This window comes from Cuculus canorus, chromosome Z (assembly GCF_017976375.1).
Source record: "Cuculus canorus isolate bCucCan1 chromosome Z, bCucCan1.pri, whole genome shotgun sequence".
Taxonomy (NCBI): Eukaryota; Metazoa; Chordata; class Aves; order Cuculiformes; family Cuculidae; genus Cuculus; species Cuculus canorus.
Genome location: NC_071441.1, coordinates 11,566,303 through 11,710,481, shown reverse-complemented (window position 1 = coordinate 11,710,481; position 144,179 = coordinate 11,566,303). Strand labels below are relative to the sequence as shown.

Sequence of the window (144,179 nt, the reverse complement as noted above, 5' to 3'; positions counted from 1 at the left end):
CTTCAAAAAAAACCCCAAATCTCCCATAAGAATGATTTATGATTGTTCTAACTTAAATAACTTGTGGATTGAAAGTACTAGATGCACAGATGTGTCCTTTATAATTGTGTGTATCTAGAATAGCTCCAAAAGGAAATCAAATTGATCCAGCATTTTTTGCTATAAAAGACAGATGGACAAAGTTCCCCTATCAAATTCATTTTAAGGACAAGATGAACTATATATTTCCTTCTGCCTAATTGTAAATGATAAATCAAAGGGAACTTACATTTAGGAAACCATGAATTTGATTTTTGTGTTGGATATTCTGGAAGAATATGCAAAAAAATGCAGTTTGGAACTTTTAGGTCACAACACAGTCAAAAAATAGTTAAATGGAGTAGTATAATAATTGGGATAACAGGCTAGATACCTTTGCTACTCTAAACAAATACACCCAAACTATACAGGTCATATCAAAGTAGCTAATGAAGTATCTGAAAAACCTGAAGCAGAAGGAACAGAGCTTATTATACATGCATATATTATATGCAGTTTATTATACATACGAAGTGTCAGACTTGCACAGGATATAGATTCATAGAATCATAGAATCACCAGGTTGGAAAGGAGCCACCGAATCATCGAGTCCAACCATTCCTAACACTCCCTAAACCATGCCCCTCAGCACTTCATCCATCCGTTCCTTAAACACCTCCAGGGAAGGTGACTCCACCACCTCCCTGGGCAGCCTCTGCCAGTGCCCAATGACTCTTTCTGTGAAAATTTTTTTCTCATATCCAACCTGAACCTCCCCTGGTGGAGCTTCAGGCCATTCCCTCTTGTCCTGTCCCCTGTCACTTGGGAGAAGAGGCCAGCTCCCTCCTCTCCACAACCTCCTTTCAGGTAGTTGTAGAGAGCAATAAGGTCTCCCCTCAGCCTCCTCTTCTCAAGGCTAAATAACCCCAGCTCTCTCAGCCACTCCTCGTAAGACTTGTTCTCCAGCCCCTTCCCCAGCTTTGTTGCTCTTCTCTGGACACGGTCCAGAGCCTCAACAACCTTCTTGTGGGGAGGGGATCACAACTGAACACAGTATTCAAGGTGCGGTCTCACCATTGCTGAGTACAGAGGGAGAATAACCTCCCTGGACCTGCTGGTCACGCTGTTTCTGATAGAAGCCAAGATGCCATTGGCCTTCTTGGCCACCTGGGCACACTGCTGGCTCATGTTCAGTCGGCTGCCAACCATTACCCCCAGGTCCTTCTCTTCCGTGCAGGTTTCTAGCCATTCTTCCCCCAGTCTGTAGCGCTGCATAGGGTTGTTGTGCCCCAAGTGCAGGACCCGGCATTTGGCCTTGTTGAACCTCATGCCATTGGTCTCAGCACAGCATTCCAGCCTGTTCAGATCCCTTTGCAGAGGCTCCCTACCCTCCAGCAGATCCACGCTTCCACCCAGCTTAGTGTCATCTGCAAACTTGCTGAGGGTGCACTCAATGCCTTCATCCAGGTCATTGATAAAGACATTGAACAGGGCTGGACCCAGTACCATATGCATGGAGTAGATCGGATACTAGCTGGCCATGACAATGATTATGAAATAAAAAAGATTAATGGAAAACGCATTATGGTAAAATTTCATATTAGAAATTTCTCCAAAAAAAAAGAAAGAGAAAAAGTTTGATTCATCCTTTTAGCATAATTTTCAAAGATTTGACATTCTGTGAAATAAAAAAAATATGTAGAAAATCAGAGAATACATTCAGAATATTCAGGCAGGTGTGATTTTCTTGAGGGTTTGTTTAAAAAATAAACAGCTGATAACAATTAGTTTCAAATTTCAATGGCCATATAATAATATTAGCTGAGGAAGCATCTCTATATTGCTGGATATAGAGTTTTAGCATGTAGGACTTCTCCATGGCTTCATCCTACTCTGTATCTGATTGTGAATTAAGTGGTGGAAAGCCCTAAGTGCTCTGTGTCCCAGATTCTGTATTATTTCAGATTCAATTATCTATACCATGTTTACACTGTAGCCATGGTATTATCCTGCCTTTATAAATGCAGTTAAGATTTATATTCAACAGTAATTTGTGAATTAGTTTGGCCATCAGTCTTGAAGTGAGATTTGTATTTCTTCCTGATACAACTGACTTCAGTAAACTTAGTCCTCAGGGGAATGTGGCCTGTATTTTTTTTAATTGTCTCAGTTTAATTTTTAATGGAATTTTGATCCTAAAATATTATTGTATCTACACAACATAAGAAAGCTCTTAATAAAAAACTGTACCCTTGACATCCTGTTGTGTGTTACATACTGAATTCTTGAGAGAATTATTTGGTAATAGTGTATGAATTATGTGGCATATAAATTATGTGACTGTTATGTGAATTAATATGAATTAAATTATCCTTGACATAGCTACTCAATCAACAGTTGGTGGCAATGGGAGAATGAAGGAATGTGACATTCAATAGAATGGCATTCTGTTTTATGGAAGCTGGGATTTTTTAAGTCCATCCATAAGAATTTCTTTTATTATAGATATTTATTAGTAATACTACCGTAACACTCCAGTTCCTAGAACTTCATAATTAAATCTCTTGTATTTCTATTGCTGTTGAGTTGCATAGTGCTACTGTCAATAAAAACAGCTCATGGTTGTCTTTTCTGCCCTTTTTAAAAATGGGGACAATGTTACCCTTCTTCCAGTAGGGAAGAAAGGAGTATAGAAACACACGATTTATATGAGACTATTTTAGATTTATTTGTCCTTATTGCATTTAAAGTATTTATTTTGGGGCCTGATTATTTAAAAATTCTTTTCCTGTCTGAGTGAAACGTGAAAACCGAGCAGGTAAGTCCAATCTGGAAAAATTATACTGTATTACCTGAATGAAATGAAAAATATAATCCCAGAGAAAAGCTGGAAGCTCAGTTACATGAAAGCCTAAACCAGGAGAGTTGTGGCTCTTCAGGAACAAAACCACCTGCCTTCTCTTCTTGGGAATTACATCAGAATTTTTGGGGTTTGTTATAATTAGCACATTAATATTTCTGATAATGTGGTTGTTTCCTTCCTTTTTTAGCAAACAGCATTTCAGGAGAAAAACTTTGTAGAAGGATCAGTCAGCTCAAACCCTGTAGGCAGCAGATACAGTTCAGTGAATAGTTACCCCTAACAAGCTGCTTTGCAGAGTACACCAAAATCCTACTAAGAAAAAAAAAGAAGATGATTTAACAGTTCAGTTGTTTCCTGTGATAATGACAACTCCTTATACAGCACTAAACCCTCAGACAGCAAGAAGGGATTTGGTTCCTGCTGACATGCCGGGTCATGGTGCAATGGCAGAAGGGCTCAGAGTCACTTTCCTCTTTTTACTGACTACAGGGGTACAGTGACCTACCTGCTCTGGAAGGTAGTTACAGATTGTTACGAGTTCCATATCACTGCAGTCTAACGTACTTTTAGTGCGGGTGTCTATCACCCTGAAATGGCAGTACATGAATCTGACCTATCAGTATCTATTGCCGCTTCCAGCTGCAATTATAGCATTTATATATTCATCATAATTTTTCATCTGACTTTGTAAACATAATTCTTGAAATGGAAGAATTATCAAAGCCTTGTGTAACACTCTGGCAACGAAATTAGGAAAAAAAGCCCTATTGCAGCAATATAACTAGAAACAAGACAACATTTAATTTCAATAGAAAAAAGCTTTATTAACAATGTAAAATGTATAATATCTTACAGTCTGAGATAATTTTAGCATGCCCTGTAAGAGTTAATACTTGGTGATATTGAGACCATGCTTTGAATTCTATTGGAAACAAAATGGATTGGTGTTGAGTTTTACACTGTTTATTTTATTAGGCCTTCTTTCAATAATTTATTTATTTTGTCCAAAAGCGGGTAGAGATACTATCAGCTTAAAAGGAAATCTGTTGCTTCTATGCATTTTACAGTATAGAGATATTAAGACTTTTCTGTATTTACAAGTTCTTAGTATTCCCATATATGGTTTGTGTATCATAAATTAAGATATTATTCTATGGAGCCTTTAAATTGAGATATAGTGGAAAACTAAATATGAACGAGAGCACAAAAAGCAGTTGGAGATTTTGTGCAAATTCTGTTACAATATTGTTTAAATAGTTTAGAACTTTAATAGTTTTGCTATTAAATAGTTTTCTACGCTTAAAGTTTGTTAGAATATGATCAAGTATTTTGATATGATACTAATAAGAGTACTGTACTATGCACAAACTTTTAGCTGCAGTTCATACAATTAAAAAAACCCCTTTAGAGGTATCCATTAACTGTAACTCGTGTCTTTTCTCTGAGTAGTTGAAAGTAAGCATGCAAAACATATGTTAAAAAGTTCTAAAAACATTCTTAGTTATGTTATTCCACAGCTGTTTTTTGACCACCATAACCTTAAACTATTAAAACTCTTACTTTGAAAAGGGGGATGGAGCAGAAGAGAAAGGATTAGGCTAGTGTAGAAAATGTACTTTATAATCAAGAGTAGCAAATTCAGTGCTCAAATAATAGTGGCTTAATCAAAGTTATGATTTTCTCGATGCTTCTGTACTTCTAACTTGAGACAAGACAACACAGCCCAAAGAATCTTCGCTTCCGTCTTCTTACCAGTGGATATGGAGTCAAGTTTAGGAAGCTGCTATTGTCTGTGATGAAAAACCCCACATTTTTACACAAGTATGTATACATGCACATAAACAACAAATTTTATAGTATTTATGTGTCCTAACACCACCTACATGATGAAGTAATAGATGACAGTGCGCTAGGGCACAGAGCAAATAATAATATCAATTTTGTATGTGAGAGTCTTACAATCCAAATTATCAGAATCTCCATGATAATGCAATAGAAATTTTGGCAAGAACAATATCAGTTAAATGATGAAACCCAAAGCAAATTACACCTCCAGTACTGTGAGACCTAAGTCACTATATTGCTGCAAGGATGAATAATCATCCTCGGAGGGCCCTAAAAACATCCTCTGTCAAGAAAAAGAGGAGAGTGATCGTCTTAGGGGATTCCCTTCTTAAAGGAATGGAGGGTCCCATCTGCAGACCGGACCCGCTCCACAGGGAGGTCTGCTGCTTGCCGGGGGCTTCAGTGAGGGATATCAATAGAAAACTCCCTTCCTTGGTGAAGGAAACGGATTACTATCCCCTCTTAGTATTTCAAATAGGTAATGATGACTTACAGCGCAGAAAGCTGAAAGCCATCAAAAGAGACTTCAGGGATTTAGGGAAGATGATTGAGGGCTCTGGAGCGCAAGTGGTGTTTAGCTCCATCCCAATACTAAGGAATATGGAGCAGGAAGTCAGGAACGTACAGATGATTAATGCCTGGCTCCGAGCCTGGTGTGAGGAGAGAGGCTTTGGCTTCTTTGATCATGGGGTGACCCACCCACCCCCAGGTTTTCTTACTAGGGATGGGTCATACTTGTCTCGAAGGGGAACTAAAGTTATCTCTAAAAATCTGGTTAGGCTCTTAAATAGAGCTTTAAACTAGATGTGAAGGGGGAAGGGGAGGAGACCAGGCTAGTTGGGAATGAGCCTGGAAGTGGGAAACCAGAGGCTGAGAAATGGTGTGCTGGAGAGGACCACCAGTACACCACAATAGGGCGAGTGAGGGCGAGTATAAGTGGGGACAGTAAGGATAAAACTGGGTCTGTGGAATTAGTTATTCCAAGGACCAGTCAATCGAGAATAAACTCTCTTCCCTTTATGAGGGCTGAAGGTTCATCAGCCCAGCTGAAGTGCATTTACACCAATGCACACAGCATGGGCAATAAGAAGGATGAGCTGGAAGCTGTTGTAGGGCAAGGTGACTATGATGTCATTGCCATCACAGAAACGTGGTGGGATGACTCACATAACTGGACTACAGCTATGTTGGGATATAAACTCTTCAGGCGGGACAAGAAGGGTAGGAAAGGAGGCGGGGTAGCCCTCTATGTCAAAGAGTGCTTTGAAACTCTCGAACTGGATTACGGTGAGGACGGGATCGAGTGCCTATGGGTTAAAATCAGAGGAGCCCACAAGAAAGGGGACTTTGTGATAGGAGTCTGTTACAGACCACCCAGCCAAGAAGAAGCTGCTGATGAACTCTTCTATAAACAGCTGGGGACAGTCTCTAAATCTCTGCCTCTTGTCCTTGTGGGAGACTTTAACTTTCCGGATGTCTGCTGGGAGTACAATACAGCAGAAAGGAAACAGTCTAGGAGGTTCCTGGAGTGCATCGAAGACAACTTCCTTGCACAACTGGTTAGCGAACCAACAAGGGAGGGTGCCTTCCTAGACCTGCTGTTTGTGAATAGGGAAGGTCTTGTTGGGGATTTGACGGTTGGAGGACGCCTGGGATTAAGTGATCATGAGATGATAGGGTTTTCAGTTCTAGGTGGGATTAAGAAGGGGGTTAGCAAAGCAGTCACATTAAACTTCCAGAGGGCAGACTTTGGCCTGTTCAGAAGGTTGATTAGCAAAGTCCCGTGGGAAACAGTCCTTCAGGGCAAGGGAGCCCATGAAGGTTGGGCGCTCTTGAAAAATGAAATCCTATCAGCTCAAGAGCAGGCCATCCCTGTGTTCCGGAAAAGGAGCCGGCGGGGGGAAAAGCCAGCTTGGTGGAGCAGGGTGATCTCAAGATGCGTCAATAAGAAAAAGAAGCTCTATGTGCTCTGGAGGAAAGGACAGGCATCTTGGGTGGACTACAGGGACGAAGTGAGATCGTGCAGGGAAAAAATCAGGAGGGCCAAGGTCCAACTAGAATTAAAACTCGCTAAGTCTGTGAAAGACAACAAAAAGTCTTTCTACAAGTACATTAACAGGAAAAGGAGGACGAGGGAGAATATCCAGTCTCTAGTGGATGCAGAAGGAATAACAGTGACAGGGGATAAGGACAAGGCTGAGGTACTTAATGCCTTCTTCGCCTCAGTCTTTAATAGCAAAGAAAGTTGTTCCTTCTGTTTACAAATCCAAGAGTTAGAGGGGCAGATTGAGGCTCCCGTGATCCAAGAGGAGGCGGTTAGAGACTTGCTTGCCCAGCTAGACGTCCACAAGTCTATGGGGCCGGATGGGATCCACCCAAGAGTATTGAAGGAACTGGCGGATGTCCTTTCCAAACCCCTATCCATCATCTTCCAGAGGTCCTGGCTGACTGGGGAAGTTCCACTAGACTGGAGGCTGGCTGATGTTGTGCCCATATACAAGAAGGGTTGCAGAGAGGATCCGGGGAACTACAGGCCTGTCAGTCTCACCTCAGTGCCAGGGAAAGTCATGGAACAGGTAATCTTGAGTGCTATCATGAAGCACATGCAAGAGAACCGGGTGATCAGGCCCAGTCAACATGGGTTTACAAAAGGCAGATCTTGCCAAACTAACCTGATCACCTTCTATGACAAAATCACTCAACTACTGGATGGGGGAAAGGCTGTGGATGTAGTCTTCTTGGACTTCAGTAAAGCCTTTGACACAGTTTCTCACAGCATTCTGCTTCAGAAACTGTCAGCCTCTGGCCTGGACAGGCGCACACTCTCCTGGGTTGAAAACTGGTTGGATGGCCGGGCCCAGAGAGTGGTGGTCAATGGAGTTAACTCCAGCTGGAGGCCAGTCACAAGTGGAGTTCCTCAGGGCTCAGTACTGGGTCCAGCTCTGTTCAATGTCTTTATCAATGACCTGGATGAAGGCATTGAGTGCACCCTCAGCAAGTTTGCAGATGACACTAAGCTGGGAGGAAGTGTCGACCTGATGGAGGGTAGGGAGGCTCTGCAAAGGGATCTGAACAGGCTGGACTGCTGGGCCGAGACCAATGGGATGAGGTTTAACAAGACCAAATGCCGGGTCCTGCACTTGGGGCACAACAACCCTATGCAGCGCTACAGACTGGGGGAAGAATGGCTGGAGAGCTGCACAGAAGAGAAGGACCTGGGGGTGCTGGTTGACAGCCGACTGAACATGAGCCAGCAGTGTGCCCAGGTGGCCAAGAAGGCCAATGGCATCTTGGCTTGTATCAGAAATGGGGTCACCAGCAGGTCCAGGGAGGTTATTCTCCCTCTGTACTCGGCACTGGTGAGACCGCACCTCGAATACTGTGTTCAGTTCTGGGCCCCTCACCACAAGAAGGATGTTGAGGCTCTGGAGCGTGTCCAGAGAAGAGCAACAAAGCTGGTGAGGGGGCTGGAGAACAAGTCTTATGAGGAGCGGCTGAGGGAGCTGGGGTTGTTTAGCCTTGAGAAGAGGAGGCTGAGGGGAGACCTTATTACTCTCTACAACTACCTGAAAGGAGGTTGTGGAGAGGAGGGAGCTGGCCTCTTCTCCCAAGTGACAGGGGACAGGACTAGAGGGAATGGCCTGAAGCTCCGTCAGGGGAGGTTCAGGTTGGATATCAGAAAAAAATTCTTCACAGTAAGAGTCATTGGGTACTGGAACAGGCTGCCCAGGGAGGTGGTCGAGTCGCCTTCCCTGGAGGTGTTTAAGGAACGGGTGGATGAAGTACTTAGGGACATGGTTTAGGGAGTGTTAGGAACGGTTGGACTCGATGATCCAATGGGTCCTTTCCAACCTTGTGTGTGTGAATAATGATAGGGTCCCAAATAAAACCTAAAGATAAACAGCCTGATCTCTCACAGACATGCAAGTTTGGAAATGTTGATCCTATGGTTAAATTCTAGCTTAATTTAAACATAAAAAGCCCCCTTTGTTGGATGATGTGCACGTCAGTGAGAACTCCCAAGTAAAAGTGAAATGTTGGAACATCTTGGCACATCAAGAAATAGAGCACTTGCCTGGGAAAGTTAGCACAATATGCTCACTCTGTTTCTGGCTAGCTTTCTGCCTTTTACATTAATTCCTTTTAAATTCATACAGATTGTGTACTTACCTTAACTCATGCACTGTCAGTGAGCTATCTCACAAAATCTTTAGAATTCACTCTGAATTTGAGCCATCTTTATGCACGGTTTCAAGATAAAAGCTATGCCCCATTATGTTCTCCTAGTAGTTACACCAGGGACCCAGGTCTGATTGTAGGCTCTAGATGCTACTTAAATACAAGTATTTAACTGCAAGAACTTAAATAAGAGATCATTTAATTTTGTGACTCAAGCTTACGAACCACACCAATTAGATTCCTTTGCATAGTTACTTCCCTGCTGTCACTTAAGAGAATTCCCTACAAAGAAACACAGGCCTGTGAGCAGTGAGAAACTTCTACAAGTCTTCATATAAAGAAATTCATGGTGTTGCTATCTCCATTTTCCTGTTCTTCCTTGCTAATAATTACGCTTTATACTGTTTCTTCTTTCTCTGTTGTCGTGGTTTGGTGGGGTTTTTTCCTGGTTTTTTTTTTTCCTTTTGTTTTGTTTTGCTTTGTTTTTAATCACTATTTTACCTGGTGTCCAGATGACTTTATTTTTAAGTTGGCTTTATCATTGTTTTATGATGCAAGGGATTATGATTAAAATTTGGCCTCTCCATCTATTAATGTATGCAGTATTTAAAACAAACAAATGAGACACCTCTAACTAAGGAAGTCATTAAGTCAACATTTTTGCTTAATTTTCTAAAACTATTTGCTGCACATAAAGTCACATATGTGGATATATCTGCAGTATTGACTCCTATATCACTGTTGATTGAACAACTTTTTGACACACATTCTTTCTAATTATCCCAACCTCAGACCGCAGCTACCCTCAAAGGTTTGAACAAGATAATATATTATTTAGTCAAGTGTTTATTAAAGAAAAATCCTACAGGAAATTTCATTATTTTCTGTTATGATTTTGTATATATCCTTTGTTTAAACTGAGTATACTCAGTATCCATTGCCATGAACCATCTTCTTGCTATTATCCCTGTTGTAGATCCACTGCTAGTAGTCAGAATTTAAGGGAGACAATTATTGGAAGCCTTTTAAAAGGAGTGTTATTAATACTCAGCTCTTGATGAAAAGTCTGTAGAGTGATCATCCAGTAGCAGAAAATAGCAGTTGTCTTAGACACTTAGATTTCACACAGATTCACTTAATGCTGATAATGGTATCACAGACCTTGTGTCATACTTGTACAAGATATGATGATTCCTTCTCTACAAGAAACATTTCTAATACGATCACTATATTAAGCAAATATAAAAACTACCATAAAAACTTAGATATCTTCCACTTCTTAGTGTCTTAACATAGATGATCAGTTTTTGATTGTTGTCAAAAAAAATAATGGCTCTTCCTCAAATACTCTTATAATTGTAGGATATTTGGTACAAATGTGATCATATTAATCCTGTTCTTTTATGAGCAATATAATTTTTTCTCTGAGTCTGGCTCTTATTGCACTGTTCTGAATGCATCATTAATTTGATTTATTCCTTTTTTCTATTCAGTATTTGTCTTCTTAACTTCAGATTTCCTCAGGTTGCAGGAATAGAATTTGGACTTCATCCAGACCCAGAATGAGGACACAGAACTGTAGAGATTCAGTAAAAAATCAAGGATTCTATGTGAAGGAAAGCAAGGTCTGTCAATTTGTCCTTAAGAAATACTTGGCTAAAGTAAGTTGTCATATGTTTATTGCTATTATTCATGCTCGTGAAGCTTTAATTCCATAAAATGCAGTCTCATGGACAGCTGAATTAGAAAGCATACTGGATTATAATTTGATTTTTTCCTTTTTTTTTCCTCTATCAGTTTTCAATTGTGTTCATTTCCTAATATTTCTGTGTGTTTTCAGTTTGATAAATATCCCTGCCATCCTCCAGAAGATTAGAAAACACAGATATCAATCCCATTTTTTTAAACTCCCCTACTTGTCTTCTAGTAAAGTTCACACATGCAAATACTATTTTTGCATATTCAAATAAAGTATTGCTATTTGTAGGCACAGTCTCTGAGTCTTATTTGCATGCAAAATGTGCGTGTTCAATCTGGAAGTTATTTAAGAAGGTAGCTCCAAGCAATTTCAACTCGCTTTTCCAACAAATAAAAAATTCGTATTAAACTGCAAACGTACAATTCAAAGTAATTTTGAAATAGGCATTTAAATGTGTACATTTACAGAACTGTCATATAGGAGAATGTGACTATTTCTCTCAGAGTCTTGTTTTTCAAGGTCATCTTTTAATCATCTGATTTACTGGGAATTTGAATAACGCAAATAAAGCTATATTATACACAAAATACAAAATACTAGGATGTAAGTTTATGGGAACTTCACCAGAGTGCAGCTGAGAAAAGTCAGGAAAGACCTGTGACAGCTTCTGAATACTTAACCCTTTAAGTCCACAGAGCTGCTACTTTATGATTATGGTAATACTTCTCACATACAGGCTGCTTCACAGATTATTCACAGTTGATCATTTTGGGATGATCACTCCAGTAGACATGTACAGATGAGTTTCTGAAGGGATATGAAAATGGAGTAGGTAGAAAAGACTCTTACGGAGGTCAAGCTCTGTTTTGAAATTCTAGCTGCCTTGCAGGGAAGTGGATTTAACATACAGAGGCTTTTGATCCAGCACATAAGGCTTTCAAGGTACAAAAGCCTTTCTCATGAAGCCCCCTCTTCACCCTCACAAAGAGTCTGTGACAAAATTATTTATGCAGAATGAAGCTCTACTGATAAATCGTCGCACTGTCACCTTATATCTCCTTTTCTTTCTTAGCCTCTCACAAACATCTCATAAACATCCACAAATGGCTGGAGAGAGCAGAGACTGTATCACTATCACCTCCTGGAACCAGTACTAGAAGTTCTGTTGTACTGGATTTTCCTTTGTTACCAAAGTTGGAATTACTTTAAAATAACTTCAAAATTAAGAAGAAGGCTTTAAGGCAGCTAAGGCCGTATCATTATTGGGAGACCCCTTCAGCTTTGATATATCTGAGATTAAAGTGGGATATATAGATTTTAAGTTCTAATTTGCTCAGAAAAATTCCCCGTAAGATTTTATTCTTTCCAGCCATGAATACAGCCCTTCAGAGTTTTTTTTGGTTCTTCTTAGTGATGCTTGAATAAAGCTGTTTCTTTCAGAATGCTATTTACTCGCTAGAAGGGACAGATGCTGAGCTAAGGAATTCTCCAGGTGACTAACTTAAAAGTCTTCTGTTAAGGACTTTTGACATGTATTCATGTACCTTATAAGCTGAAATATATTCTTATTTTTGTACCTATAAACTATGCCTCAATCCCAAGTTTGAAATGCTTTTTGAAGAAAAAGCTAAAAAACTGTTTACTTTCAAGTGGTTTAAGACAGTGGATAAAATCCTTTTAATAGTCCAGAAAGTAGTTCTGCTTTAGTCAAAGACTTACAAAATGCTCAAGAAGTGAGGCATTGCTCTTTGTAATCTACTTTTTGCACATAAATGAACCATTTATAGGATGTTCTAATCCTGGCTATCTTGCATCTTGTCTGATTTTTCCTAGGCCCAGAATACTGTGAATAAAATGCTGTTTCACCCTGTGAACTTGCAATGATAGCTCTTATTTAAAATATTTATTGCTTCATAGACAGGAAATGCAGGATATGGTGTGTGGTTTTTAGATCAGCTTTACAGAGGGACAGAGAAGTCACTCAGTAGTAGATGCAATGTCAAATATGTTTTAGTCTCTTCCAGAATAGGATAGAAAAGTCTACCTGACATTCTGGGATAACCACCTGTGTTACATACATACTCTTGATCCTAGGAAAGATATGAAAAGTGAAGATAGCTGAAAATGTTTTTGTAGACCCAAACTATGTAAGCCAGACAAAGGCTCACATGCTTCTGTGAATGGTGCTGAAAACCACAATAAAAGTCTGTCTGCTCTTTAGCACTGTGAATTTTCTTTAGTGTTTAAATTGGCTAAAACATTCCATTTGTAATTTTGCCATAGTAATTCATAACCCTATGTCTGCAAAGGTTTCAAAAATTCTGCTGGGAGTAGATGGCTTTATTTTGAGAAAGTATGAAGGAAATCAGGGCAAAGCCACAGAACAAAACCTAGAAACACTATTAGTATTTAATGGTGCAGAGCTCGAGATACCGCAATGATGATCTAATTTCCGATGAAAGAAGATTCTCAAAGATCAGTGAGGAACAGAAGTTCCTCATTGTCCTTCTGAATATTTTCTTTCACTATCCTCTGTTAGATTTACTGGCTATGTCTCGTTATCTCCACAGAGCTGTGTGAATTGCTTTATTCTCTCTTTTTCTTTCTTTGAAAAGCCAAAGAAAAAAATGCAACCTTTTTTTTCCTGTTGGACCTACTGTTGGACGGACCACAAGCATCTTTTTCTGGAAAATAAAAGTGGCCTAATTGATGTCTCCCTTACCTTTTCTTATCGATTCTGCTGCAGCAGGCATGTTCGGTGCAGAGAAGAGACAACCTGTCCACAGTCTGTCCGAAACTAATACAGCCCCTGCTAACAGGCTAATAGGCTCCTAGTACAGGCATACAGATTAAGCCAGGTTATTCTACCTCTTTGAATTTCATACTGGCTCCCTCTTTATCACCGCATCATATTTAACCTCATTTTCCTCACATAGAAAATAAAAAATAAATTAGTCTTTTTCCCGATTCTCCCTCTTTCCTGTCATTGTCATACTGTTCAAACTCACCGATGACTTCTTTCTAGTCAAATAATCATTATATTCATTCTCCACAAGATGTATACTGTTCTCAGTCTATGGATCAGCAGCAGTTTTTACTCTTTGAAAAGCTCCTGTGCACATGCTTATGTGCACTCTGCATGTTGGACTTGGTAGGTGTGTAGATCTCTAGTGCACTCACTGCATGGTGTGTTAACAGTATTTCTGAAGGAACAGAGAGGAGATGTAGGACTCCTGCTAAGATTTTCTTTCAATAATAAAAAATTGGGCTTTAAAGTATTTATTGAATATACCAATTATCATACAATCATTAAAATTTAAGTTGTTTTTTTAGTGATCGGTAGTTAATACAATTATTTTTATAATTTTTAATTTTTATATACATATATATTAACATCTTTTATTTTTATATATGTATATAATAATTTATTGTAATATTTTTTGAATTTGCTACAAGCCTTAGAAGAAAAAAAGTCAGTGGATGCAGTGCCTGCTATAGAAGGGAGGATTTGTCACATTTCCCAGAAAATGAATGCTCACGACAACTTGGAATGGCGAGAGAGGAGATTTTGCACATGTTCCCCATGGCTCTCAGCAAGGACTGCAGTAACTCTGACTCTGGCTGAATGTAATAAAAAGCATCAAGGATTATATAGTACCTAAAACCTGCATCTCCTATAAAGTGGTAATCTCAAACACCAATTTCTTAATGAATGCTGAGCATAATAATGTTAAGTGTTGTTTTGGTTTTTCTTTCCATTAAAGTTAAAAGTTTCCTCGTTATAAACATTTATGTGAAATAAATAATGCACATTTGTTGCATTGATCCATTATCTGACAAAAGAAACATAATTTCTCATTTTTTAAAAAACTAGAGAAATAAATGTTCAGATACTTAATAATTGGCTCTTGCTCATGGGTTTATTTACCATTTTTTCTTACTCTTGCTTATATGCTATTGAAGAAAATTTCAATTAATTTTGAAGTCTACTACTTGAAAGTCGTAGCATGTATACTTTTTTTATAATATCACATTAGAAATATATTTACTAATATAAAAAAAAATAAGAAATATGCCGGCTTCCAATAAAAAGAACTAGAACAATCATAAAAATGCTCATATACATTACAGTAATGATTGCTAGAGGATGGTTAGACAACTGGTATAAACTGACATAGAAAAGGATAGCATTTATTCTGATAATTTTTTTGTCAACTATTCTTGGTTACTCTGTGCTACCCTACCTGCAAACTAATTCTGGCGTAATAAATAAAGGTATTCAGAATGCATCTCTGACAAGAGATACATTGATACTTGACACATATGTAAGAATACAATCTCCTAGAATCATAGGCTTATATAGTGGTTTGGGTTGGGAAGGACTTTAAAGGTCATCTAGTTCCACTCCCCTGCCGCAGGCAGGAATACCTTCCACTAGATCAGGTTGCTCTAAGTCCCATCCGACCTGGCCTTGGGCATTTCCAGGGAGAGGGCATCCACAACTTCTCCAGGCAACCTGTTCCAGTGCCTCACCACTCTCACAGTAATTTCTTACTAATATCTAATCTAAATCTCCCCTCTTTCAGCTGCAAACCCCTCATCCTATCACAACAGGCCTATCACAACACTCATATATACTATTGCATTAATTAAATATTAATAAGCTTTAAATAGACAGTGGCTTTAGCTGCATTTAACGCTATTTAATTTTTACAGGACTCCACAGGATATACTGGAAGTAGCCTCATCAAACTGTTGCTGCTTTCAGAACACTGAAATGGTATTTTTGGAAGTACAAAGAACAGGTTTTTTTTCTAGGAGCGGGATTTATGAAGGATCATGATAAAAAAAGGGCTCAAGGTATTAACATACTCAGATCTTCAAGTTAGGCAAGGGAAGCTGAAGATCAAGATAAGCAAGGGAACTGAAATTCAAAATAGGACTTAAATAGAATGCCCTCTATGTAGAAGGCAGAAGATTAGATGCAGGAGAATGAGGTTCACAATAGTCATACTGTGAGGGGCAGAAACAGTGAAAATGAATGGCATACTCAAGGCTAGTATCTGCCTCTTTCTCTCATTTCCCATACAACCCTGACTAAAGCAGGTCACTTAGAAGATTAAATTTCTGTGAAATGCAAACTTAGAAACTCCATCTTCTGCACTTAGTAATAGATTTAAATTCAGATAGAATCATAGAATCATTTAGGTTGGAAGTGAGCTTTAAAGTCATCAAGTTCAACCATAATATATATCTTTCTTTCACTTCACAGTGAAGTGTTGCTGCACCTTCAGGTGTGTATATATTCACCTGGTGCGTAGGGCATTTGCTGTGGAAAAGGAAAGTTTCAGTTCTAAAAGCACGTGTTTAAACCCTTTTCTTGGAAGTGCTGTGGCCACTACACTGTAGAAAAAGATGACTGTGACCAGTTTCAAGCATATATGTCATTATACATAACAGGTATTGCTGTTCTCAGTGGAGTTAGGTGCACAGGACCTTTGGAGAGTACAGACCTAATTTGTTCAGTGTTAAGAAGTTCCTTCCTGGGAACAAAGAGGTATTTGGAGAGCTGCAGCCACTGAATTTCCAATTTCTAACAGTCACCTACAGCCTATTCTGGCAGTGCATAGGCGGTTTGCAGTGTCATCTGACTGTGCTCCCTGCCATCTGCATGATATCCCAATGCCAAGTGGTACCACGCACAGCCAGCTATGCTATGGCTCCAGTCCACGTAACAATTCCTGCACTAAAAGGGGAGCAAGGCACAGCACTTTCAGGTGCACTATTGCTGCTCAGTGGTACAGAAAATGAATTAGTGAGAGACTGGATTTGTCCATAACAGTAGGTTGAAAACAAGGGGCTGATCGACAAGGTTCACGGCCCAATTAGGACTTCACCCAAAGCTGTTTGGAAGACTTGTCTTTTCTAGGACTTGACATTCCCTCCTTCAAATCCTTGACTTTACGTTCACTGTGACCTGGCTACTGTGCAGCAGATGGACTCACTGCTTTACCTTTCAGGAAGAAACATAAATGAATCATAGTTGTTGTATTTGAAGATTTTTTTGACAAACATAATGCTAATCAGTAAGTAAAATAATTTCTTACCGTTTTTCAAATCTACCCATTATTACTGCCTAAAAAGTAATCTCAATAAATTTTAAAACTATTTTTGTTTTATTCACCATGAATCACAACATCACTGGTTTTCTAATATAATGCAGAATTATGCTTATAGTGTTTTTCAAAGAGGCAGCTCAACAGTCTTTATGAGCATTCTTTCATACAATAATGTCATATGACTGCTATGATCATATTGCATATCACTGATAATGCTAACAATGGAAAGCTTGTTGGCTATTAATTTAGTTACTGTTGTCAAAATATGTATTAACATGTTGGATTACCACAGTAATACTTGCGCGTAGGTATCACATAAAAAAGCCTTTTACCTGAGATGCTGTAACTGCTTTGCACATGGAGCATTGTTGCTACTAGACACTGCATGGAAAATGGAAGTTCTGAAGAGCTTATTTTTAGAGCTTAAAAATAACGAGAATTTGATCTGTAAATCACTACGTGAAAATAAGGCAGTTTAGGAATAACAGATAAGAAAAGAGAAAGGCATCTTGATTTATGCAGTTGTTACCATTACATTACATTCCTGTCTTAAGCAGAATTAAAGAAAAATACCAGTGCAGCTTTGTAATTGAATGCCATTAGGTATTCTTTTTTTGTAGTTTAGAATATAAGTCACAGTCTAGATGACAAATAAAAACTGAATTTGGGAGCCCTACCTCCTAGGTAAGTATAATACAAAACTATCGGACAATTTTGCAGATCATGCAACTGTGTTAATGTAAAAGTGCACTATATGCATTGGAAAAAATCCATGACTACACAGATAATTATTAACTTCTATGTTCATTAATTCACAAGTCTTTAAAAAGTGGGGTCAGCTTTTTAAGGTGGCATTAGATACAGCTACAAATTGCCCACAAAATTAACTTCTTGCAAACATTTTCTGCCTGAGAAGACAGAAAAGAGAATTAGCATATTCTTCCTCCCCTGAAGTCTAATTCAAATTATTTTAGAACTAGTTTAACTTCTGACAGCTGAAATGCATACATTAGCTAGCTAGAGCCATCTGCAAGGCAAAACCATTTCTATATCATATGTTTCTAATTGGAACATGTTGTCTTTCAGGCACCATCATATGCCATGCTATGACTGGTAACGAATTCTGGAATCATGTACAACCCCAAGGATTTATAATCTTCATGGATTAAGGACACGCTTTTGTGAATTTCAGTTATTTTCACACTTGGACTGCAAGCTGAAATAATATTTCTTCAGTAGCATGCTAATTATATGAAGAATTTACAACCTCCATCCAGGGATTATTTTAGGTAGATTGGGATTACACAGGATTCTTTATTTTTCACTTTCCATTGAACAGAATAGTCATCTAGATTTTTATGTCAATATCTAACGTTTTATTTTATACAGGTAATACAATGAGGCCATGAGATTTCCCTTCTGCTCAGTATGATTTTTATTCTCCAGCTCAGAAACAATGGAGTACATATAATACATTTTAATACTAATTTTTTAATGACAAAGTAAAAGGATTTTAAATAATAATTTTGAAATGTTTTTATCAATATCAAATGACTTACCGTGATCTTTTTATTGGTGGCATTTACTTTTTCTGGTTCATCATCTTGTTTGAAGATAAAAGATTACATGTGGAGTATATTTTAAATGATTGCCTGGTTACATTTTAATGCCTTACTGAAATGTAGAAATATTTCAACTGAATATAGAAAATGTTTGATGGAAAATGAAATAGATTATTATTAAGTGAAAATTATGTCTAGTGAAAAGTCAGAATATAATTACTACATTTCTCTCATCCTAAAATCAAACCGCAGATATAAATAAGCCATTGATCATTGATACAGAATCACAATGATATCTATCACTTGTATAACATCAATCTAGAAAACAGGGGAACAGTTTTATTTCACTTGTAAATTAGCACTGAGAAGTTGAGGGTATGAAGCTGGAGTCTTTCCAAATTTTATAAAGCAGAACGGACATTAGAAAACATGGCTGAAGGAAGACAGCACTGCTGATGAGTGTAAGATGAGTATCTGGTTAGGATATGCTCCAGGATTGAGGTCTAGAATATCTTTCAAATTCAAAAAGTACTCAGTTAAGTACACACAGGCTGCTGCTGCTGCTACAACATTAAAGGAGTGCTAACAGATGTATTTGACATTTCAAACAACCCTGTGCGGCTTTTGTCAGTCGTAACATTTTTCATGTATCACCAAGGAGCGTGAGCTCCCACCCATAGATGAACGTGTAAAGGCTTTATGCCTCTGAGAGCCTTTGGGTCCAGGCAGGCTGAGCCGGGACTTGAGGTCCTTCATCTTCACAGATACAATGAACAAGTAAGTTCATAAGCCTCTCTTCTGTTCCTATTCTCAATTCCTACCAGCCTTGATTAAAGGTGAGGGAATAACAGCTGTTTTCTAGGCAGGGCTCAATAAACCAGCTTTGTGCTGTTAACACTGACCTTCCTTTTTTATAGGCCAGGCTGAAAATCATCCAGCACCAGCACTGCTCTTCAGTACCCTCCTGGCAGCGGCTGCTTTGCTGTCCTTTGCTTTTCTGCTATTTTATATCTTTATGGCCAGTTTCTTGTAAAAACCAACTATACTCTGCCTCCCTTTATAGAGAACTTCTAAACAGGGACCCAGAAGTCACCTGGAAAAGATCTTGGGGTATTGTTTATATCTAGTGCTACAAACTGTTTTGTGCGTTTCTTTGGCAGGCCATATATTTTCCTTCTGTTTATGTTCACCATAAACTTCATTGAAGGCATACAAATAAATTAGGTCACAAATTCTTACCTGGGTATAAGTTCAGTGTTTCAGAGGAGTATGTCATGCCTCAGAACACCAACGGATTGAAATGGAAAAGCAGCCTCAAAGAGAAAAAGTAATGAAAAATAACAGCACACATCTTGCCTCCTTTGGGTAGAGTTCAACAGTCAGAGGCCAAGAGAAAAACGTTACGAAAACCAGCAATATTCAGAAATGTTTTAGTGAAGAAGTAAAGGAAAGTCAATGTTTGTCATCAGCTGCCCTGGATAACTCCCAAGGACTCACATGGGACACTTGCACATTAAAGGACAAAAGCTGACTCCAAAGTGCCAGCGGAGACTGTGTATCTGAGTATGTATAGAGCACCTGTGCAGCATTCAATGGGCAAGGAAAGCTATTGGGTTTCCTATGTAATTCTGACCGGCTGAGAGTTTTTCCTGGAGAAGCGAGCCCTGCCAATTTGCTGACTCACTCAGAATCAAATTTTTCTCATTTGTCACATTTTCTCTACTGTGTATAAGAGATAAAAGCTTATCCTTGTGGATCTGTTTCAGTGAAATCTCAATAAGGAATTACACATACGTCCTGTCTGCTATCAGGAACACTAATTTTTTAAAATAAGGAAACCTTTGGTGAAATTATAATCAAGTGAAAGTGAAATGTCCTAAATTAAAGATTACATTTTGCTTTTAAACTTCTACAACATAACACTTGAAAGTACTTTCAAATAGGATTACATTTTAATGCCTTACTGGAAATGTAGAAGTATGTCAACCAAAGAAAATAGTTGATAGAAAATGAAATAGAGTATTAAGCTATTTTTAACTTAACTTATTTTTAACTAAGTTATGTTGTTAAATCCATTCTGACAGTATGTATTTTTCAGGATTACATCACAGCAACAAAGCCATTCTAACATGTCTAAGACACTGGGGTTTTAGTTAACTTTTAGTTAAAAGGTAATCAAAGACAATTAAATACAAAATGTGAACTTGCTTGTGCTACGAGAAATTCTGAAAACTCATTTCAGAAATGCCGTCTGAATATCTTTTACAGTAGTGGAAAAAGATTGTAAGACAAAAACCCAGTTGCAGATACATATGAGAAACTAGATCATTACAATGATATCTCCCATTGATTCTGCTGGATCTGAATCACTGCTGAAGTCCGTCATAGATAGGTGTATTTAAGATTTTATCAGTCTTTGGCTCCCAACATAAGAAATCCCAAATAATCTATTTTGGAGAAAGGTGATCTTCAGGAAGGCCTCATTTTGGGAATGCCAAACCAAGACACCTAAAATTAGGAGGTGTTTTTGAAAATTTGAATCCAAACCTTTACGTGTGAAAAACCAGACTTTAGACTTTAAAAAGTAAATAATAAGAAGTTTAAATAATAAATTCTGATTATCTGTTTCTGAAACCAAGGTGATTCATACTCGAATAATACAACTAGATTTCTTGCGATTCTTTCCTTGCAACTCTTCTGAACTTTACAATTACAGGACTGCAACAACCACAGATTTCAATAAGTAAGAGGAAAGGTAACTTCTTAAAGTTTGAATTGGTAGCCAAAGAGAAATCAATTTTGAGTATTGACTCAAAATATCAGTGAGAGAAAAAAAATTATAATGCATTGTTCCAGCCAGAGAATTACAGATACATAGAGAAAAGAATAAAAATGGACATCAATGTGGGCCAAGTTTTTCCAGCATTGTACTGCCTTGTGTTTTTAAGGGAAACCATGATGTTCTACTCAGAACTTTCTGGCTTATTCACCTGTTATTGAAAAAATCCACTTTTTTTCTAGTCTTCAGTCTGGTAAATCTTGTGTGATAACTTCACAGAATCACTTACATGAGAGATGTTCTGGTTACTTAACCATCTTAGCAGACCTTTGCTGGACTCTGTTTAGTAACTCTGTATTTCTGTTGTATAATGGAGTCCAGCACTCCAAGTATAGCCTTACCAGTGCTGAGTAGAGGGGAAGGATCACCACCCTTGACCAGCTGGCCACACTCCATCTAATGCAGCCTAGGATATCATTAGCCTTCTTGATGCAAGGGTGCATTCCTGGCTCATATTCGACTTGGTGTCCACCAGGACCCCCAGATTGTTTTATTCAGTACCAGCCGGATGATCCTGAGACTGTATTGGTGCCTGGGGCTGTTCCCAAGAGCAAGACTTTGAACTTTTCCTTGTTGAACTGCTTAAATTTCCCATCAGTCCATTTCTCCAGCCTGTTGAAGTCCCATTGGACAGGAGCACAACCCTTGTTGTAACAACAACTCCTCCCAGTTTTGTCCTCTGCGCAGTCATCCAGATCATTAATATAGATACTGAACAGGAAAGGACCCAGTTACTTGCCCCAAGGTAGACTTTATGCTACCCATCAGAACTCTCTGAACTTGGCTGCTCAGCCAAGCAGACCTCATGGTCTGCTATTACTGTCTGTCTTAGCAGTTTCTGCTAAATAAAGGGTTTCTCTGAGGAGAGCTTGTCATCTGGCTCCACAACTAGCCCAGAGTAATCCACAGCACATCTTGTGTCCTTTTTCTCAGCATTTGCCTGGGTATGGGGCTTAACACCAGCAAAATGCTCTTGATGTCTTTTCCACCTCTGTGCAACCGCCCTTGTATAGAGGTGGAATTCCTTGGAAGGACTGTGCATCCCATAGTTATGAAATGGTCAGGACTGCCAAGGACAAAAGATGCTGGAAACACATCCACAAAAGCAACAGGGCACACCATCAAGACAAGTCACACGATAGCTACAACAGCTGCTCTTCCTCTCAGAGATTCACGTTATCAGCACTGTTTTTCTCTAGAAATGAAAAAACAAACCTAAACTCTTTTTCTTCATTATCTTTTTCCATTTCAATACCTGTTGAAATTTCAGTAGCTGTTGTTGACATATGCAAATATTTCAGGTGTGTATGTGGTGTACTGGTAAAGCCTTAACTTAGATCGCAGATGATCCAGTGGGTCCCTTCCAACTTAGTGATTCTATGATTCCGTGGGGAGGTACACAGCTATGAAATTCCATTGTGCTCACAGCAGCTACTCCCTGTGTAGCTACTGCTCGGGATTCTTTTCTAAATTGTGTGAGGGAAGAGCTATAAACATACCCACTGCTAGGTGAGAAACAACACTTGTGAGTGTGCACAGTCCCTCTGCCTGTCAAAATCAAACTTGGTCTTGTCCTGGATTTCTGCTGCCTTCAACAATGAATAGGTCTGGCCCAACAGCATCAGCATTGAGTATTCTTTCTTATCAGAATGATAAGATCAACACCTTTCCTCAAAATGATTTCCAACAAAAGCTGGCCATTTCCTGGAAAGTACTGAAACAAATAAAAGGCTGCTGGCATGAAAAGAATTAATCACAGTAGCAAAAAACTTAACAAACACTATCTGCACCCCAAGCAGAAACAGCACAGACAGGATAATAAAAAAGACATTGATTGAAAAAATATTAAAGTTTAATTCTAATTTAATTCAAGAAGAATCTAGCGAAATGACTGCAAAATGTTAGAAACAACCCAAATTTTATTGCAAACATTTTAATATTATTGTAGACAAGAAAGTCAAGCTTGCAGAGCAGAATTGGTTTAACAAGAAAATTGCTTACAAATGACCTGCTCTTGCTCCCACAGATACTAATCGTATTTTACAGGCAGACTTCAATAACATTGAATTGTTATTGTATTTTTACAAAAGTATGTATCCCCAAAAAGCAATAAAGGACAAAAAAAAAGTACCTCCACTCTGCACCTTTTAGGAGTTTTCCTATGGAGGATATCTCTCAGAGTTGCAGGTCTCGTGTACATATATAATCTTTTAAAACTAATTGTCGCCTGAAATGAATAACAACCAATATAAAGTAAAACTACATAGCCCTAGAAACAGTTTATTGTTTAAGCCTTGAGGAAAGGTAGAGCTACACAGTTAGAAATGCCATACAAAATTGTTACTCCTACTAACTTTAGGAAAATTCAGCCACTCTCAGTCATCAATTCTTGCTGAAAATGTACAAATGGTGCCAACATCACATTGGATTTTTTTACTCCCCTTTCTTGCCCTTTTCAGAATAAAACCGTGGCAACATATTAAAATTATATAAGTAACTCGTTCTCATATAATTAGTTACTAGTCATACTGGTTTTTTATGTCTCAATGTATTTTGGAAAATTTACTTAAGAATATTGCTTTATCAGATAACCTACTTAAATAATTTTATATTACTGGAATTTTTATGTAGCTGACTATGTCATCTAAATATAATTAGCTTTTCACGACATCTTTTTATTTTAGTATTTGCCGAGATCAAAAGGTACATGCAATTCCAGCTTAACAGGTGAATCAGTCTCTCTCTTTTGCTGAGATAGAAGCAGTAAATTCATAAGATTAGAGAGGCAAAAAGAATTTCATTTAGCATTCCAGTCCTGGCACAGATGAGAAAAATGTTTAAAATTACTGATAAAATTTGAATATACTGACATACACGTCTGCATGTAGGAATGCAAGAGCCTATGACCTAAACCAACTAGCTTTTAAAAGACTTATTTGTATCAATCTAAAGAGATTAACCAAGTGCTTTACTACAAGCTTGAAGCTTTCAAAACTTCATGCCTAATGCCACCAGTAAAAGCACCAATCACGTTTAGGTAGAGACAAAGTAACAAGATATACTGTAATTACAGAAAATACATTTCTGTCACAACCATGACTATGTGGTGATGGTGAACGTCAATAATAATATCTCCTTAATTTTGCATATACTAAAAATGATGGTTTAAGTTATTTAGTCTCATCAGTGTAGTTAGGCTTGTAATTTTTAGTTATATGCATATATTCTCGAAGAGACAGCTTTATGCAACCTATAAGAAAACTAAATATTAGTAGGTAATTTAGGCCTGTTTTTCAGATTAAGTGAAAGTTTCTGGTCCTGACCAGTTTCTAGCGTATAGGTCACTGACCATGCTGGCCCTGCTCCAGTACAGAAGCAAAACCACATGCTTAATAAAACCCCTACATTCATTCAGTTCCATCACTTCTGGCATATGGCACCTTCCACAACACATTTCTTCTTGTTCTCTGGTAGAACAGGGGAGTACACCACCTACTGAAAAAAAACGCAGGTCTCCCCCACAAATCCTGATACCAGAGGGACTATGTACATAGACTCACATGCTTTTCTAGATGAAACCAGAGTGTACTTTGCAGGGTTACGCTCTTAGAAATAAAAACTTCCTTGTGCTGTCCTAACATGTAAGTCCCTGAACTACCTTGTACCATTCTTCAGCACCTGCTTCCTGCAATAGTTTCTAATATCCCCTTAATAATTTAACAGGTGCTCGTTCACTTTCATTTGAAAAGACTGTGTTAAGCAGCACATATGGAATGATTGCTGAACTGGCTGCAGTTTGGTACTGTAACTCAGCAATCTATATATAGAATAACTATGAAGTGCTTTAGAATTGTTTCCAATGAAAGCTGCAAATGACTACTGTGTGTTCTCCCTGGAGACACATAGTCCTAGTGAGCCAACACTTCAGGTTGTTTTTATAATGATACTGATTTCTTACAATGGAGAATCCTTCTTTCTCCAGTATTTCCTGGGGTTAGTGTGTCATGGCATTAGGGGCAGCAGGTCTGCTGCTTGCCCTCCATCAACTGTCTTGCTGGATCCAAATACACTCATCTGATGAGTGAAAAAAGGTCCAGTGTTATTCTGGGAATATGCACAGAAATGGTCCCTTTAATGTGCAGAACTTGGGGTTGTTACTTGATTCTGATTGTCACTTGCTGAAAAGATGAACTGTCAGCACACTGTTCACTGTCATTTCTCTTTTTTTGGTTAATATTCAAACCATATTGGTTAAAATTTCAGGCACTGAGTACAGCATATCTCCACAGCAGGATGCTGACAGGTCTATCGATTGTCAAATTTTTCCAGAATTTGGATTATACCATTGAAATAGCTCTGATGAATGTCTGTACAATATTGTGGTGCAGAACTGCAGTGCTTATAACCTCCCATTCCCAAAAGATCTCACTACAAATGGGAAGCATCTCTATTGCTTTTACCTATGAGGAACTGAAGGAAAGTGAGCATAGTGTATTGACATAAAGTCAAACCCCAAAATGACTCTGTGGATCATATTCTGTTGTAAGACACAGAACTCCTCTGAGCACAAGCAGTACCTTTTATTTCTACAGAGCAATTATTTTCTACATTGGGGTAAATCCTGTTCCGACCAAAATAAAGGCAAAACTCCCACTGAATGGATTATAACCTGGATTTCACACTATATTTGGAATCAAGCTCAAATCCTATGTCACACAGAAGTATCATACAGCCTTACAGCAAGCTTGATGCAGTCTAATACATTTCTGAACGATAAAAATGCAATATCAAACAAACATTTTGCCTTCTTCAAATTGTTTCTGTTCACATTACTTTGGTTCACACAACCGCTGTTTTAATTAACTGTGATTACTACAGACTAAAAAGGGAAGAAGAAATAACAAAGAAAACAGAACACAATAAATCCTATTACCCAGTTGACAGAATAAATGTAGATTATCACCATGTCCATATCAAACCGCCATCCACGGCTATCATCCTCAAAGTCCATGTAGTCCATTCGGTGAGCAGCATGTGGGAAATGCCTCCTTGTTACAGTACCTGTGTGTCTTTGAAAACCTGCTGAAAAACAGACTAGAAGATAAAAACCTTTATAAAGGCAACCAGATTGGGTAGAAAAAAAAAATAAACCATCCTCCTTTCCCCAGTTATTTACAGGACATATAAAAGCAGCAAATATCACACTTCACTAGTAGGTTTCCTCACTTTGTTGGACAAGAAGCTCTCTTGATTTTGAAGGATTTAAAAGGTAACTATCTTCCATCTCAGAAGGATAAAACATTTTTTTTTGTTTTTATTATTTGGCATTCTCTGCTATAGTGAAGTAATGCTATCTGCTTGTGTTACCTAGACCTGTGAGCACCTCTCTTTTTGGTATCTTCTTCTACTGAATTTGGTTCAGTGATCTAGAAGTGAAACACCAGAATACTGTAGTTAATCACTGGTTTAATTAATCTCTGGGTTCGCTATGTCTACGCATCTGAATACTTCAGTAACTGAGACACATCCATATGTGTACACACACAGCTCAGCAGTGCAAATATGTTTAAATTTCTTTTCTAGTATTTGAGTATTTTTTCAAAATACTCTTCTAAGTAATTCCTACTTGCCTTAGCACTATGCCTCTATTTGATATGTACCAAGTTTAAATACAGTTTTTCAATTACTTTTTGAATGCTGATAATACCTAAAAAAGCAGATGAAAACACAGCCTTCCAAGTGGAAGTTAAAACCCTGTGGCTCCAAGAACGGCCTGAGCATAGGATCCTGCCAAATCCTGCCAAATCCTTCCTTTTGATTTCTCCTGACTTCACTATGTAGTAAGAGAAGAACTATAAGAGAATACACATAGTTCTTGCATGTGTGAAGACACTAAGTTAGAAAAGTGTCTGTGCAGCTGTATTAGATCGCAGGGTGTAGCACAGGAAAGAGGTTTGGAGCTGGGCTGCAAAGGCAGATCTGTCCCTTTCTGACAAAGGACAAGGAGGGAATGCTGTCAATACTGGTCTGGATTGTAGTTCATATTTCAGGTGACTGTCAATCTTTATGATGCATTCTTTGATTTTGGGAAACAGGTCTTTGTTAAGCTGCGCAGACTCTTCTCCTTGACACTGACATCATGGCTTTTGGAGTTCCACAGTGGGTAGGAAGTGCCTTCTTGAGTGTGCACCCCTGCATACCAGTGTGCCTCAGTGTGTATTCATCAGTTATTATATGCTACTATGCTGCCTTCTAGTCCAGCTTAATTAAGCCTCTTTGAAGTTCCTCCATCTTCTGTTTTTGACTTATATAAATAATTGTGTATAATTGGTGTTCACAGGCCAGGAACCTTCATTTTAGCATTCTCAGACCTTATTCAAGATAACACAGAAGTCTATTTTTAGAAAGAGTCCTAATACAGAACTTTGTTGGAATTTCAAGGTTTTTCCTTTTCAGTGATGGATATTGACTGGTGCTTTGTGTTTTTATTTTGAATTAATATTCAGAACTATTACAGCAGAATAGTTTACATGCCTTTCAAAGAAAAGAATTTTCTCTTTTGGGAACCCACTTTAAGACAGTTAATCAGAGGCCTTTTGACTTTGAATTACCTATGTGAACTGGTCCTCCTGTACTTGTTTAATGACTGTTTTATTTAGAAATTTGACTAGACCACTGAGACAGAAATTCCTCCTTTGGATAACCCCTCATTGTTAGATATCATGATGCCATTGTATTTCTTTTTTTACTTTTTTTTTTTTAATGACAATTTGGATCATTTTGTCATGTGCAGATACTAAGTTTCTAGATCTGTACACATCAGAATCTCTCTATTTATCTTATTTTGCAGACTATATGAAGTCTTCATGCTATTTAAGAGAGTGATGATGTTTTATGATGGCTTTCAGTGACTCCAAGTGAGCTATGGTTTTTCCCTCAGCTAAATATGCTGCACTGACTCTAGAAAAAAGAAGAGTAAAAAATTCCAGGAGTTTGACATTATAATACCACAAAATGTTATTGAAGTACATGAGCTAAAGATCTGTTTAAAGATGCTAAAGATCTGTTTAGAGTATGATATGGACCTCCTTGATTTTATGTTATGCTTTAGATTATGTAAATTAAAATTATGTTAATTTAAAACAGTAGCTTTGATTACTGAAAATAACACTTGTAACTCAGTAACAAAATTCTCAAAAAATTATAGTCTTTAAGTATCTTTCTTCCAAGATGTAATTTACTTGAAAAGTGCTCATTTAAAAACTACCTCAATTTCAAACCTGTATTTTCCTTAATTTCTTTTCTAATACTTTTTATACATCGTCAAATAGACACCTACATTTGTAGGTTTATATTCTACCTTTTTAATTTAATTTGCAATTGGCATTCAATTTTATCATTAATGCGTATCATTCACTTTGCCTTTCACCCATGAATTTTATTGTATATTATCCTCTGTGGACAGTCCTAGACAAGTCTGCTATCTGTGCTTTCTTTTTATTATATTCTTAAAGCAAATATAATACAACATGCCAGAGGCTGTTTTTTTGATCAACAGGGATAATCACTAATTTGTGCAAACATGTACCTACATTAGTTTTGACTTGGTAGTCCTCACTTGCTACAGAATTTGGACAAATATTATCCTTGATTTTTATGTCCGTGTCATTCACCTTAAGGAAACCTGCACTGAGTTTATCACAGATTAGACTTTGTAATGTAATCACTCAATATTTAAGAACTGCAGTTTAAGTATTTGACTATTTTTTAATTGCTCTTCCTATAGAAAGCCACAGAAAAATTGTAGGTGCTGAATTAAAGGTATGTATACAATCAGGAACTGCTTCCTATACACCATGTGTAATTCCTGTGGCTTCCCTGAGTGTGAGTAAAGCTATTGAAGTTGACAGCCAGTTATGTGAAATAATTTCAATTCCATTGCTGAAATAGCCTCTTTTTTACCATCTGTAAATTGATTAAGCTTCAACTAAAAATGTCAATAATACAACTATTATGTAAACTGAATTCTAGGACTTAACAGAGGCTAACAAAGAATAAAAACTATTTCTTTTCCTTGAAGTATATTATCAAGTGAATTTGCGTACAGTATGGAAACCAAGGATCAGATTTGGAAACCCTGTATGATCATGCATAAAGGCTACTGCATACTCTACGATCCATACTACGACTACTGTCTTTAGTAAATTCTGACATGAAAAATACCTTCAGATATTTGTGTCTCCAGCTAGAGAGGAAATAAGCCATGTCTGCATCTGATTCTAGCCATCTGCAGATAAAATCTGTGACCTGTACAATTCGTTAACTGTACAGCAACACGGAATAATGGTTTGAATTATGAAATAGAAGACCTGAGGCACCTTCAAATTACTTCTAAAGTATTTGATCTTTCCTTAAAAAGAAATTCTATCTTATTTGATGAATACAGCCCCTAAATATTTCTAGACAGGCATGTATTTGTTAAAACAGACATTTTGCTTAACTTTTTTTGTCCATGCCTGTGTTGCTATACTCTGAACAAGAAGTTCCACTCAAATCACATGAATATGCATGCACAGCGCCAGCGGAGTCTGGCAGACTGTTAGTAAAAACCTGTTACTAGATAACAAAAACAAAGTTGTGTGCAAATCACACTTCTATATCCACCAAAGCATGCAAATCAAAAAGTATTTTCACCAGAGCATCAATAGGCACATCTGTTTCATGTGTCCCTGCCAAAGTTTTTGCAACATCCTGTGGAGGTACTAGCAATACTCAAAGTAAGACTAAGAAGAATTTATAATAGTCTCCCAATTTTATAAATTGACTGAACTAATTTTGCTATGACTAAAAGATGTAAAAGATGCAAGACATGAGATGGAACATTTTACCCTAAAATTGTGCCCATATGAATAATATGCAAGCTATATCTATTTACATGATAAGTGCTTGTGTAAAATTTAATTACCTAAGAACAAGTGTTCTTAGGTAATCAGATGTATCAAGGTAATTTTGATGCAGTCTCTTCTTTCTAACTACAAGCTCCAGCAGATTAGCTACTGACAGAGCTGCTGAGAGACTATCAGAAAAAGGCAAGAACAGACTGACAGCCTCCCATATGTGCCTTTGCAGCTACCAGCAGCTCCAGACCCCAGCTTTGGAAGCTATGCTCAGAACAGTGTGTTGAAATGGTATTGATAGGATTTTCTTTCCTTATGTGTGGCTGTGCATACTTTTAAACTAGATCTCACATTGCCTCCACTTATTGTGTTTTGTGTCCCTTTGTGGACTAGTCTTAGAGGAAGTAAACTGATTTCTTTTCAGGTGAAACCAAACCAGAAGATGAGCTTTAAGGCTTCCAATGTGTCCCATTATAATAGGCTTCAGCTTCTGGTGGACATACTGCCCTTGAGATGTGAAGGAAGTTGCTCCTGTTGTTTAAAATGCAGTGGTGGACATCTGGCCCTCAGTGACAATTGTTTTGCCCTATCCAATACTGCTGATAAAATTGCTAATGCAAGAATGTCTCTGCAAGACAGCAAACAATCTTTCCTAAAATCTTTATGCCATTCATAAGTTTACAGACCTCTTGTATCCCTCTTCTGTAATATCCTTCCCAAAACACTTGTAGATTTACTTCATATGAAAAACTTCCATACTTCAGATCATCCCTTCTGCAGCTTATCATAGTGAATTGTGTATTATGGAGATTGCATAATCTCTGTGGGCAACTGCTCCACCACTTGCTTGTCCTCACAGTGAAAATGTTTTTCTTACTTGCAGTCTGAACCTCTCACATCCATTATCATTCCTCCTGCCACACACCACTGTGAGCAGCTGGTTTGTCCTCTCAGTGATCTCCTATAGCTATGACAAGGCTGCCTGGAGATTCTTGCCAAAGCCTAGGCTTCTCCAGACTGAACAAGCCATTCTGTCAGCCTGTCCTCACTGGTCAGGTGCTTCAGGCCCCTGAGCATTCTAATGTCCCTCTGCTAAACCTGCTCCAATTTAGTGCTGTCTTTCCTGTACTGGAGGTAGGGAGGGGAAGGGGGGCAAGGCTGCAGCATTTTACATATGGTCTGCTGAGTAGCAGAGAATAAAACTTCCATCACCTACTGCTCTTCATACATCATGCTCCTGTTCATAAAGCCAAGGATGCTATTCATTTTCCTTGCTGCCAGGGCACATTGCCAACTAACTCATGTGCAGCTTTCTCTCCATCAGGATGCTTAGGTCCTTTCCAGAGAGCTGCTCCCAGGCTGTTGGTGCCCAACCTGTCTCACTGCCAGGCGCTTTTCCTTCCCAGATATAGGACTCAACATTTGTCCTTATTGAATTTCACAAGGTTCCTTTCTACACATTTCTCCAGCCTGTCTAGGTCTCTCTGAATGGCAGTCCTGCTGCTGAGTCTATCAACCTGTTTTCCAATTTATTGTCATCAGCAGACCCGATGAGAGTGAATTCTGTTGCTTCTTCAAAGTCACTGATGAAGAGACATGTTAGCTGTCGAGTTCATATTTACTATCATCAATGAAGTGAACAATTTAGTATCGCTAATAAACTTTATCAACTGTATATATCACTTCTCCAAATCACATGTGAACTTTCTGAACTACACAGACTGCAGTGGGATTCCAACAACAATCTACAATAGTTTACTAGATGCTCTTTTACATCATGTTTTCTGTGTTCTGCATTGGTCTGTTTCTCTTTTCCCGGCTGAAAGGAACTTTATCTGCTGAAGCACCTGCTTTAGTGTTTTTCAGCCTGTTTCTTCAGACTGTCTTGGTCCCCCTGAATAGCAGCTCTGCCACTAACTCTACCAACTATATAGATTATTTTTTCCATTCAAATACAGCTCAATGGATTTCAGTTAGAAATATTTACAATACAAGTATTTTGCATGTTCCTAACATTTGTTTGAATTCTAAGATGTAAATACAGCACCTCTGCCATAAATTAACAACCACATTCTGAATATTAGTAACCAAATAAAAACGTGTGAAGGCGGTTACCTCTTGCTGCATTACAGACTAATAATTCAGCATTTACCAATTAAAACACAAACTATAATGTAAGCTAATATATCTTACCAAAGAATCAGGTTATTGGGAAAGAAAACAAAACAAAGCTTTAAAAATGAATGACAAAATCCATAAAGCCACATTAAATACTTGCATATATAATTTGCTTTATTGCATAACAAACATTTTTGGTAATTTATTAGATATTAAATCTATCTACCAATTTTATGAGAAATATTCAATGACTATTGTGACCAGTCCTTCTCATAAATTTGAAAGAAAACTAGAACAACTCATTTTTTTTATCTTGTGCTGTTTATTTTCCTGGAAGTAAATGAATCAAGAAACAAGAGGACTCTGGGAGAGCAGAAGGGGCTTAGAAACCACACTCTGTCCAAACATCTGTGATTATTCCATAATTATCAATACTCACAAATATTATACTTGGCTAGTTTAAATGTTGGGAAGCATACTAAATCAGAGCAGTTAATCTCACATTTCACAATGTAGAAGTCATTTGATGTGGAAGACATGAAGGAATTTTGATAGCCAGTCTGCTAACTGAATTGTTTGCTTTTAGTTTCTTCCCCTAAACCATAATATATTAAGTACCAAACAGGCAGGACATCACATAACAGCTTTTTAAAATGATTCACAGCAAAACCTACACTCTTTTTCTTTACTATGTTGAAATCACTTTATATAAAAATTCAATTAAAGGTGATGAAATAAAAATAATACACAGGTGAAATAAAAATATCACACAACAATTAAAATGAATGTCCTAGCGTGCAAACGAGCTCTGCAAATATACAAAACATCGGCTTCTTTAACTGTCTTCCCTTTCACTGTACCTGTTCTGACTGCAACCCATATAGTCTTGATGACTGACACCAAGAAATGAAGCTGCACAGTCTCCCTATGAGATTGTGTCATGAATCTAAATGCAGTTTCCATACATTCTAGACCATAAAAATGTCTTCCTTTAATTTTAGAGATAAGTTTTCTACATGTATATTGATGACGTACACATTACAGTTACAGTAATTTTCATACATTTGCCTTTAAGATGGGGATTTGTAATCACTACTGTTCATATATGCATGTTGATAAACTTAACAGTGAATTTAACTTGTAGACAACTCTCTTTGCCATGACAGTGTAGACAATGAAATGCAGGGAATTCCAGACAGTAACCTGAAGTATTATATTTTCCCTGGCATATGCACCAATAACCTATATGAAAAAATAATCTTAAAAAATACTCAGAATATTCTGACTCTGTGAACTTTCTTATTAATTTTTATCTATTTTCCATTTATCTTCCACTACCTCTTCACTAAGCCTTTTCATCATCACGGCCTTGAACTCTATTCGTCAACACCCTCTTATGTTGCCCTTACTTTTTGTCACTGAACGTTTCTAAAAATCACATTGCAAGTTCATGTTTTCTTTACCTTTGTCATCTCCCCAGCTGATCAAATACTAAATTTCAGCTGTCAGCAACTCTCCTTAAATCATAAGAGCCTTCCCTCTTTTGTTCATGTTGCAGTAATGGCATCGTCTTCCTCTAGTTTCCTCCTTCCCTACAACCTCTCCCTAACTACTTACATCCCCTCAGGCTCCATTTTTTTCATATTGCTACTGTATAAAATACGTAAAGGCAAAAGCTATTGGTATTTATAGGTAAGCTTAATCTAACAGCTCAAGACAACTGAACAAATATAAAATAACATTAAAAATGATCTCGCACTGATGCTTGTCTCTAATGCGAATGCTACTTGGCATACCGCTCAATTCTCTTTAGATGCTTATTTGTTGACATGTATGATTACTTTATAGTGTAAAAAAATATACAAATTTAATACTAAACACAATTTAAAAAAAAACTTTGCAGAGTTTTGTTGCTGTCCACAAGCCTTTCAATGCTAAAGGCTTCAATGTTTAAAGCCAATTTTAGCGGAACACTGAAAGATAACAGCAATGCAAACACTTTCTTAAAAATAAACTCATTAATTGACTGTTTGTCTTAAGATGATAAAAAAATCCTTCCTTTAATACTTCATTAAATGTGTAATGATGGTTATCTTTTAGGTTTTTCCGATGCTGTTTTGAAAGGCCATCTTTATCTACTCAGCTAAAATATTATCCAAAAGTATCCTGACTTTACTCTGCTGTTTGCTCTTGATTCTTTGAGAAGGTATCCTTAATCTGGCTCATATAAGCCATTCAGACAATATAAGTCTTCTTCTATATTTATTCTATAATAAAATTAGCATCAGCTTTTCTTGCTTATTATTCTCCCATGTCACCTTGAGTGCTTTCGTGCTTCCTCTTTTGTCCTTCATCAAATTAAAATTTCATCTTTTATTTTCACTTTTAGAGATCTCCAAAACTCTGCCTTGCCCAAATAACGTTGCCTCACTTTTTATAATTACGCTATGCAAGTACCATATTCCTCCACAAATCTTAGCAGTTTTTGGCCCAGTAAGGGCTCTAGATCAAACTGAATTCACATTCATGGCCAAATATTGGGATGGCAGGGAGCCATTTGTATGAGTGGCACATATGTATGAAACAGAAATTACAGGAATGTTAGGTAGCAGGAACAATGTGCATGTTCATCCTAATTTCTTCTCTATTAACTCATTGATAGGGATGAAGCCAATTGATATCTCTATGATCTATTCTCAACAAAAAATTCTTTGTTACTCTTACAGTGGATAGGATTTCTATGAGGCATCAAACCAAAGGAATGAAAACCAGGCAAATTTAAATTTCACGGCCAGATGTATTTACACCCGCAGATTTGAGATTTTTTAGGGGCTGCTCGAGTACAAACTGCTCTCCTGTGCAATGCATTTCATTGCTAAGAGGATCAGGAGAGTGTGCTGGGGAAGCATGACTAACGTAACTTTTACTAAACATTATTAGTTCATAGCTAATTAGGAATACAACCAATTTTACTGGTCATTGCTCAGTGATGACGATTTATCTTTGACACTCTATTTGGCATTGCTAACAAGGATCAGTCTCCACTTGCACTAAAATGCAGTGAAAGATACTTGCCAATTTCTGCCAGTGACAAAGACAACCTGTTCAGAGACCCATCATAACCTGAATTAATCTCAGTAGAATCTTATACAAAACATAAAATATTAAGACCAAGAGATATTTTATGCTCTAAACAGAGTCCTTGAAGAAAGACTACCACTTCAACAAGCTGGTAAATCGAAGCTTACTTAGGGTGGTTTAAACAGGATTATGTATTGTTCTCAATCATTTTTAGAGGGCAAATTACAAATATTTATGTAATCTTAATTGAAAAATGCATAAAATCCTGTTACAGTGCTTACGGTAAAATTGTAATGGAAGACACAATTGCCATCAGATTGTAGGATATGTCATCAATAGGCATACTGATAGCAGACTAAAGGTCTTTCTACCCTATCATTCTTTCTATGACAAGGTCAAACAATGAGGAATTGATAAACAGTGAGGAAAGAACATAAGAACAGGGCAAACATATTGCAACACACTCCTGGCATTCTTTCTCAGCTCTCAGGAACCCACATTTCAAGGATCTCCATAGGCAAATGTGGTATTTTTAGTTTAATAAAAATTCTTTTTTATTCAGTTTTTTTTTCCAAGAATCTGCCATTATTTGAACCCACGCTCTGGCACACTGATAATTTTACTTAACATCTTCTAGTTCTTTTATTATGAAACAGTGAGTAACAGCAGCCCATTCATTTCTGCCATGCCTCTCATGATTTTAATTACCTCTATCACCCTTCCTCTTTAGTCATCTCTTGTTTTGGCTGAAGCATACCCGTCTACTTACATATGTCTCATCAGGAAGTAATTTAAAACTGATATTCTTATCTCATCTTCTCCGTACCCTTCCATTTTACTACCTACTTTTACAATGAAAGAAAAACAATGTAAACACTGCTGAAGATGACTCAGTGCCACAACAGTCTTCTGTCATGCACTTGGCTTGCACTTGGCTTTCATTATTATACCAAATATTTCAGTACTGTAAGCAAATGTTATCACCATTTCTAGTAATAAATTGGATAGTACAGACTGTAACAAATACTCATCTAGGACCAGATTGCTAATGTCCTTCCAGTAAAAAAATGAATAATTTACTTCCATCTTTTGTTTAGTACCGTTTAACCAGCTGTTAATGGATGAAAGGACTTTCCCTCTTAACCTGAACACAGCTATGTTTTTTCAAGCATTTTCAGAAACCAACCTTAAAAGCCGTTTGGAATTCATAACTCCCCTAGAAGTTCATCTGGGTCCCTCGGTACAGCTGGGGGAATACGGATGCATAAGAGGCCTAAAATTTTCTTAGTTTGTCTTACTGGCCAGTATGAACACTCGGTTCGTTAGGCAGAACTAAATATGCCAATTTAATACCCATTCACTGACATGTGAAGAAATACAGGGGGTAAAGGCTACAGTATGCATTTTTGCCACAGCTGGTCCATCACAGTCATTGGTGTTGCACAATTATAGCTATCAATATTCCCAGTACAGAAATCCTATAATGTCACGGTTAAATGGAAATAAGCAATTTTGAGGACACATACAGATTAGCTACAATTTGTTTCCCCTCAAGGCACTGATGAACCAACAGAGACAACTGAGTAGCTGCAATTGCTGAGCGGTATGTTGCTCTCCTACAAAGATTGGCTCTGGATGCAGTTTTCAGGACTGGGAACAGGCTACAAAATATCTCTCCCAATGGGACTCAGAAGAAGTCTCTGATGAACAGCCTCAGCAAAACAGCTTTGTACTAATGCTGCTGGGACAGGAAGTGGCAGTGATAACAGGGCTGAAGCTTAGGGCAGCTCTGTGGCACTGGCCTTTGTACCTCAATGTTCTCCTTCCATTTAACTTTGCTTTCCTTTCAGATTCACTTCTGCTTGGTGAGGTGCAGAAGAGAAGGTCTGAAGGCTAATCGGAGCACAGCTGCCTTGTGTTTCTTACCAGTGACCTGTTGCAGCTGAAAGGACTTGTGAACAAGGAAGATGGGTGCAAATGTTAGGGTCCAAGTGCTGTCACATCAGCAAAATGACAAAGTTGCAGAAGTCACACTTAACCAGCAGTGCCTGGATTCTGTGTTTTCTGCCTCAGTATTCTATAGGCATAACAGATGCTCAAAGACAACACTTCCTAGTAATGTGTGTCTCCCTGAGGCAGAAAATTCACTTACTGTGAAGACTGTAGACTGTAAATGCATCTTGTGAGAAATGCGTGTGTGCAAATTAACTTTTTGTGATTCCACAAGCTATACTGAATAATCTGATGGATCATGGCTGAAAAGGGAAAGCCTTCTGGTGAAGCCTTACATGGTCCCACAACTGCAGTCTTTTTCGTATGAAAAAGGAATAAACAACTTAAAACAAAGAAATGAGGAAGCAAAGAAATTAACTGAAAGGAAAAACTGCAATAAGGAAGGATGGAGTAGTAGGACTTGGGAAAAATAGCTCAATAGAAAGATTATTCTGAGAGACTGCTTATAATACAGCTTTAATCTTCATAGCTAAAATCAATGCTTCCCCTTCTCTTTTCAGTAACACCTATCTTGTTATTCTTCTCAGTAATCACAGCATCAGAAACTTGAAAACGAGTATCACTTTTTTTTCTTCTTTTTAAACAGTGATCTTTCTCCCCTTGCACCCCAATATAATTCTGAGGTCTGATTTTGTTAGGTCTAGCATCTATAATAAGTGGTTTACTGTTCAAAGTTTACCATTTTTATGGTAGGAATATTATACTAATATTGTGAAGAGGTTTTGTCCTATGGAAAACTGGAATCTCATGAAGTTTTGAAAACTGCTACATTCTTAGTGATGACTGAACCTGCTGGATAAAAACTAGACAAAAGAGCACATACCTTTCTAACAGTCGCACAGAATTTCTTTTGTGACAATGCAGTATTGTCTTACAAAAAGGCTGTTATTCTCCCTTTCGGGAATGCATGTTTTCATCATTTTCTAAGCACTGCAATCATAGCCCTTTTCATTCTAGTCACTCTACACTGATATACACACACTCTATTCTTCTTCCCATTCTCTACATTTCGCCTTCTGCAATTTTATTAGGCTGTTCCAGTCCTAATTAAACAAAAGTTGATCTAAGTATCCTCTTTCCCCACAACGTTCTCAATAATATTATGTTCGGCATTTGCAAGAGCATCTATTGTGGTGTCAGAAGTCCTTTGCTGCCAGTATGCTCAGTCTTATTATAGAATCATAGAATCATAGAATCACCAGGTTGGAAAGGACCCACCAGATTGTCAAGTCCAACCATTCCTAACACTCCCTAAACCATGCCCCTAAGCGCTTCATCCACCCCACCCGTTCCTTAAACACCTCCAGAGAAGGTGACTCGACCACTTCCCTGGGCAGCCTCTGCCAGTGCCATAGTCTTCTATGCTTGTAAAGCGTCTGGGAGCCTCCTGAGGCAGAGGACATAAGCAAAGGTAGGAAAGCCAATTATAGAACTTTGGATGCTGCCAAGCACAATTTAGATGTAAACTCAAAAAAAGCAGTCCAGGAAAAAGTGTACATTATAGACTTGCATTTTGAAGTGAAACAGACCCTGCAGCAGCTTTGATTCAAATAAAAAGCAAGAAGACAGAAACATGGCAGTGACACTTGTATTTAAGAAGGCAAAGACCATTTCAGATGGTTATGTGGTTCGGGCTCCTATTAACTAGATCTAATAATGTTCCCTTTTGGTGTGGGACTTCTACGTTGCTCTTTGGAGATATATGAATTCGGCATTCTGAATTACCTTTGTGGAATGAGACACCCAATTTTCAGATAGCACAGTACGGGAGTTGTACGACCCCTCCAGATCTTTCTTTAATTTTAAATTCTTTGTGTTTTGCGCAAAGCACAGCATGGTAGCTTTTAATATTCATTTAAGACATAATTTATACGACACTACAGAACATATACGAACTACGCCACATACAAAAACTAACGTATTACAATAAACCAAAAAGCTCAGCATTAACGTGAACTGCTGTTAGAAGAAAAAATTACTTGTCTTTGTTTTTCCTGCCAACAACTTCTCCTTACTGTTATTTTCTGTATCAAATCATGACCTCCTGTGTCACAATTTCACAAGCGGAGGAACAGAATTTATCAAATCTGACCTGTAGAAAGGCCTAGGTAGACTCAGAGAGGTTCTATTTTTCCACCTATGTTGGGAAAATGTATTTGCTAGCAAGACAGCACTACAGAAAGCCATTCTATAGGTAAGTGGACATGAGGCCTGGTGAAGAAAGGTCACTACACTGAAAACAGGGAAACATGGGTAAACAGTGAATCCCACATTTCAGTGGTCTAACTTAAATGTTTTTCAGTTAACAACCAGTCAATAAACATGAAAATGCCTTATACTAGTAACTAGAGGGCTAAGCTCCCTTCATACAATAAGCAGAAAACAAAGCTAAAATACTCACGTCCCTTACTCCATTTTGTATGCATAAAACAAACAATGAACGATAATATACATGATATTACTCCAACTTTTTTTATACAACTTCTCACATAAAAGATTGATTCCAAATATTTTCTGGACAGGTCTTTACTGACCACACTCAGAACTAGCAGCTTTTTTCCCTGGGTGATTTTCTTCATTCCATTATTCAGACACAATATTTTCCAAACAGGAAACTACATACAATTATCCTGATAAGTGTACAAAATTAAAGATTTAAGAATAAATAAAAAGATACACAAAGATATATCTTTTTATAATTCACAGTTTATCTTTAAATTCAGAGTACTGTGTATGACTCAGCCAAGAGAATTTAACTCAGATCTACTTTAATAGTCATCCATCTCAGATTTCCTATGGCATATAATAGTTAGAGAATTATTTTCCAATATTGTACTCACGACTGACTGAAATTTAGAGCTTAAAAAAACTTACTTTCAAAAACTCTGAAAGTTTTCTTGCAGCTTGGTAGAGGCCATTTTGCAGAATTTGATTTTTGAAAATTTTCTTTTAACTTCAAATATTCCATAGGGAAAAAAGATTTGGTAGAGTTGTTCAGTTCTATAAGAATTAATGGGAAAGAATGTACACATCAGTGTTGTATATCAATATATTTTCATACATTTATAGGACAAAACAAAAAAGCTTTACATACTGAGTAACCTTTTTAATGATTATAATATCTCTCAAATTGTTTTAAATCCACATAAACCCAAGCATTTCCAGATATAGCAAGAAAAGTCTTGCTGTTCATCAAAACACGCTGTTTTGATTCTGTACCTCTGAAAAAAAAGCATATAGGAAACATGATGTCAAATTCTAGCAAAACGAAGTACACAATAAATGAGGCTATTTAACATATAAAACTATGATGACCTCTGTGAATGAAGGGACATGCTGAGAATTAATAGCACAGTGAGTTCCTATTATTTTTTGTTTAACACCATCACTCAATAAAGGTCAGTAATGTAAGGAGAGAGGAAGAGTCTAAACATTTTTTAAAAAATTTTTATAAAATGTTGTGGATTAACAGAAATTAAGAATACATTTGTAGAATGATCAACACATTGCAAGAGTTGACACAATTTATCGATCTTAAGAAATCGTCAGCTTCTTGGGATATAATGTGGGGAAATACCTACATGGACTGTAACTCAAAACTGTCAAAACTATCCACAGCAATACAACAATGGAAAACAATTTAAAAATTACATTTTCCCAACACCAAGTGATCTGCTTGTAATAGAGTTGCCAAGCTAGTAATTAACTGAGAAAACTTCAACCCCCCATTTTAGCCCTTCAAGCCCCCATGGCTCCAGATAAGTACTACTATAATTCCTTCTCTACCTTAAAATAAAGAAAGGCCCTTTCACAGATCTTTGAAAAGTTTTCTGTATTACTACTTTATCTGGTTCATTGCAACTTTACATACTTTTTCAATAATCAATATTTTATCTCTGGCAAATTTGGAAAAGCTAAGCTTTTTGTGAGCAGGTTCCAGAAAAAAGAAAATATTCCAAATGCTCTTTGGTTGCAGTAGCTTATTCCATGTAAGAGGATGGCAATAGCAGATTTGAAGCAAAAAAAAAATATGCTAGTCTTGTTCTACAAATGATCCTGTATTTCAATGTGTCAGAATACAGGTTGAGGCTACACAACACACACAGAGTACAGAAATCTCTAAATTCTTGTATCTTATTAGGTGAGGATTAGATTCAGAGAAATAGTCTCTGATGAGACTGCCTGTCTCAGCATCAACAGAGAATATTATAGTTTCCTTTACAGGTCATAAAAATTGACTCAGTTCTTTCAACTTTATTGTCCAAATTCAAATACTGAAACCTTTGGTGAGGCACCTAACTCCTGTTTTTCAGAAAAGGCAATGATGCCAACTCTTACCGGGTTTTAGAAGGTTGCCTGGTTAGGCTTTTAGTAAAAGACCTTTCCAGGCTGGCCAGGCCACCTGCTTTTCTGTGTGTAAGCAACCCTTTCCCTGCCACGTGCCTGGATCTCCTGTGCACAGTCACGGAATCTGCGCTTCTCCACAGCAGTGGATTTATAACACGAGTACCAGATTGTCCCTTCTTGGAAACACTCTCAACATGTGTAAAATTTTATAAGAATGGAAGTGTAAAGGCCAGTTTGGCTCACTCTTTCCCCGGATAGTGGAGGCACTTAAAAGACAGAGTTACTTGTAGTGGGTTGCTGCAATCAGATCAAAGCGACTGTCTTAAGTATACTGCGGTCACCCTATCATCTGATCAGACGTCAGTTTATCCTAAAGGAAGAATGGTTTTTAAGAAAGTCTTTACGAAAGATAGGAATGCCTGCAGAAACCATTGGAAAATGGTCACTTGACTGAGGCAACAGGACAGAGGAAATATCCTCAGGGCTCAACACCGAGCTTTGTTGATCCGGGTTAATCACTGTTTTTCTTCGTCACTGGTGGATAACTGACCTATTAGCCTTCATGTTTTCCTGACATGTTACATGCATCCTTCTGTTGCAGTTATGTTCAGTTTGCAAAACTGTACAAGCTAAAAAGTGAACTTTTGAATGTCTCCTTATGTTTTCTTTCTGAGATAACCTTATAAAAGAAAATGCAGTTATACAAAAGGAAAGTTGCATAAAGCAACCAGAATAAATTAGTGAGGGAAATAAGACATCCTAGCTGTAGCATCAGACAACTATCTAAAAAATGTTAGCAACTTTGCTTCACTGGCTGCACAAATTTACAGCAGCTGTCACTTTACAATAACTTTTAAAAGGTCTAATAAATCTCCCAATTAAAAAAAAATATTTACTACCCTTTACGCTGGCCTGGCACCATCCATCTTCCTTACTATGTTGATTCTACTAATTTCTCTAAGGATACGATATCATCATCAATATTTCTTCATTGATTTAAAAGGTGCTCAATGTGTCATGCACTGGGAAAACAGACAATATTTTTCTTACTAAATGTATAATAAAAAAAAAGTAAATGTAGCATATCTATTTTCAAATATATTGCTATATACTGAACAGTAATACACAAAGGGCTGCTGCAAAGCCACACGGATTTCTCTCATCTGACATTGTTGATACTAAACATATCTCATACACTGCTATGGCCCTCTATTTACAGTAGACTCACTATTTATATATTTATAACACTATTTACGCTTAAGCCACACAAATCCTTTTCTTCAAAGAAGAAAACCTACATACTTTCAGAATATTTTCACAGAAGGGGGTAGGTTGGAAGGGACATTTTGAGATCAACTTGTCTAACCCAACCTGCTCAAGCAGGGTCAGGCACAGCAGGTTGTCCAGAAGCATGTTGGGTTTTGAGCATTTCCACAGCTGGAGACTCCACAGCCTTGCTGGTGGTTTGACTACCCTCACAGGAAAAAGTATTTTCCTGTCTTCAAGTGGAATTTAATGTTTTCCATTTATGCCTATGCCTCTTGTACCATTGGTGGGTATCACTCAGAAGTGTCCAGATCCCTCTTCTTCATTTTTTCCTATCATATATTTTTACACATTGTCTCTTAATTATTCAAAGGCTACAAATAACTTTGATAATATTTCACTTAAATGATAGTACTTTAAACGTATTTAAAAGTTTTGCAAATACATTTTAGCAAGCATCTCTATTCTCTGTGCTCTCCCAGCAGTATTTTACTGCAGCAAATCTTTTAAATAGCTTCTTTAAAATTTAAACAGCCCTAAAATAACTAAAAGTCTCCATTGGTGAAATGCTTCATCTGTACATCAAATCCAAAGGAGCATCAAACATTAAGCAAATGAAGTGAGAACAGCTTGAAACCTCTATATACAAGCCAGGCGGGATGCTGAGGATGCTCAGCTGCACCTTTCCCTCTCGCAGTGCTGACATAGTCAGTCCCTGTTTCTGGCCACCAGCAGCTTTCCAGAGAACCATCCTGGAGGAATTTCTGAAAAATGCCTCCTTCCTGCCCAAACAACTTCTTACTTAGCCCAGTCATTTACTTGAATTGGACTGCCAACAAATCATAGAAAGTCGTGCCTGTGCAGAGGAAGAGTCTGTACATAAGCAGAAAGAGAAGCTGGGCAGCTTTGCTGATCAATGTTAAATCATGCTTTAACGTGCACCCTCAACCTTCCATCATCACAGCACTCTCTCAGTTTGAAGATGATTGCTGCAAGATCTCTCCATCATGCAAAACTAACAAACATTTCTGCATGGCTGAGTAATTTCCACTACTTCATGGCCTGTCTAGGCACAGCTCTACTGCTGTAAAGGGCTCAGCTCCAGATATCATAGTACGATTTTATCCATGGTGCTTGAATGTACCTTTTTAAAATCCAGGCATGAAAGACTGACTCACGCTGTTGCATGTACCCCATCTACAGCAGTAAGTACTTACCCTTTTCTACGCCTTTGCGCATTTTGACATCAAGTCCTCCTTACCCACTATGTTTTCCTACTGCTAAAAGTCAGAAACACTAGTGATGAGGGTGTAAGAGGCCAGCAGATGAGAATTTAAAAATCAGACTAGTCAGGAGATTATTTCTGCCTACCTTTATTTCCACTTGCAGTTAAATTAAAGTCATAAAAAGAAGAAAAGAACTTTTTTTTGTGTGGCATTAAGTTGATTTAAAAAATTCTTTACTGTTAGAATATTTGGAGGAATTATTTGTTATGTTTGGAGTTTGTGATTACTTACCAAGAGGAAACTAAAGAAATGCAAAATATCAGCACCTCACTTCAAACATAAAGAAGTTTTAAAACATGCATCCAGAACAGTTACTTGACACTAAAGAAAGATTGTGTGGAATAGTCCTAGGAAGATTTAAATGCAAAGAAAACCCTGCAATGGATTAACATCATCAAACTGTGCTCTGCATGCATTTTGGATATGGCCCATTGTATGTTATTTTTTCATTCTTTCTTCCTGTTATGACTGTGTTTGGTTAGCAGGGTTTCACCATACTTTTAACGACATATTTCAATACATACATTCAGGCCAGAAATACAGATGGAAAACTACAAAACTTTTTTCTATATTGTAAAAACTTTAATTTTCATACCTGTTTGGAAAAAGACTCTGGTAATTGTAGTGCGACACAGAGGACATGGAGTGCTGGTTGGATTGTCTTTGGCAAGCCTCCTTAAGCAAGGTTCACAAAAGATGTGGTGGCATGGGTAGCACATATAAGGATTGAAATAAACATCCAGGCACACTGCACAGAGATAGCTTTCTTTATCTCCTCTGAGTTCATGCTCATCATCTGGAGGCAGGTTATCATTGGCAGTCTGCAAGAAGAGAGAGAAAACGTCTTTTCACAGCTCAGCTCATAAATATTTTGGATAAATCAATTGGCAGGAAGGTGACTTTATATAATGCACAAGAAGTTGGTACACAGTGGTGATATTCTTAATTTTTAATACAGGTTACTTTTAATAAAATGATGAAACATACTAGTAAGACAGGAATGTCACAACAAGCACTCTGCGGGAAAGGATAACAAAAATCGTGTAAGACAGTGAAAGAAGGAAATAACAAACCCAGAAAGGCTGAGTAAAACCGTATTATGATCAGATTTCTTCTTTTAAAACAAATTTTAACAATTTATTTGTAATTTTCTTACCAAAACACTTGGCTACTTTGCCAAGGAAGGCAAAACAATATGGATTGTTCTGCCTTTGAAAGGTAAACTGTGAAGGGCTCGTTTCAGTAAGAATAACCACTCTCAGTTTAAACCAAGCCTCAACTTTATTACGACAATGCAGAATCTAAACCTTAGAGTAGAAAGTCAAGGAACCTCTTACATCTTTGGTAACTTCTTGTTTTTGCCAGCACTTATATTCTGTATTTCCTTGCACTGATATATCTGTACAGGACATAGTTGGACTTCCTATATAGTGTACATGCCATATGAGCGAAACAACTTGTGCATATTGCCAGGTTCCTGCTTTGCTCTGGTAATCACATAATGTGAAGAAATTAAACAAATGTTGACCAGGCTTTTTGGCTTAAAGAAGACGACTTTTTCTTTCTATCTCTATGGGAGCCACACAAGGGACACTGACTTTCCTCTAACTCTTCTATCCATCATCTCTATTTCACAGCTACCAGAACTCAAGAGAACCACCAGGAAGAAACCAAGGCAGAGGAAAGTGTCAGACACCATTGAGTGTTAAAACTCTTCTCTCATGCCCCTTTTTCTAAACTCCTTAATGACCTCAGTTTGAGTGTTTTAATTCTAAGCTGCCTTGCAGTATCAGTGACTTCTTGCAAATTCCAGTGTCCATACTTAATACCCTCATGCCCCTTGCTAAACCACTGCTCTGTATCTATCTCACTGCTAGTCCTGCAATGCCAGATCTGCAAGTCCTCCCAGACATCTATTACTGATATTAAGCATATCTGTTGATACATTCCTACCCAATAAATACTACTCTGTAGAGCAGTACATCTGTAGAGCAGATACTTGATTTGCAGCCAATTTTGACACTCATAGGCCATGCCAGACAACCATTGCAGGATACCAACACACAAAATATTAATGGCAGTTGTTGCTTTGTGCCTTCTGTAGAGATGGGAGTCTCTAGATCTGTTTCAGAGATAATTACATGTACATCTTAATGGTTTGAATATCTGTTGTCTCTCATTACAGTCAGTCCTCTTCTACCTGGGATGTGAAACACTGAAAATAATGAATAAGCTCTAACAGTATGGGTACTGCAAGAATCCATTTAAAAATATAGAGCAGAAGTATCCAGAATTCATTAGTTCTAGTTAAGTACTCATTCTGCCAGCCCAGCTCGTCCTTTGTATTGCACTTTCCACAATACCAGGTGCCAAGAGGGCTTATAAATTCCAGCCTTCTGTGACATAAATACATAGAGACAGTTAGACAGTTTGGGTTTAGCACGTGTCCAAACATAAATTCTTTGCAACCCTAAACTTCAATAACTGTGTGGCTCTTGCAGTACTTATGTCAGTGCTTATTACTCTAGCTTCACTTTCTTCATGCCGCACTTGAGATGGGCTCGAAAAACTCCAGTGTGTAATGAAATTTTCTGCAGAGGCAACGAGGCTGTACTAACAAGCAGCCAGTTTAGGTATGGCTGGGACCAGCTTCTAGCTTCTCTAGCTTCTCTAGAAGCTAGACCCAAACAGCAACAGCCAGACCTATTCTTCTAGCTCCATGCTGTAGGGAAAAGTGTTAGAGCAGCACTGTATTACAAGCAGTGATGCTGCTTAAGGCAGACCGTGTCTATGCTTACAGCACAGACAACTCCTGCCAGAACAGAATGGCAAAAGGTAATTGAGAGTTGATTACAGTTAGGTAGTGTTAGAATCAAGGAAGGCTCACAATACCGTTCTTTGACAAAAACTAGAAAATAATTTGGCACAGAATGTGAGGAAAGTTGTCTGAGTTTACTACACCACAGAAAAGACTTCAGCAGAAATTAGGAAACTATTACATTGTGACAATAACAGCCCTCTAAAACCCAGCCAAGTGGACTTGACAGTATTAGGTTAAGGTTTAGTCCCGATGATCTTAAAGGCCTTTTCCAACCTAAATGATCCTATGATTCTATGTAAAGGCAAAATCATAACTAAAAGGTAGCACAAAACCAGAAGATGGGTGGTGATGGTGGGACAAGCTTTTGCTGACTGGTTTTCTGATTGGAAAGGAAATATGCAATGTGTATAGAGGTGTTGCCTATCTCATTGGCTGCAAGTTAAATGTCTTTGCATAAGCCTATTAAGTAAATGAGGAAGCTAGAGGCAAAACTGCTGACTCCAGGGTAATGGTTCTGAGATAGGTTCGTCATCATGGTACGATGCACAGATAGGAGAATCTCAGAGCCAATTACAATTAGAAAGAAGATGACAATTATTCTAATGTGCAAACTAGGCTCTACTTAAGAGTAATTTGCTTAGTGGATTAGAAGAGCTGTCTTTTCTACAGCTTTGTGGCCCTTCTCAAAAGAACTATCTAGGCACACAGCAAGATTTAGTACTGCAACGCAAAGCTAACATCAGAACAACTTCCTTACAGAAGAAGGGAATGTACAATAATTTAAACAGTCATTATTTTTCATTTACAATTAGGCAGAGTCTCTATGTTCCAACTAGAGTCAGAGCTTCAGTGCTTGAGAGCTTTACAAGCATAAATCAGAATGTTGTTTTTGCAGAATTATAGTACAGACAAAATTGAGAAAGGTCACATAAAGACCGTGATGTAAACCGGATAAACTGTTCCTCGTATTTTGTCTTAAATGTAGACATCAAAGACAGTGATGGGAGTACAAGATTGCCAAAGACCAACTGGAAAACTTTGAAAGCAAAATGATTACTCCTAAGAACTGGAAGAAAGGTAAGAACCTTCAGAATTTTCCATATTCCCAAGTCACTTGGGAACTGTTAATGCTGACTGTATCACCTGATGGTAACCCTTGATACTTTACTGGCTGTATGGCAGAACGACGCCTCCATGAAAAAAAAAGAAATAGAGGATCAACTTCTGCTTGAAAAGCCTATAAATAACATTAAATAACAAGGAGTCCACCACAGTTCAGCTGGACTACATGGAAGTATTGAACTCAGCCCCACATTCAGAGAGAACACATGCACAAATGAATAATATATTTAATGTAAAATTTACCTGTAAATCATGTGGAAGGTCTAGAATTAGAGCATGTAGACACTAACAAAAATAGATTCTATATGTATGCTATCAATAAAAGGAGGTTGAATAAAATCTCTGAGTATGATTCAGCGATAAACCTAAATAAAGCAAATGTAACATTTGACCAAGATAGAAAACTATGAAAAAAACTTTGAAAACCTCTTCATATTCTGTTAGATGTTACATAAACTGGTTAGGAGGCAAAAAATTTCTGTCTGTCCTTGTATGCTTAAAGTAAAAGTGCACAAAACTGTAGTCTCCTTGTGGAGGCAACTACTTCTCACTGCTCTGTTATAGGAAGTACCTCAAAAGGTCAACATGGTGTGGGAGGCTCAAAAAGCTACATATTTATTCTTATGAAACAAGAAGAAGACCTGATCGGCTGCACATTCACATACCTCACATTTTGAAAGAGCGCAGTATGTATTTTATCCTCTATTCTCTTGGAAACTACTTAGTAATCTGTTCCATGCTATTTGTAAGCTGTACATAAATAATACTACAATGACTTGCAGCTCTAAATCACACTTTAAGCCTTCAGTTATACTACATAACCAGAATAACGCCAGATCTGAAAAAGTTTGAAAGAATGAATGTAGATCCTGTTTGGTACAGAAAGGGATCAAAAAGAAAAAACTACATTTTGGAAAAAAAATCACCAGTGGGTTTAGCCTGATTTCCAACTGAAACACAGCTTACAGGAATGCCCTGTCCATCCATCTGTCAGGTTGTTCCACAAGATTTTGAATCCATTAGTCAACTGCAACCAAGCCTGACACCAGGGTTGTGACCTCAGGTATTCTGGCCTCCTGAAAATGTCATAAAAATTGACAGCTACATTGAGCAGAGTGGCTGAAATAAGGGCCATTGCTACAGGAAAGTCTTCAGGTGCTCTGTTGCTTTGAATAAAATTTAGCTAACCTAATTTCTGCAGATTAAATTGGTGACTTTTTACGTAGTTTCAAAAGTCAACTCAGAATACGAATTCAAGTCCAGTTTTAAAATGTAGGAAAAACCCTATAAAAATTCTTGACTAGCTAAACCAGGAGTACTTCCAAACCAGGCCATTAGTTCTACCAGGGCTAGTACACCTTTGAGCACTCTGTTTTGGTTGACTGGCACGATGAATGCAAAAGGGCACCTTTTCAGGTGTTTGACAAACCTAAGCTTGAAACATAAATCATAACAGGGTAGAGGTGCCACTGCTCAAGGCTTAAATATCTGTACAAATAAATAATTCAGTCTAAACTCCCTGCACTCCTATATTTCTCACCATACATTCCAGACAAGCCAAAACATTCAAGGTAAAAGCAAAGCAGCCTACTACCTAGCGCCACGTCCTTCATTCAGACCCTCTCTGCTGCATTTGGACTGGATAAATTGTACAAGGGCAAACAATTTCAGCATTTTCTTCATTCTTCTTCAAGACAACCTTTCCTTAAACCTAACTTTATTTTTTTTAATTATTATTCTATATCTATTAGAAGTAGCTTTAGGCAGTGGAGTTGTTCATCTTTTGTGACTAAGTCCTTTGCAGACCAAGGCTTCTTAAGGCAACTACTGCTAGGACATACATACTTTTTGTACATGGGGCTCTAAAGAGACAACAATAAATCAATAGAACAAACAACAAAAGTGAGGATCAGAATATTCTCAACAGTTATTTGCACTCTAACCTCGTTAGCCATTTCCCTGTTCCAGCAAAAATAAAGCGCTTATCTTTCTGCTTCTCAGAGAAGATATGCTCCTTAACAGTCCAAATTCCCCTTCACTCTGTATTTTATTTATCAAAGGTTGTTCTGAGGTCATGTTTATTCATGAGGGCAACTGCTTTTCAGACCTGAAAAGACTTTTTGACCATCCAAATATTTTTTTCTACCCTTTAGCAGTTTGCCTAATTAAATACGCTTTATTTGATTTGTTTAATATACAATTTGTTTATATACAATATATGTACACATTCTAACTTCTCTCTGTCAATCTTGAAGTGTTTCCATCTCTAGGAAAAAACAGCTACAATAGTAGTATTACAATTGTTTCTTAATCCTGAATGATGTCACAATGAACAGCACAGACAAGTTAAATTTCTTATCTAGTTAAAATTTACCGAGTTATTTTGAATAGGCCATAGGTGAGAAAATTAAGAATTAGGTTTTTAATGCTTACTGTACCCAAATATTACAAGCACTACAAACAGAGCTAGGTCAGTATTCTGAGTTTATCATGGTCCTGCCTAAAAAAATTATCCAGTCTTTTATTATAGTATATGAGCACTTCACAAGTGCAGTTCATCACTACTTGTCTGGTTAGCTGAATTTATTCTCTCTAATATGCATTAAAATTTCTTGTACTTCGCTACTGTCTCTTTGGGCTATGACCAACCTACTTAGCTATGACAACCCTATGAAGTTCTGCACAGTGCGGTTTGGACTTGACTAGGTGACTCCCTTTGCAGAAATCCCTGGCAAGTCATTAGGAGGTCTAAGTGTGCTAGCCAAAAATTAAAATGCATGAAAAAAAATGGACATCAGACAGAAAAGATTAACTAGAGATTAAAAACAGTGAACCAATAGCCTGAAGATATCATGTTCATAGAAAGCAAGTTATGAACCCTAACGTGTGAGCCGGCACTAGTAATGTTTTGGTTTTGTTCAGGTACAATAAGGCACAGTTCAGAAGAGGGATCAAAGGTGCTGACAAGGCTGCGCATAGTCCGCAAATATTTGAAAATGGCTCTGAATTCACTACTCTTTTCAAGACTTAAATGTCACTGGGTTGTGCAACCTGAAATATAAATAAGTCTTCTCATATGCTAAGCTGGAAAAGTTAGCTTGAAGACTGAAACATCTGGGATAATTGGGAACTAGGAGCTGAGTAACTGATATGCATGGACACAGAGCTCTGCTTCAGTGCTTATACACACTGCTTGGAGCAGCTGTACTGGAAACTATTCTTTATGACTAGTAAGCAAGAACACAAGTACCCAGAGCCAAGGAATTACACATTTTATTTAACCCTGGGATGTTTGCCTCTTTGATGAGGACATTCACATCATTAGCAGAGCAGAGGCCTCACTAGTGAAAGGTGTAAGGAAATGAAAGTCCTGCCAGTTCTATGGAGCCTTGTAAAACCAAAAATTTCTTCATGTATTGAATGCCAGAAGACATAACCACAGAGTAAATGTGGACATAGGAAACAATTGGAAGAATATAGCTTGTGCTTGCCCCAAAGGAATGTATTCTCTTGCTGCCTACATAGACTGCTTTTAAAGGTTCTCATGAAGTTCTGTACAGGTTGTTACTGAGATCTCTTCTAGAATAATATGCCCAAATTTGAATATCTACAGTTTAAAATTGGCATTGAAAACCAGAGAGAGCACAACAAAAACATATAAAAACCTAAAATACATCCTACAACAGAAGGCGAAGGAATTCAATCAGCTTGATTTTGAAAAATTTATCATAAAAAGGAATAATAAGATGTCACATCTTACAGGTGCAATTAACACTTCAAACTGAAAATAATCCACGGATTTGAAGTGAGAACAATAAAAATTTAAATGGATTATCAATGTGATAAACTCTCCACCACTTGTAGGCTACTTATGCAGACTGTTTTCCAAAACTGTTAATCCCACAGAATATAAGTTAATGGAGTATGTGTAAGACACTGAGTGCAAAGTCTATGGGAGGCTATTTATCTGTGTATAAGTATTAAGAGACAGTACCAGCACTGAGATGGTTGGATTAATTCAGCACTCTCTCATATGTGGGCACTTCGCTGCAGTTGAATTAGGTTCAGCCTGCATTTTTCTTCTCTGGAATTCTGTATATTAAAAAACCACCAAGGCAATTTGACAATATCTGGCTTTCATAGACCTAAAACTATTACAAAGAAACAATAAAAACGTGACTCACTCAGAATGAATTGAAAGGTTTGCAGGGTACATTTATTTAACCTAATTCTTCAAGGAACTTTGTCCTTTTTACCCAAATTACCAAACAAATGAATGAACATTATTTAGAGCATTTTTTTTTAAACTTACAGTTAGATTCATTAAGAGTTACGGAACTGTAATAACCTCAGTTGCCTGTCTATAACAAATATTATTTAATATTAGTTAAATGTATTGTTAATATGATTTCTTTTAAGTAAAGGAAAATTTGAAGACATAACGAGAGTACCTTAAGAAAAATAAATTTATAAAATGACTTGACACGTGGCAAGTATACCCCTCCCCACAAGAAGGATGTTGAGGCTCTGGAGCGTGTCCAGAAAAGAGCAACAAAGCTGGTGAAGGGGCTGGAGAACAAGTCTTACAAGAAGCGGCTGAGAGAGCTGGGGTTGTTTAGCCTGGAGAAGAGGAGGCTGAGGGGAGACCTTATTACTCTCTACAACTACCTGAAAGGAGGTTCCAGAGAGGTGGGTGCTGGCCTCTTCTCCCAAGTGACAGGGGACAGGACAAGGGGGAATGGCCTCAAGCTCCGCTGGGGGAGGTTCCGGCTTGACATCAGGAAATTTTTTTTCACGGAAAGGGTCATTGGGCACTGGCAGAGGCTGCCCAGGGAGGTGGTGGAGTCACGTTCCCTGAAGGTGTTTAAGGGGTGGGTAGACGAAGTGCTGAGGGGCATGGTTTAGGGAGTGTTAGGATGGTTGGACTCAATGACCCAGTGGGTCTCTTCCAACCCAGTGATTCTATGATTCTATGATTCTAAGTTAAGCAATTTGTCTTACTAAAATACTTTACTTTAGCAGATCTTTAATCTCACATCAGGAGATAATGACTTATTTTTGGGGAAGAAGTGAAAAACAGAAATCAGAAAAACAGATAAAGGAGAAGAAAATTATCTAATCTCTTTTCATTTCTGTACACACTTCACAGAACTAGAATAATGATTATGTTATTATATTACTGATTCATACTATTTTAATCAGGTTTAAACAGACAATACAGAGCTGAATACTCCTAGTGCTAAATATTGTACATGGGTATTGTGCATTTAATCCCCTTTCTGTCCAAGCATCTTACCTATTTCAGTTTCTTCTTTTGATAGATTTGAAATTATTTAAGCATTTCTTGTCATGCAATTTGGCTAATCTCTGCCGTTCTTTTGATAAACAATTGAACGTTTAAGCTTTTGGATCTCTTGAAGATCATGGCATCTACTTCATTGACTTATCCTGAAGTATTATGCCTATTAAAATTATTTAATTATCAAAATGAATTCAGAAACAGGTCACTGAAATAAATACTACTCTAAGCACTTGAACTACAATCATCTTAATGATTTAATACTTATACCCACCCCGAAACTAGTATATAATAAATACAACCCACATTACAAGGCTATCTTAATTTTGATTTTGCATTTAATAAAACACATACATTATTTATTCAGGTATTTAAGAGAATTATGTGAGCATTGTAGGCAAGCTGGCAAATGAAGCTTTGTATCAAAAATAAGCACGCAGAGTATCCAGGCACAGGTATTACTGTCATTACATGTAATAATAAAACAAATGTTAATAATCATTCATCTTCTTTGTAACCAGTATTTCAAACAATGAGGAAAAAAATTAATTTGCAGAGGCTTGCAGAAGCTTCTATGCATCTCCTTGAGCCTTAATGCAATGTCCAAACAAGAGACAAAAGGTTGTGTTGGCCCGTCTGGTGTGAATTCCATGAAGAAAAAACTTTTTGTTTTTTAACAACCTTTATTTTATTTTTTTTTTTTTTTTTTTTTTTTTTTTTCTTTTACAGAAGTTGTAAGGGGAAAAAGTAGAATATTGTTCCTCCTTTTGGTATTTCTCATCTCCTTTGCATTTTGGAAACTTAAACAATGTAGAACTGGCATTAACACCTGTGCTAAACATGCTGCTAAGGTTTACAGACACATTTGGACTGAAAGGTTAAATTATAGTCCTGAAGAAGTAAATGAGCTGCAAGGACAAAGATTGCCTTCTGTTAGATCAAAGCAGTTGCTATCTGCACCTGCAGAGTTCTCCTCCATAGTGCAAAGAGAGCACAACTGCTCTCTAGTACAACCTAGTAGTTGTGCTGGTACATGGTAAAAAGACAAGAGTCCCGTCAACTCACATACATAGAGTATCTAGAAGTAAAATATTTCTCTTGAAATATTAATGTTATACCAGTAAAAAACCAACATAACTTTAAACTTTAACAAAGAGATTTGCAGCACTGATTTAACAGAAATTGCACGAATTCATTTTTCCAATCTACTTCTAGGTTGTGCATGAATGTATATGCTATTAATCTGTTAGTGAAAATACTCATAACAAAAAGTCTGTAAAAGAAAGTTGGGAGTAGTGCTGCTATATTTTGGCAGTTTTGCATAAATACAGCGACAGCATATCAAACAATGCATCTGAAATTCTTCTTGTCATTCAGCGTAAATCTAAAGCAAATTACAGGGATGCATGACATAACCTCAGTTAACAGACGGCATACAAAAGGCCCTGCTATGCAGAACACCAACTCTTATCATTAAAAGAGGTCTCTTCCCCAGCACTATATAGCAGCGGAGCAGACAACATGGGAAAAGTGGTGTTCAGAGATGGGAGTCCACTCCTTTTCTGCATAGCATTTAGGAACAGTTCATAACTCAGTGTATTTCCACTTCTGGAACACGGCTTTATAAACACCACCACCAATCTACAGATTGTAAGTTTCCTACCAAAGTGACATTCTTCCTGGGATTTGCCAGCTCCAAGTACAGTTACACAACAACTGCACAGAGCTGTCTGCTAACTGTTATCAAAAGATTAACAACGACACACAACTTTTCTGGTGGCGAGATATGATTACAGAAGACTCACTACTGTTTTGGACAGAAAGATTGGTCTGCTGAACTCAATTCTCATCACGGACATTTTAAACAACGTCTTAAAAAAATTTTACACAAATCCCTTAGTGGTATTATGTAAGCATGACTTCCCTTTTGGACACTAAATGTGCTAGCTACATGACCTATCAAATTTTATTAATACAGTTCTAACACAGATTTCTAACACTGGCTGGGCATAAGTAAGGAAGTTCTTTTCTTTTATTGATCAGATATAAGAGAATTTAGGTAAGAACCATCACAGCTGTGACTCAAAAGCGGTATTTAACTCAGATAAATTAACTGTGCCTCTGCCTGTATTCACCTGGATGAACGTGATGGTATGTCCAACCCTGACCCTCAGCCAGGCACCTGTCAAGTGACATCCTTCCATCTCGGCTGGGTGCCCACAGCAAACTTCTCACTGGGCTGGGACATGCATACTCTCACCCCAAAATCAAGATACAAACGGCACAACCTATTTACGGATATGCAAGTACCCTCTGTTTCCATAATCAAGGCATAGTTTGTGACATGTTACAGTAAAAGAAGGATTCACCTAGTGAGATGAATTGCTTTAAAATAAGTCACCCTATAATTAGGAATATAAAACTATATTTAGACAATTAAACGATTGCCCTGGTTTTCACAAGTTTCCTTATCTGGATGGAGTAACTTGCTCAAAACAATCAGGCCACCTATTTAAAGTGTCTCGGCCGAGTTTCTTAAACTCAATTTAATTATTGATTACATAAATAGACTCCATCTTTAAACAGTGTTTAAAGTAAAACACTCACTCACACTGAAGGAAAATAAAGACAACTACAGTGTCTCAAAGAATATCTGAGGAACTTACGGGTAATACAGTCAGACTTCATCACTGCTGCTTAATTTTTTATACCTAGTAAGATCACTGCTGAGTAATCCTAACTTCATCAGAACCAAATCCTTCAATTCACCTCTTATGCAGTTCCAGGATGACTTGAAAAAGCATGTACAGTTTTTCTTTAAAATGCAAACAAACAAAAAACTAGATATCTGTTTTTACTTAAAAAAAAAAAAAAATCAGGAAAATGATGATGTAGTTTTTCATTATTACAAATTTGCAAGAAGTTAAAATCTGTTTAAGTTCCCACAGAACTTATATTGCCTTTCTGGAGATTTTCTATGAGTTGTAAATTACACTTCAAAAAGAAAACATGATTTAAGGTTAAAACTCTGGAAGCCATCAATAACAGCAAGAAGCAATATTTTCTTCTCCATTTTGATTGCATAGTTACTCTGACTCAGTAAAACTTGCAGTTTGTCATCCATCTGTAGCATATGTTGTGAAGCAAAATTAAAACAATAAACCACAAAATACAAAGTGTTTTAAATGTCTTCCTGTAGCAACAGAAAACAAACAGTCCCTTTTGTTTCTTCCTCTCACTTCTGCAGACTTTGCAGAATGACATTGAAAACTGATCCTGAACTGTTTAAAAAAAATCTAGATTGATCTTCAGTAAAAAATGCTATCCAACTATCCCATATATTGCTTTTCTAATAGATGCTCAATTTGATTAACAATTCTCAACTCTTATTCTTTATGACATTTTGTAGTAAAGTTTATCACAAATTTTATTATAAATTACGATTCTGTGATGGTAGCTGTCAGCAATAAGCACTACATTCTTTATTTCTTACTTTATTCAGTCATGTCCAAAGTCATCCACTCTTTGCAAGAGCTTCTTTTCCTCAAATTTAACCAACACGTGGTTCAGTCTGAAACTGCTGAACACAGGTGGCTTCAAAGATGTGAGCTGTCAGTGAAGTAATGCACCTGAAGTATTGTATCCAGTTCTGGAACCCTCAACAGAAGAACGATATAGAACTGTTAGAATGGGTCTAGAGGAGGCTACAAAGATGGTCAGAGGGCTGGAGGACCTCCCGTACCAGGGCAGGCTGAGAGAGTTGGGCTTCTTCAGCCTGGAGAAGGCTCTGGGGAGACCTTAGGTTGACCTTCCAGTACCTGAAGAGGCTACAGGAAAGCTGGGGACGGACTTTTTACAAAGGCTAGTGGTGTTAGGATGAGGGGGAATGGCTTTAAATTGGAGAGAAGCAGATTTAGATCAGACATAAGGAAGAATTTCTTCACAATGAGGGTGGTGAGGCACTGGTATAGGTCGCCCAGGGAAGCTGTGGCTGCCCCATCCCTGGAGGTGTTCAAGGCCAGGTTGGATGGGGCTTTGGGCAGCCTGGTCTAGTGGGAGGTGTCCCTGCCCATGGCAGAGGGAGTGGAATTAGATGATATTTAAGTCCCCTTCCAAATCATTCTATGATTCTATGAAATAAATCCTCTTTCCAGATGCTTCATTTTAAGATGCTGTTACCCAGAAATCTTTTCTGTCTGATAAACAGAGTAGAAATTATTGCTTATTTTTTATTTCTTTACAATTAGTAATGTCATAAACACTTGCATAAATTTTTCCTTTCAACCGGAGCAAACTACATTCCCAAATCAGATATTACAACATTCAGACTTTATTATATGCAAGATGTGAATTTTCTATGTTGTATGGGCAGAATATTGTATCCTGCTTCATTTTCCCCAGAAGTTATTTATGAAGATGTTAAGGCCATTTTAAATTTTAGGGTGGCGACATTCTTCATGAGCCTTCCTACAAAGCCTTGAGGGGTCTGAACAAGAACCTCCGATGATTTTGATCTTTTGTTTCTCCTACAGTTTAATACTGCAGATTTTCCAGCTAGTGAAATCTTTCACAAAGCTTCTCAGAAACTGAATATGAAAATCGCTCCCCAAAGTTATAGATTTTAAAGCTTTTCTTTGGAATGACAGGATGCTGAAACAGAAAAATGAAGCTGAACATTTGCTATTTCACTCTTTTTTGCATGGATTAAAAAAGTAGGATGCAACTATTAAGCTTGGTACGACATACTCACCAATAGAAAGTTTTAAGAACTACTGTGCTAAAGCCTATAACTAACTATAAACAGGATTAGTAGCAAAAAGAAAGCAACCACAAAGTAATCAGTAACTGTGCAAGAGAGATCATAAGGATGAAAAAATCCCAATTTACCTTTGACTATCACTTCTCAAACTCTATTTCCTTTGCAATAAAGTGTCTAGATGGTCAACAAATTGAAGCTTTCTGTATTTTAAGTACCAGACTGACAAGCTTTCCACAAGCGACATCAGCTGTCTCCTCCTCTTGTACACAAAGCTCTTCACCTGTTAGCAGTGGGCTAGGCATGATATGTGACATCTTTTTAACTGGCATGAAGTTACATGCAGTTTTATTCATGATACACATGCCCCTCTGCTAATTATTATGCCTTAAGTTTCTGTTGAAACAACACATTGCTACAAGACCAGACTTTTGAATTAAAGAAGTAAAAAGAACAGTGATGCTAGAAGATTTTCTTTTTCACTTGCATTGCTGATGAAATTTCTTTAGCAAAGGAAACAAGCACTTGACTACATTTGCACAAGAATTAAACTAAAAATATCTCGTCTTTGTGTAAAGGGAATATAGCCCTGTTAATGACATACAAGTGCAATAAAAAGTTTTGCAAAGAATAAGCTGGATGAGGAAATAAAACCTGTCTTCTGCTCAGTGTTTCAGGGTACTCTTAATACAGGCAATAGTCAGGAGGTAGTATTAGATTTCTTCTTTCTTAGAACATCTCGAACAACAATGTTCCACAGGAAGTCTCACTGCCATTTACTAAGTAGCTGTCATCCATTACTTATAACATTACAGTTTCACCCTTGACAGGATCCACTGTTATAAGCTGACGTCTACTGAGTGCAATCCATCTTCTCTGACTCAGAGGGTATGGGATAAAGGACTTGCCTCAAGACTGGCTCCCATGTCTCTCTCTTCAGAGATGCTGTGAGATGCAACACAAGTCAGGGGAAGAGCCACCATGGATGGGGGAAAGGCTGTGGATGTAGTCTTCTTGGACTTCAGTAAAGCCTTTGACACAGTTTCTTACAGCATTCTGCTTCAGAAACTGTCAGCCTCTGGACTGGACAGGCGCACACTCTCCTGGGTTGAAAACTGGTTGGATGGCCGGGCCCAGAGAGTGGTGGCCAATGGAGTTAACTCCAGCTGGAGGCCAGTCACAAGTGGGGTTCCTCAGGGCTCAGTACTGGGTCCAGCCCTGTTCGATGGCTTTATCAATGACCTGGATGAAGGCATTGAGTGCACCCTCAGCAAGTTTGCAGATGACACCAAGCTGGGAGGAAGTGTGGATCTGCTGGAGGGTAGGGAGGCTCTGCAAAGGGATCTGAACAGGCTGGACCGCTGGGCTGAGACCAATGGCATGAGGTTTAACAAGGCCAAATGCCGGGTCCTGCACTTGGGGCACAACAACCCTATGCAGCGCTACAGACTGGGGGAAGAATGGCTGGAGAGCTGCACGGAAGAGAAGGACCTGGGGGTAATGGTTGACAGCCGACTGAACATGAGCCAGCAGTGTGCCCAGGTGGCCAAGGAGGCCAATGGCATCTTGGCTTGTATCAGAAACAGCGTGGCCAGCAAGTCCAGGGAAGTTATTCTCCCTCTGTACTCAGCACTGGTGAGACCGCACCTCGAATACTGTGTTCAGTTGTGGTCCCCCTCCCCACAAGAAGGATGTTGAGGCTCTGGAGCGTGTCCAGAAAAGAGCAACAAAGCTGGTGAAGGGGCTGGAGAACAAGTCTTACAAGAAGCGGCTGAGAGAGCTGGGGTTGTTTAGCCTGGAGAAGAGGAGGCTGAGGGGAGACCTTATTACTCTCTACAACTACCTGAAAGGAGGTTGTGGAGAGGAGGGAGCTGGCCTCTTCTCCCAAGTGACGGGGGACAGGACAAGAGGGAATGGCCTGAAGCTCTGTTAGGGGAGGTTCAGGTTGGATATCAGAAAAAAATTCTTCACAGTAAGAGTCATTGGGTACTGGAACAGGCTGCCCAGGGAGGTGGTTGAGTCGCCTTTCCTGGAGGTGTTTAAGGAACGGGTGGATGAAGTGCTGAGGGACATGGTTTAGGGAGTGTTAGGAATGGTTGGACTCCATGATCCAATGGGTCCTTTCCAACCTTGTGATTCTGTGATTCTGTGGAGCACTGCTGCTGCAGTTCTCAACAAAAAGAGATTACATTTTTTTGGTGTGAGGGTGGCATTGATCTGGCCTTGCTCTAACAAAAGTAATCCACATTCTGATTAGCTGTGTAGGACTGTGGAAACAAGTGTTCCTTTATTTTTGAGAAAACCTATCTATCAATAAACTCTGATTATGCCACCACTGGTGTTCTTTCATTCAGCTGTATTTTGTATGTTTCTTATAACATTAAAATTTATACTAAACATTAACCTGGAATTTATCTTTCCAGTATTAGCAAAACATAAAAGAGCAATATATTTCACTAATGAAGGGATCGGTACAAAAATGCTCTTTGTGTTCTCATTTTCAGCTATAAATTATTCTTTTGATAAAAAGTCTTTGTAGAAAGAAAATGTGCCTCAAATTTTGTGAACTGATTACACTGTAACAGAACACTTACAGTATTTTGAGCACATCATGTCCAGAAACTGAAGCTGCTCCAACACATCGAGTTAGAATTGAGGAATTCCAGTTTCTTCATAATACTACGTTGCAAATACATTTAATCTATGTTCATCTCCAAATGGAGCTCCAGCCAACTTTCCCCCTTCCCATTGCTTTCATGCAGAAATAATTAAAATAATAAAGCTTGCTTACAAAAAGAACAAAACCACTTTGGTAAGTGATAGTGAGTAATAGAAATTAATCTATGACAAGGCAGAAAAAATCTCAATGGACAAATTCAATCCAAAACCAGTGACAATCTCTATAGCTAATTAAATTGCCATAGAAATCTTAACAAGCTTTTGCTGAAATGATAATTAAGATTGGTTATATCAGTCTTCTCGAAGGTCTTTTACAACAGGGGATCCCTTTTCACTTACAGATCTCCCTAAGAATTACAGAAAAATGCCACCAACTAGAATATATGGGGAACACAATTTTCTCATTAAGAACAAAGCAACCATCAAACTGTCAAGCACAAATGTAGTATCTAGATATCTGAACTGCTGAAAAAAGAATAAGAAGAAAATGCTCAAACATAATTTCAGCACTGTAATAAAATATGGCTGATACAAAATACTAATAAATAGAATACAAAACCAATGCTTACACTTCTGACTACAATATGAAGAACATACAGGCAGAGAATTAAGGCAAATAATTTGATATTCAATTAACAAATTAGCCAGTGTCTGGAGATTTCACTAGTCACACAAAATCAGCAGTCAAATAAAGATCAAGTTAAATAAAAAAAGAGTATACTTGGAATAATGGGATAGGCTTCACACTGTTCTTTTTGTTACTGAATTTACTAGGAATATACTGCTTCAGTCAAACAACAGTTTTCAGGGTCAATCAAAAAAAAGCATACTGAGATGTTAGGACAACCTCATAGCAAGAATCCACTTCAAATCTATGTTACATATGAACGTTTTCATTAAGAAGCAGAGACCATGTCCATTGGGATTCTTCACTAATTTCAAAAGCTTGCTGGGCCTTATCTTTCAAGACCTCAGAGGATATGAAGAAAATGAGCTAATAGGACAGAATTAATTTCTCTTATTGAAAAAACTGAAATGCAATATAGGATGTGACTACAGGAACCAAAGCAATCTAACTCTACCAAACAGGAAGCATAAATTTATAAAATGCACAAAATCTTCTGTAATTACAGAAATGCATTTTAAAGCCACAGTTTGACATGTTTGTCAACAAGAGGATGAAAACAATGTCCCTTTAAACTCATCTGGACAGCTCTAAGATCTTGTTCTGCAGCACTGGTACACCTTATCTAACAAGCTTAACTGCTCATTCAGCAAAACCATCATACATGTTCATTACAAATCTTAAGATACCTGGACTTACAAAAGTGAATACACTGCCCTGTACTTTACACATTTGACCCAACTTAGACACATGACAAAATAAATATTCAGATCTACTATGGTAGCTCACATAAAAAAAAAAAATTAATAATCTGTAGACCAGGCATCTCAAAAAATTCACTGCTGACAACCTGGAAATCCTTGTAAAACTGACATTAAGAAGGTATAAAACCGTTCAGAAATTTGTAGAAATATAAACAAAACTGGAACACAAAGCTTACAGTGTTTTCACGTGAAGATCAGTTCAAAATATAAACAAGGGAAAAAGGAAGATCAGAAAGGGTTATTTTAGACTCATTGCTCTAAATTACACAAAATGAACTGCAAATTATTTTCATGGCAAAGCACTGTATTCAAGATTGATATCAGAATATATATTCCTCTTCTGAAAAATTCAATAAACTACTAATACTGCCTACTACTGTATAACATGTTAGTTAAAGACAGTTCTATTTTTAATTATCCACATTCACAGTAAGGAAGGACACTACTTCCTACTTTACATCTAGAAAAACAGTGGGGGAAAAAAGATGAAACTCAAAATAATGTTACTAGACTTCAGTAGAGGACAGATTTTGCACAAAAGCATCCTGCATAATGCAGGACTTTCAAGTGAGGTCTTGGAAACTTTCTGAAGCTAGCCACTAATTTTAATTTCCTTAATGTGGGCAGCATCCCATATCCTAGTTTAGCAGAATGGGAAGTTCTTTTCTAATGAGGAAACATAACTGGCAAAGACAAAAGACCCAATGGAGTGAAGCACACAAAGCAAACCCATGCCATTTAGTTTGTGTTGGGCTGGTTGCCTTCCTGATACAAGTTGGTAGCTGATAAACTGTGATGTTTTTTAGATGTATTTTTTTATGTCAGTTCCTCAGCCAAAAGCAGGGCATGTTGGGAGGAACAAAGGTCAGTTTTATATTTTTCAACAGACCTGCCTATCTTAAAAAGAATAAAACTTGTTAGCTTACACACTTTTCATTTATGGCTTTCACAAAGCATTCAATGGGAGGCTAGGACTCTGGGTCTTAAAGGATGCAAGCTAAAGCCCTCAAGCAGAAGATCTGACATAAAGGCTTTGTGAAAGGTACAACCAGTACAAATATTTAGACCCCACATCACAAATTAAAATCCTACAGCACCCAACATTTTGTTACTAAAGAGACATTCTTAGCCTTCATTCTGCTGATAAACCTTCTAAAGTAATAAAATTTAGCTGGTGGAGACAACATGAAAGAAAAACTCAGTGATGCGAGCTGTGAAGCTCCTTCTTAAGCCTGAGTGCAGTCTTAGCTCTGAAGTCCATCACTGTCAACTTTAGTCACTTAACCACAGATCACATACTCCATCTTACATGGAGTAAGAAAAGGCAATGGAACAGATTCAGCTGGGAACTGGAGATGCTGCTGGGAAGAAAACATAGAGAAAAACATGAAGGTGTGTCAAAAACAACTATCAATGACAGAAACAAGAAAATTTCTTCACAGCCATCCTTATGTGGCCATGCTTAGTATTTGTGGCTAAAACAGTGCTGATAACATACCAGTGATTCGGCTGTTGCTGAAAAGTGCCTGCACAGTGTCAATGCTTCCTTTCTCGCCACCACGGCAAGGAGCCTGGGGGTGGGCTTCACGTTGGGAGTGGATATAGCAAGACAGCAGACCTACACCACAGGATGTCACACTCAGCAATAAATCCTCAGGGAAATGAGGAGGAGGGTGGGACAATCGTGGTTCTGACATTTCTCTGTGTAAGCAATCATTATGTGTGCTGAGGCCCTGCTTCCTAGGAGGTGGCTGGACATTGGCCTGCTGATAGGAGACAGTGAATAAATTCCTCTTCTTGCTTTGCTTGTGCACACAGCTTGTACTTTCCCTATTAAACTGTCACTATTTCAATACATAAGTCCTCTCACCTTCCTTCTATTCCCCCCGACATCCTGCAGGAAAGAGGAATGAGCAAGAGGCTGGATGGGTGTTTGCCTGTTGGCCAGGGTCAGCCTGCCGGGGTCCTGAAGGTACTGAGCAAATATTACTAAATAAGTGTTTAGTTATTCTTCTAAAGACTGTATCGAGCCAGGAATAAACAGGCATATAAGTCACAAAATAATCTTTTTCTAAAAAATAAAAAAAAATCAAAGAAAACCTCTTTCATAATTGTGGAGGACGATTATACAATTAAAGAATACCAGAAAGCATTACAAACTTTGCTCCGCGTACTAAAGATAATGTAGTAAAAAAGTTTGCAATAGTTCTTCAGCCTGCAATCACAATTGCATTCACACTGCTCTTTACATCACTGTATACACACATCGAGTTTCAACAGCTATTTTTAAATGCTACAAGACAACACTTCATAGTAAGCACTTTAAAATATTATTTAAAACGATCTTGTTAGAAGCTCAAACCAATGCTAAGCTGTGATATCATCCAGTTAGATCTCACTCCTACAGTTTTTACACAGAATGTCATCATAAATCCCCTTAAAAGCTGTTCTTAACTCATTATCTCATAAGCACAGTGATTCACCTTTAAAAACAACACAAAATGTTCAAAACTATAATTTTGCACAATATTTTCACAGCTACAGTAGAAAACTACACACTTAAATGGTGTAGGAAAAGGCAGACTGAAACGATATTCCACATGCCACAAATGTAATATTCCTAAGTGGTAAAAAGCAGCATATGTTAACTCCTGAGTATAAAATATGCTTTATTATTCCCAAGTATTTCTAAACTAACATTCAGAGGAACTGAAACTATGTATGAACTGAGCATTAGTTTGCTATACAAAACTTAAGCCCATATAACATCTCACTGTATACGTGTGCTCCTATTTCAAAATATACAAGCTTACTATATAAGACTTTATATAATCAATATAAAATGCCAGCACAAAGATGTCAACTGACATTCATATTAGACTTTGAATAGATTAGACAGCACATAAGAAAGTTAATTAAAAATGCAAAATTAGTTTAATTTGCAAAATCAAAATATTACTTCTAAGCTATGACCAGTTCTAAAAAGCATTTGATACTGTTCCACATAACATTCTTGCCTGTAAACTTCAGAGACAGGGATTTGCCAGATGGATCACTTCGCATATAAGGAATCTGCTGGATGGTTGCGCTCAGAGTTATGGTGAACAGTTCCATGTCCAGACAGAGACCAGTGATAAGTGGTGTCCCTCAGGGATAAGTATTGGGACTAATATTATTTTACATCTTTGTCAGGAACATCAACAGTGAGATTCTGCACATCCTTTGCAAGACTGAAAATGACACCAAGCTGAGTGATGTAGTTGACACTCTAGACGGAAGGGATGCCATCCAGACAGACCTGGACAAGTCAGAGAAGTGGGCCTGTGTGAACCTCATGAGGTTCAACAAGGCCAAGTGCAAGGTCCTACACCTGCGTCTGGGCAATCTGCTGTTTCAGTACAGGATGGGGGATGATGTGATTGAGAGTGGCCTTGTGGAGAAGGACTTGGGGGTACTCATCAATGAGAAGCTCGACGTGAGTTGGCAATGTGTGCTCACAGCCCAGAAGGCCAATTGTATCCTGGGCTGCATCAAAAGAAGCGTGGCCAGCAGGGCGAGGGAAGTGATTCTCCCCCTCTACTCTGCTCTTGACCCCACCTGGAGTATTGTGTCCAGTTCCGGAATCCTCAATATAAGAAGCATAGGGAAATGCTAGAAAGGGTCCAAAGGAGAGCCACAAAGATGATTACAGGGCTGGAGCACCTCTGCTATAAGGACAGGCTGAGAGAGTTGGGGTTGTTCAGCCTGGAGAAAAAGAAGGTTCCAGGGAGACCTTACAGCAACTTTCCAGCACCTGAAGGGGCTAGAGGAAAGCTGGGGAGGTACTTTTTGCAAAGGCTTGTAGTGATAACTCTAGGGGGAATGGCTTTAAATCGGAGAGGGGAAGATTTAGGCTAGACATTAGGAAGAAAATCTTCATGATGAGAGTGGTGAGGCACTGGCACAGGTTGTCCAGGGAAGTTGTGGATGCCCATCCCTGGAAGTGTTCAAGGCCAGGCAGGATGAGGCCTTGGGTGGCCTGATCTAGTGGGGAGGTGGAACTAGAGCATCTTTAAGGTCCCTTCCAACCCAAACCATTCTATGATCCTATGGTTCTATGATTCAAACTACTGTACAGTGGAAATACAACCTGCTGGGGCTAGGAGATCTTAGCATTATACAAAATAGGACCAAAAGGCTCTCCAGATCACTGAGCCCAGTATTCTAAAATTGTGAGTAATAACACAGGATGTCCGCAGACTTCTTTCTCCACAGCCACAGGTCTTAAACCCCATTCCAACATACTGAAACAAGTTTTAGGTTTGTACTGAAAGACAAAAGCAAAAATCACTGCCTAACAAACTGAGAGGAAGGAAATCACCAACAGATAATATTGAAAAGGAAAAGATGAACTTGTCCAGAGTACACACCTGATTTCACCAGTTCAAACTGTGGGAAAAACTTCTTCCTGGCACTAAATCTAATTATCAGGCTACTCCTGAGAGCACAAAGATGACCCATCACCACAGAATCTAAGAAATTACTGCGTTCCACCTGTGGTAGATTTCCAGGGTATGGTGACTTTCAAAGTGTCTAAGAGCAGTACAAACAAAAACTCAAATCCCATGGTATAAAAAATAAACCTTTCCTATCTCTGCTGTGGCAGAAACAATACTTTGAAAAGAAAGGACCTCAGACATTGCCTTTGACAGAATTTTCTTTAGAATATGATTTCTGTCTCTTTTTTCATGAAAAGAACATTTATTTTTCCGTGTTTACAAGAAAAGAACATAATCTGACAATTTGCATATACTTTTTGTAGGTCTGTATTTCAAAAGGACAATGTTTCACAAGTTTAAAAGGCACACACGCTTGAAAGAGACGCTGGTATCTCATTTTATTCCTTACATTCATTTACAGAAAAGATACCACCACTTAGCTCTTCACTTGTCTAAAATGAGACAACATGTCAAGATCCTGAACTTTTTAATGGAAAAAAACCTTTCAACTAGTGATTTCACAAAAGGTATAGATGTACACATTATAATTGCCATATAGCAAACTAATTAAGTTTCTTGCAAAAGAGCTGGAATTAATTTAAGAATCCAAAGGGAAATGTGATTCTTCAAACAATTATAATCTAACATATTTAAATTAAAACTTGGAAAAATTGTTGCAAGTCATCAAAATATTCTGGTCAAAAATCCAGAAAAAAAGTCTTCAGAGAACACAATAACTACCTCTGCTCTCCTAGGGTTGAGCATACCTATTTTCAGTATGGCAAGACAAATGTATTTTACCAACAGAAATTGCACTTCAAGACAGCTACTGTAAAGTGTGAATCCATTTTACCACCTCAACAAGTGTTATTTGCCCATTAGCTAAAGCTTCAAAGAAAAATACTTATTTCAAAGCAATCCGCAGCACTTAGCCAGTGAACAACCAGTCTCATAAAGCTTGACATTAACTAAATTACAGCATCTAATTTGAGTGTTTTCACAGAACTGTCTATTTGCCAAATATGTATTTTTAATTTCAGATTATGACTTGTTTTTGAGCATACTAATTTATGCATACTCAAGATCAAATATTCATTACTATCTTTAAAATGCAGATAACAACTCTGTGAAAGTATATGTCACCCTTTATTACATAATCAACCAAAAACTATCTTACCTGCCAAATGAAACTAAACTAATATAATAATTCAGACTGCTTCGTAACACCACAATCAATGCAGTACCTTTTAACCTGAGAAAAATACTGCACAAAATTACAATCTTTCAAATCAATCATGATCTGTGGCTTGCAATAGCCATATACTTATATATAATGACACACATATATAACAGAAAATACTTGCAATTGGATAAGTTGGTCAAGAAAGAAAACAAGAATACCCCAAACGGCCTGCAATGCAAACATGAGATTGCTTCTTGAAATGTAACCTTTTGCAACACCGTATCACTGGAAATATCTTGTGAAAAATCACTAGCCACTGTCTGCTGCCATTCTGAGGTGGACTGAACTTGCATTTTGCATGTTCAATTATGCTTCTGGAATGTCTGTTCTGGTCGTGATTAACTATCACGACTGCATCTGGCTATTTGCAGAGTCATTTATATCTAGCTGGTCTCATAGGACAGATCCAGAATCACAGGAAAGCTGATCACAGAATCACAGAATCATAGAATCATAGAACCACTAGGTTGGAAAGGACCCACTGGATCATCGAGTCCAACCATTCATAACACTCCCTAAAGCTTTCAGTAAAAGTTAGATAAATGAGCAGTCTAGTCACTTTCATATAGTGTGAAGAAATAAAACTAACATATTAGAGAAACTTCTGTTTCTGTTTCTAGCTCAAATATGAACCTAGAAATGCGAATGTATGGTGGAGGCATCTGAGTGACACTGCTGGGATTTGGGCTGATTCACAGAGAAGCTCTCAGATGGTCCTGTCTCATGCTTGTTGACCATGCAAACCATGGAATCAGCTGAAGAGGACAGTAAAGGAAATGAGGAACACCGGCAGAATTCAGCTTCCTCCCCAAGACTGGTTTATCAGACACAAGTTCAGAACTGGTCAGGCCAGATCCAGAATCATTATATGTGCAACAATCAAAGTGCCTTTTCAGCATGGTTGCAGAATTGATTTTATTTCAGTTTTTCATCATTTCCACCCCTTTTAATACCCCAAGCTTCCTTATAGCCCAAATTTAGTACCTATGCTGTGCTCAGTATTCTGAAAGAAAAACCTCTTCCTGGAAAATATGACATGCTTAGTTTTGCATTGCATCAAACTTAAATTTGAATTAGCACACCTGGTATATCTTATATCACAGCTCCTGATTTGTCTGTGTTTCTAGCCTCACCATAGCATACAGTTTTTCTTCCTCAAGTCTCTAAAACTTTCTCCCACTGTAATGCCCCTGAACTGTCTAACTGTTGGTCTCTGTAGCACCCATTTCAGCCATACTAAATAAAGAATACAGTATTTATTTTTAATTTTGTTAACTAAACTCAATTGGCCATGTGCTTCTTAATACACCAGGTGCAGTTGAGCGTTTTATTTTAATTTCCCAACTTTTATTCTCTACGTTAGTTCATCTTCACCCTTCTGTTCTCGTCACTGAATCACTACTCAAAGTAAACTGCATACCCTTGAGGCAGGGATTATTGAGTTTACCTACACTGAAAAGCACCTAATACTTCTGAAGTTCTCTGGAACAAATAAAGATGCTAGAATACTCTACCTCCTAAAGCTTTAATTTAAAATGCTACAAAACACTGTTACAGAAAAACTACATACTAAACAAAATGTTGCTTTCAAACCAAACAGCTTAACTATGCATAAATCAAGTGGTATAGGAGTTTTTATGGGAAGCTCTTACAGTTCTCATACTCTTAGGAAAAATCATTGTGTATTTAGTGTGACTGCACACGGTACACTAGGTACATTTCTACATTTAACTTTATTTTTGTCCTTCCAGAACATGATGTCATTTCTTTGAATTTGTGACTAGCATAAGCAAGTCTATGTACCTCAAAAAATAATATAATTTGCAGGCTACAAATCATCTGTGATGATGGCTACTGTTTAGGTATAGGACAGTCTTTTCCAAAACCGCACAATCAGAGGGCTTTGGAAGGAGCGTCTAATGCAATACAATGAAGCTAAGGTATACCATATCCTCCTTGTGGAGAGAATGAACTAAGTAGAAGAATTAGCCTTAATATATTGGCAAACATTTTACTTTTTCAATCATGTAATACAATTATTACTTGGCATCATTATAATTTGGGATTATTGCTAGAGCAACATTCTATGCCAGCTCTGCAGCACTGAAATAAGTTTGCCGTATACCTCTTGCTAGTTTATCAATGTGCTTACTGCAGTGGACCACGTTTTGGAAATCTTTTATTCCTATGAAAAAAGCAACAGCAGGAAAAACACTATCAAAGCCTGATAGAATAGAAAAGCACAGCATGCTACTATGTAATAAAATTATTTATTAATGAGGCAGTGCAATAGCTAAAGCTATACAAGTATTCCCAGAACATGTTCTCTTTTTCACAGCGCATTTTTCATTTTCAGAAATTCTGATATGGCATTAAAAATTTTCTATGGAGATGAAATTAAAATGCCACTGATTGAAGTTCTCTAAGTCATGGCTGGACTTTTCTGCTATTAAATGATAAAAATATAATAACTTCTGTAATTTTAGATTTGCTTTAAAAATACTTGTAGAGAGTAGTTAATTGTAACCATGCTTATGATGCACTGCCATGTCCACTCAGGCTACATTTAGCACAAAAGTAAGGACCCAAATATGAGAGTGAATATCTGTCTTTCCTAGAATCAGCTGAAGATTACATTTGCCTTCAAAGTACATCTTCAGACTTTGATTAGCCAGTGTCACCAGCAGGAAGGTCAGCCAGAAATAATTACTAGTTAGGATGCTTTTATTTGTTGTTCTTGCATTACTTTGTTGAAATTAAAATGTACCCCACAGAATTAGATATGTTTGTTTCTTATGAAATACTGAAATCACCAGATACATAGTCTGCATTGTACTTCTGCTACTTGTTATCGTGCCCAATTTTTAACCCAATAATAAACTCAGTGCCTTGTGAAAAGAGGGCTGTATGTAACTAGATGAGCAGAGTATTCTTCGTGCCTAGGAAGTATTCTGTTAAAATGATCACTGTCAATTAGTTTTCATTACAGAAGTGGAACACACAACCAGAAGTCGGGTCTTACATTTGCGATTCAGAATTAAATAAATAAATATTTATATTAATACATTTTAAATATTTCCCCATGTTTATCCCATTGATACTACACAGCTACTGAAGCTCACCTTAAATAAGAATCAATACATGCTCTTTTCCACATTATTGGTCCTCCTCATCCCAGCCTCCCCAAGTATTTCAAGATTTCGTACATCACATAGGAAAACATGTACTTTCAGAGTTCTCAATTTCATGAACAACGTTTCAGATTCTGCTGCTGAAAACGTCTTCATTCTAAAAAAAAAAAAATCCTAAACCCAGTAATTTTTATAGCAGCGTGAAAATACTATAGAGCCAAAATACAAGGCAATACTTCAAGGCAATGTATCAGTTATATATCAGAATAATTCATGATTTAAGTATGGATTATTAAAGACATTAAATATGTAAGGCTACAAAAGCTCCAAAGTAGAAACAAAACTCCATCTCACAAATTTATGAAGATAAAAGATGGATCAGTTTTCATATACACTTTACAGAGTCAGGGTATCAATATACTGTGATTACGCACTAGCCCTCAATTTCATGCATGCAAATCAGTTCTGGATAATGTCTCATACATTTCCACTGAGAATAATTACATTGTTATCATTGCTATAGGTATCATAAGAAACATCCATTAAGTGAAGATAATTTACTGATTGAAACAGTATGACTGCAAACAACCAAAACTCTAGCACTGGCACATTTTCTAGCAGGATTGTTAGAACATGAAACAAAGGAATATTTGGCAGAAAAAATAATTATGAAACCACGTTTTCATGTGATAGCTCAGTTGATCTGTCAGCTACCATTTCTTCAATCTCCAACCACACAGTTCAACTATACTCTTCCATTGGCTGCATGAGTTGTCATGGCAGAAAAATCAATAAAAAACTTTTTAGCTTTCCTCTCTGAATCGGGGCACTGCAGAGTCAGATGAGACAAGCAAAGCAGACAGTTGTGGCCAGAATTGTACGGGGATTCCTTTTCACCCACTGTAACATGAAACCACTGCCCACATTGCCTATTCACCCTATCATTTAAGTTAATAAGAAATACCAGCATATTTCACCACTGCCATGTGGTTCTGTTGGTATTTTGAAAAAAAAAAAAACTTTGCCCAGAAAATCATTCATAGAACTATGCTGCAACAGCATATCGCTGGCATGTTGAGCCATACACCTTCCCTGCTAGTCATGCCTGCCATAAGAAAATGTAATTCCTGAAAAGTTCTGGTTCGGTCATAAATCCACCGTGACAGTCCAACTCTTCTGACAGGCTGGAGTTCTTCAGACAGCCTAAACAAAGTCGGTAGTTGTAACCCTGCAGAAGGGCACAAGACTTGTAGACTACTATCTACAAGATAGTAGAAGTATCATACCTTTCACTCTGTCTTGTGCCAAAACTCTGGCTTGGTTAGTAAGCTTGCCAAAAGGACCGTTCTGTAAAGTAGTAGGTACCTTGAACACCTAGTGAGCTTACAGAAGAATGTCCTATATAAGACGTATCTTGCATCAACAGGCTTTAAATCAAGAGAGGTGATCTATTGCTATTGATAAGAACTTCACACTTCAGCACAAACTTCTGTTGAAAGAAAACGTCGACAAAGCATTGGGTTTTTCTGAAAAAAAAATTGACACCGAACAAAAAATTTTCATAAACATGAAAAAGTTCAGCATTATTGCTCCACTAGGGAGGTTTCCTTAGAGAAACAAGTGCATTTGCACTTCAATCTCCACTACCTTTTGTTCTTCTTCAACCTTCAGCTAAAGTCCTATCCAACACAGCAGGAGCATGACAAGAGACATCTGAAGAAAAAAAACCTTATTTCCTCTACTTTCTTAGGCTAAATGGTCTCACTCAGAGTCAAGATTCACAGTTTGTCAGTTAACTTCCAGCAAGCTCTGTTATGCCAGATCTCTCCTCTCTCCACACACAAAGGAACCCTTACAAACTAGTATCTGGGGCACAAAGGAGCGCAGAAAGTGACATGTGAGCTACATTTGAGCCGTAGTTTATTAGATGAGGGGTCTTGCTGCCGAGGTTTCAATAAAATGTTGCAAAAATACAGCAAGTCTGTTCCCACAAAATGTGCACACCCATATTTGAAAAATGACAGAAGACTGATGGAAGACAGGTAGGAAAAAACTTATCTTAAAGTACAAATAAAAAATTGAAGATAAGATGATAAGAAAATGCACAAGGTTTCAAAAAAGCAACTGCAGAGGTCCAACACCTTTTGATATGGTACCATGTACAGTGCACGGAAGGGGAAAACGAGGCTAACTGCTGTCAAGAGCACAGGGAGAAGACTCGGTAGAGAAATTCAGGACAGATAAACAGATGCTTTGAATCTCATTTAACCAGCTCACTGGATTTGTCGAGATTCAAAATGCTGAATGAAAACTGAGTGAGAAGCAAAAGACAAAAGCATCTTTGTAGCTGAAGGTGATGAAATAGTGGTACAGACAAAATGAAACAGCAAATTAATGTAACATGTGGCTAGAGATAGAATTCAGCAAGATCTTCCACTGGTATTTCCCAAGACAGTTTTTACAGAAGTTCAGTCTAGAGAACATGAAGAGAACAACCAGGAGCCCAACTCAGCACTCTGTTGAGGAATCACCTCCTGCTGTGGCTTTCCATTAAAACGTGAGATTATATTTTACTAATAGTGGGTCAAATTAATCCCAGGAGATGCTCATCACATTCTTTCCTCAGTGTGGTCAGTATAATATTCGCACATTATACTTCTCAGCATACGTCTCTAAAATTCAGCACCACTCACATATTTGTATAAAAATAGTTTCGATGCACTACCAAATGTTACACTTATACTTAAGCTAAAGGGAACTGGGATACTTTTAGTACAAAAGAAATCCCCAAACCATACATCTACACAGTGGTTAATACCATTCTAAATATGGTTATATTCCATAGATTAACAGATTTCAATCCAGAGAGATTCATCTCATAGTAATTCTAATGTGCTATTTATACCCTCCTAAAACAGCTTACTTTTAGAAACCAGATTGGTCTGCTGTGCTGTGCTGCAGAGAAAAACAACAACATATTGTCACAGCAACTACAAAAATGGTGTTCTGCTTTTCAGTTTAGTAGCTCCCTGCAGAAGAGATTTGCTCATCCAAAAGAAATTTGTTTCTTTTCAGCATTTTTTCTAATGCATAAAACCAAAATTCAGTTTCCTAGTATATAAAAATCAGTATTCCTCTGTACAGTATTTACTGTAACATAATTAACGTTTTCATTTCGATCTGGATTTTGCACCCACCTCAAGGAGAATACTACTTAACAGTACAAGCTGTGTCACTGTGCAGCCAAGAGGAACCACCAGGTCTGCCTGTATCTGATCTTCAATCAATCTCTTTACATGTCTTTTGACACAGCTTTGCCTGTTTTGCATCAAGTGAGACTGAGCACCAAAACAACTTACTACCTGTGAAAAATGCAAATAAGAAGCATATATGAATGTACATGCAATGGTACAGTTTCCTCTTTGCTGTTCTAGAATCTTACTTTTCCAATATTGTCAATAAAACGAAAAAGCAGTTCTCTTAAATCATAGAAAATCTGCCAACTTTGCTGCTGATGGGGAAGAATATACTTAATAGTTTCTGCTTCCGTAAAGTGCAAGATCTTGATGCGTTATTTATACCCTCCTAAAACAGCTTACATTTAGAAACCAGATTGGTCTGCTGTGCTGTGCTGCAGAGGGAAACAACAACATATTGTCACAGCAACTACAAAAATGGTGTTCTGCTTTTCTTTTTTTTTTTTTAAGACCTCTCTGATCTTAACACATATGGTAAATTAAGTCTATTTGGTATGCATCGGACTTGAGGAATATAAGAAAATCAATCTGCCTGAAGAACAGCTGGTCCTGTCTAGGCCATGCTGCTTCTGGATCAGCTGGCAGGTCTGCTACCATGGGACTTTGTTTCTACAGATTTGTGGTTTATGACTGGTATTTTTTCCTTTTGCAAAGTTCATGTACAATATTTCCTACATTAGAGCACTTCCGAGTCTCCTATGTTTACCTAGCTTCCCAAATTTATAGCTGAAGATAAAACTTAACACACCATAAATAGTGGCTGAAATGAACAAAGACGATACTGAGAAAACACAGAAAAAGGAAGAACCTAGGTCTGTATACATATGAATGACTGGTACCCAGTTTTTACCTTTTTTCCAGAATCTCAGGTGTAACATTCCATTCTAATCATACACACCTTATTTTTTTTAAAAAAAAGTCAGAATGCTCCAAAACCACCAATGCTCTCCAATTCAGAAAGCCCACTGAATGTAATACTCCACATTACACCACTTCTTTCACAATTTCATGTTTTTCCTCCTTTACCATGTCTGCAGTCAAGAATGTTTTAATGAACTTTCTTTGCTCTATTTCTTATAAATCAAGTGGCTTTCTATGACTTATTTCTTTAAGCAGTGTATTGTTTTTCATGAAAACTAATACAAGAATATCAATAGTGAAGTGCAAGGCTAGGCTGGATGAAGCCTTGAGCAACCTGATCTCGTTGAAAGTGTTGCAGCCCATTGCAGGGAGGCTGGAACTGTACATCATATTTAAGGTCCATTCCAACCCAAACCATTCTATGATTCCACGATTCTAAGTACACAGTTGGTGTTCCATTTTTCCAGTAAAGTGCATTTCAGAGCTGCACTGTAATTCTCTCTCCTCTTTCTGAGACACACTATTTTTAATCTGCAAGTGGAAGCTGAACTGTTCTAAATTAGATCTATTCGATCTTGTAATTTTACTTTTTTTTTTTAAAAAAAAAAAGTCCATGGAATTGTTTCTTCCTCCCTTGATTTTCTCTTTAGATATTTCTTCAATTTCTATACAGCTTTTACTAAACCATGAATTAAAATTTTTGCATTTATAGAAGAATTAAAAAACCACCTTCCTTCACCAGTTGCTTCCTCTCAGTCTGCCTTACCTAATATCACATTTTAGTTCTGAAGCTGCTAGCTAATTATTTGCAGTTTGCTTCAGACTCAGGTATTGGGAGTGCACTTTAACAGAAGGTCCAAATCACAACCAAAACTCAAAATTACATTTAAAAGTACTGAACAAAATATAAATGAAATAGACAATGCCATTAAAAGCTGATTCTGCATGTTTCTATTATCATACAACATAGATGAGTAAAAGTCATGCAAGCTCTCCTCACACTGTACATACAAAAAAATGAGGTATGTAATAAATGAAAATAAGATCACTTACAACTTTTCAACTTTTTGAGCTACAAAAGATTATTTGATTAACCTTTTGTCAAATTGTTGGATTTCCTTTGTAAAGACTATGAAGTGGAAGTCTCAATTAATGAAGATGAGTTTCTCTCTGTCTGATGGCATTATCAAAACAATGAAATTATTACTGAATCAGAATGTTTCTCTTCTTCATCCACGTGTCCACATGTTTTTGTGGTCATACTCCAGTCTTTAAAAACAAGACATCAAATCTCCTAATACTCAAATGGAAGGTGAAATAATTGTAATTACCAACTTCATTAAAAATTACTAATAATGGGAACTGACAGATTTCTAGTATCTTCACAAAACCCAGATATACTCATGGAAGAAAACTGACCCCCCCCCCCCAATTCCATTCTCATAATTTTAAATGGTATTAAACATGAGGCACGTTTTCAGCTAAGTCACATATAAAGAAAACCTCTCCCTTCTGATGTGCAATCATTTTAATTTAGGTGTTGATATAGAGCATTAGGGAAGCACATGAGATCAGAAAGAACACCAAATAAAATCTTGGCAATAACTAGCTTAAAACAATATGTATGTTGTATATGTTGTCACAGCTTTACAGCCATAACACTGTTAGATCACAACAGAGGAAACTTTTGCGTTATTTAAATTATTGGTATAAGCTTGTCCTTTGGATGTGAAAAAGACATTCAAATGCCTAAGAGACTGACGACTTCTTCAGCTGTAACAGGAGATGCTACCTTTCCTTGTACTTAATTCTGAAATGCAGCTACCATATAACACCTCTTCAGCATTTTGCAATACTATATATAATTCATGTCACTAATTTGCTACTTTTTGTTCCATCTCCTGCTAGAAACAATGATTGCTTATCAACTTCAGAAACAGTAAGTTTGTACAAAATCTATTCTGTTCTATTTGTCTGACATCTTTTTGATGCATATGGCGCCTTATACTTCTCAGTGACTGCCTATAGTTTTACCTAAAATAGTCAAAGAAACGTAAAGAAAAAAGAATTATTTTTAGATAGCATTATTTTCTTCCAAACATAGACGTGAGGAAAAAGAAACGCTTAGAAATTGAATGCGGTAAACTAAATAGGAGATGTGGATAAGAAACACTCATAGATCACTACAAAGCATGAAGAAACAGTTCTTTAAAAAAAAAAAAAAAAAAAAAAAAAAGGTGGGGAGTTTAATTATCCCAGATGTTAGAAGTTTCTTTTTTCTGAAAAAAAATTATTTTTGAATGTGGAGCAGACAGAAGCAACTTGGGTTCCTCTGCTGCCAGTAGGCTGACTCCATCCACCACAAAGCCTGCATGAGCTCAGGCCTCTGGGGCAAGTCCAGGTCAGCTCACAGAATCACTCCTGGTTTATATACTCCAAGTTAATAATAGTGTGCATTTTGCCACAATATGTTTATGGGCACATATTGGCTTACAGCAAGACGGAAAAAAGGTGTGACAGAAAAAGATATCAAATTACAAGATCAACTTAGAGAAGCAGGCTATAAAGATATTCCAAAGTCTGAACAGGTCTGTTCTCTAGGACTGCTCTTCACAAAAGCTTTAATTAAAGATAAAAGAGGGATGCACGTATCATGAATACAGAGAACTTAGAAGAGATTAACTTCACATCAAGGTTCTACTGCACTGAAGTATTTCCTAAAAGAGCATTTAAATGAAATACTTCCCATTATCATTTATCAACAGTCTTTCACTCCATCCACTCAGAAGTTTATGCTTTTTTCTCTTTATGAAGTTTTACTACTTAGTTGCTTAAGCATACATGATAAGTATGTTGTAAATCATGGTTACAAAGTACGACATATCAGCTTCCTATTACAAGTATCACTGTGACAAATGCACATTCTTACAAGGAGGAGTGTCAAAACACTGAAGAAAGAGGATGGCAAGCGGAACTTCAAAGAAAAGGGTAGCTATAGACTGGCACATGAGAGGGGAGTAGCCACAAAAAGGAGTGCATGGCAGAGAAGCATTCCTTTTTGCGATATGTCAGATTCTACATATATGGAATATTCTAAGACTATTACAATGACATACCTATCTGACGCAGGAACGATTTCTCGAGTAAACACTACTTCTTTGATGAGAGTTAGTATGTTTGCTCTTCCTGGTCACACTGTATTTTGTGGCAGGAATTTTACGATGACGAATTTTCTTTTAAAGGCATACATATTATTGGTCTTTCTACTGAATTTCAGAGCAAACAAAAACTGTATTATTCATTTTAAGTTATATTCCTTGTCTTTCTCCCCTCTCCCCACCAAAAACTGCATGACCATCTACAGTCTTTAACTCTGTTCTGCTTTACATGGTTTCAGGAATGAAACCATGGTTGTTTAATTGATAAGAATACGTAATGCTTCGGTTAGTTTTGTAGATAAAATATTTACTGACAAAAAGCTAATATTGTAAATAGAAAAAAATCAGTTCTTTACTGAAAGAAAAAATATTTGTGTTACAAACAATAATAAGTACAAACGTCTTTTAAAAATTGACCTTTTCTTAACTGTAAAGTTAACTCAAAATATCATTACTTAAAATGGAAAGCCTGAAATGCTAGGGTTTCTCATTCAGAATATTTGAACACATAGGTTTCCTTTAATCACACTGATGAAATTTTACTGTATTTTTTCCCCCTTAAAATTTATAATTACATCACAGAACAATAAGAAGACCAAGATAAACTAGTTATACATAGCCACCAAGGTCTGATTTTACACAGAAAAAAATTGTCTGAGTTGAATTAGAAAAACTACATTTAGGAAGAGGACATAAATCCTTGGTGGCAAGATACCTCATTCTAGACAGTACCAAAATAAATCAGTATTAAGAGACAGTATAAAAAAATGTTATAATAATTTATAGAAGTCAGCCAAACTTTTTTTAAAAAAAAATTGTAATTAATTTTAAACACCTACTTGCTTCTGTAGCCACTGTTCTTGCCTTCTTTGTTTTCTCTTCAAGCTTTTCAACTTGTTTCTTTCTCTCTTATTCAGTCTTCGGTTGAAGGAAATATTTGTAGGTTGCACAAGACCCACAGGTGTTACGTATTGTTCCCCTTCTACAGTACTAGTAGGTGAACAATATTTCACCACAAAAGGTGACTCATCAGCAATGGCACTCCCAGAAGATTGTCCAGTAGCTTCAAAATCACGTTCACTTTCTGTTTCTCTATGTACTAATGGGGTATGTGAAGTAACTCGAAACCTTTTTTGCAGTTTGTCAGCACTGGAACGATGTAATTCCTGAAAAGAACTACCATCTTTCCTACCGGACCTTAATTGCAAGCCATTTTCCGTGTAAACAGATCGATTTTCATTTTGTCCGTGGTATATTGCTCCCGTACTGCAAGTTTCATATAATGCAGGTGACAAAACAAATGTCTCTCTGATATTTAAATCCAAACTATGTGATCTTCTGTGAAAAGGTTTTACAGTGCACGCATCATTCCCAGGGCAGAAAGCAGAAAGATTTCTTTCTTGATCTGATGCCTTTAAGCGAAGTGTTTTACTTTTCATCTCAAATCTGGAAGCTCTTACTTCTAGACAAAGTGCTTCTGTTAGTCTTCCAGTGCCATCACTACTTCTGGCTATGTATGAAAGCCCTTGATTTTTGATTTCCAAAGCTGCAGTTACCACTTCATGGCAAGTATCCTCGCTATAGCCAGACTGAATTTTGAGGGGAGGTAATTGTTTTCCTGATGATTTTGCCAATGTAACAGAGAAAGCCGGCTGATAGTCAGTCCGGCTTCTGCAGAAATGTACATTTACTAACTGTCCACAGGAACATTTTGTGTTGCGAACAAAGTTAAAAACCCCTAAGCAGCCCTCACAGAATGGACAGCGTAGTTTTCCAGTTGTCCACTGTGCCTATTGACAAGAAAAGAAAAAAAACCCCACCCAACACATTCATTGTAAACAAATAAGAAATCAGTATTACAGTTACTTTTATCCTTTAATAAAAGGATTTACTTTTTTTTATTTTTCACAAACAATAAAGGAGATTTCCCAACAGGAATAAAATCCTCCATAAATACTGTTCTAGTCAAAACTCTGCTTGCTGTGATGATAACCAATTCTAAGAAACCTAAAATGCACATTTCAAAACGTAGTGGCTTTGAAGTAAGTTTTAAATTTGTCCACAGATAAAATAATGCTGCAATACTAATGAAAACATCAGCTCCTTTAAAGCAGAGAAATCAATTTACCATGCTAATCTGGAATTGGCAAGCAATGTTTCTCAGTTGAGTCTTCTGAATGCTGATACATTTCTTGCATACTAAATACAGTGGAAGATGATTTCTCACAAAGAGAACATAGCTTTTTACCTTGCTTACTCCACGAAAGCTTGAAATGGTACTTGTATTTTGGTGTATGTAGCATTACAACACAATCTGCATGCAGCTACCATGACAAATCCTCAATACTCTATCTATAAGGAGACAGTTATTTTCATTGTTTGCCATTCATTTCAATCCTAAAGGCACTTTTTCAAAAGAAAATGCATATAAAAATCTTTCAACTCCTATGTACTTGCCCAATTACTAATATTTTCAGTAAAGATATGTGTCTTTCAGGAGAAACATTTATGAGGATTAAAGTTATGTGAGTGCTTTGTAGGATCAAAGCCCAGAGGAGAAACAACATTATCAACTCCAGTCACACATTACTCACTAGTGTGCCTAAAGCGGGGCGAGCCATGAATACAGATGCTGCCCAGCATTTTTGGTTAAAGCGTTGCTTTCAGTTGCAAATGTCTTTCAAGGTAGTTTGGGAAGATGATTCCATGACTGATGCTTGTCTCATCAAAAGTTTCATATATTTTCAGTAAAACCTATTTTCAGCCTCAGGAAAAAATTCTCGAGTGGAAAATAGTTATTTTTCACCTGTGACACCAGAAAATGTTCTGGAAACACTTCTTTAAGAAACTGGCTACTGCCTTGTGGGTTAAAATGTCAAAATTTCACGAAGTATCAAAGAGGTACATTTCATTGCACCTATGAGAACCAGTTTAACCTAAACACAGGAAAAAACATCTAGGGGAAAAAATATCTCAGTTAACATATTCCCAAAGGCTTTCAAAACCCTGAAAATTCCTTGGATGTGCAGTCTCTTTCAGCTTATAAGGCTGGCTAATGTGTGCATATGCCACTCTCAAACAAGAATTAAGCTGGTTCAGAGATTTACTATCAGGCTCCCACACTCCATTTCCCAGATACCATGGGCTAGGCACCAAAATTCTACTGCCTTTAGTGAGTCTGGCACTCAGGCACTATGGAATAGTAACCTGGACTTCCAGATGGAGAGGAGTGATCCATGAAGGTTAGGGAAGAAGGCCTGTGACAGTAGGGAAGATATCTTAAGGACATCTCCATTTCCTATGTGCACAGAGACTGGGAGATAAGGTGCAGTACAAGGGAGTTCGGAACTGATTTATCATTAGTTTGGCAACAGACTGTGGAAGCACTGACTCAGTTAAAGAAGTAACAGCATACTAGTGGAGGAGGTGATAGGGGGGAAACTAGTAAGATCTGAAAAGGAGATGAGGGTACATAGATTTAATGATGGACTGCATAAAAAGGGAAAACTGGGAAGCATTAGCCAAAGAAGCTAAAGCAAATCACGAGGAAAAGGAAATGCAGGTCAATAAAGGTCATTAGCAGCACCAACTAGCGATTTATAATTATTTAAGGTTATCTATACACTAATGTGTGCATGAAACCCACTGAGATTGGTTAAGAACAGGGACAGATGGCAAAAAAAGAACTGGCTGGGAAGCAGTGGGTTTCTACAGCCTGCAAATAGACTTCATGCTTATGTAAAACGATTTAGCTTTTGATTCAAGAGTCATACAGGACAAAATAACATGTGATCACAAAATTATTCAGAACAGGCTCTGAGGATAAGCTAGAATTGTTTAAAAACCCTACACATTTATCCATAAGCCCACAGGATCTTTCCAGAGAAGTCAGAAGCAGATGAGGCAAGAGTTCCTACGATATTAAAAGACAAAATGATTGCTAAGATGTTGAAGGTGTTCATAAAGGATTGTATTTTCTGCCTCTGCCAGCAAAGGAGCATGGCTCCTTTGCAATACTGAACAAATATTTTAAGCTTTTTCTGAGCAGTCTATGGGCTTTGATAACCCAGGTCTCCAACCTGATTCTCTAGGCTTCCAAATGCAGTAGACTAGCCATTTACAGCTAAAGGTGAAAAGAATGTTACTATCAATACTGAAACCAACTTCACTGAAATAATATGACATGCAAAGTACTGTAAAAATGCATCTGTATGATCAGACATCCAAGATTAGGCGATTTTGTAGAGCAGAGGAATATAAGTCCTGATACAAGAAAACCAAGACTGTACTTGTACCTCCTTTTATTTGACAAATTCAGAAAATCAATGACGATCACCTTGAAAATAGTTCCTTTCTGGGTTGACACACAGCTGCACAGGACGCTGCCAATGTTTAAAGCAATTCCACATGCTTTCACATGTTCTACCAACAAAAAATGGGTTCTTTTGAGCACTGATTTCAACTTTGGGAAGAGGGAGCCAAGTCTGGCGAGTAGAGTGCATGCTCAAGCATAGTGATGTTATTAGTTAAAAACCGCTTCACAGGTGAAGCATTGTGGGCTGGTGCACACCGACATTTTCTGACCAAGGGTAAGACAACGCCTTCATTTGATCATGTGTCCACTTGTGCAAGTGAAGTGATCTAGTTGAGCTTTCTCTCACTGTGACACATTAGAACATATTCCATGGCCATCTCTTTGTCTCTTCCCTCCCAGTCTTGGTTCCTGAGCTATAGGATTAGCTTCAGGTTTTTTTTTTTTTGTAGGACCTTCTATTTTACCACCCATAATTTCTCCCCTCAACATTAATGTTTCTGAAACAGATACACTATTTTGTCATGCACTATTGAAGCACGAGTTCATTATTTTAAAACAGAGTTTAATTATTAACAAAATAAAACATGGAGCAAAACAATGAGGGAAGATGAAACATATTTTCTTATTTTTTTAATGTTTAGTTTTACAGTCATTTTTTTCTTTGTGTATCATTTTCAGGGTAGATCTGCTTAGACCAGAAGTTACTTGTAACGTAATACAAGCTAAGATAGTGGAGTTTAAGCAAAACGAAATGCAGATACCATTTGACTCTCAAAATCAAAGACTCATCAGAGAAAAACTGCAGGGCAAAAGAAAAGCACTGTTTCTGCTATGCAACAACATTAACTTCTAGAGTCGAGATAATACTCAAGTAAAGCAATCAGTACAACAGGAAAATTCTGAGGTGGTTTGTGATTTTAGATGGGCAGTTAAAAAGCAGTGACGCTTGTCATCAGACCTTTGAATGTGCATAATATAACTGCTTTCTATTCAGATGACATAATAGCATATTAAATATAAAAGATGCCTCAACATATTCCAACAACTGATCTCTTAACCCCAGTCCAGTTTTATGGAGAAACATGCTTTTTACTGTCAACATAGGTCTTTGTATTGCAAGATATAATGATCAAGGCAAACCTAAACCCAAAGCCTAGATAATCAATATAATTTTAAGCATTGACAAAAAATGCAGAGATGCCCATCACAGTTATTTGGACAAACACACATACATAAATGGGCATCTATAAATGGGCAGAATAGAATTTAGCACTTGTAGGTTTTGAGCATACATTAAAAAAAAATCAAGAGGGGAAAAAGGCATCGGTAAATGGTAATGATAAATGTTACTGAGAAATATTCCCTCAGTTATAAGGTCTCTACAACAGATGTGGACCTCGGCAGAAAAGTGCCCTTGAACTTTGTTCCCCTTGCTTATTTCACATTGACTGAAAAAGATGCAAGCAAAAATAGATCTACCTTTTCAATTACACATTTCACCCACTCTGGAATGGCTTCTAAGTTCACATGCCACACATTACAAGACTCTTGAGCAGCAGCTGAAGGTTGTGATGTCTGCTAAAAAAATTATTGTACTGATATTCAGCATTCATGTAAGCTTTTTGTGTTTGAATATGTCCAGATATCAGCTTCCCAAATTCCCAGTTTTATAAACAGATGATAAAACTGAAAGATGTTAGTGCATTCTTTAAGCTAAACATCAAGCAGATGCTGTCAAAAATTCTCTGCTTCTGAATCTAAGGACATTGGACAGGCTCCACTGTGGAGATGGAGGCGTTTGGAGGTGGTTTTGTTTTGATTACAAGAACGGAAAGCATGCAACTGTTGATCTTCCAAGTATATTCAGAAATCGATTTCAGAAGCAGGATCAGCTGGCAAAATTTTCCAGTAAAAGAAGGGAAAATTTAAGTTCTAGTTCATATGAAGACTGTAGTCAGTACTGCACAAGTATACCACAAACAGTTTTCAATTCATTTTCCAATGCTTGTTAGACCAACCAGCAGAGAAACCAGGGCCTCTTGCCAACTTTTGAGTTTTTACCGCGATGATGTGACCAACTGAAGAGAAAACAAAATCTAAAAACATAGTATTTTCATAACTGATACTCAAATAAAACCTATTACCTAACTACCTTTTAGCACCGAAGAGACAGAAGTGTAATGAAATATTTTAATATGGTTTAGTATGTCAGTAAAGTTATACAGATAGTTAAAACTAAAAGGAAATTCTGGTGAGTGTTGAAGTCTTAAAATCAGTTGTTAAAATTTACTAATATGGAAAATCACTGACTCCCATGTTACAAAACTCACGGGAATGAATGTTTCATTATGCTCATAATTGAGTGTGGGGCTATACCCAGAAGACTTAAGCTTTCAGAAATTCTCCATGTAAGGACACCAGACAGATAGATCCATTTGACATGCAGTATCATCTTCCTCTCATCTGTGGAGAGTACCTTACTTCAACCTGGATGGAATTCTGCTTTACAGTTTTTGAAGATTTGGACTGAATATCTGTTTTTTTCTCATATTTCAGCAATGTATTTGACCTAAAAATCTTAAAACTTTGTTTGCATCTGTATTGGCTATATCCTTCTCCACTGCCAAAAAGAATGCTGTTGCATTTCTAGTGCATTAATAAAGAAGATCAACATTTTTCCTTTTACTTGCTTTTTCATTTTGATTCACGATCACAGGGTGTAGGCACAGTCTCCTTGGCACATCTGAAAAGATTCTAACTCTTTATGATTACTAACTGTCATTGTAACACAGCAGGAAATACTCTCTCATTGTTTTACTTTGTATGATTATTTTTCTGTTTATTTTAATAGAGACAATGCAAATTACTAAGTGGCATTTTAGCCTGGCAGGGCATTACCACCCTTAGGGTAGGCTAATCTTCTGCGCTATTTTTGTGCACAGACTATCCCCTACATTTTCAAAATGATCAGTAAAATTTTCTGATGTAGGACACACAGTTAACTACTGAAGTAGAAATTAGCATCAGTATTTAAAACATACCTTAGAAACACACAGTTGTCTGTTAAGGGATATTAAAACAAAAAATTACTGCATTAAAACTGACAAAACCAAAACCCCTTTCTATGTGAAAAATGGTAACACTATATACTCCACATAAGCTAGGAGTCAAATGTATAATGCATGTCAGCCTTCGTGCCACAGAACATAAAGGTGATCACCGTCTACTTGGCTTCAGTAGCACTACTGCTTATATTACTCTCTACAGAACTGTCCATATTTTAGTAATGAGTTCCATAAGAGTTTAATTACCAAGTGAGGGCAAGTCTAGTACTTCTTCTTTACTTAAACCCAATGGCACCCGAAAAAGCTACAAACTTCCTCCAGATGCTGTACTTACATCATACAGTTCTTTTCCATGACATTTGGCAAGGCAAACAGAATTTGCTATGTATTTTCTACATTTCCAGCAACGCAGAACATCAACCTCTCGGTTACTCATTTCAGCTTGTGATTCTTCAGCTCTGTATGGCTATCTGCAAAGACCACAAAACATACAATTCAGTCACCCATCAAAACCACACATGCTTTCCTCTTGTGATCCAGAAGTCCATCAGTAGTCTCTTTACTATAGAGGAGACTAATGCCTTTTTTACAAATGTTCTCTGATATTGTATAGCATGCCACCTAGAATTCAAAACAGCTAAGCAAAACAGCTGCTTTTAACTCCAGGTTGCATACAGAAACAGAACTAGAAAGCAACAACAACAACAAAACAAATTAAAAAAAATAAACCAACTTTTTCAATGTAAACAAAAAACAAGAGAACCCCACTTTTCCAAGAATATAACCACTGCATTAAGTCATTGCTATCCTACAAATTAACTACACACACACATACGTATGTGATACCACATAACAAATACGAATGAATGCCAAAACCGCAGATGACAAAGACTGTTTTCTCAATGTGCCCTCAGAAGCTCACTCCATTAAATTACTTTGTACAGGAGGAACAGCATTACTGGTGCAACAGAGCTTTTTGCAGACCTGCTTATAAAACAGAGACCTAAATTAAGACAAACAGAAGGAAAGGACAAATATTTTTCACCCTAGGTGCCTTGTTGTGTTTTGATGTCTCTCTGTTCTTCTCTGATCTGTTCCCAAAGCCTCGTCTTTTTGTCATGCTTTCTCCAAAGGTCCTCCAACTCTTCCTTCTATCTACTTCTGTTTTCACCCTCTTGTGTCAGCTACATGAAAAAAACCAAGAAAATCTTTTGCAACTACACACTGAGCTCAAGCACTATGCTAGGCCTGTGCCTATCTGCAATGCTTACTGACAGGGAAGATGAGGCATAGAACTTAAAACCAGTCTTCCACAGTCCAAACACCTGATTTTGAAATTATTTCAACAATTTGATTTTTCTTTATTTTTTACTAACTATCCCATTCCTACCTTCCACTTTTCTGCCTTGTTTTCTGAATTAATCAAAGACTACTAAACACATATACAGAGGCTATTTAGTACTTTTCATTGAAATCCGAAGTCTTCTTCCAGATTTCCTACTTTTTCTACATATGCAACGAATGTAAAACACTGTAAAACACTGTCCAACAAGGAAGAACAAGAACATGCGCGCACATTAGACACCTAGAGCAAGTGTACATGCAGCTTTTAATAACCAGATCCGTGCTAAACTTAGAAGTTGAAATTAAGGCAAACATTAATCTTTCCTTGCAACATCACTATAAATTAAAACGCATTTTTGTAACGATTCCATTAAAGTATTTTAATATAAGTTAAGACAGCCAAGCAAAAGATCACAGAAAAGACACAGATAAAGGCAGAATTTACGCTGGAAACGTGCTTGTTCATGACAAAGATGTGATGATTCACATGCCTTGACTTAAGCAGAATGTCTCTCGAGTTTTTTCCTAACCTTGCTATGTCAGTGCTACTGCTTTCTGTAGCAGAAACATTTCAAAAGTGTAATGTATAAAAATGCTGGACCTCTCTATGAATGAATTTTGTAAATTCAGGTTGTGAAAGATTTTTATGAGCACTGTGTATCCCTGCTGCAATAAAGGCACATTAGGTTTCATTGCGTGTTGAAACAATGATTACCAGTTTGTATTGCTCGAATACTTTAAAGCTGTTCTAATTAATCTATTCTTCACTATGTCACAACACATTTCCAGAATGAATTTAATCTTTCAACAGCTCACTGAGAGATTTCATAGCCTTCCCAAACTATTTTATTACCTTCTTATCTTCTATTATTTTAACCTTTGTCCTAAGATCTAACCTAAATTTTCTGGCAATTTCCCTTATTCACTGTGAATACAGAGAACAAAATGGCTTCTTTTCTTCCTTGGAGGAACTTTCTACAACTTTAAACAGTTATTATATATTTTAGATCCCCTTCAAACTTGTCTTCAGGCTAAATAAATCCAGCTCTTTTCCTCTTTCTTCACAGATTATGCTTTCTTGATCTCCAACTGTCACTGCTATTTTGTGAACTCTTTCAAATGGGTCAGCTATTCTTGCATGGCAATGTTCAAATCTGGATGCAAAACTCAAAATTAAGTTTTACCAGCACTGAATAGACTAGACAGATTATATAACTTTCAAGGGAAAAAAATAATTGAGAATGTCTTTGTGGTGTGGAAACTACCACAAAATTCACTAGATCCATTTTAAAACGTTGCTTCTTACATTTATAAAAGCAGGAAACACTGGAAAATTAAATAACAATTTAAAGCAGCAAACAATTTTAAAGTAATTTCAGAATGAGAGCTTTAAAATTTTCATATTTATAGACGCTCATCAGTATGTTAAGGGAAGAGGAAAATGGAATTGTACTTCTCTCCTCCTCCCATTCTGCCTGGAAAACCTACAAACACCACCATAGAAAGCTAATGGAACTATTCACAAAGAAAACAACAAAAAATTGGTGAGGGATCAAGCAGCAGACAGGACAGCCAGAGAAAAGGTACAAAGCTGATCAACTTTCTGTTTATTCATCACTCTTTGAATGGGACACTTTCCCTTCTGGCTTCCTTTCACTCGATATTGATATCCAAGTTCCTTATACAATCCAAACTGTATAATTCATTAAGCTTTGACCACTCCTTCTTCAAAAATATTGCCAGAAAACATGAGGTAAAACTCCCAAGATATAATTCTCAAATGTTCCAAGTGAAGAACTAAGCACAACCCCCTATATTTCTATTGAAAACCTGGTCTAAAATTTCATTTTAACTAGCTTTTCCTTATCCCCAAATGCATGAAAATAAGAAAACAAGTACAGCAGGACAAATAATTCTCAATGCCTTTTTATTCAAGTCATCTGCGATCCCTTCAGAACACTGCAGCAATTAAGATGGCAATAATCATTAGGTTGCAGTGAAAAATTATGGCACAAAAACTGGAGCATTAGTCACCAAGAGTCTTGGAAAAAATATTACATCGGTGGCAGCTTTGAAGGAAAGTGATAAAGAGAAGATAATGAGCTGACCCAGCCAACAAGTGTCCAAACGAGAAATTCCAGCTCTCAGAATGGGAGAAGCTGACATTCCATTGTCCAGCAAATACGATATTCAGGTACCTATAAAAACTTGCTGCGAGCTTCTGACCTCCAGAGCATTCCTCCTGAAAGAGGCATTTTAAAGAGTCTACTTCACCACTGTTTCTCGGTAAAGCAGCAATTAGATGGAAAGACAGAAAATGAAGTTTATAGGACACTCTCCAGGCTGCCAGAGAGGCAAAGCAGCGCCACCTGCTCCTGCTGGAATAAGCCCTTCCACCAGCTAGGCTGCTGCTGGGTGATCGGCTTCCACAAAGTAGAACCATAGAATAGGAATCACAGAAGGGTTTGGGTTGGAAGGGATCTTAAGGATCATCCAGTCCCACTGCCCGTGCAGGGTGGATGACAGAGGGCGGACAGCAAGAGCAGCTAACATAAAAATGCATTATCCATTAAAAGGCAGCTAACATAAAAATGAGCAAAAACAGTTAATCGCAAGCTATTATTTAGCTTGATAAAACCCGGTACTGCCTGCCGCCGAGAAAAACAGGTCGGCAACACACAGTAAGAGGACGGGTGGTTTGGCAGGCGCAGACCCGGCGGATCAATGGGAAAGCTGCGATCGGCTCTTGCTCCCAAGAGCTCGCGTTCCAGGCTCTCCCGTGCGCAAACACGAGCCGTTTGCACCAAAAAAAAATCAACAAATCACGGACTAAAACCCAGACGGGACGCGGTGCTCCCGCCCGGGCACCTGTAAGTTAATTACGAGGCGGAGCCGAGGCTCGCACCGCCGCGCCCCCCCCCACCCCCTCCAGCCCCGCTTACCGGGAGCGCTGCGGCTGCGGGGGAGGGGAGGAAGGGGAGGGACCTGGTAGAAGGGCGTGGAGTGAGGATGGAGGGAATGGCTTTAGCGTGAGGAGGGGAAGTTTTAGACGAGACATAAGGAGGAATTTCTTCATGATGAGGGTGGTGAGGCACTGGCACAGGTTGCCCAGGGAGGTTGTGGCTGCCGCACCGTGGAGGCGTTAAAGGCCAGGTTGGATGGGGCTTTGGGCAGCCTTATCTAGTGGGAGGTGTCCCTGCCTATCGTAGGTTGGAAAAGACCTTTTGGATCATTTAAGCCAAGCATTCGTACCTGTCAGTAAACCACGTTCCTGAGCACCTCATCTGACCGTATTTATTTTAAACACCTCCAGGGACGGGGACTCCACCACCTCCCTGGGCAGCCTCTGCCAGTGCCTGATGAGCCTTTCTGTGAAAGATTTTTTCCTGATGTCCAGCCTGAACCTCCCCTGGTGGAGCTTGAGGCCATTCCCCCTTGTCCTGTCCTCAGTCACTTGGGAGAAGAGGCCAGCTCCCTCCTCTCCACAACCTCCTTTCAGGTAGTTGTAGAGAGCAATAAGGTCTCCCCTCAGCCTCCTCCAGGCTAAACAACTCCAGCTCTCTCAGCTCCTCCTCATAAGACTTGTTCTCCAGCCCCCTCACCAGCTTCGTTGCTCTTCTCTGGACACGCTCCAGAGCCTCAACAGCCTTCTTGTGGGGAGAGGCCCAGAACTGAACACAGGATTCGAGGTTCAGCCTAATCAGTACAGGGGTAGAATCACCTCCCTGGTCCTGCTGGCCACGCTGTTTCTGATACAAGCCAAGATCCCATTGGCCTTCTTGGCCACTTGGGCACATTACTGGCTCATGCTCAGTCGCCATCAACCAACACCCCCAGGTCCTTCTCCTCCAGGCAGCTTTCCAGCCACTCTTCACCTAGTCTGAAATGCTGCATGAGGTTGTGCCCCAGGAGCAGGACCTGACATTTGGCCATGCCATTGTTCTTAAGATGTTCAAGGCCAGGTTAGACAGGGCCTTGAGCAGCCCAGTCTAGTGAGATGTGTCTGTGCCCATGGCAGGGGAGTTCGAACTAGATGATCTTTACAGTCCCTTCCAACCTAAACAATTCTATGAATATATGGTTTATCATTCTATGAAAAATTGGGACAAAAAAAGTGTTCCCCCAGGGCCAAGGAACAAGCCCAGACCTGGACGGCTCACCACCAAAGTGCGGGGCCAGGGACATGTGCCTGCCCATGGCATGGGGATTGGAACTGGGTGATCTGTAAGGTCCCTTCCACCCCAAGCTATTCTATGACTCTATGATTCTTTGACATCAGAGGGATTGCCCATGGAGGTGGTTGAGTCACCATCCCTGGAGGTATTTAAAAGGCAGGTAGACAAGGTGTGCAAGAACATGGTTTAGTGGCAGATGGGAATGGTTGGACTTGATGATCTAAGAGGTCTTTTCCAACCATGTGTTCTATGTTTCTAAGGGCCAGCAAGCCAGGACCTACTGAACAGGCTGTCATTGGGAGCCCCGCGCTCTTTCAACAGTCAGCAAGAGCGAAGAGGAATCTTTAAATGAAATACAGGGCGGAGTGGGGAAGTGAGAGAATGGAGGCAACTTGTGAGTGTGAGAATGAATTGATAAGTTTTGCTGCAGCTGGTTCATATGTTTAATTTTATTGTCATACAAATCTGTCTTCTATCAAGAAATAATATGCAGGCAATCTCCAGACAGGGATAAATAACCTGAAAGAATAAACACTCTCTTAGTGTTGCAAGAATTTATTAATATGCTTAGTCGTGTTGTAAGATATACCTATTTTAGGTCAGGAAGTAACCTGAAGGGAGTCTCCAGATATGGTTTGATAACCTAAAAAAATAAACATTCTTTGAGGACTTACCTGGTTCTTTGTCTAAAACTGGTCTATAATACCTGCTGCTTCTGTAAGATTGGATGCCTTTTTCAGAAGGGCCTCCGATCCAGTGCTGAGTTATAAAATAAAAACATTATTGCCTTTGCTTCGAAGACTTTGTCCTTTTCAGTATTTTACTAGTGAATAAGTGTTTCTCACATGAGCTCAGCTCTCAGCTAAAGAGTTGCTGCAAATCACGCAGGGCTACATGGGAGAAAAGGCAGGCACACCACTCCAAAGAACAGGCTAGAGAGAGCTGAGAACAGCTTTGTGAGCCCCTGGCTGGTGAGCGTCCCTACTTTGCTAGTGAATAAAAGCTGGTGAACTTGGTGAGTGGTCTTTCCAGCTCAACAGTGATTTGGCCTTAAGTGGTGATGCTCTGCCTTGATCAGGAGCTAACGTGCTCATAAGTGCTTGGCCAAGACAAGCTCTTTTGAACTGAGTGTGAGACTCACCATGAGGTTTGGGCTCTCCTGGATGAGAAAAGCATTGCCACCATTTATTTTTTTTCTCACAGACTGCCATGTAACAGTAGAATTAGTCTGTTCTGGGCTTTTTTTGGAGAAGTTGTATGTTTATTCCGTTCCTGCTATATAGAGTCCTATTCTTGTGAAAAGTTTTCAAACAAGTGTGAAACAAATATTTTAAATATATAACAATTTTTGAGTAACAATATAACAACATCCTTATGTCTTTCCGTAATTACAGCTAACTTACTTGATCCTTCTTTGTGCTTAAGTGCTATAATTGGGTGTGGTGTTATTTTTTTAAAAAACCAACAAATTAAACTGTACTATGATGAAGCATTTTCCTGTCTTACCATTCTCCCACTCCATGGTTAGAAAAGCTGTTGTTATTTTTGTGGAGTGGATTGTTAGTGTCTTTCTAGTCATCATTGCATTTGGTGAGAAGTTGTGCTAATCGTTACTTTTTCTCGCTTAATTTGGGCCCAGTGAAGAAGATCTACATAAAGAAGTTCCAAGTGGGATACAACAGTAAAATTGTGGTTTGCTCTGCCATGGTTGTGCAGTAATTTTACATAGGTGAGAATGTATATATAGAAACAAGAGAAATAAGGACACAAATGAAGGAAATAAAATACACATTAAAATGACTAGCTGCTTAGGCTTTACTTTCTGACATACAAGAATATTTAAACTGTTAGGGGAGAGGGCTTTTACTCTTCTAAAATTTTGTTGTCTCATTTGCTTCTGTTAAAGTAAGATGTAGGATTGGACTGTCTGAATTTAATGCTTAAGGAGAAACAGCAGTGAAGATGGCACTAGGAAGAAATGAAAGAAAGAAATGAGAAGTACTGTATGGCTCATGTCACAGAAACAGCAAGTAGAATCAGGAAAAACAAAACCTTTATACTGGCGATAAGATTACGTTTTGAGAATTTTGTTCACCATATTTGATTTTATTAAGCAAGGGGAATGTACCGTTCAGCTGCATGGTTAGCTGTATTTATTGTCTTATGGAGAGTGTTTGTCTGTCACAGGACCATTTTCTTACTGGGTGGTCAGTTGTTCCCTGGAGCGGAAACGAAACTTGTGATAAATGTAGAGATCTTCTCGGTGCTTCAGAATCCTGCTGATCAAGGAATCCTGTTATCTTAAGGTAGGATGAAGAGAATTGAATTAAACAATAGCGATCAGCAAATAAAGTTATTTCTTAGAATGTAGAGCAGGAAAAAAACCTGTTTAAATCAAAGCTAATTTAGACTTGCAAGCTATATCAAGAACTTTACAACCTTGGCTATGAAAGAAGTGGGAAACAAGTGAGATTCAGATGAATAATGTCCATGGTTATGCACCTGGAGGCTCCTAACAATAATTTCTGCTATCAGCGGAGAGCTTACCAAATGGAAGCAATGAGAAGGATAAATGTTGGCATGTGCTATTTGGTCACAGGGTCTATGCATTGGCAATGTGATGTACCTCTAAAAAGGCAAATTGTGACCAGGATGGTGCATGTATTTTGAGTATATACAGGGCAATATCAATGCTTTGGTAATTCTTTATCTGAAACAATACAGACCGTTGTAATGATATGCTTTTCAAGAAAGAAACTGAGCCTAGAGTAGACACAAACAAGTAATACAGAGGTATTGGATATGCGAATAGAGCCTACCTTATGGGGAGGCAGAAAGAGCTTTGCTTACTCAGTTCAGCAAAACAAATACTGAGAAAGAAAATTCTTGATAGATCATCAGTAAGTAAGGAAATAAAAAATTATGGCAGCCTTATATAGCCTAGAAGATGTATCTAAATAAAGCAAGTATGAATTTGCCATTAAGAAATTTAGGTTGGAAGTTGAAAAGTAGTTGTTCCACGAGGGACATTACTGGAAGAACTTCCTAAGAAAAGTATTGGAGGAACTAACTAACTTGAAAATGAAGTTTAACCAACTTGAAGTACATCTGTACAATAAGAAGCTTACAGCCGTTGGTGGTGGGACTTGATGATCTGGAAGGTCATTTACTGTCCTCTCTTACTACACTCCTGGCTGTCTTTTTAATCTTATGCTTTCTGTGAAAAGATTATCCTTGGTAATTTTCTGCCTTGTGACTGAATGTGTCTCTGTGTCCTTAGTACTCATTTTCCTGTCCCATTAGAGGCCATGCCTTGTCAGTGCTTGCTATATATAAAAGTAAATTTTTCTGAGAAGGGTAAAAATGTCTTTTGTATCCTTCAGAAGGGATAAAAGGAGTTGGTTTTTTTTTCAATGCTGCTGTCATTCAAACATTCTGAACAGCTCAACACAATAATTTTTATTCGGTGAAGTTTTAGCTTTTAAAAGACTCCGGCATCATCTGCTGTTTTACCATTGTCTAAATTAAATCTATGCAAACTTTTTTTTTTTTATTCCAGTATTATATAGCTCATGAGACCATCCTGAAATTAATTCCATATCTAGAACTATGAGTTTCACTTTTTTAGTAGGAATTGGCAGAAAGAAATGAAAGTGTCTTTTGTTCACTAGTGTTAATGTATGCATGTAACAGGCTAATTCTCAAGATACAAATAGGTAATTGTCTTGTTAAAATCATTTTTGTTGTATAGGATCATTAAATCAGTTTAGATTTTAAGTAGTGTTTTTCTTTAATGTAAATGTATGTGTGCCTGATATATTTAATCTTATATCTTACATCTTACAAATAGTATAAAGTCAAGAGAATAAGCAACTTGTGACTGCTGAAGCATCTGTTTTTCATTTTAGAAAATCATACTAGGTTAAAGTGTCTTTCTCCTGGAGAACAAATCAAAATATTCATTTTATAAGACCTGTTTAAATGGACATATAGGATGAACAAGGTGTTTTTGCATAAACAATGTTTTATACGTATTTTGCAGTTAGATTATTATTTTTTTTTTTTTTAGTTTTCTATCAATGATGTTTTAGTTTTCTATCAATGATGTTTTTAGCCTATTAAATTGCTGGGATTTATCAACTAAAAACTTGTGGTGGTGGGTTGAGATCAGCTTGACTCTAGCCAAGCTGCCTTATCACTCCTGTCCTCAGCAGGACAGGGAGCAGAGAAAACAAGATAGAAAAAACTTCGTGGGTCAAGATAAAGGCAGTTAAATAATGTAAAAGCAAAGAACTTTGGAACACTTGGAAGCAAAGAAAAATAAAAGATTTTTAGAAAAAAAGATTTATTCTCAGTTTCCCATCAACAGGAGATATTTAGCCACTTCCTGGGGGGATTCAGTACATGTAGCTGTTGTTCTGGAAGGCAAACGTAATAATGAATCTTCCCCTTCCTTCTCCTTTATCCTAGTTTTTATTGCTGAGCAGACATTGTATGGTATCCCTTTGAACATCCCTTTGGTCAGTTTGAGTCGGCTGTCACGGCTATGGCCCCTCCCAAGGTCTTGCCCACTCCCAGCCTGTTGGTGAGATCTGCTTCCTATCTGAATTCTCTCACGCCTTCCTCCAATTTCTTTGTTGGAGGATTGACTTCTTGATCAAACCACTGCTTTTCTTCCTCCTTCCTTACTAATTGATGAATAGGAGCTGTTATTTTCTTTGTCCATGATTTCTTTTTCACTACTGGGGCAGTTATTGTAGTTGTTGTTTTTGGGTTCCTTGCTCAACCACAGTCTCTGAGAGTGGCTCCACAGGCACAAGTCAGGCTTTCCTTGGGGAAGGCAAGGCACCTTTCTATCAGGTCAGCAGATCAGTTTGCCAGGGTTGCTGTAAAGTCCCAGGCAATTTAGTGTTTATTAATAATAGATCACAAGATTAGGCTGTATAATTCTTAAGAGCACTTAATCATGGGCCAGTTCAGAGTAATTGAATGGAATTTACTGCAGTTGAAACAGTGACTCAGTTAAAGGTTCAAAAATGGCAAGGTTCACACAAGACTTACTGCAGGGTTTCCTAAATCAGGTCACACACAGAGACACACAAAACCACAAAGATACAGAGATATACAGACACACAGAGGCTATCCTATGATTGAAATTTTCCTCTTCTTGTCTTTAATGAATTAATGATTTATAATGTGTTGGCATTTGTCAACAGGCAATCGTTGAACCCTGAGAAGTCTGGTTTCACCGTTCTCCTTTATCGATGTTTGTTAGCACATGATCTTTGAATTCTCATCTAATCTACTCTGAGAGGCATTCCTACTCAGGGGGAGATCCTGGCTTACAGTCTGTAATGATCCTGGAGAGTTCAAAGGGTCTCACTTAACATAACTATTTATAGGATCGTAGGATGATTGACTTTGTTCAGTATTTTTCCGCTCTGGAGTACTTCCCAGATTGTTCAGTTTTGGTACCATCCAGGTAGGACTATGATTCAGGCAGCAGGAGTTCCAGATGCTGTCAGGGAGTGCCTGGTCTTCCCAGCTCACTGCACTTGCCAGGCAGCTGGAGTTCCAGGTGTAGTCAGGGAGTGGCTGTATGCTCCAACTCACTGCACTTGTGACAAAGACAGGGACACACATGCGTGGCTTATCCTGAAATCACAGAGTGGCCCAGGGTGAGGGTAGGGGAGTAGAGTGCTGTACCACCACATAACTATCCTAGGATGCTCCCAAATCCTTCCACACACCCTGCCACCCAGGTACTGGCTGCCCCAGGGCACATTTCAGTATCGCTTCACCCATAAGTTGTCTTGTCTTACACCAAGATGATGTCATTTTCCACAAATATGCTAACAGTACTAACTGGTAGTATTAAAACAGCTCACACAGTTCACAAGGGTGAACAAGTGCTTCAGGAATCTATATGATAAAATCATCCACGCTGATCCTTGGCAGTAAAAGGAAGGTTTACTCCCTCATGCTTTCCACAAGATAGCTCCCCCAGCACTGCAAGGCCATTAATACCAGGGCAAAACAAATAGCCAGTGTTTGTACTAGCATGTACTAGTTCCCAAGTTCCCTCATTCTCCCCACAAAATAACTCTACCAGCACAATGCCAGGACAAAGAACATGTTGAGTGCCAAAAAGGACTGTGGTGGCTTGACCTTAGCTGGACACCAGGTCTCCACCAAAACCACTCTATTACTGCCTTCCTCACCTGGGCAGGGGAGAAGAATTACAAAGAAATGCTCATGAATTGTGATAAGAACAGGGAGATCACTCTCTAATAACCATCATGGGCAAAACAGTCTTGACTTGGGGAAGTTAGCGTAGTTTGTTATGAGTCAAATCAGAGTAGGATAATGGGAAATAAATCCAAATCTGAAAAAAACCTTTCCGTCCTCTTCCTCCTGGGCTCAACTTCACTCCTGAATTCTCTACCTCCTCCCCTTTAGCAGTACAGGAGGATGTAAAGTGGGGGCTGCAATCAGTTCATCACACATTGTTTCTGCTGCTCCTCCTTTCTCAGGGTGAGGACCCCTCACCCTCCTCCCCTACTCCAGTATGGGATTCTTCCCATGGATGACAGTTCTCCATGAACTTCTTCAATGTGGGTCCTTGCCACAGGCTGCAATTCTTCTCAAACTGCTCCAGTGTGAGTCTCTTCCATGGGGTGCAGTCCTTCAGAGACAGATTGCACCTACAGAGTCGCAAGTCCTGCCAGGAGCCTGTTTTGAGGCAGGCTTCCCACACGGTTACTGCCTCCTTTGGATACAACCATCTGTACCAGCCTGGGGTCTTCCATGGGCTGCAGGTTGATATCTGCTTCATTGTTAACCTCCACCACCTGCAGGGGTACAGCCTGCCTTACAAGGGTCTTCACAAAAGGTTGCAGAAGAATCTCTGCTCTGGTGCCTCCTTCTTCCCTGACACGTGTCTGCAGAGTTATTTCGCTCATGTATCCTCACTCTTCTGCTGCAGTTGCCATTGCACAGGGCTTTTTTCCTTTTAAATATGTTAACGTAGAGGTGCTACCACTGCTGCTGATGGGCTCAGCCTAGGCCAGTGATGGGTTCATCTTGGAGCTGACTGGCATTGTCTCTCACAGAAGCCACTCCTATAGCTCCTTCTGCTACCAAAATCTTGCCACACAAACTGATACACTAAGTATGTAGTAAATTAATCTCCGAATTACTTTGGAGTTAATTTGTTTACGTACATGTTCCAGTTAAATTTAAGTAATTGGAATGTTAAATTATGAAAAACTTATGTGCAGAGGATGGTATCTTCATTCAGATATCAATTTCAGTTGAGGTCATAAGTAATTTTAAGGTGATTAACTAGCTTTAGATTTTGGGAAATTATGTTAATTATTTATATTTCACAGTTTTTGAGTTGGGATTTTTTGGTCTGACAAATGCTATGTTGTGCTTGGTATATGCATTTGATGGCATATCAAAAATAAACTAGAGGACTTAGAAGTTTTATTTTTCTAACATGATGCTGTTTTCAAATGCTGTTTTATTGTAGTCAAAAGAACCTCCTACACTTGTGCCTGATTATGCGTAATATTTTTACTATTACTAAAATATGATGCCTATGAATTCTCCTGCCAGGTCTCAAAGAGATCCGAAATTCTGTTTTTGTCATACAGTAATCTAAAATGTGTAATACAATAAAACACTACTGTAAAAAATGTTTTCATTATAGTTTTCTATCTGTCACCAAGATCTATATAAATTGTTACCTCATTGCTTTTGCCATGGAAGCTCTTCTGTAATCCTTAAGTATTAACTTTGGTTTATCCTATCAAAAGGATCTGTTAAAGTGAAAGTTTCAGTTGCCAAGACTAAGTACTGATGGTCTGAAAGGAAACTTCCTGCTTTATTGAGGTAATTCAGGGCAGTTATGTGCCTTGCAGTGTGAAGAGTGAGATTCTTTCAAGAGTGATTCTCTGTTGCAGCACTGAGCAGGGTGCCCCAGAGCTAGTGAGTACGAAGTACACCTTTGTAATTAAGAGGCTGAACTATCTTTAGGTAGGAACACTGATGCTACAAAACAACAGAGGAGTTGGTTTTATGGCCTTTGACATGGTAGTACTTCAGGCCTAAGCCACAGCAGACTCAAGGATGATATTCTGTGCCCACAGTTTCTGAGCAAGACACCAGGTTTAAACATTTAGAAAGTTTTGTGGTTCATAATGGGGGCATTATAAACTACAAGCACTTTAAAAGCTTTTGGCCATAGCAAGCTGGTATTCTGAGTCTCTTTTTGTGGTTCAGACACAAGGCTTGATTGAAATACCCACATATATCTCTTCAGTGCCACCTAAAACACTCATATATTTATGGTACTTGCAGATATGGCATAGCCCTCTGGAGCAACAGCAAGAAGCCAGATTCAGTACCTGATGGCCTCTAAAATGGCTCTAGGATCTTGTTTACAAGCAGCTGAACGAAGTCCTAATATTCCGTTGAAGTGTGTTTGAGATGCCCCAAAAGTACCTGTTCTTATTTGTCCATGTATTTCAGTTTTTAAGGATGATAAGTAGGAAAAGAAAGTAAGAGAAAAATTTTTGGGGCATCAGTTTCCTGTAGTGAACGATCTCTGCAAATCTTTGAAAGTGAGATTTATGCTCCACAGGATTTTCTGTGCAAACTGTGCCTTTGCTTTTGAGCTTCCTAACATGGCTTCTCAGGCAGTAAAGATTACTGATGGCTTCTTCTCATCTATCATGCTTCACCTACATCATCTCTAGGCAACTTGCAATCAGATATGTTCAAGCCATAAAAGTGTGGCTAGTTTTTAAGTTCAAGGAGTATGAGAATTACTACATTTTTATTCTGACTCTATGTATGTTATAGTGTTCATTGTCTAGCTTTATGTATGAATTGAAAAATAAAGTAATGTCACATTGAACTGGGGACTCTTGACAGCTGCTTCTCAGTAGTTCTGTAGGATCTCACTTAGTAGCTAGTGCAGGAGCTAGACATAAACCTAGCATTTTAGATTTTCCTTGAAACAAAGAGTATTGCTTTAAGAAAGCCCACTTTAAGCTTCACTTTTTGAAAACTGGAAAAGTTGTGAAATTCTTGTTTTGTGATTTCCTATAGCAGTTGATGGTACTTGTCTTATCCTTACACATTATGAGGAAATATCTCACTGTAATTAAACTTAGAGTTCTCCATCTCTCTTTAACTGGTGTAAAAAAGGTTGTGATGATCTTGTCCATTATGGTGAGAAAGTCCTTTTGCTGTAGAGTATCACTCCAGAAGTGTAGCAAATAAAGGCAAGAACTCCATTTGGGGGTGACAAATGAAATCGCTTTAATGTGAAAAGGCAAAAGCTTATATAGTCCCTCTGTACCCAGCTAACATCTACCCCTGTGATTTTCCACCAAGCAATGACTAGTGCTGCAGCTGTCGTTCTTATCTTCATGTTTTGGTTTTCTACTTGGAGTTGCACACTCTTTTAACGACTCCAAGGTCTTCTAGCTAACGTCAGGGCCTTGGCTGCTGGCTCTGTGCTTGCTGGCAATACCACGGTTATGCTAAGGCATCGGCTGCTTGCATTAGCCTGCGCGCGGTAATAGAATCTTTTATGCCTACACAAGAAGGAAGGCATAAGAACAGCCAGAAATGAGAATTATGTTTATTGCTACACTTGCATCATCTGATTTTCTGTGAGGGAATGGCCTGAGACTTACCATGAAGTTTTACCCCTTTGAAAACTTTATCTGCTTAGGTCAGTATAACTTGGAACACCCTTGCTGTTTAAAATACACTGTCAACTGTAGACACAGCTCTGAACAGGGAGTAGGGTGCTAGATGCACTTCTCAAAAAGAGTGCTTTTGAAGCTGGTTCTCTTGCATTGGGATTTCTCTTGTTGTGTTCACCAATGCCCTGCTAAGGGGCTGTTGGTGCTATTAGTGCTTTTTCACTGATCATGCCAAAGCTTTTGTTCTGTCAAAGTCTCTGTTTAACTCAGCAAATGTGAACAGAAAGCTCTAACTAGAGACAAAACCTTTTTAATTTTTTTTCATTTTTGTAGGACCTGACACATTTCAGGGGTAAAGGCCCTGGTAAAACCACTTCCTAGAAATAGTTACTTTGGGACTGTTCAGGTTAGTGACACCTTTCACAGGTAAATAACTTTGTGACTCAGGTCTCTCAGAAGAGTGCTGGAGAGCCATGGCCAGAGCAACATAATGGGACTCTGGAGGAACACAGCTGAGACTGTGGTGACTTGTGTGTAAAATTGATGGCAAGCAGAGGGCACAAGGTGAGGGGAAGGAGCAGAAGGCAGCATGCAGTGGCATACCCCATTGACCTCTGGTTGCAGCAGATGCATGAGGGGGAAGGTGTACACAGCACCAGGAGAAGAAGGCAGAAGCGTCAGTGCTAGGGAGAGTGATACCACCTCAGTTGGGAGGCCTTGCACACTCCGTTCAGAGCCTGTGCTTTGCTGCTGGCAATGTCTGTGTGCTGTTCCTCAGCTACAGGGCTCAAGGGCTGGGATGCAGGAGCACCCCCCGGGCGTGTGGATGGGACAGAGGGTGGGGCTCAGGTCCCAGGAGGAGCAGAGGCACAATCCTGTCTGCTTTGACCCCACTGGCAAAAGGTGTGAGGTCCTTAAACCAAACTCTTCCTTGGGGATGCTCTGGCTTTAGGGAAGGTGTTCTTCACTGGAAGCATCTTCTCAGTGTGACTTGGTGTGTTGCAAGCAGTTTGAGGAGGTCTGTTTGAAGCCTTGGTGTGGATGCTCTTTGAAGTGCATGAAGACAGGGCATTGCTAGCCAGGGGTTTGACAAGAGATTCCAAACACATGGGAACCCATGGCAACTGTAATCATTCCATGCTGTCTCCTCCCTGCACTGGTCTTCGCAAGTGTGCGTGTGGCCTTTCCTGGCAACAAATCTGCTGTTTGTTTCCATTTTGTTTTTCAAACCAATGCCTGCATCCAGAAGTTATGTGGTTAGGGGCTTTTTCTAACCTGGCAGCAGAAAAGCCGCACAGTTCAGAACAACAGTGGATAACATTGTGCCCATTTTTAAAAAGGGTAGAAAAGACAACCCTGAGAACTACGGACCTGTCAGCCTCACCTCTGTGCCTGGGAACATCATGGAAGAGATCCTCCTAGAAGCTATGCTAAAGTACTTGGAGGACAGGGGGGTGATTAATGGCAGCCAGCATGGCTTCACCAAGGGCAAATCCTGTATGACCAACTTGGTGGCTTTCTATGATGGAGTAACCACAGCAGTGGACATGGGTAAACCGATGGATGTGATCTATCTAGACTTCTGTAAAGCCTTTGACAGTTCCCCACAACATCCTTCTCTCTAAATTAGAGAGATATGGATTTGATGGGTGGGTGGTAAGGTGGATAAGAAACTGGTTGGATGGTCGTATTCAAAGAGTAGTGGTCAATGGCTCAAAGTCCAGATGGAGATCTGTGACAAGTGATGTACCTCAGGGGTCCGTACTGGGACCGGTGCTGTTCAATATCTTTATCAATGATATTGACAGTGAGATTGAGTGCACCGTCAGCAAGTTTGCAGATGACACCAAGCTGAGTGATTCAATTGCCACACTGGAAGGACAGGATGTCATCCAGAGGGACCTGAACAACCTCATGAGGTTCAACAAGGCCAAGTGTAAGGTAAAATCCCCGTTTTCAGTGCACGATGGGGGATGACAAGAATGAGAGTGGCCCTGCAGAGAAGGGCTTGAGGGTGCTGGTTGATGAGAAGCTCAACATGAGCCAGCAATGTGCGCTTGCAGCCCAGAAGGCCAACTGTATCCTGGGCTGCATCAAAAGAAGCGTGGCCAGCAGGTTAAGGGAGGTGATTCTGCCTCTCTATTCCTCTCTTGTGAGACCTCATCTGGAGCATTGTGTCCAGTTCTGGAATCCTTAACAGAAGAAGGATATGGAGCTGTTGACACAGGTTCAGAGGAGGGCTACAAATAAGATTGGAGGAATGGAGCACCTTCCATATGAGGACAGGCTGTGAGAGTTGGGCTTGCTCATCCTGGAGAAGAGAAGACTCAGAAGAGATCTTATAGTGACCTTCCAGTACCCGAAGGGGCCTACAGGAAAGCTGGAGAGGAGCTATTCATAAAAGCTTGTGGGGATAGGACAGGGGGCATGGGTATAAACTGGAGAGGGGCGGATTTAGGCCAGACATTAGGAAGAATTTCTTCACTATGAGAGTGGTGAGGCCCTGGCACAGGTTGCCCAGGGAGGTTGTGGCTGCCTCATCCCTGGAAGTGTTCAGGTTGGATGGGGCCTTTGGCAGCCTGATTTAGTGGGAAGTCCCTGCCCATGGCAGGGGGTTTGGAACTGATCTTTAAGGTCCCTTCCAACCCAAACTACACTATGATACTATGAACAGTGGATCTTGTACTGTGCCATTGTCTTCTATGTCTCTCATCCTGTTCCCTGAAGGTCTGATGTCTCCCCTGCCTGCCTTCTTTTCAGGAGTGCGAGACCAGGGGTACTGTTCTCCCCACTTTGGCACTATCGCCTATTACATAATTTCTGCAAGAAGGTGTCAAAAATCCACCTTTAGATCCATAAACAAGTATGAACTGCTGTTCTGAAACCTAAGTCATTAAATGGCCAGTATATCAGGACATAGTTGGGAACAGTCTGAGCTCTTTCCTGGAATTTTTATACCCAAAGGCAACTTCCAGCAGTTGCAAAGGTGATGCAGAACTTGTAATGCAGTATAATATCATATGTAACTTCCCTCTTTTCTCTATAATAAAAAATATGCCCATGATTTGAATCGTGAAACTTAAATTTATGCCGAGACTATGAACTTTGCTCCATGTCAAAATTTCTAATGATTAATGAGGCACTGGAAAAAAACCTGCTGCTAGTAATGCTGGAAAAAATCAGCAGATTAAAATCATTCTACAGAAGTTAACGTGATCATGAAGCATACTGTTCTTTACTATAACAGTTGTCTGCAGGTAAGTTTTATTTCTGTCTGCTTTCATTCCCCCGACTGCTGGTTGCTTTATCAAACCTGGACTTAAAAGGTACTCAGCATTCTGATGTTAAATAACTTTCATTAGCACAGTAGAGGTCCCTGTTCATATGCATCATTTATGTTCCACAATGATAAATGTGCTTTCCTGTCAGTCTCTCAGGACACAAGTACTGTTGAACGAGTGCAAAGTAAATACTAGTCAGTCATAAAGATTTAAACACAAGGCTTTCCAAATACAAAACTAAAATGTCAGGATTTATAGCAAGCTGATCAGGGGATGAATATTTGATGCTGCTCAGCAGAATCTTTAAAAGATATGAGGTAGGAAAGATATGGCAGATTGAATTTCAAGAAACGTTTCCCATCTTTCCCCATTCTGTATGAGACTTCATCTAATTACCTAATTATCATAAAATAAATAATTCTTTTAAATTGAAATAAATAAGAAAGGGAAAGAAGGAAAAGGAGAGAGGAAAGGAAAGGGAGAAGGAGAAGAAGGAGGGGAAGACAAAAGAAGAAAGGGAACCCAAAACAATTCCTGCAATCTCTGTGTGTGGCAGCAAGGCGTATTCCCATGTTCTGGCATGCAAATTAGTTTTGTATGTGTTTTGTATAGGCACAAAGCACAATTTTTTTTAACTTCGCAGTGTGAAAGCTACTACAGAGCAATGAACTCTGGTGCAAAACAAACATCCAAGTATTCTAGCTTCCCTAACGAACTACTTATTTCTCAAGCCTTAATAACAGAAAGATGCTCATGATTAAAAACAACAAAAAAAAATAGTCTAGACTTTTACATTTAGATTTCCTACTGCAAAAAAGATTTAAAGGATTTAAACTCAGAGTCTTGTTTATGACAAATCTTTATTTCTACTAAAGATCTTTCTTTTCACAAGAATCAGCCTAAGACCTTGATGAATTCTACCATGGGAACAGAATCCTTCATGGAAACGTGTTTGTACATACTGGACAGATGAAATGCCTTCAGAAATACTCGTATTCGTAAATACCAAATACAAATAAAAGGTAGGAAACAGTCTTTTCTCATTAACAATGCATCTAATTGTTAAAATTATCAAGCTTAAAAGAATGGATGATTCACACATAAAGCACTGATGTTAGCCAATTAATTAGATTTTCTTCCTTTCAGTTATTGCCATAGTTTTTTCTGCTTAATAAATGTTCTGTTGGCTTATTTTAACCAAATCAAAAATTATAGACGAATATATTTCATCACAGTAGATGTCCAGACATGACATAGCAAAAATAACACAAAATAAGCTTCCAAGAGATTGAACTGTTAATGACCAAGAACAGTACTGCACTAATGTTAACTGATGGTCCTGCAAAGTTAATAATCTTACAGTGCTCAGAATACATACATTTCTCACAATGCCTTCTAGAAAGCGTGTGCTTAGGGTAGCTGCAGAATCCAGCTGTAGGTATCTGCCTTTGGTTTTTTTTTAATTATTTTCCATGTTTCTCCTAACTGCATATCTTAAATGAACTTCTCTGTACCTACTTAGCCTATGTATCATTTCTGTTGTAATAGTTTTAAAACACTTCCTTTGTCCTGTCCACAATCTTCTGTACGTCCTATCTGGTCAAAGTACTAACATCTTTGTGTTCCAGTTTTTGTGTACTCTTTTCTTTTTCTATATACAGTGGTTTTTTCTCTCACATTGCTTTTCTTTGTTTATTTGTTTCCCAATCTCCTCTTTCCATTCCCTCTCTCTCTTAATTTTCTGAATTCAACAGAAACGCATAGACTGTATCTTTTGCTCATATAAAAGTTTGTATGAAATGATTTCTTTATGTAAAGCGAAAGTACTGTCTGTGCTTTCAGACACCAAACAGACAGGACAAAATAAAACTGCAGAACAGATGCATCTGATCAATCCTGGGTTCGTAGTAAACTGTAAAAGCAAGAGGCTCAGATGACCAGCAGAGGGAGTGATTTCCACAGTAAATCCCCCCCTATTAGGGAAGCCCTGACTCCAGCCCCAAGGAGCAAGAATTAAGAATTAAGAGTGCCAGCAGAGGCACAAGCATAAAGTTTGCGAAGAGGTGTGTAACGAAAAAAGATGGCTAAATCAAAATATGCAAACTATCTAAGCAGAAAACACTCTCTTAAAATGGCTGCAATTCTTATTTAACTAGTAAAAAGTTTTGAGGAATTCTGGAGGTAAAAGTACAGAAATAATGGTTAGTTGACTAGAAGTGTGAGTCACTACTGAGGAAATAATTTTATTTAATGGTGGTGATATTTATCTTCATCATTGGCATGAATTAAATATTGATGAAGTAAGATCAAATCTTTAATTGGGACATTTATTTAATTACTGGAACGTAATTTTTCTTATCAGATCACGTTGTTTTTCAGTGTAAACTGAAATCATACATCTTCTTGCTGAAATGCTTATTGGTTAACATAAATCTCACCACTAACTATGGAAATTAAGTAAACAAATTACAAAATCGAACAACTCATAATAAGTCAATCTATGATGAATGATTAATTTACTAATAGTGCCTGGAACATTATGAATCTCATTTTGATCAGTATGTTCAGAACAAGTAACAAGGTATAAATCTCCAGATGTTTTTCCAGGTTTGTCCTTAATGGTTCTAAAGATTTTCCTGAAGTACATTCCTGGGAGTGAATGGGAAAGGCAGAGTGACTTATCCATAAGCGATCAGCATTTTGCAAGCAGTCATTTATCTCTAGGTCTAATGAGCTCTAAGTATGGTGTAGACTATGCTGAAGTATTTAGCTTCTGATTTCTCTCAGTTTTTGATGGAAGCAGAGAACGATGAATAGAGATGAGATACAGACAAAGTGGACTGACCTGAATAACAGCTCAGCAATTAAACTGACCCAAACCAGCTTGTGATTATGTTTAGTATCCTGTCTTCCTTCCATAATTTAGTGAAATTAATTTTCAGTTCTATTTAAAACAGGGCTGCTAGGGAACAGCCTTCTTGTGTCTCTAGATTAGAAACAAAATTAATGGGTTTGGTTATTATGAGCTATAGAATAATTACTTAAACTAAATGTGGAGAGGTAAGTGTCAAGATTCAACAAAACGTCAGTATTGGGAACAATGTCATTCAATATGCCTTGTTAATGATTCAAATAACATTTTAATTTATGGGTTGGCAACGTTCTAGGATGCCATTTTAGATCAAAGCACAGGATAAAAGGAAATTGTAGAATACTCTAGTTTTCAGAAGGTGTAATGTAACCAAATTTATTAACAGTATGCAAAACTAAATCACAACCTAGAGCATGACCAGTGGAGTTCTGGGTAAGTAACAGAAACACTAAATCAAGTGATGGACACCCATGACTCTTATTCGAATAATCTGTTGTGGTCTGAAAATAAGGCTTATATTTAGAAATTTGATAACATCAGCCAAATATGTATTCTTCTCAGAAAGGGACGTGATGCTAGGTAATGTTTTCATCTTAATTTCTTTTCTTGACTAGAACACATGTAATTCAGATCTTAACAGAAAATTAAAATTTCAGCAGATAGATGAGATTGAAGTTGTCTGCAGTGAAAAACATTAAAACTGAAGTAATAAGGGATGGCAAATATTGTATGCACTGGAACTATCAAAAGAATATGAAGATTAATATAAGGATTTCTATGTTATGTTATTGAATTTGGTCAACATGTAATATCCACAAGAGAAAATTTAATTATTAGCAGGGAGATGATTGGTGAGTGGCCTCTATCTATTTCTCACTCTAGTTGCTGTGGTGATTATTTCGATATAAAATTAAGAATTTTTGTGAATTGCTTATGTAGATATGGGGTTTGACAGACATAGTAAGATATTAAAGAAATGAAGGAGTATTTCTGACAGACTGATTGTTTGGAAATGTTTTGTCAGCAAATGTCATTTTTAGGATTTTATTTTTATTTGAGACAGTTCCTTCTATTTGTGGGAAGTTCGTAGGGAGGGTTACTAGCTTATCTTAGGCTGGCTGATGTGATGAGAAAAATCAAGCAGTGTTACAGAAGGCTGAACTTCTTCAAAAAGAGACATCATCAAACTGCAGACAACATCCCAATATCATGATATAAACTTCCTAAAATCTCTAAGGGAGCAATGTTTACAAAAGTGAGGTCCAATATTTGAGGGAAATAATAGATGTATGCATATATTCTTAATAAACATTTGCACACACAGATATCAGTTAAATAAAAATGTTACGTTCCAATGCAAAGATGTGATAAGGGCTGGAACTCGAGTTTATCCTTTTCATAATTGGTTCAGAAAGTCATTTGTCCTCTCTTGTACATCAGGCAGGATCTTTCACTCAGTATACTCTCTAGGTCAGACTGAGTGTTTTTCTACAGGCTATTACAGATTATGACTTTCTGTAAACTATAGAGGTACACCAAACCTGGCCTGAGAATCAAGAGCTTTCTGCTCAAAGCAACATTGACTTAAGAACTGGTATTTACCACACGAACTTTAGCTCCTGCTGAGCTGTGTGACTGTGGCTAGACTGTCAAAGGCTGCCTAGCTAGCTTCTTTAAAGTTAGTGTGATGATTGCTAGTACTGGTGCTGGATGGTGCTAAGTATAAGCAAACATGTACACTTGAGGGTTTCTCAAGCATCATTGCAATAGGGTTTCACTGTGAAATGTGGTTTCCATTTCTATTCTTGTTATTTGTTTAAAAGTTACCTTTATTTATAAAGTGTCTTTGTAGAAAATATCTGAACTTGTGTTTCTGACTGATTTTTGTTAGAATTTACCCTGTGTTGTGACAAGTGCTTTCAGATGTTATACTTCAAAAGTATGAGAAACTTGAAGAATATCCTTCTTTTTGTCATCTCTTAGTATCTAGTGTGTCTACTTTAAATACAAACTGTAATGTGTGTCAATAATGGATGCTTTGAGCAGGGATTTACTGGCTCTAAATGGGTCTCCCAGGTTTCCTATGTAAAGTATATGCATACTTGAGTGGTCTGTGATTGAGCTCTACAGCATGGCTGCCGTAACTCTATTGTTTATATCACACTAAACAAACAGAACAAATAAATACACAACTCTCTGATTATTAGTTATTCTAGGTTGTCCAGGAGTCACAGATTTTTTTCCTGAGTAGAAAAAGACCATGATAAGACATCAATAATGTTCAATGATGCTCTTCCATTCCAGAATATTTTTTTGGGGAAAAAAACCCCAAGAGATCCTTGAAAGGGTGAATTTCCCTCTTCCTTAAGCAAATGAAACCAAATGAAAACCAGGAAAGATTATTTTTTGGGCTGGGCTAGGGCTCTTCGTAGCTCAGAACAGGTAGCACCACAACCACAGTTGTTTTTCAGGACTAGGTGCTAGCCATCCTTTTCTCCAATGTACGGCTATGCAGAAGAATGCTGAGCCATAGAATGTCAAACAGAGCCTCTTCTCAAACTTCGAGGATTAATACTGAAATCACATATCTCTTGCTTTTATTGCCAAAATACTTCTGACTTTCAGTGAGATATACTAAATCCCTTTCTCATTCTGTAGCCTAGTGACAGGTGCTTACTTCTTCAGGGAAATAAAGTATGTTTGACTTCATCTTTGGATGAATGTTTTTACCATTTGGCTGCCCCTCTCCCATCTGCAGAAGTCAACCACCTGAAATGAAGAAAGTGACAGATAAGAAAGGGATGAGGGGATGGAGGAAGAATGGGTATAATAGTACTGCATCTTGGAATGAAGAGACACAGAGGAGACACCTGTCTAGCAGAACACCCAGGAAGGCTTACGGAAGTTGTCAGCTGCCTCATGGATTTGAGTATGTAGCTGAATGCTAATAGTAATGCTAATTAATGCTAATTTAGCGTTAATGTTTTTAAAAGCTCATGGAGGCCTTTAACCCCTTTATTTGAGAATTCAAATCCCAGGGTACAGCATATCAAATCCTAGATAACTAAATCAATTTAATAATTTCTTTCGTTTAATTTTAACTTTTGTTCTGGTATCATCTTTACATGAAGGATGAGTGCGCTGGTTATTGCTCTTTTGGAACTCAACTTGGATTCATTACACTGAGCCTTAATCCTTCTTGCATTCAAATAGAGTTGTATTAGTAATCAAAACAGAAGGATGGTAAAATAGAAGCAGCACATATGGTAATAAGTCCCATGAAAAGAACACAGACTCTAGCATAAAGCTACCATCTGCTCTAAAATTTACAGACTCCCTTTTTGCTTACTAGATGACAAACAGATAGATTACCCACCCTGTTAGCCCACGCTGAAAGGGATTTTTCTACTGGCTAGTAATACAATTAGCTGGGCAGAAATTTGCCTTTTACCTGGGTTTACCCAGCTGAACCTCCTCAGTGTATGGAAGAAGTCAAAGATGTTAGTTCTACAGAACAAGCTCCCCTTCCACAAAAAAAAAAAAAAAAAAAAGAAGTGTTAGGAGTCGTAACAGCTAGTTGTTTCTCAAAGCATGATGAAAGGAAGGGGCAAATGTTTCTGCTAAGAAGGGAAATGAGCCGTAAACCCATGTTTACAATTTAAAAAGGCAACAGATCGAGAGCACAGCACTGTCTCCTTTAGCGAATACTTCACCTTCCCACGGTTATTTTTTGCAGCTGGGGTTATCTGCACAGTGGGACCCCTTTGTTCCAGGCGTTTTCCAGCAACCCAACTGAGTTTATTGTAAGTATAGGTAAAATTTACCTCTGCAATAAGAGGTCAATTCAGTACGTTGTATTTTCCAAAACTTCAGTTACAAGTCCTTACTTTTGAGCTGGAGTTCTGTGCAGCAGAGCAAGACTGGAAGGAAGCTGTTTTCCATCTCTTCAGAAATGGCAGTGATTTGCTCGCCTTTCAGAGAAGCCTGCTCCGCACCCGTGCATTTGCTGGCAGGACTGCTGGAAAGATGTTGAAGAATCTCAGTTTATGTAGAAGGAATCTGAATTAGTGTTTCCAAAGCTTAACTCTTCTGTTTCTACTCTCTGCTAACTCTGATCAATCAACTGGAGCACAGGAGTCCCCAGTGGTGCGTAAGTACAACACCTACACTTTCTCAAGTTCTGAAACTGGCAGTTGTGCTTTTGGTGAGGCATAATACCCTCAAGCCCTAATACTTTGTCATCCCCATGGAATATCCTTTCGGATTAATTTTTCACCTCTGAATATATAACGTAATTGACAGTATTGGTATTTCAAATATCTACATTTAACTCCAGAGTTAAGACCTCAGTTGTAAATGAGGCACTTCAAATATTTTATCTGAACTTTTGTTCCACATCACTGATCTGCACTCTCATTTGGATCACACATAGATTTCAAGCACTGAGCCACAGCTGTGGACAGAGGAATTAGAATCTGAAAGGCCCGATCTGCAAAACTGCTAAGCACACAAAATTTAAGGAAGTCCTGATAGAAATCTTTGAAGCTCAGAACACATAGGGAAATCTGTTCGCCTTCAGTGAGAAAACAAAAACCCCAAAACAAAACAGAAAACAGAAAGAAGGTTTAGGTAGTAGGTAAAATAATAAGAGATATTAAAAATGCACAGATAGACTATTAATCTGTTTGGCTGAACTGAATTTTCATAGCATTTTACACTTATCTTTCCTAGAGCATGTTCTCATTGATAGATAAGCCTTGTACACTTCCACTAAGTAAGTCAATATGTTGTTTGTTTTCCTTCCTCCTTGAAAGCTTCTGCTAGAAAGCTCATTTGTTCTAATTTTTTCTTGTTTAAGAGTTCTCATGCTCCTATGAAACTAAGAGCCACTCTAGAAAGTCAATGGGAATAAAATTTTTCCATTCTGACTACATCCTTTTCATGTCTAAGATACCATTATTTTAAATGTGACTTTAGCAGTAATGCCCCGAACACTTTTAACTTCTAGATAAGCAGTGGGATCGTAAAGACATACTTATCAATTAGTCTTCTCAAACATCAGGCATTCTCTTTCCATCAGAATTTCCTTGAGAATTCAGGATGCTTCTGTTTTCTGCAAATTTTGAGGAAACTTAGGAGAACAAGTATGAATAGAAATGTTGCAAAAAACCTTTGGGTACTGTTTACCATGTAGCTATTTGCCTGGAGAAGAGGAGGCCTAGGGGAAACCTTACTGCTCTCTACGACTACCTGAAAGGAGGTTGTGGAGAGGAGGGAGCTGACCTCTTGTCCCAAGTGACAGGGGACAGGACAAGAGGGAATGGCACAAGCTCCGCCAGGGGAGGTTCAGGCTGGACATCAGGAAAAAATTTTTCATGGAAAGGGTCATTGGGCACTGGCAGAGGCTGCCCAGGGAGGTGGTTGAGTCACCTTCCCTGGAGGTGTTTAAGGGACAGGTGGCTGAGGTGCTGAGGGGCATGGTTTAGGGAGTGTTAGGAATAGTTGGACTCGATGATCCAGTGGGTCATTTCCAACCTAGTGATTCTATGATTCTATTATTATTGTTGCACAGAAATCATGAGGAATTGCTCATGCAAAGGTTGAAATTATACATATCATGTTCCTGCAGAAAAAAACAATGGGCAATTCAATTTTTCTTTAGTATGAAGACACATCCTTTGCTGTAATAATTGTTATTCTGTTGTGGGAAATAGATGTAGCCATTACACTTCAGGTACACAGACACTTGCATCACTAGCTAGAATATACACATACTTAGCCAAGCAAACCAACTCAAACTATCTCAAATTGTTCTAAGAGACAAAATTACCTCATTGTTATCAGTTGTCTTTTTGAAACTTGCTAGCAAATTGAATGGTTCAAGGGAAAGCTCCTGAGCACTGAAATTCAATTGTATGAGCTATGAAATTTTTAGTGTGGTTCCTAGTATATTTTTGGCTCACACGAGCTTGAACTATTTCAAAGAGTTTCCAAGCCCAGTCTAGAATGACATTGGCTCCTTGACATCAGGCTGAGCATCTTTAGACCAACTGATACATGAATCTGCTTACCATCTTCTCTCAAACCTCAACTAAAAGTGATGGTGCTCACTGTAACAAAATATTTGCATACTAATGCACAGAAAGTGTTGCCAGCTTTCAGTCATAGGATTTAGTGGTGTGAAAGCATTGATCCTACTTCTTAAAATGCCTTTGTGAGTGCATTTTCTCACCCTAACTAGGAAGTGAAAAACAAGCTAAAGGTGCAAATGCAACAGACAATATACGTTATTGAAGGAAACTTCATTAAGTGTTATGAGATAAGACAGAAATCCCAAGGGCATAAGCCAAGCAGAGTACACGCCATGTTTCTGAATATCACTCTAAAACAGATGCCTGCTCTGTGTATACCCTTCCAGTTTAGGCCAACTAGTACAGATGCTAAAATTGCAAACTACGCTGACTTAAGGCTCTGATAAGATAATTTAGTTTTACTTGAAAGCAATTGCTAATGCAGTGATGTATCTGAAAGAAAATAATTAACTTGTATTCTCAAGGGCAATTTCCTACTTGTTTAAATATAAAGACTCTTGAACACATAGAAGGCAAGAAATTTCATTATTAAACACATCTGTCTCAGTTAAATAACTTCTGTGGAAGTCTGAGGCAAGTAGTCAAACTTTTTGATGTCCTCACTAGTGATGGAGATGGAATTCCCTCTTTAAGACCACTTGAAATCTATTTTGCCTGAAATCCTGAATGGCACAGAAGCACTGACCAAAGTCTTGAGATTCATACTGTAATAGCAAATTATTAAGACAACTTTTGTCCATTATCCTGATGTCTTCCTACATTCTGGAGCAGTCTCATTCTTCTTCCAGGATGATGCAGTATTCTACTTGTCACATACTACATCTGTGGTGCTTCAGATTCTAGATAAAGGAATCAAAGAGCCAAATAATGAAGGCAGAGAATCAAGAGTAGCTGGAAGTCTATTGCTGCCAATGTAGGAAGATCTGAAAGTATTTCTCAATAGTATTTCTTAACCTTGTCTGGAAAACAGTTTTGAACACTTCAGTCATTTCAAAGTTTATCTGTCTGAAGATTTCAGTTTCAAAGTTCTGTTTCCTTCCCACTACAGGTCATTAATATATGGTATAAATAAATCTTGAATGGGGTTGCGTTTTAGTGTAGTATCTGTCCATTGACAATATCTGTGTTAGCTTTTAAGCTGCTTATTCTTTTTAAAGCTGTGCGTATTTCCTTCATGCACCTTAAAACTAAAGCCATGCTAAAACTGCCCAGGGATGAGATATTAAAAACAGTTCTGCAATACAATTGATTGCTTGTAGATTTGATAGAATGGGAGGGAAAATCTCCACTATTCTTACGACTGCAAGTACAGCCACTTTTGTTAAACAGCTTTGATTTTTCCACAGCTGCCCATGCAATCTTTTCTCAGTTCTACCTCTCCGTCATTCCCAGGCTACTGTACCCTGAACAGAAGCTATGAGCAAAAGCTGTTGGAGTCACAGATAGAAAAGACTTTTGAGTTTTAAAGCATAAGAGGAGCTCCACTTCATCTTTTCCTCATGTAATTTGTCCTGTATAGATCTGGGGAGATGTGCAGGATGACTGATCACTGCAGGTGCAGAATGTTTGTAAGAAATGTGAGAATTTCCAGACTAAGAGCATTAAGTCTGAATAGAAAGACAATGGATGAGGAAAGGGAATGCAGTATGTGGTCATAACTGTTTATTTCTGTATATGGCTGTATGGGTTATGAATTATAAGAAGGATAGCAAGTTTATCTCTCCACTGATTTTCACTTAAGTATTGACAGCTGAGCTTGGTCATTGTGGGATTTTTGTTGCTGACATCCATGAAAGTCAGGCTGTAGGTATGTTCCACGAAGTCTAATAAAATCAAAAGCAAACATCCTTCCTTAGTTTTTATATAAGGAAACATTAACTTAGGAGAATCTTAATAATTATTTACTCTACTCTCATACAAAGCAACAACAAGAGCAGCCCTTTTGGACTTTGAGCACCATTAATTTCTCCTAACTGAACTAAAAATTTTGATCTGCATGTTTTCTTCAGGCTATTTTAATATCAAGTTCTTGTAACTATAGTAAGTACAACTGTACAATTTATCTCTATGATTCAATGCATGAAAATTCAATTTCAGTAGTGGATTAGTTGTCACAGAATTGCAAAATTGCAGAACTGCAGAATGACTTAGGTTGGAAGGGACCTCCGCAAGTCAGCCTGTCCAATCCCACTGCTCAAGCAGGGTCACCTAGAGCTGATTGCCCTGAATCATTTCCAGAGAGGTATTGAATAGAATTGTGGAATTGTAGAATAAATTAGGTTGGGAAAGCCCCTTAAGATCATCTTGTCCAACCATAAACCTAGCACTGCCAAAGTCCACCACTAATCCATAGCCTTTAAGTGCCACCCATAAATGTCTTTTAATAACTTCCAGGGATTGTGACTCAGCCACTTCCCTGTCTCTGCCTGCTCCAGTGCTTGATAAAACTTTTGATGAAGAATTTTATCTTAATATCCAAACTAAATCGCCCCTGGTACAGCTTAAAGCTATTTCCTCTTTTCCTATCACTTGTCACAAGGGAAAAGAGACTAACAACCACCTTGCTACAACTTTATTTCACATAGCTGTAGAGAGTAGTAAGATCCCCGCTTGGCCTCCTTTTCTGCAGACTAAGCAACCTCAGTTGTCTTAACCAGTCTTCATAGGACATGTTCTCTAAACCCTTCACCAGCTTTGTTGCTCTTCTTTGGACATGCTCCAACGGCTCAACATCCCTCTTGCGTGAACACAGTATTTGAGATGCTGTCTCAGTATCTTCAAGGAGGGAGACTCCACAACCTCTTTGAGCAACCTGCGTGAGTGCTTGGTCATGCTGACAGTAAAAGGTGTGTCCTGATGTTCAGAGGGAGCCTCTTGTGTTTCTGGTTTTGCCTACTCCTTCTTATCCTGTCACTGGGTACCACTGGAAAGAGCTTGGCTTTGTCCTTTTTGCACCTTTGTATATTTACATACTTTGATATGATCTCAGTGGAGCCTTCTTTCCAAGCTGAACAGTCTCATTGTCATTGTAAGAAATCACATATTGAGGATCATGATGGCATATCATATAAATAAATTTTTGTCACCTTGCTGTTTTCTGAAAGTCTTTTTCTTATAACAGGTTTAATTAGAGGAGTGCACGTTTTTGAAGAAGACATTCATGCATGGGGTTTTTGACAGCATTGATTAGTCTGCTGTCTATAGACTTATATGCGAGTTACTAAAAACCATCTTTCCCTTTTCAAAAAAATACAAGATAAAATTTGCACCTCTCACAATAAACTAAATAATCTGTGATTGTTTTCCCTTCCTTTAAAATTTTCTTTACAACAGTTTGATTGAGCTCAGAATAATAAAAATATGCAAAAATCTGATTTAAGATGCTCTTGAGTCCTCAAACGTATTCTGAGACGCCTCCTTAATATCATTTTTTAACAAAACCTCCACTGGCTGGAGTATTTTTTTAAGTTAGATAGCCTATGCAGGCCAATTTAAGTATGTGGAAAATTATATATTTTTGCAGTCCTTTGCAAAAGTTCACATTGCCATCAAGAAAATCTGATAAGGTATTTTTATTGGCAGAGTCCATTGTGTTCAATGCACTATTATTTCAAACTTCACAATGAGCTCTTAATCAGGGAAATTTCTACAAAAGTGTCATAGTTATTTCTATATTAAATTTGTTTATTTTACCGTTCCCCCCCCCCATCCCCCATAGCTTTATGTGGAGATAGAACTGGGACTGGAAAATCAAAGTATATTTTTTCCTTCCAGTATTCAGTAAAGATGTAGGTCATACTTCAATGATGAGGAGTTGAAACCTTCTCTCTCCTCAACAGCTGAGCAGATTTGTTGCACTAGCAGACACAAGAGAGACTTACTAGTCTTTTCATTATGTCAAATTTTCTTACACTTCAGTGAACACGACTCTGTAGAATGAAGGCAGAATTTAGATATCAGACTAATAAAATCTGTGGATTGTACACATCAGATGCTGAAGGTGCTATGTGCTTTTATCAATACTGAAACAATACTAAGTGGTAAAAGATTGCAGTCTGTGGTACATTACAGTAGATTTACTCCAGCAGCTTAATGAAAAACTGCCCTGAAAGAAGACTTAGCTTTTTAAGGTTTCAGTTATATTGGTACCATACTCCACCAGGGCCTTGCATGGAGCCTGTTTAAGGCATTGAGGATTGATTCTAGATACAAAAATGGTGCCAGTGATGGGTAAAGGGCACACTAGGCTGCATGGAGACAATTTCTTTAATCCCCGTATATGTCAAATGAGAAAAAAAAAGAACAAAAGCCTGATTTAAAGACCAAGAAACAGAAAAAAAAGTTTCATAGCGCGTATTGGTCACCTAAAGTAAAGAGCAGGAGGCAATTGTTGGAGCAGGAGACAATTCAGAATATAATCATCCTACTTCTACACAGAACTTTAAATATAAGGCAGTTTTAAAAAGAATCTGCTTTTACTTTTAAAAAGTAATAACTTGCTTTAAGCTCACAGATTGCTACTTTAACGATCTTGTGCTTAAGACACACTTCATTAACAGCCATGAAGAAACACTCAAATTAAGAAAACATACTTTTTCCTGATAGAGGTAGGGTCAGGTTACAACCAGACTGAGCTATCTGCATTATGTAAATCGTTGAAGAGGACTTTTGTGAGGATCTTTACTAAATATTGAAAACGATGAATATGTACATCACTTGTCTTTTTGGCAAGATATATGAGAAAAACAAAAACTGCTGAATTTGTCTCTTCCACTAAAAAGGCTATGAAAATAAATGAAAGGATTATCATGTCATCTGTTCCGGTTTCCACTCTTTACAAATGGTTTTAAGGGATTTTCCTCTTTTTGATGTATCAACCTGTTCTACTCAATAAAATTTGTTAGAATAGATTCTGGTAGAATTTCCTCTGTTACTGAACTGGTCATTCTGTCTTTGTACTCTTCCCTTCAAGAAAATGCAAAACTTGTCCAAGAGAGATAGCCAGCATCCAAAATTCTGCAGTTTGGAATATTTCTTAATTCCATGAAGAGGAGGTTTTCCGAGTATGAGAAAGCATTTAGCAATGGATTTCCCTGGCTCAGTGTTTCAGTGGACATTGTATACAAGAAGCTGTCTCCTGGAAGTTATAACCTCTATAATTCACCTTTTAAAACATTGACTTTTCCTGCCGACTCACTTATACAGCATTGCATATTCTAGTCTATATGCTTGCATATGTATTTCAGTTTCTTCTTCATGCCTATCCCTTCAAACCATTGATTCATGGTTCAAAATGCTGTAACTTTGATACTTCTAGTTTCAAAATTCCTCCATTTTGTCCTTGTGTGTTGAGTAGAGACAGCCTTTATAAACTGAGATCCCTTTGGGTTGCCTACGTACGTAAAATGCAGTAGGGTAAGGCAAAGCAGCTTACATAGAGCCGTTTGAAGGCCAAACGAAAATATACTTGTTTTATTTTAATTATGGTTTAACTGAATGAACTTGAGTCAGTAACGTACCTGTGCGAAATAGACTTAAACAAGGGTTCAACTGATTTAAGCATCTCTTCAATAAGGGCATTTTTATAGTTTGGTAAGCAGTAGGGGAAAATCTGAAAATGTTCATCCTCAGAGGCTCAGAAAATGGGAGGGCAGTGATCATGGTTTTCAGTTTGGTTTTAGAAATGCAATCTTATTTGGCCTATTTGGCAGTGGTGCACAAGAGTGAAATATTTTCGAGTGGAAAATATTGTTGTTATTTTGCAACCTGGGACCTCAAGATTAAATGGTTATGTTTAGAGTTCATAGTTAAAATTAAGATTTCCCTGTGCTGATATAATGGGCTGCAATATGACAAATCATATAAATCACAGTTTGTCTTGACACTTACAGATTACAAATTAAATTCTGTATGATTCTTCTAAAACGCCTGTTGCAAACTGTTTTATTATTGTAATGGTCTTTGACAGAATAGAATAATATGTATTTTTATACTGGTTCTCTTCTCTGCATACCTCTATGTTAAGGTAACACTAGGAGTTTTTTGTTTGTTTTTTTATACACATTAATTAATATATTCAAAATAGCAGTTATAAATCTAGCCCAGACATATTATATTTTGAATGTATTAAGCAGTCAAGATAAAGGCTTATCTCAAGAATTTGATTTGTCCAGACTTACCTTTGAAAAAATCTATTATGTCTGATTATAGCTCACCTTTAAAAAGTGGAAGAATTAAGAAGTGTTAGCCAGCACCCTACTAAAGAAACACAACCACTGACTGTTGTGCTCTGAGATGCTTCTTTCGTGGTTACTTTAATCTGACCTAATTTTTTTTCTTACCCGTAGCAACTTGTTCCTAGACCGTTTTGTGTGGAGATCTTAGTGTTGAGGTGACTGAGCTGGACCTGGGAAGTGATCCATCTGGAAATGGCAAAATAAACTAATAGCTTAAATTATTAATATTCAGCAAGGTCAGTTTCCTGTTCTGATTCATCAAATGACCAAAACAAATGTTCATATTTGCTATGAATGTGCTGATGAGGGTTATGTGGATGATGTTAATCACCTCCTTCAGTATCAACCTGCATTTATGTTGGGATTACAGTAATAGAAAATCACATTCTAAGTGCTCCCAGCAATGGTCTTAGCCAGAAATGACAGATGTCTGGTTCTGCTGACAATTTTTTGGAAGTGACCCTTGTTAACGTCTTATCTGATAATACTTTCAAGATCGCTCAGTAGATCTGAAATGATAATGTCTTTAGCAAATCCATCTGCATAATATCCAGTCATAGCAAAGTGTTCACAGAATGTTAACAACTGCATTGCAGTTGCTGAGCTCAAAAGATACTCAAGAAAGAAAACCAGTTTATGAGAATAAACAGTGGGAAATACTGAAAATGCTATACATGGCTACACATAGTAATTTTTAAAGGCTTCATTTGTTGTAAAAAGGGACAGATTTTAAGTGTAGCATGCTAAACAATATTTTTTCTTCCACTTTTTTAGGTTTCCTTATGAACAATTGATCATAGTGATTTGAGGCGTACCTTCTACCTAGCTTCAGAAAAAATCCAGTTAGAATTTCTACATCATGGTATCTGAAGGGTTTTCCAGTCCTTCATAACCTTTAGCATAACAGGCAAAAGAAGGAATTCTGTGAATTTCATGCTGAATTTAAGACTATGCTTTTATGATAATTATTAGTGGTTTTCTGAAAGCAACTTGCATTTATTTGAAGGAGGCAAAACTCGTATTGAAATCTAACAGTGTTGGAAAGGTAAGCATCCTTTTCTTCCATAGGCAGGAAAATCTGACATATAGAAAATGAAGTTAGTCAAGCTTGTATAAAGGCTGCTGATGGAAATTGTATTCTACTGAATATCAGCTACTGCATTACCATCAAGATCATATTTTTCTGTATTAGGCAAATTTGGATGATTGCAGAAAAAAAGAATTCATACCTTTCTTGTCTTCCTAGCAAATCTGTGCTTTAATCAGACACAGCTTAATTCAAACTTAATTCTCTGTAGTGATTTGAGGTTTGTTACTCACTACCTAAGTCTAATCCAGAATTTAGACGGGTGTAACTAGTGCAATTGTATCATATCCTATGCCTAAAGGCAGTCCTTGCCCATTAGCTACACTGACAAGACCTGCGCAGGAGGTGGATTGTTGATTATAAGCTTTTATGAGAAAATTTGCCAGACTTAATTCTCCACTGTTAATCTTCCAGACTGGCATGAGCGGCGGACATATAATGCATATCAACCCCTGGTTATGTTGCTAGTGCCATCAGGAGGGTTTTTGCTTTCATGATAATGGGATAATCTTCAATGACTATAGCCTGCTAGGGCAGGAGGGATTATCTAGAAAGGGCAAGGGAATCTGTGGTGGCAGGTTGGACAGTTTGGTGAGGCAACTTTAAACTGAAGAACTCGGAGAGTGAGTTCCAAAATGGTATTTTTCATGCCATCACACTCAATGGGGAAATAAGACAGGCCAACCAGGGCAGAGAAAAATGTCCCTTCGCTGCTTGCTATGTTGAGAAACAGATCATAAACCATCTCAAGTGCATGTATGGCTATGATGGATCCTCCTCCACCCCACCAGGGAAACCTGCATCGTCAAGTACTTCTCTGAAATGTTTGTACATCAATGCACTCAGCATGGGTGACGAACAGGAAGAACTAGAGATCTGTGTGTGGTTGCCGGGCTATGACCTCATTGCAATCAGAAAGACACAGAGGCATGGCTTGTATGACTGGAACACTGTCTTGGATGACTAAGTGCTTTTTAGAAAAGACAGGTCAGCAGGGTGGTGGAGTTGCACTTAATGCGAGGGAGCAACTGGAATGTGTTTAGCTCAGCCTACATGTGGATGAAGAACTAATGGTAAGAATAGGAGCAGGCTAATATGGGGGATATTGTAGTGGGTGTCTACTATAGGCCACCTGATCAAGAAGAAGAGGTAGAGGAGGCCTTCTACAGGCAGCTGGAAGTAGCATCATGATCACAGGCCCTGGTTCTCAACGGGAGGCTTGAACAACCCATATATTTGCTGGAACAATAATGCCGAAAGGCACATGCGGTTCAAGAGGTTCCTACAGAACACCGATGATAACTTCTTGATGCAAGGGGCGGAAGAGTTGACAAGGAGTACTGCTGGACCTTGTATTAACAAACTAAGAAGGTCTGGTGGGGGATGTGAAGTGGCTGCAGTGACCATGAGGTGGTGGAGTTCAGGATTTTGTGTGGAAGAAGCAGGGTAATAATCAGGATTACAGAACTAGACTTCAGGACAACTAACTTCAGCCTCTTCAAAGACCTGCTTGAAGGAATCCTGTGGAATAGGGCTCTAGAGGTATGGGAGTCCCAGAGACCTGCACAATATTCAGGCAATTCCTCCTCCAGGCTAAAGATCAAAGCATTCCTAGCAGAAAGAAGTGGAGCAAAGGAGGCAGGAGGCCTGCATGTGGAAATTCTGGAAAAATTCAAAGGGAAGAAAGAAGTTTTTGGAGAGCGGAAAAAGGGACTGGCCACTTGGGACGGATGTAGAAACCTTATCTGAGTGTGCAGGGATGCAGCAAGGAAGGCTAAGGCCCACTTGGAATTAAATCCAGGACAGCAAGAAGGACTTCTTTAAGTACATCAATAGCAAAAGGGAAAATGTAGGCCCACTGCTGAATGAGGTGGGTGCCTTTGTGATGGAGGATGCAGAGAAGGCAGAACTGCGCAATACCTTGTTTGCTTCAGTTTTCAGTGCTAAGTCTGTCTCTCAGGAATCCCAGACCTTGGAGGGGAGAGATAAATTCTGGAGAAAGGAAGACTGCCCCTTGGTCTAGGAGATCATCTAGGCAAAAAGGACACTCTCAAATCTGTGGGCCCTGATGGGATGCATCCACTAATGCTGAGGGAGATGGCAGATGTATGGCTAAACTGTTCTTCTGCATCTTTGAAAAATCATGGAGGACAGGGGAGGTTCCTGAGGACTGGAGAAAAGCTACCATCACTCCAGTGTTCAAAAAGGGCAAGAAGGAGGACCCAAGAAACTTCATCCCTAGAGAGGTGATGGAACAGCTGTCCTGGATGTCATCACAAAGCATATGGAAGAATAAAAGTTTATCGGGAGTAGTCAACATGGAGCGCGCAAACGGGGGCTGGCCTCGTCAGAAGGGTGGGCTCTAGCAGTTGCGAGAGCAGTTTGTAAAGGCAGGGTGTGCAGGGAGGGCGCAGTCTCTGTGCTCGGAGGGTAAGTTCGATCGGTGAAAGGGAGCCCAGCCCGGCAGGTGGCTGCATCCTCTGCACATGCTAGAAAGGACGCATTGGCCCAGACTGAGCTCCCAAGAAAACACGCACTGTCCAGCTTGCACTGGAAACGGAGGGCAGCAAGGGCAGCAGCTGCGAGCCTGACAGGAGAGCTGTGAGAGGAAGACAGTCTGAGGACCATCAGGGGGGCTGAGCTAGAGATAGACTGGTGGAAACACACCCTACAGTCCAGGGTACAGGAGCAGAATCAGCCACAGGAAAAAGCTCAGGATCAAAGGGATCTGGTATGTTCTCCCCACCAGGATGTAGGCAGCTGCTCAAAAGGAAGTAGTGAGTGGAAACAAGTCCACCAATGGGGCAGAAAACCAACCCCCTCCTTGCCCACACCTCCCCAGGTGTCTCTCCACAACAGATTTGAGGCTCTTGATGTGGAGAACAGACTGGAGGAAAATGTGGGGGATAATGAAGCTACATTGGACCAAGGGCAGAGACTGAAATGGCACATACACTGTATTGCCACAATTGCCTTGAGGACGGAAAGGCAAGTCATAGTTGTAGGACACTCCCTGCTGAGGGAGGCAGAGAGTCCACTATGTCCAGCAGACCCTGCTCACAGGGAAGCCCAGGAAGTCCACTGCCTCCCAGGTGCCTGGGCAAGGGATATTGCTAGAAAACTTCACACCCTGGTGAGGCCTTCAGACTACCACTCATTACTGCTGTTCCACACGGAAGGTGACGAAGCTGCAGTATGTAGCCCAAGGCTGGATTAAAAGAGATTTTAAGGCCTTGGGATGACTAGTGAGGGAATCTGGGGCCCAGATGATTTTTAACTCCCTCCTTCCAGTTACGAGAGGTGACGTTGTAAGGGTCAGATGGGTCCAGACTATTAATACATCGCTCTGTGGCTGCTGTCACTTTTTCCACAATGGGATGGCCTGCCTGGCACCAGGTTTACAGGTGTCAGATGGGAGCCACCTTTCTCAAAGCAGGAGGAGGGTCTTTGCTCAGGAGCTTGCAGGGCTCGTAAATAGGGCTTTAAAGTAGATGTGAAGGGGGAGAGGGATAATAACAGAGTAGACTGTGACAAGCTGCAGGAGGACACACAATGGTTGGAGGGATGGGGTGCTGGTTTGGGCTTTCCACTTGGTGCCCTGGGGCATGCTGGGGATGCCATGACACAGCTGAAGTATTGTGGAGATGAGTGGGAGGTTCCTGAGGTAGTAGGTGTCAGGGAGGAATCTTCTCCAAAACACCTTATAGGTAATAAAGGGTCCACTAAGAAGGCAATGCAACCAGCAGCCCAGCTGAAGTGCCTCTGTACAAATGCACAAAGCTTGGGCAGCAAGCAGGAGGAGCTGGAAGCTAGAAAGTACTTGAAAGAAAGTACTTGAAAGAAAGCTATGGTACTAGAAAGCTGTGGTATGGTTGCCATCACTGAAACTTGGTGGGACAAATCACCTGACTGGAGTGTGGTTATCAATGGCTACGGGCTGTTCAGAAGGAGCAGATTGGGAAGGAGGGGTGGATGCTTTGCCCTCTATGTCAGGAAAGGATAGAATGTGAAAAGGTGCCATTGAAGAGTAGCCACAAACAGGTTGAAAGCTCATGGGTTACCATTTTTAAAAAGGTTAGAAAAGATGACCCTGCTAACTACTGACCTGTCAGCCTCACCTCTGTGCCTGAGAAGATCATGGAACAGATCCTTCGAGAAGCTATGCTAAAGCACATGGAGGATGGGGCGCTGATTAATGGCAGCCAGCATGGTTTCACCAAGGGCAAGTCCTGCCTGACCAACCCAGTGGCTTTCTATGATAGGGTAACCACAGCAGTGGACACAGGAAAACCAATGGATGTGATTTATCTGGACTTCTGTAAAGCGTTTTACACAGTCCCTCACAACACCCTTCTCTCTAAATTGGAGAGATATGGATTTGATGGGTGGACAGTAAGGTGGATAAGAAACTGGTCACAAATCTGATCCTACACAACAGTGGGAGGGGCTTTACCCTCTGATCCCCTTCTTGTTATCCATTGACTCAGGAGGGGTGAGGAAAATAGTTGTCAGTGAAGTCTGAGGCAAAATGTTGTTGACTACCTCAGCCTTCTTGTCTCTTGACATATGGTCATCATTTTCATCAATTGTTATGGGTACGCTTTCTTTAACCTTCCTTTTCTGACTGACATACCTGCAGAAGCCCTTCTTGTTAGTCTTCACTTCTTTTGCCAAGTTCAGCTCCACCTGCATCTTGGCTTTCCTGACCCTATCCCTACAAAACCAGGCAGCATCCCTATACTCTTCCCAGGTTCCCTGTCCCTGCTTGCACTGCCTGTCCAGTTCCCTCTTGGTCTTCCATTTCACCAGCAGGTCTTGACTCAGCCATGCTAGTCTCTTCCCTTTCCTGCCTGAGTTCTTACATCTGGGGACTGAGCACTCTTGCATTTTATGGAAAGCATTGTTTAATATTTGCCAGCTCTGTTCTGCCCCCTTGTCCCAGAGGACCATATTCCAGGGGGTCCTACTGACTAACTCCTTGAAGAGCTGGAACTAAGCTTTCTTGAAATTTAGAGTCCTGACTATACTTCTCACCTGGATACAGATAAAAGTGAGAAAATACACAATATTTGCATTGCTAGGACTAAAATCAAGTTCTGCTTTGAGCAAAAAGTTCTTAAGTATTTTCACTGCTGACAACTGTTTACAGAGAAAATGCAACTGTTCGTTCTTTTTGTACTCTGTTCTCTATTTTTATCTATGCTTGACTGTCCAAGTTTCAGTGTAATCTACTGTGTTTTCTGTCTGTGCTGTCAGGCATCAGGAAAATATTTCCTGCATGTATTTCACTGAGATCTGTGTCCTTCCTGACAGACCCTTGACCTCCTATGTAGTTGTGGCATAAAAATTTACTTGTTAGCATTTGCTGATGTTACAGAATCTACCTAGTTCAGTGGCAAACATTGAGAACAATCTCTTGACTGAAGGAAAAACAGACTCTGAATTTCTCATGGGAAGAGCAGGTGAAACACATTAATATGCAGGCAGTAACTTGCATCTCGGATTATGGATAATACTGAAAGTTTTGTTCCTAGAAGACTATGCCACAAATGCACTGTGTAGGTCATTGTGAACAAGAAAATTGGCAAGTCTGTTTCGGTTTTCAAAGTGTGTTACATTTCTTGAATTATAATTGTATAAAATTCACCATACAGCTGTGGTAAACGTCAAAATCAAGGACACAGGAAGAGAACTGAAAGAACATAGTGCTCCAAGGGTGGAAAGGGGAGCGAGGTCAAGCATCTTCCCACAAATTAAATACTTCTGTTTGAACTGGTTTGATTAAACGTGGAATTAGCATCTGTGATGCCAGCATTTTTTTCTGAAAGGGCTATGTCACATATGTCTGATCCTCAGAAGAGTTGCTAAAGGGAAGACACACAAGATGGCATCTCTAGGATTTACTTAACCCATCTAAAATCCACAGACACATTCTCAGTACTGGTAGGAAAAAAATATGGGTATGACTCGTAAGATCTATATTCAGACTCTTGTAAAGATATACTGGAATTATCAAATTATTTCTCAATTTATACCTAACAAACATTAATAACCAGAGGAAGAATTCATCCCACAGGCCAAAACAACTGCTGACTCACTCTACTGCCATTTGGATTATCTAGGGCACATGGGAAAAGGCCTTGGGAAAAGGCTGATAACACAAGTGGAGACTTGTGAATAAATAAGTTATGCCAAATATTTGGGCCCAACAGTCCAAAAGGAACTATAATCCACATGGGACATCAGCTCGGTCTTTGGGATCCTTTGGGAAACAGAATGGCCGCCCTCTTTTGAGGGACAACTCACTGCACATGCTGAAAGAGGAGCAGTGTGGGGTTTCTCCTCTCCTGTTAGTAGAATTGATTTCCTACAAGCTTGAGGATAACTAATGGAAAGAGGGGTTTACTTTTGTGTTGGCTGGCTGCGTGTTTACTGTGTCTCTGGCTGTATGACATCCATTGCAGTTCTGAGAAGCAGTATCTGCATTATTCTTTCTGGTATCCTGTTGTGTCAGAAAAATAGGGAGCAACAATGAAACAAACAGATCATTAGCATTTTATCTCATAGGTTTATTTGCCTAAGTTATAGTTTTGACTAATTGTTTCATTATTTTAGTGATTTCATGCAGATGCAGATGGTTTCAGTAAAAAGTGATTCAGCACTGAATATGATTTCCATTGCAGGGACTATTGCACAATGGCTGAATAGATCTCTTTTAAAGAATACACACTTCCTCCCACCACCATGTGGCGTATGGCATGCAGCTGTATATTATTTTTACAATCAGTAAATACTGCAGGGAAACTTCTAAAAGATTAAATGCCCCTAAAAGACATTGCTGACAGCTTTTACGTGGTGCATAGCAGGAGTGATTTATAGTCTTTACACAGATAGAAATTACAAACTCCAGTGTTGCTTTTCTATTCACATTTGGGAAATGCTTAAACAGTATCTTCTTTATTGTTACATTTCTTTTATTTGAAGATTAGGTTCTTAAAAAGGTAATTCTCTTTTACCCTACTTGATGTGGTATGCATCAAAGCAAAAGGAACATAAAACACCGTCGTCTGATCTTGGCAGCATTTTAGCACTTGCTGTGTATTCTTTTAAAGTACAGAATTTTATAGGTATCAAAGGAAGAGATCATCTACAAGAAGAGAAATAAGCTCTGTATAGTACAGACTTGCGTGTATGAAGTGGTTAAGATTATATGTGTACCTTTGTAATATTTTAGCACAAGTCTGCCTTCTTCCTTGTTACACTGAGCGTGACTAGTCTAATCTAAATAATTATGGACAAAACACAAAGGTGTAAAAGCTTGTGTTCATCCTTTCGCCTTTAACAGGGCCCATAATTCCTCAGAGAGAAATAAGCAGTGTTTTAAGCTTTCACCAACTGACCTCTATTGGAGGTGAGGTAAAACTTGGGTGCTGCTAAAGTTCAAACCTGTCTTGCAGAAGACATGCATACATATACACACATGCACAAACACACACACACATATATGGATCTTTCGGTAAAACCACTGCTAACTAAAATTCTAATCTAATGGCTCCATATAGCTGAAAAGTGTAGTAGTCTTGAGCAAATTGCCACAGCTTTCTTCGTTTGAGCATCGTGAGGTGTGTGTTGTCAGAGCTATACCAGAAAGCTTACTGCCCTAACCTCCTGCCTATCTCCTTGGTAGCACTGCTGCCTCTGAAGAAAACTGCTTGATCACTCATGAAACAGCTCAATTTTCGTTCAGCCTGCCAAATTAAGACTCACTTTACAGAAGTGCAAGCAGATGGACATGAGAAACATTGGCTATGTCAGACACCACACCAGAACATCATAATTATCAATCACATGATTGTTCAACAAAGTTCTAACATAACACACAAATAATCCACAAACTACAGGTCTAGTACCCTTTGACTGGAATCACCTGTGATTTCTTGAAATGCGGGGTAGTATAATTTCTTCTCTTACTTATTCTGGTTTTTTTTTCCAAACACATGATCCTGAATGAATCAATGCTACTCTGAATTGGTGGACAGTCTTACCTAGAAGGAAACAACACATAATTAGAAAAAATAAAAAAACGATAGGAGGTGTTTGCTAATATGTTATGTCAGAGAACTAATGAGAATAACAATATTAGGGAACAAAAATTACTAAATAGCAAGTAGAAACTGTTTAGATTTTTGTATTTACTAGTCATAACCATGCATGCAAAAGTGAAGTATAAAGGCAGGTGTGAAAAAGCCTCTGTTACTTTGGAAATTGGGAATACTTCAATATAGAACTGAACTCTGTTGTTCTTAAGTACCTGAAAAGAGATCTGAATGAGTGGAAAGAAATGTTCTATGGGGTTTTACAATGATTGTTTCAAGGATTATGTGAGAGAAAGTAATTAATGAAAGAAACTTTATTGAAATCAGAATAGGAAATTGACCTGCTGTGGAGGTCAGTAAAAAATTGGGTAACGCAAAAAGAGAGAAATATGGTTGGATTTGCTGTTCTTTAATGGACAAGCAACCACACATATATAAGCACAAAATTAAAAAGATTAGACTTGAGAGTAAATTACACAGAAAAATCAGAAAACCAGACATACTTGTGTAAGGGAGAGGAACAGATAGGCCTGTTCTGTAAGGGGGACCATGAGCTATTTAATCATGATTGCAGAAAAGGATTAAACATTCTTTTAAGGAGCCATTTATTACCACTTGGTTAATGAACCTTTCTTTATGAGGGTAAACAAATCTAAACACAAAGGAAAATGAAGTGTGTATATATTACTATACGACTACAGGTTGCAAGGGCTGATGAAATTCAGTTTGATTTGTTGAAGAAAAGCAATCTTGGAATCAGTAGTGACTATCACTTTGAATTGGGAAAAGAAAAGGCAATTGAGAAGGAGCCAGGAAGAACTTGGGGAATTATAGATGTGTCAGCCTAATGCCAGTACTAGTTAAAGTGCTAGAACAGTAAATTTTGTGAGCACACGTGGCATAACAATGCTGGTTAAAGTGTCCAGTGTAGATTTGTTAAGATCAAATAGTGGAAGCCAATGTAATTTCCTCTTCTGGTAGGAGAATCTGTCTAGTAAATGTGGTAGAAGTGGGTTATATGATATACAAGCTTCAGTAAGACTTTTATTACTGCCCTGCGTGGCATCTTCATTTGCAAGCAAAGGAAATATGGTTCAGATGAAATAAAGCAGTCATTCAGTGAGGAAACACAATGCAATTCTCAACAGTGTGCTCTCAGTCTGGGAGGTCATTTCAGGAATACTGCATAAGACTACCTAGGGCATGCTTCTGTTACAGGATTTCATTAATAGCCTGTATGATGAAATGAAGAACATACTGAGAAAATTTGAAGATATTGCTGGGCGGCAGTGGGTTTTAACCACTTTGGAGGAAACACAGAAGAACTGGAATTCAGAGTGTTCTTACTGTAATAGTCCACACTCAAAAGAGCACTCCTTTTGTGAGTCACAGTCATAAAACAATTAATATTCTTCTTATTCCCTGGAATTCACTGACCAAACCCAACAGAATGACAGATGAATGGTACATATTTTCTGAGCAATACATGAGTAAAATTTTCATAATTCATTGAGCAACCAGTGCGATTAGAACTGTTAGAACCATTTTTACTTAGCACAGAGAAGCAAACCAGGCTGAATAGATGAAATGAACTGTGGTGAACATTTAGGAACAAGCAGCCAAGTGCAGTCACATATAGAATACATGGGGAAAATTCACAGCATTGAATGAGTACTCTGAGGGGAGATATTAATGCAACATGATGGAAGGTGAGCAGAACTGATAAGATTCCATTATTACAGAACTACAAAATAAGCAAATTAAAAAACCCCAGCTAATTCCATATTGTATGCAACAGGTCCTATTGTTAACACTAGGGAGGAGATCCATAAATACCCCATCAGGGTGTTTAAACCTGCAATACCTGTTTGTACGTATGGAGAAAAATTTTGTCATAGCAAAACAAGATATTCCAGATATTAATTTTTCCTTTGTGGTTTTTCTCTGTGAAAAAGGGCTCTTGAAATGGACTATGAATTTTTCCCCAGCTGTGTTTGGTATTGCAGGCTGTTAAGTCCTTTTGTGCTCCCCCAGTGGAGCTGCATTAGTTTATTGGAAATCCATCAGTGGAGATTCAGGCACATCTGACCATCTGATGGTGGCTGTGAAATGGAGGAATACAGTCTGCAGTGATGTTTCATGAGGTGTGACTCCAGAGCTTTTCATTATAATAAATGGGGATGAGACTAACTCTTTAATATCTCTGGTTTTGTTGTTGTATTTTAGTCTGAAGGGATGAGATTAAAAAAATGTGTGAAAACATCTCTAGCTGCAATGAATTTGTGCTGGATCAGTGCTTTTGTGTCATGTGATGGTAGTGATTTTCATTTGGTACCAGAAGCCCAAAGCCAGACTCTGTGTCATGGAAATGCAGACTGATGGCATCATTGCATTTATTTTCCCAAGTACATCACGCCTTTTATAAAAGATTTCCATCTGCTTTGCTTGTGGTTGCTGTTTATTACAACCTCACTTTCGGCAGCGCCAGAATGCATGAGCTGTGCTACACCCTGGGCCATGGGAAGGAAGTTTCCCCCAAAATGTTGTTGCTTGTTTGTCCTTTATTTTTCACTGGACGATCTCAGTGATTCAGTTTGCAATAAGCTGTGCAAAAACAGTTGAGGAGAGATGCCTATCACTTGTGAAAGTGATAAATAATCAGAGACAGGAGTCACTCAGTTTACATTTAACACTTCAACTATGCACAGAACATCACTCACAATAAAACTAAGGAAGTCTTCTGGACAAAACAGAAAAATCTTATTTGGGAGGAGGAGGACACCACGTATTACAGCTAAAATTACTATGGAAATTAGAAAGAAAGGGACAGCATAACGTACTACTGAGCCTGACCTTGCCCTGAGTCTAGCAGTTCTCCTATTGTCTCAAATGGCCAGTACTCTGCAGATGACCCAAAAGCCTCTGCTTTGCAGTGGAATTCACGGAACTGAATTACTGAATATTACAGACTTTTTTTTTTTAATATCTGGAGAAATACTGTGTATTAAATATCCATTTATCATCCCAAGAGAGTGTGAATATAAGTAATGATTCCATCACAGACTGTGAGAAGCTTTGTTAAGGTTGAGAATATACTAGGTCTTAATTTTCCTTGAAAAGACAAAGTGATTTTGAACATTTTTATTTTCAAAACGAGTGAGTACTTTAGTATTCAAACACTGAATTAGGGCAAACAGCTGAGTGCTTATAAACAGATGTAGAAATATCTCCAAAACTGCTAGTGAATATGACTCGTAAATGGAGAAGTATAGTGAAAAAATGTACCACAGAATTTTAAAGTTTTTCCTAACTAGGAGATATAATAACACTGAAAGTTACTACAATCCTTTAGTTTTTTTTCTTTGAAATATCCTACAGCTAAAATCTCTTTTATCTAACTGTAAAGAAAAAAAAAATCAAATTCAGTTAAGCACGGGCTTTAACAAAGAATAGGGAAAATACTGGAAAAAGGTATCACAGTATTTTTTGGGTTTTTTTAAGGACTTACTTACTGCCTTCAAATCAGAATTGGTTAATAAAATTTGTGTAAGTATAGGGGTAGTTGGCAGAAATAAAGTGACCTGTGCCATGTGGAAGACCAGGCCAGATGTTCAGAAATACTTTTTGGGACTTAATTTTTATCAATCTGTGCAAAAAAATCTTTACTACTGCAAAACCTGCCCTTTCTGTGGTTGGGGATCCTGCATAACTAGCTGCTTCACTCTTTCTCATTTTATGGATATTGCTTATCCAGAAAGCAATATTCCACTTCAGCAATACTATGCCAAAGCCTAGTTTGGTGCCTACCTCAAACAAAATGAACAGAAGAAAATCTGGGTGTGGAAGCATTATCAAAATTTAGAATTATGTGAAATTTGTTTAGACACAGGCAGTCTTTCCTCTTCTAGAGTCTGGGCAGTCTATCACAGAAGATTCTTGGAGTGTGCAACTGTCATTGTTCAGATTTGCACTTGCGTGTGTGTGTGACCAGACATCAAATTATAACTGTAATGATACACCCAAATTCTGCAACTATATCTACCATCATTTCCTGTTTAAAGGAAGGATTGTTCCTTAAACTACCACTTTCTTTGGTGGTGGATTATATTCATTCTAGCCAATAGTTCTTACTGGACTTCTTTCACCCTTAGCTATAAAAACCGTATAACATATAACCTTGACCAAAGTATTAACAGCTGACCTACCAATAATTTATAGTGACAAAGTTCTCTTCAGATTCATTCTGTTATGCTACAAAGACTTCTTTGCATGAGAGATTCATATAATATCAACTTATATCTGTTTATTAATTTTTCTCAGCATTTCCACCTCGTGTATATGAGGAGCATTTGACAGGTTCTCAGCTAGATGATGACTTTTAGCAGCTCAAGTCAGCCAGGACCTTTTAATTCAAGTGCTGATGAGTTGTTTCTTCTACAAAGTGAAAGCTATTCTTGTTATTTCTGTTGTCTTTGTGAAATTGACTTCTTAAGGTCTGTAATCAATTGCAAGAAGAATTACATTCTTCTTTAAATATTTACTAAGCTACGTTCCCCTAGCCTCGTGTGCATTATTTCCAAATATATTTGTTAGTTCACCAGAAAAATGCCCCTCAAATCTCAAAGAAGTAAAAGGTCCGCAGAGAATACGATATAAACTGAGCTAATTTGATGTTTTGTGCTCTTGCAATGTATTTCACAGGTACTGCATTGCTTAGATCACTTCTGTTAAAACTGAAGCAGTGTGTGAAAATTCCCACATCAATTTCAACCGCTTTCAGTGTTTTCAGGTGCACAGGAGGGTATTGGCAGCGTTTCTGGCAATTCTCTACACCTCACTGCAGCCCAGGCAGCTGCTGAGATCTGGTTTAATCATAGGATTGCTAACCTGAATGGGAATGACGACTAAGATCCAGCAAGCTCTATGGGAAGCTTATAGAATATTATTTGCTGGGCTCAAAAATGAGTGGTTTCATCCTGGAACTGCTGAGGATTATGTATTACTGAATCCTAATCACTAGTGGCTGAAAGACAAATGTATTTATGCCTGTCTGGAGTACCATCACAGGCTGGTTCATTCTAACGGCTGCCTGTACGCATAGGTCTAAAGGGCATTCTCAGCTACCCATGCTTTAGACTACATGCTCTAGTAATTCCCTCTTGTGTCCACATTACCATTTAATGTGTTGATCTGATTTAGAGATTTGACAGATTTATCTGCTTCCCTGAGGCAGAAACACCACTGAAATGAGTAAAGAGTACTGACCTGTGTCCTAAAGCAAACATGCAGCTATGTGATTTCATTCAGCAGCACTGAAGAATGTAAATGCCTGCCAGATTCAGGAGTTATCTCTAAGCATCTAACAGTCTCACTGAGATCCTTGTAATCACTAGAAGTCAAAGGATGTGCCTTGCCACTCTAATTGCGGGCTCTGAATTCTTCACAAAAAGATTTGCCAAAAGCAGAACATTTTCCAGTCCACTTTAATCTGCATCTTAACCCATTTTTTTGTGAGAACTGGTATAATTTTTGCTGCTTCTTTGCTCATTTTCATAGCTATTAGCTGACATCTGAATGGAATTCTCAAAATCTGGATGCTTTCTTGCAGCTGAGTTATATTAAAAAATTAGTTAGACTGACAGTTTCTGATGTATTTAGCCATGTATATGTATTTATTTTAGCCAGCTAAAATACATTTAAGCACATTTTCATTTTATTTCAAAAGATAAGATTTCCACGAGCCCAGTTTCTTCCCAGCAAATGAAATATATCTTACCTTTCTAAAGATATACATTGATTTAACTTGTAGTGTTCATTTTTGAGATCTTGCCTGGTTCTGTCTAGGAGAGCTGCTGACATCTGTATTTAGTGCAGAATTTTCACCTAGAGGAAGCGGAACTTAGAACTTTTAATTTTCGTGAAACCAGGATTTTATTTGCAAGTTTAATACTCTCATATATGAGATCTTTTCTTTTCATGCTTCTTCCTTTTTAGTTTCCTTTCTGTGACTTTTCCAGGTAGTTTCTGTCAAGTGTTCAAAACAGTTGCATCTACATCTTTGTATGCAATTGTGTGTTGGCAAATTTTTGACATGTGGTGTCTTTGCAGCGAAAACATCATATTGTTGTGGTCCTGAGTAACAGATAAGACATTCAGTCTTAGCAATAGAAACTATGATGGCAGAGCTGGCATGGCTTGCTACATTATTGTTGTACATTTTAAACTGCTGAATGCTTCCTGCCAGTTAAACCATCAGTGCAGAAAAACATTGTCATTGACAGTGACTTGTAAATGACATGGGGACGGCCTTTGCTTGAGAGAAGAAACAGCAATGACAGAACTTTAATCTAGGACAGTTTTCTTCAAAGCGGGGTGTGTGCACCCCAGGGGATGCACAATCTGTTCGAGTATAGGACAAAAGTATTTTTGTACCATTAATAAATAAAATAAAATAATATTTAAAAAATCCTTATCTAATCTTATCTTTTTTTATTTCAATTTTTATGTGTCTTTTATCATGTGCATAATATATTAGTACAGCAGTACATATATAGAATTTATAATTAACTGAATATATATACAGGTATTGGAAGTGGACAACCAAAAAGATTTGGAGACTATTGCTCTAAGACAGGATCCTGGACAGATGGCAGCATAGTATGCAGATGATCATACAGCTGATTTTGCTTTTACTTATTTCAATTTTAAACCAATGTGGTTCCAATTGAATTATTCCTGATGTATTCCAGTACTATGTCATTGTTCTGCCATTTGTAATTGGAAATGTGGGCACTTAATGTGAATGGAAACACTATCTTAGATGCAGGTTTGCTACTGCTACATCGTATATAGAAATGCCTTAGATCTGTGCAGCATGCTGCAAGCTTGATTTTCATCACCTTACCATTATCTAGGAGAAATTGCATTGAATTATAGCGGAGTCAATCTGGTGCACTGGAAAGAAGCAAATGCCTAGTCATCATTTGGTTACTAGATAAATTGTCCAAGCAGCCAGGGATCAGATCAGGAATGCGATAGCCCTGATAGAATTAAATCTGTCCAGGGCATAAAGGGCAACAAGAAAAGCTTCTGTAGGTACATGGATGATAAAAGGTAGATGAAGGAAAATGTGAGTCTTCTCTGAAAGGAAACAGAAAACTTGGTGAGTTACTCAATGACTTTTTTGCCTCAGTCTTCACTGGCAAGGGCTCTAGTCACACCATCCTCGAGTCTCAAAAGGCAGAGACAAGGACTAGGCGAATGGAGAAGTGCCCACTGCAGGAAATTATTAGGTTCAAAACCATCGAAGGAACCTGAAGGTGCACAGGTCCATGGCACCTGATGAAATGCATTTGTGGGTCCTAAGGGAACCAGTGGATAAAGTTGCTAAGACGCTATCCATCATGCATGAGAAGTCGTGGCAGCCCAGGGAAGTTTGCACTGACTGGAAATGGGGAAACACAATCCCATTTTTTAAAAAGGGAGAAAAGGATGACCCAAGGAACTATGGGCCAGTCAGTCTCACTTCTGTGTCTGGCAAGATCATGGAGCAGATCCACCTAGAAACCATGCTAAGGCACATGTTATATACTAAGGTAATTGATGACAGCCAACATGGGTTCACTAAGGGCAAATCATGTCTGACAAATCTGATGGCCTTCTAAGATGGGATTACAGGACTGGTGGATAAGGAAAGAGTAACTTCCATCATCTCCCTGCACTTGTGCAAAGCTTTTGACACTGTCCCGCATGACATTCTTGTATTTAAATTGGAGAGACATGGATTTTGATGAAAGGACCAATGAGTGGATAAGGAATTGATTGGATGGTTGCACTCAAAGAGTTGCAGTCAATGACTTAATGTTCAAGTGAAGGCCAGGGATGAGCAGCATTCTGCAGGGGTTGATGTTGGGACTGGAATTGTGTAACATCTTTGCCAGTGACATGGACAGTGGGATTGAGTGCATCCTCAGCAAGTCTGCCGATGACACCAAGCTGTGTGATGTGGCCAACACCCTGGAGGGAAGGGATGCCATCCAGAGGGACCTTGACAGACTTGAGAGATGGGCCTGAGCACACCTCATGAAATACAACAAGGCCAAGTGCAAGCTCCTGCACGTGGGTTGGGGCAATCCCAAGCAGGCTGAGTGGAGAGTGAATTAAGAGTAGTCCTGCAGAGAAGAACTCATGGGTTTTGGTGGATGAGAAGCTAAATCTGAGCTGGCGACGTGTACCTGCAGACCAGAAAACCAACTGTATCCTGGGCTGCATCAAAAGAAGCGTAACCAGGTGGTTGAGGGAAGCAATTGCTCCCCTTTCCTCTTGTGAGACCCCACATAGAATACTGGGTTCAACTCTGGGGCCCCCAGTGTGAGAAGGACATGAGCCTGTTGCAGTGCATCCAGAGGGCCATGAAGAAGATTAGAAGGGTGAAGTATCTCTCCCAATAAGACAGGCTGAGAGAGTTGGAGTTGTTCAACCTAGAGAAGAGAAGCAGCGTTCCAGGAGGGGCTACGAGAAAGTTGGGGGGGGTGAGGGGGGAAGTTTTGCAAGGGCATGTAGTTACTAGACAAAGTGAAATGGCTTTAAACTGTAGGATGGTAGATATATATTAGCTATAAGGAAGAAATTCTTCGCCTTGAACAGAGGCACTGGAACAGGTTGCCCAGAGAAGTTATGGATGCCCTCTCCCTGGAAGTGTTCAGGGTCAGGTTGGATGGGGCTTTGAGCAACCTTATCTAGTGGAAGGTGTCTCTGCTTATGGCAGGGGGGTGGACCTAGGTGATCTGTAACATCCCTTCCAACCCAAACTGTACTATGATTCTGTGATTCTGTGGCTGAAAGCCTCTAGAGATTTGACAGAGACTGTGCTCTAATGAATTAATTTTTGTGTCTGAGAGTTTATAGGACAAGCTATGGGCTGCTGCTTGACTTCTTGAAAAATATATAACTACTGATTTTTTTCAGGTTGAAAAATATTACATTTCTACCTACCTTGCTGTTAGGATAGAACTTGTTAGGAACAGAATTTAAGGAAGTGGAATTTCCATGACAGTCTAACTCCAGTCTTCAGTAAACTCTTGCAGACACCAAGACTAAAGAATGTGATACTGGAGGGAAAAATATTGACATATTGACACCAAGAAAAATTTTCTTTAAGGATAGATGTATAAATTTAGGGATAATATTTGTAGGAAGGACAGTAATATTTAGATAGAACTATCCTCAGAATATCAGAATATACATCCCTAAGTTCATGAATGTATGGACTGAAGTCCTCCAAACTCTGATTTATAGAAGAGACTTGAACTGAGACTTGAACTCTTCTTCATGTTCAGAAGGTATTCTCTCCATGAGGCTATAGACTATGTTGGGGTAAAGCTCTTTTTATCTCATGGTGGAGATAGTCAGCAGCTTGTTAAAACTGTGCCACTTTGAACAAACAACTTGTCATAGGGATAGGGATCTGAAACCACTTTATGGCTATATGCACTGAACCATTCTCCTTGTGGACTACTGGATATTTATTTGCTTACAGAAAGTAAAATAATTTTATTCACAGAGAGTTAGAGAGACAAATACTGACTCTATGCTTTCCCTTGCTGTCGTTACACCATTTAGGAAATAAAGAATCAGCTAGTGTCAGCATTACATTAATAGAAGCATCATTATTAGAATTAGGTTGACAGCTGGGTCTCATCTTCTTTTGGATTTAGTCAAAGGTGTCATTTGCTGTTAATATTAGTCATTAATATTGATTTTTATTAAGTGTTTTTGAACTGAAGATTTTAATGTTCTGGGAAAATAAAAGAAAATCTATTCCAGCAGAGGACAAACATGAGAAAAAAATGTTGAAAGAAAGCCTGTCCTCAATGAAGACAATAGAAAGAACTTCATTGAAAAAGAAAAAAATCTTGTTTTTTTTTTAATGTGTCCAGAGCTTCACCTTTTGTTTCCCCCTGAATTTGAATGTGCGTGGGGTAGTTGGTTTGCCTATATGTGCCAGTGGGACATAAGTCAAACAGACTTATATGCAATCAGACCTATGTGTTTGCTGAGCATTACATGCATGCTTTAAATACTTAGCAAAACCTGCACCCTCAACTCCCTCTGTCAGGGATGAAGTCAAATCACGAATGGAGGAAAATAATTTGTTGTTGGAACAAGGACTTTTATTTCAAGAGTCCACTTATGTATGGGTTTTTACTTGCCGTAATCTTTATTTTCATGTAGTTCTAAAGAAAAACAGTACTGTGAAGCTGTCCATATAAATGTGGTAAACCTGTAGCCCTTATGATTGCAGAACTTCTACTAAAGTCAGTGTGAATTTTCCTGAGGCAAGGACTGCTTTAGCTGAGGACTAACTTTCTTCTTCCTGTGTCAGTTCTGTAAATATCATCCAGTGGAAAACTGTAACATTCACCTCAGATATAAAGGTAACCGGGACCCTAGTATAACCACAGAAGAAAGAAACTGATAAAGATCCATCTTCAGTGAACCTCAACAGAAGACAAATGAAAACTGGAAAAGGAGTTAGAAAGAGTTATGTACACGTACCAGAACTTCTCTGAAGATGGTCTTCATTACAATAACCGCCAATACAGTAGGCAAATGGAGATGCTATACAAATATCAATTATTATAGAGACAACATTTGTTAAAGGCTGATCAGAATGACATGATAAACATTACAGCAGTCAGGAATGTAGCCTAACAGCAGTGATCCTGTGGATTAGGACTGACAGCCATCATGCAGCAGAGCAGGTATACTAGCATTGTCTCATAAAACAATTTGCAGTTATTTTCATGGTCTTAGATGCATGCATTTCTGTACTGCCTGTATTTCAAAGGAATGGCATATTTGCATCCAGTTTCTTGTGTCTGATGATATCACCTTTATTTGCATCTCATTAAGGTAGGTCATGATTCATTAGATAATAAATATGCAGCTATTATTGTGGTACAGAGTAACCAAGAAACAATTTCCTTTCCACAGCAAATTTTTCAGCCCACCTTTTTTCCCCGTTCAACTAACTTAAAAACACACAATAATGGAATATTATTTACAGTCACTAAATATCTTTAACATACTATCAGTGACCAAATGAAGTAGAAAACAGTGTTACATTTTTGTCTCTGCTCATGTGACTGAGGATATTCTCTTTTAGCTGTCACAGACTTCTTTGAATCTTACTGTGTTCTCCGCTTTTCTTATAATTTGTGGCCATTGGTAATTACATTGTGATTTAACTATACTGATTTACAGCAGCTGGGAAATCCAATTTCTTAACGATGACAGTAATTCTAACCAATTTCCACTGTTCTTAATCCAGGAACATTCTTTAAGCTTTTAAATTTAAATACTGATCATTCAGTTCTACCTGCACTCATGATTATTGATGCGGTCAATGCTATTACTTATTGAAAAGGCTCGAAATCTATTTCTTTAACTGTCAGAAAGATGGATGCAAGACGAAACTAATATTACACAGAGATAACATTTTGCTCCAAACCATATATGCATTGAATATGGTAGTTCAAGAAGAGAGAAGAGCTGTTTATAGAACTAGTCACTGACAACGCTCTTCTGAAAACTGAGATGGGAAGCAATAACTAGATTAGTTTCTCAGGTGAAAATTTCACATTTGCCAAAGTGAATCCTCTCAGGAAAAATAACTTCACAGGCTTTCTTCTCCTGAGACAATGTTTGGAAGATACAAAACAGGCACTTCAGTTTTGAGAAGAGCTTAGAGAGCTAGAAAAGCTTCCCTATGATATGAAAAGACTGAAGTAATTCAGTTCAGACATAAACTTAATAGAAAGATATGTAAGAGAGAGAGAAAATAAGGATCTAGAATGTACTTCAGGCTTTTCTTAATATACAAATATCAGGCTTGCTAATTAAAATGTAAAAACCCATCTCTAATCCTTTACATGACATATAATGAAACTATTCAACTCATTGCCAAATGTGAAATAAGAGCCAGGGACAAAATATGCTTTCCTTTTGAACCCAACATTTTTATGACCTTAATTACATTAGGGTAAAAATATGTGTAAAGAGATATAAATAGATGCTCTCTTGGTTTTGAACATACATTAATCATTAAATATGTGGGTCTGCAAAATCTTTCAGTAATTTTTCCAATAGCTATATTGTGCACAGTTGTCTGAGGGGGAGGGGTGGTGATGGTGTTACGGCTTACTCTGAAAATTCAGTTTGTGGCCACTGAAAGATAAAAATGCATCGCTCGTCTCAGTGAGCAGAGCTTCTGCCAGTTGCAGGTTGCACTTCGCCTACACACATTTCAGAATAAAAGGGATGGAACCAAATCTCCCTCTGAGTTATCCTGAGAAAGCCCCTGGGACTTCAGTAATTTCAGTCCAAACGACTTGACTTTTTTTGTAGAATAGGGGAAAAAAAAAAGCACTTAAATATGGGGAAGAGACAGACACAATGTCCTGACCCAAGACATAAAACTGGATTTTTCCCTTTTTGAACCTTATGTATTTACCTACCACTTAGTGAAAGATGAGTTCCCTACGGAGGAGGAGGCGGCCACAGTTTAAAATATGAATCCATAAATGAACATCCGGGATTTGATCTATGTAAGGAATAGGTAATTATTTTTGCCTGAGATCCTTTGTTGTGTGGTTTAAAGCCAGACAGGTTATTAACTTGAATGATATTACAGAAACAAAGAGCTATAAATACCATCTTCCTCAGCACTAGTCCCTCTCATTGTCTTGTAATAATCAAATACAAGTAAATTTATCCCCATGATGGCAATGTTACTCTGACATCAAGATAAACAAAAACAGATATGTGCGTTTATGTGGAGAACAATTTACTTTCTTTTTTTATTTGAAAAGCCTTAGCCAGCATAATCACCTACCAAAGTCCTGCAGAAACAGAAATGGAGAATAAGCAAAATGCAATTGAATTCAGGGGGTGATATCATAATATTGATTTCTTACTAAAAATGTAATATAATGTAGGACAAAACTGATACAAAGTGAATAGATACATTAAGTATATGTATAGCTGCATTGCTAGTTTTCATGGAACCATCTGTAGAAAAAATTTAAGAATAACTGTTCAGGTAGTGAATAGACTACATTGTTTCTTGGTTCAGAGTGTTGAATGGGGGAAATGCCTCACAGGTGTTCAATCACAAAGGAAGAGAGTTTTTGCCATACTCCTTTTTCTCCTAAAGGAGATGGACAGAAACAGGTAACAACTGGAAGTTTACTCTCCCTCCTGGACAAGTAGAAAGGAGGAAATGAATTGCTCCTCTCAGAGGCACAGTTCTAAGATTCTTTACAGTAATACAATGAAAGAAAGCTTATCTAGCCTTTCAAGACTAATATAAACTATGTCTTAGTAAGAAAAACTTTGAAGACCTTAAGGTATGCATGATGTACTGGATACATAAAACATATTTCAACTTTTTCATATGAACTATCATGAAGATAAAATTACTGGAGAGAATGGAGAGGAAGTGTCTGATGTGTTAAAACTTTCTTTACACCTTGTTCTCAGATTTTGTTTTGTAGTGGTAAAGATACTAATGTTATAATACTGAGTTCTTGGATATAAATGATTGGAGACGGCGTCTAAAGAAAGAAGTGACAGCTAGCTTTGCAAATAAGTTCGTTGCTGCAACATGGGCAAAATTTTGATCCTCACAAAGCCTACTGGTAGATGAAAATTCCTAGAAGTTTTAGCGGGACACTATGCACTGTAATTACATTTTAAAGCCTCTGTGGTTGTAACGTGCCATTCAGATACTTTTGAGGGCCTCAAAATCCGATCCTATCTAGACAGATGAAATGTCATCTTGGTTATGTCTATATGGCATTAGACCAGTTCAAAATAAACCTGTTGGACAGAGGTCACCATCTGTGAATCCAGATACAGCTTAGATATGAACTTGATGTTCCTAGGAAATAACAAATTCAGTGTATTTATTGGAGCAATAATGTGGGCTTTCTTAAGTTGACCAGAGAATTCACCAGAGAAAACAGACCAGTGGAAAACTTCAGGATACAGACGAGTAGTACAGACCGCTGCCCCCTGCCTCACTTTCAGTCCATTTATCAGATGATTCTTAAAGGAGGCCAGCAAGGGAGGACATACAATGAAGAAGAATTGGTATTTTGGCTCACCACAGCATTTAGAGACACAGAGAGCGTAACACTTTACATAACCTAATGGCTGAGTTTACTCTCAAGGTAAGCCAAACAGACCCTGTCTACTACAAAGAAACAAGGCTAACAAAGCTACAGCCAGGTAAGATGTGATCAGATCTTAAACATTACCATAAAAGTATAAAAGATACATGGAATCATAGAATGACTAGGTTGGAAAGGACCTACTGGATCATCAAGTCCAACCATTCCTAACGATCCCTAAACCATGCCCCTCAACACCTCATCCACCCATCCTTTAAACGCCTCCAGGGAAGGTGATTCCACCACCTCCCTGGGCAGCCTCTGCCAGCGCCCAATGACCCTTTCCCTGAAAATTTTTTTCCTGATGTCCAGCCTGAACCTCCCCTGGCGGAGCTTGAGGCCATTCCCCTTTGTCCTGTCCCCTCTCACTTGGGAGAGAGGCCAGCTCCCTCCTCTCCACAACCTCCTTTCAGGTAGTTGTAGAGAGCAATAAGGTCTCCCCTCAGCCTCCTCTTCTCCAGGCTAAACAACCCCAGCTCTCTCAGCCGCTCCTCGTAACCCTTGTTCTCCAGCCCCCTCACCAGCTTCCTTGCTCTTCTCTGAACACACTCCAGAGCCTCAACATCTTTCTTGTGGTGAGGGGCCCAGAACTGAACACAGTATTCGAGGTGCGGTCTCACCAGTGCTGAGTACAGAGGGAGAATAACCTCCCTGGACCTGCTGGTCACGCCGTTTCTGATACAAGCCAAGACGCCATAGAATGGTTTGGGTTGTAAGGGACCTTAAAGATCATCCAGTTCCAATCCCCCTGCATGGACAGGGACACCTTCCTAAGGTTTCTAGCTTTGGTGACGGAATTAGGTATTTGAACCACTTTGGTGAGAAAAGTCTAACACTCTTCTCCTTAGCATTTGCTGTTGGAAGAATTAAGAGGCTGCCTGGTCAATGTGTAAACTTTTGTGGATCTGTTATTTGAGGATCTGTCAACTCCATTTGCTACACAGGAATTCTGGATGATTACGTTAACCTGAACCTTGTTAGTTGGGCAGTTAAAAGTTAATGAGCAGCAACCATGATTCAACCCTTATAAACTGACGTCAAGTACATGACACTGCTAAAAGGTACTTTTTGTTTCTGCCTTATGCAGTGTCCTTGGCCATATACTCCAGCTGGCTCAAGCACTAGCATTTGTGCATGGTGCAGTGATTGTACTAGGAAAACTCAGGAAAATAAAAAACAACAAAGAAAGGACTTTGCATCTGAGTAGTTCTTCAAGAGCACATTTAGTCCCAGCAAGGAAACAAGACAACCTTTCTGCACGAACAAGGTCCCAGGCTCCTAGGAAGACACAGTAATTCAGTACTGTGCCAATCAAATGCTCTAAGGAAAGGAGA

At 38.4% G+C, this 144,179-nt stretch overlaps 1 protein-coding gene across 9 annotated transcripts; it reads right to left on the bottom strand.

Moving 5' to 3' along the window:
* Window positions 1–22,989: 22,989 nt before the first annotated feature.
* RNF180 (ring finger protein 180) lies at window positions 22,990–90,033 on the bottom strand. Of its 9 annotated transcripts, XM_054055448.1 has the most exons (8): window positions 89,159–89,233; window positions 86,752–86,890; window positions 86,041–86,176; window positions 79,166–80,116; window positions 74,248–74,412; window positions 44,728–44,953; window positions 40,108–40,233; window positions 22,990–26,218 (listed from the first exon to the last, which is right to left on the bottom strand). In XM_054055448.1, exons 3-8 carry the CDS (start codon window positions 86,140–86,142, stop codon window positions 26,004–26,006), a joined length of 1,785 nt encoding a protein of 594 aa, XP_053911423.1. In that variant the 5' UTR covers window positions 86,143–86,176; window positions 86,752–86,890; window positions 89,159–89,233; the 3' UTR covers window positions 22,990–26,003. The 9 variants fall into 9 exon arrangements, with proteins under 9 accessions (XP_053911423.1, XP_053911422.1, XP_053911426.1 ...); XM_054055447.1 differs by lacking the exons at window positions 86,752–86,890; window positions 89,159–89,233 and adding an exon at window positions 89,993–90,033; XM_054055451.1 differs by lacking the exons at window positions 86,752–86,890; window positions 89,159–89,233 and adding an exon at window positions 89,993–90,033 and having other exon boundaries at window positions 22,990–26,206.
* Between the last annotated feature and the right edge of the window lie 54,146 nt (window positions 90,034–144,179).

What these genes read in the sequence shown, in the direction of transcription:
- RNF180 (XM_054055447.1), bottom strand. Translation starts at nt 86,142, where the DNA reads ATGAGTAACCGAGAGGTTGATGTTCTGCGTTGCTGGAAATGTAGAAAA. An exon ending in AACAGTGGCTACAGAAGCAA is followed by an intron (nt 74,413 to 79,165) that starts GTAGGTGTTTAA and finishes CATTTTTCACAG; the next exon opens with GTAGTAAGTTGTTTTGGTGC. An exon ending in TAAGTAGTATTCTCCTTGAG is followed by an intron (nt 44,954 to 74,247) that starts GTGGGTGCAAAA and finishes CTCTTCTTGCAG; the next exon opens with ACTGCCAATGATAACCTGCC.